This window comes from Triticum aestivum, chromosome 3D (assembly GCF_018294505.1).
Source record: "Triticum aestivum cultivar Chinese Spring chromosome 3D, IWGSC CS RefSeq v2.1, whole genome shotgun sequence".
In the NCBI taxonomy this organism is placed as follows: Eukaryota; Viridiplantae; Streptophyta; class Magnoliopsida; order Poales; family Poaceae; genus Triticum; species Triticum aestivum.
This window is the reverse complement of record NC_057802.1, coordinates 1,510,881-1,655,059: the sequence shown is the minus strand read 5'-3', so window position 1 is coordinate 1,655,059 and position 144,179 is coordinate 1,510,881. Positions and strand designations below refer to the sequence as shown.

General features: G+C 45.4%; 5 protein-coding genes and 2 long non-coding RNA genes across 9 annotated transcripts; 3 read left to right on the top strand and 4 right to left on the bottom strand.

The window, feature by feature from the left end:
- Positions 1-4,508: 4,508 nt before the first annotated feature.
- Positions 4,509-5,112, bottom strand: LOC123073561 (keratin-associated protein 5-9-like). Its single transcript, XM_044496648.1, has one exon. It carries the CDS (start codon positions 5,039-5,041, stop codon positions 4,628-4,630), a length of 414 nt encoding a protein of 137 aa, XP_044352583.1. The 5' UTR covers positions 5,042-5,112; the 3' UTR covers positions 4,509-4,627.
- Positions 5,113-19,751: 14,639 nt separating this feature from the next.
- Positions 19,752-20,491, bottom strand: LOC123073560 (uncharacterized). Its single transcript, XM_044496647.1, has one exon. It carries the CDS (start codon positions 20,411-20,413, stop codon positions 20,012-20,014), a length of 402 nt encoding a protein of 133 aa, XP_044352582.1. The 5' UTR covers positions 20,414-20,491; the 3' UTR covers positions 19,752-20,011.
- Positions 20,492-54,449: 33,958 nt separating this feature from the next.
- On the top strand, positions 54,450-55,543 carry LOC123073559 (classical arabinogalactan protein 9). Its single transcript, XM_044496646.1, has 2 exons — positions 54,450-55,226; positions 55,321-55,543. The coding sequence occupies exons 1-2, from the start codon at positions 54,591-54,593 to the stop codon at positions 55,402-55,404; spliced, it is 720 nt and encodes a 239-aa protein (XP_044352581.1). The 5' UTR covers positions 54,450-54,590; the 3' UTR covers positions 55,405-55,543.
- A 1,107-nt stretch (positions 55,544-56,650) lies between these two features.
- On the top strand, positions 56,651-57,284 carry LOC123073558 (uncharacterized). Its single transcript, XR_006435687.1, has 2 exons — positions 56,651-56,852; positions 57,013-57,284. It is a non-coding gene; the product is annotated as an uncharacterized lncRNA (long non-coding RNA).
- A 3,121-nt stretch (positions 57,285-60,405) lies between these two features.
- On the top strand, positions 60,406-62,821 carry LOC123073557 (uncharacterized). Its single transcript, XR_006435686.1, has 6 exons — positions 60,406-60,681; positions 61,284-61,449; positions 61,551-61,770; positions 61,850-62,096; positions 62,190-62,228; positions 62,331-62,821. It is a non-coding gene; the product is annotated as an uncharacterized lncRNA (long non-coding RNA).
- A 25,884-nt stretch (positions 62,822-88,705) lies between these two features.
- Positions 88,706-91,295, bottom strand: LOC123073555 (uncharacterized). Its single transcript, XM_044496645.1, has 6 exons — positions 91,022-91,295; positions 90,237-90,402; positions 89,926-90,145; positions 89,251-89,396; positions 89,125-89,163; positions 88,706-88,990 (listed from the first exon to the last, which is right to left on the bottom strand). The coding sequence occupies exons 1-6, from the start codon at positions 91,285-91,287 to the stop codon at positions 88,958-88,960; spliced, it is 870 nt and encodes a 289-aa protein (XP_044352580.1). The 5' UTR covers positions 91,288-91,295; the 3' UTR covers positions 88,706-88,957.
- A 26,190-nt stretch (positions 91,296-117,485) lies between these two features.
- LOC123076727 (nuclear poly(A) polymerase 4) lies at positions 117,486-129,786 on the bottom strand. Of its 3 annotated transcripts, none has more exons than XR_006436259.1 (13): positions 129,548-129,786; positions 128,946-129,008; positions 126,802-126,913; positions 126,623-126,700; positions 126,453-126,542; positions 126,271-126,333; positions 126,033-126,194; positions 124,516-124,626; positions 124,366-124,428; positions 123,966-124,286; positions 123,726-123,887; positions 118,034-118,306; positions 117,486-117,924 (listed from the first exon to the last, which is right to left on the bottom strand). XR_006436259.1 is itself a non-coding variant. In XM_044498844.1 (11 exons), the coding sequence occupies exons 3-11, from the start codon at positions 126,904-126,906 to the stop codon at positions 123,705-123,707; spliced, it is 1,176 nt and encodes a 391-aa protein (XP_044354779.1). In that variant the 5' UTR covers positions 126,907-126,913; positions 128,946-129,008; positions 129,548-129,786. The 3 variants fall into 3 exon arrangements, 1 of the variants encoding a protein (XP_044354779.1); XR_006436260.1 differs by having other exon boundaries at positions 128,946-129,002; positions 129,548-129,784; XM_044498844.1 differs by lacking the exons at positions 117,486-117,924; positions 118,034-118,306 and having other exon boundaries at positions 123,705-123,887.
- Between the last annotated feature and the right edge of the window lie 14,393 nt (positions 129,787-144,179).

Below are 144,179 nucleotides of genomic sequence, written 5' to 3'. Positions count from 1 at the left end.
CTCGACGGTCGTCGTCGAGCACCCTCACATGACGCCTAGTGTGCGGCCCTCGATGTCGCACTGCTTGACAATTAGGTGATGGCCCGACCACCACCATCAACCACCACACCCACGGCCCCATCGCCCCTGGGCACCACCAAATCGAGCCAAATTTCACCTACCTAGAGCCTCAACTCCGACTCCCATTGGGACCCAAACAAATCCACCCGAGCAAGATCCCCCGTCCAGAACCACGCTGTCGACATAGATCGAGGAGAAGGGAGACCACATCCGCCACTCCGTGCTGCCGATGGGGCACGAGCACCAAAGAAGGGCGCTCCCTCCCACATACCCGCAACGCCCGCAACATGGCTAAGCCCATCACCATGGTTTCCACCGTCGGACACACCCCATCAAGGCGCCCACCACACTAGACCACCACCAGGACCGAAAGCCACCAAAGACGGCCGTCCATGCTGCCACAGCCGACGCCACCCACAGAGCACCGGCCGAAGAACTCGAGCATGCCAGAGCTGATCAGGTAGGTTGCCGACGGCCTCCCTAAGCACGCCCCGCCGCCACCACTGCTACAATGCCCCCTCCACCAGCCAACGACCATGGTGGAGCCAACAGCTAGTTGCTCATGCTGCCCGCATCCCATGTCGCATGACCGCAGATGGGAGTCTGATCGGATCCGGCTGATGCTGCCCACACATCGTCACCCGGAGAGGAAGACCATGCAGTTGCCGCGCTCAACTAGTGCACTAGACATCGTTGCTCTGTCTCTAGAGGAAGACGTCGCCGCCCCGCACGCCGGCCGCCATGCCGCCAGGTCCTGCGGTAGCCTAGCGCACTCCACCCGCAAGGCCGTCCTGCGCCGGCCACTGAGACGCGGGGAGTGTGAGGAAGGCCCCGCAGCCACCAACGCCGGCCAGGCATTGCCTCGTAGTGGGGGGAGGAGAGCCGGGTTGGGGGGAGTGGTGGCGGCGCAAGGGTTTCCCCCGGTCGCTCGCGGGAGCGACGCGGGAGAGGGAGGGAAAAAATGGGTCATAAGTCCTGAACTCTGTCAAGGAGGCAATCAAGGAGAAAAACCACGCCTCTTCCACATTCTAAAGTTTTTTTAACCTTCCCAGTTCTAGAAGTTGGATTGGTCCAAAATGATAATCTCTCTGCTGCTCCTTATTCATCTATTCACACTCTTGACGTGTAAATTACTTTTTGTTGGAACAAATACAACCCTTGTACATATTCAAGGAGTGCTTGATAGGCAGCCATGCCCTAAAAGAAGCTGAGTGAAGAGAGAAACTTAGCATGGAGTAAAATATCTTAGCATGGAGCAGTTATAAATATCTTAGCATGGCTATGTTCAACATAAATGTTAGCAACAATACAGTACATTAACTTTGTTTCTGTGAGCAACAGCTAGTCTCTTTAACTCCAACAATACAGGTATGTAATTGAACAACAACCTGAATGACCTTTTTCTTCAGCCTTCACACACTAAATTTGCCGCACAGTTCTTGCAGACTTCACTAACATCAAGTTAGCAGTTTCTTTTACCTAAAAAAATTAAATCGTGGGATCACCCATTTGCCTGTTGATTTCAGGGTGTTCATGTGCTCGCAACAGCGAGCATACTCACATGGCAACAGGAAAGCCTTTTCATTCAGCAAGCTTTTCTTGTCCCAGCAGAATTGATAGGAGATGGCGCCAGTCAAAAAGGTAAGATCTTCATATACCGAAAAAGGCTTTCGCCCCGCTTTATATTATAACGCAAACCGCCCGAGCCAAACATCCAACAAAGTTCACACAACACACACACACACAGAGGTCTCACAGCTAACAGGAGTATAAGGTTTAATGCTGAGGGCACAGCTCAACAAGCCCTGGAAACAAAACACACACACACACACACACACACACACACACACACACACACACACACACACACACACACACACAATAGCGCCTCATGTAGCAGGCTCAATCGGGCTCCGGAGGAGGGGGCGGCAGCGGAGGTGCCATGCGGAAGGCCATCGAGCAAAGGTCGGCGAGGATGGTGTTGATGGCGTCCGGCCGGTCCTGAGGGCGGCTAAGCGGCCGCCAAAGCTGCAAGTAACCACACATTTTGAAGATTGCGTCAGTCGCACGTCGAAGAGGCACTTTCTGAATAACGAGCTTGTTGCGGATGGTCCAAAGCATCCAGGCGAGGACTCCAACGCACAACCATCTAATATGGCGGTAGCGAGGAGGGGCAGCGTGGATCTCCGCAAGCAGATCAAGGAAGTTGGTGTTGCACCACTGTCCACCGACCGTCTCGCGGAAGCAGGACCATAGGAATTGGGCTGTGGAGCAGGAGAAGAAGATGTGGTTAGTATCCTCCACCGTTCCACACAAGGGGCACATCCCATCTCCCGGTCCATTACGCTTGAGGACCTCAATCCCAAAGGGAAGGCGTCCTCGAATCCACTACCACTGGAAGATCCTAATCTTCAGAGGTAGGCGAATGTCCCAGATCAGGCTAAAGGGCTCAGGGGCCAACGAGGGGGCAATTGCCGCGTAAAGGGACTTAGTAGAGAAGCGGCCAGATGGCTCCAGGCGCCAGGAGATGGAGTCAGGGGTACCCTCAACATCCATCGAGAGAAGAGCGATATCCTGGAGGAGGGAGCCCCACGCGGCAACCTCAAGGGGGCCGAAGGGGCGCCGGAAGGCGAGGCGCCCTAAGTCAATAAGGGTCGTCTCGACAGAGACCCGAGGGTCGACCGCTATGGCGAATAGGTCCGGAAATTGAGCGGCCAGGGGGGAGTCTCCTAACCAGCGGTCGAACCAGAACATGGTCGAGGACCCAGAGCCAACTAAGATGGACGTGCCAATGCGGAGCACGGGTAATAGCTGAATCACAGCTTGCTAGAATTGAGAGTCGCCCGCGCGTTGACAGAACGCTAGAGTCTGGCCACGGAGGTACTTGTTTCAGATGATAGGGAGCCAGAGGCCTCCCGCTCCATTGGCAATACGCCAGAGCCACCAAGTCAGGAGAGCGATGTTCATGCGCCGAGATGACAAGATACCAAGACCACCCTGGTCCTTGGGCTTGCCGAGAAGACAAGATACCAAGATCTTCATATAACATTTCATTTTTTTTAAGTTTGGATTGCTACCACATGTATCATGTAGTTGCATACGACATTTCATTAGTCCCATTAGTCAAATTCAGGCTCTCTGGACCTAGATACAAAACATAAGCTCGGATATTCATAGCTTCCAATAAGATCAAACTTGCACTCTATTATTTTAACTTCAAAAGCTAGGGTTTAAAATAAAAAAGAAATAATTTCCAACCAAAATATTGTACTTTTCTGTTACATTGCCACCAACATTCAACTAAATCTATCACATATGCCAACCAAGCCTACTCTCAACTGCAAATATCTTAACTTCCAACCCAAACAAATATGAAATCTGAACTCAACTGTCCTAGCCAAAAATACAAAAAAGAAAGAAAGATGTAGGCTGCATCCACTTCCTTCTCAGTGCCAGTAAAGCACTGCAGGTGGAGGTGATGAAACGTGGTAGCCGATCTGTGAGAACATGAAAGTTAAAACATAACATCTCCAAAAGATCACAGTTTTAACATGTGCTGCTGCAAATTGATGTGGTCTTTCAAAAGTAAGATACAGCTACGACATCACCCTACAGTCCCTAACGAGTTATGAGGCTAAGATATCCATGGCTGTCTGTAGAAAACTAGATAGCAACAGATTAATCTAACCAAATTGACTTGAATCGGCGATTAACATGGAGTAAAATATCCACACAAAAAAGGGAGTACAAGTAAAGAGTGGGTACACATCGCTAAAGATGTTGAGGATGTTCGAACACAAGCACAGTGCTGTTGAAGTGGCTAATCCATGCATGCCTTGACTTTGGTACTCCCTCCTTCGATGCATACAGGGCCTAATGCGTTTTTCAAGGCTAACTTTGACCACATGTTAGAGCAATAATTTATGACATGCAAGTTATACATAGCACATCATTAAATTCGTACATGGAAGGAGCTTCTAATGATATAACTTTCACATTATACATCTAATATATTATTAATCTTATCAATAGTCAAAGTCAACCTCGAAAAATGTATTAGGCCCTATATATATATATATATGGAAGGAGGGAGTAGAAAAATTGGTTATATTAATGTGTGGTTGAAAGCATTCTAATCATGAGCAGAAGGTGATTTACATAGAAAAGTACAGTTTCCTCAACAATGAAAGAGAGTAAACGGCATGGCGAAGGCGCGCATCAGCATCAAATATTATTAGATACTACAAGTCTACAACGACGCACAAATGCATACTTGGATGGACAAGCTGATGTATACAAGCTCTATGGCGAAGGAACATTGAACATACATGGCAAATAACATCGTATTAACTTTGTGAAATTTCTTTCTTTTTCCATATTATTATTCAGTATAAATAAAACAAAATGCAAATCCTCAGCTGAAATGCCGAAGGTGATAGCCACGACCCTTTCCTCCTATGCCATCCCACAGAACCAGGTCGCGGAATTTAACAAAATCTATGCACGACCACAACAAGCCATGTTATTTGCTATGCGAGGCACCAGATTGGTTACATGTTATTCCTACCTAGGCATGGTGGCACTCTTTCTTCTTGCAGTTGTTGTTGCAGTCCTCGTTACAGGTGGGAAAGCACTGGTCGAAGATGCCGCGTTTGCAAGGGTCGCAATGTTGGGTGTCGTCGCTGACCCCCTTGCAACCACTTTCAGCTACATCGTTGCAGTCACAAGTGCAGGTGCCGTTGCTACTGCAGCAGATGCCATTTGCAGTGCACTGCTGCAAGATATTTCTACGGCAGCCCTCCCGAGGGCCGCCGCCGCCGCCGCTGCAGTAACTGCTGCAGGAGGTTCTAACCTCTGCAGTGCAGTTGGCACGGCATTGCGTGTCACAGTCATTGCATAAAGGCCTCGGATGCCCCAGGGAAGACATGACCAGCATGGAGAAAACAACAGCAGCAAGAAGAGAGGCCCCAGCAGCAGCCATTGTTGCTGAGCAAGCTTTGTAGCTAGAGAGAGTGAGAGGTAAATATGTGGAGCAAGAGAAGGTCTCAAGATAAGAGAGATGTGAATAAGCTAGCTGGTGATTATATGATGGAGCGGCTGATACTATTTATAGGCTAGCTAGCTTTCTAGTGTAGCATACGTACATAGATCTGAGCTTGAGTACATAGATCAAATGTAAACTGCTCCATGTTACAAGTTGACTTCACTATGTGAACTTCCACTATACTTCATTTTTGTGGGTCACCGACCAAAGGGCTAATATATTCAAGTCTATGTTTTACTCCTGATTTGAACCACTTGAATGGCACGATCAACTAAATACACAAGCCTTGGTAACCCGAATTAGTGATCAATATGTAGTTGTTTTTGTACCCTAAAAAAAGTGCTAAACCTGTGGGTTTATTCATATGGAAATCATACGGACCTCCTCCATTCCCAGCTGATGGCCAGCCAAAAACTGCCACGTCTGTGTGTAAAATTAATTAGCTGACGATCAACCATGGATGTACTAGCATTGTTCTAGTTTTTCTTTTACCAAGCATTGACTTTTGACAAGATCTTACCAAAGTAAATGTGCCCATTAATTGCTTGTACTGTCCAGATCCCATTTTGTCTTCCTTAGCCAAAGTCGCATGCACCCGTCTTTCTATTTTGCCGTCTTGATTTATATACATTAATCTTGCATAGTACAGTAGTAAACTGCAAATAGGGTGACGCGGCTTGCGTGAGTCACAGGTTCAATCATGTCACATGATATTTTGGGGACGAAGGAACTTCAAGTGCGTCATGCATCCATTAGCGCAGTGACATCATGCACTTGACTTAATAGTAGAAAAGATTCCTACTAACATGCAAGCCGACTCTACTTGACTACTCCTGCTGCTCAGATGCATGCTAACATCAAAAGAATGGGCGTACATAGTCCCCTAAAATTTCTATCTATACTCACATTTCCTCATTTATTCGATGTATATTGTTCCATATATGTGAATTATATATGGTATTAAAAGTAATTGTCAAAATAATGGGTGTACACTTGTACACCCAAATCCTTGGGTAGCTCTGCCCATGGATGCATGAACTGACTTAACTTAATTGGGACTTGAGCAGCCCAATCAGCATGCGACGGAGATTCCAACGGTGCAGACCATGCCGTGGCAAGAGGGATCACACAGGCGTGGGTGGTGCGGGAGACCAACAAAGAGGCGCCTTGATTGGCCGCAGCTCAAGCGGAAGAACATTGGTGACTAGGCATTCCTCATGCAAGTAATGCTCAAAGGCCGCGGGCTTGGCAATCCTCCATGGAGTGCCGCTGAGGATGCTCTCCACAATCATTGGGAACCTGGCAGCCAAGGATCTTGAGAGATGTTGAACACGATTGCTTGGGCCTGGCATGCCTCCATGAGTCCAAGCTCATAACCCTCACAAGGCAGTACACTGATGCCATCACTCCTGAAGTCTGTCCAGGAGGCCATCAAGGAGAAAAACCTGGCAGCTTCCCCATTGTAGAAGCTGTATTTTAACCTTCCCAGATGTAGATATTGGATTGATCCGAATGATGATCACTATGTTACTCCTTATTAAACACTGTCTATACGTAGAAGACCTATTGTTGGAACAAATACACACTTATCATTATATCTGTACATATCTAAAAGCTTAAACATAAAGAGGGAAATTGGCATGTAGTTATAAATATCTTAGGTGGCACGCTTTGTTCAACATAAATGTCAGCAACAATACAGTACATCAGCTTTCCTTCTGTGGGCAACAGCCAGTCTCTATGGAAGCTGATGCATACAAGCCAATGAACACACACACACGAGCTCTATGGAAGAAGGAACATTGAACAACCATTAGATCACATCATAGTAACTTTGTGATTTTTTTTCTTCCTATTATTCAGCATACATAAACAGAATGCAAATCCTCAGCTAAATGCTGGAGGTAATGCACCACAACCCTTTTTTCGTGTGCAATCCCACATAACCTGGACAATGAGTCATGCTGTTTCATATGCAGTGTTGGCACCCAATTACATGTTATTATTCCTATGCATGGTGGCACCCTTTCTTCTTGCAGTTGTGGCTGCAGTCATTGTAACAGGGGTGATAACACTGGCCAATGATGCCGCCCGTGCAAGCATGGCAATTTCTGGAGTTGTCGCTGACCCGTTCGCAACCGTTCTTTGCTACGGTGTCGCAGTCACAAGTGCACGTGCCGTTGCTACTGCAGCAGATACCATCTTCGGTGCACCGCCCGAAGACCTGCCTCTCACACTCCCGCTGAGGGCTGAAGTCACAGTAGCTTCTGCAGGGGATTTTAGCCTCCGCGGTGCAGTTGGTAGTGCATTGCGGGTCACAATCGCTGCATAAAGGCCTTGGATTCCCCAGGGAAGACATGAATAGCATTGAGAAAACAGCAACGACGGCAAGAAGAGAAGCTCTACTGGTAGCCATTGTGGCTGGGCAAGCTTTGTTTACACCTTGCTAGAGAGGTAGATAAGTGGAGCATGTGAAGGTCTCAAGATAAGAGATATGATGGAACGCCTACTATTTATAGGCTAGCGAGCTTCCAGTGGAGGGTACGTCGATCTAAATTAAATTACATGGCTGGTCGACTATCCAATCTAAACTGCTCCATGTTACAATTTGGCTAAGAAGATTTTACAAGTTGGCTTGAGGAGTATATCATATTCACCTTCACTAGGGTCCATTAATTCCCTGCACTGTCTTGAACGTCTCCAATATGAACTTCCACTACTTCATTTTTGTGGGTCACCCATCAAAGGGGGTAGTATTGAAAAGGCTTAGTAACACTGTCTTGGGAGAAATCTAAGACAACTAATTCGGAAAGAAGGTAATATATAGCATGCACTAACATGTTGAGTACTTCTTATTTACTTCCCAGAACAATCACTTGAATGGCTAGCTTGACACTTGATCTCAACGCACAAGTGTTGATACCCAGAATTACTTATCAATACTAAGTTTTTTAATGAAGCATTGACTTTGACAAGATCAAGATCGGCGGTACTATCCTGGATTTACTTTCTACAGGATTTCAGTAAGTGGTGCATTAATTGCTCGTACTGACCAGATCGCATGAATTGACTTTGATTTGGTCTTCTCTAGCATGCATCTTCTTTTTTTGAGTTCCTCTATCCTCCATCTTGAATCCTTGATTTACGTTAATCTAGTAGTAGAGCCAACCTGGGCTTGTTAACTGCAATTGAGGGCAAGACATGACATCGGTGCATCATGTTACTTCCTCATTGTTGCTCATTTTGTCTGTGAGACTGAGCATCCTTGTGATTCATGTGATTCATAGGTTCCGTCATGTCACATGATATTTTCGGGACAAAGTAACGTCTGGCACATTCTTCATGCATTTATCAGAGGTGTGACATGCACTTAATTACTCCCTCTGTTCCTAAATTTAAGTCTTTTAAAAGATTTCAATACAAACTGCATATAGATGTATATAGACATATTTTAGAGTGTAGATAGTCTTTTATTCGAATCTCTAAAAAGACTTATATATATTTAGGAACGGAGGGAGTAGAAAAGAAAAGTTACCTCAACAACAAAGATGGCGAAGGCATGCATCACCTTCCAGTATTTCTGGATACTACAACGATACACAAATACGTACTTGGATGGACATGCTGATGCATACAAAATCATTGAACACACGCGAGCTCTATGGAAGAAGAACATTATTTAACAACCATAATTTCACATCGCATTAACTTTGTGAAATTTTCTTTAGAAGAGAAGATCCACCCGTAGTAGCCATTGTTGACGAGATCAAGCTTTTTTGTAGCTAGAGAGGTATATTTTTTTTGTTAGGTATACAGAGGTAGATATGTGGAGCCAGAGAAGGTCTCAAGAAAAGACATGTGAAATAAGCTAGCTTGTGAGTTGTGACTATATGCTGGAGCACCTGACAGTATTTATAGGCTTGCTTCCAGTGGAGGGTCCGTAGATCCAAACTAAATTACTGATCTAAACTAACTGCACAAGTTTTGGTTTTATCCCGAATAACTGATCAATACGTACTTGTTTTACTGAGCTTGCATTGACTTATGATAAGATCCAAGGTCGGCGGATCCAAGATTTGCTTGAGCAACTAGCTTTTATATTTCTTTTGAGTAACACTAGCTTATATATATATAGTAATTAAATGGCACACTAATTGCTAGCACGGCCCAGATCGAATGAATTGACTTTGATTGGGTCTTCTCTAGCCCAACGCGCGTGCGTCGTGCATCCATCAAGCGTGTGACCTGCACTTGAATATGCCTTACATGCATGCACGTCGACTAGTTCACTTTAGTTGACGGAGTTTAACTCTTTTTTTCTTTTGGAAGAATTGTGAGATGTTTTTTTTAAAACAAAAGAATTGTGAGATGCTTATTACTCGCGCAAATGGTTACAATCGGGCAACGTCAACTGAGGCACGCACTCCAGAGGAAGGTTCAACCCGCAAGCGATGCTCCCTTTCAGATCTTCCGTAGTTAGTACATGGCTAACCCTATTTTGATGGCGAGTAATCTTCTGAAGAGTGATCTCATGAACTTCCATCCTGCTCTTAATCTCCTGAATAAGATAGGGAAACTCTTCCATGCAGACGGCTGATTGTTTTGTTTGGTCAGACCACTCCTAGACCATTGATTCGTGATGCATCACAAGGATCTGAGCATCCACCACAACCCCCTTTAATCACGCAGCAAACCCGTTCAGTGCACCATAATCCATCTTCCCCTAATTTCCAATGTTTTAAACAGCTGGTTATGCTATTTACTGGGGGCTCGTCCATAAGGTATGAAAAGCTATAGCGAAGCTAAGCCCCATTTAGCGTTTTTCTTAAATCATGAAAAAACTGCCATTTAAAAGTTTTCTAATTTCGCATCCCCCCTTACCATTGTTTCCTTCCATGACCCGTCGAGCACAGCCACACACCGCTGCTCCAGTGCAGCCATTCCTGCCCCCGTCGTCTCGTCAATCTCACCTGTGCTAGCACCAGCTTGTCTGCCCACCATTATCCGCCACCAGATGGCCATACGCCCACCCTCCCCCTACTCTGCATCTCAGCGTCTCGTCCAATCGGACACCGAGGAGAACTTGGTGGCTGAGTGAGGAACACACTAAAAAGGATGCCCTCGCATTTGCGAGGTCCACCTTGCTAGTTTACATAGAGAAGAACCGTTCCCTCAACAATGATAGAAAATAAACGGCAGGACGAATGTCCATGTCACATTCCAGCATTCTTTGATCCTACAACGACACACAAACGCATACTTGGACGGAAAAGTTGATGTATAAACTGATGGACACGCGCGAGCTCTATGGAGGAAGGAACAAAGAACAATCATAATTTCACATCGTGTTTTTTTTTGAAGCATCACCCGGAGAGGGGTAACGACCCCTCCACCTGAATTTTATTGCCAAAACCCCAAGAAAGAGGGGGGACATCCGTTTTTACAACACCAGAACACACGTAGGGAGGGAGAGGGAGAAACAACTAGGCTAGATCATCGCCTCAACGCTCTCACCCAAACATCAATATGCGGGCGATCGCCGGAGCGGAGACGCTCGCGCCAGAGGACTGCATCTTCACGGCAGTAGCTTAGGAGCCGATTGAGGGAGGGCGTTTCACCCCGGAAAACCATCCCGTTCCGGTGTTTCCAGAGCTGCCAGCAACATAGGAGAGCAAAAGCGCTGGGGGAGGCCTCCCCAACCGCCGAACGCACATCAAAATCTTGGAGCGAGAGCACCGTGGCGCTCGTCGCCGGTTCACCCACTCCCACTGCCCGCCAGAAGGCTCGCAAATGAGCAGAGGAACATCAGATGGTCGGCGGTTTCCAGCTCCGCAGAGCAGAATGGACACCCAGCGCCAGTCAGATCAACGATGGTTTTGCGTAGAAGGACGTCGGGCGTGTTGATCCGGCGGCGGACAAGCAGCCAGGCGAAGAACTTCACCCTCGACGGCACCCGCGTCCCCCACACCAGGGGCGCATGGGGCGAGAGCCGCCCGCCCAAGGTCAGTAGGGCGTAGACGCGCCCCGGGACCAGCCCTCCGGTACGCGGGTTCCCACAGAGGGGCAAAACCCGCTCGTCAACGCCTGGTACCACGGGGGCGTCCTGGAGAAAGGCGATGATGGCCGAGCGCTCCCTCGCGCCAGCGCCGGTAAGCCGAGGGACCAGGATGCTATCTAGCCCGGACTCCCGCACCCGCAAGACGGTGGCCTCGGCACAGGTGGAGTGCGAGTGCAAGGCTGGGAAGGCAGCACGCAGGGGGGCGCACGGCAGCCACCAGTCGTGCCAGAAAGAGGTCCTCCGGCCGTCCTTCACCTGGACGCGGGACAAGGCGCGGTAGAGAGGCAGCAGGGATCGAAGGGAGCGCCCATGCTCTCCGGCACGGCGGCAGCCGCCGGGGAAGAGGGGGACTGTCCATTCAACTCAGTCCAGACCCAGGCCGTCCACCGCGACTCCGACGAGTGGAGGCGATGAAGCATTTTGAGGAGCAAGCATGTGTTCTCGGTTGCGAGGTCCCGCACCCCAACACCTCCTTCGCTTTTTGGTCGGCAGACCTGGGTCCAAGCAACCAGGCACCGGGCACCCGACGCGCGGTCGGCCGTGTCCCACAGGAAAGCGCGGCGGAGCGCGTCCATGCTCCTGACGACGGCAGGAGGGAGGACGACCGCCGCCATAGCATACGTAGGGAGGGAGTCCAGCACGGCGTTGATGAGCACCAAACGCCCCGCGGGGGAGAGAAGGCGCGCCCGCAAGCCGGCCAGGAATTTGTACACCTTGGCGATCATTGGAGCGAAGTCCGTCGCCCTGAGCTTCTCCCAGGATAGCGGCAGCCCCAGGTAGGGCTGCGGAAACCCTTGAACAGAGCATGAGAGGGCCTCTGCGGCCCCGGCGACCACCTCAGGTGACACATGGATGGGCACCAGCATGCTCTTGCTGTAGTTGATGCATAGCCCGGTGGCGGCAGTGAAATCAACAAGGATGGTACGGAGGCGCCCCGCAGCACTCTCGGAAGCGCGCAGGATGATGAGCGTGTCGTCGGCGTATTGAAGCACGATCGGGGGCTCGCCATCCACCAGCGGGTGCCCAAGCATGGGATCACACCGGATCATCCGCTGCAAGACGTCGGCCACCAGGAGGAACAGGTAGGGACAGCGGGTCCCCTTGGCGTAGCCCACAGCGGACGGGGAACCACGCCCCTGGGACGCCGTTGAGCAGCACGGCGGAGCAGGAGGAATGAAGGATAGCATCCATCCACTCGCACCACTTCTCAGGGAAGCTGTGCACCTCCATGACTCGTCGGAGGCATTCCCAGTTCACAGAGTCGAACGCCTTCGCAAAGTCCAGCTTGATGACGAGGGCGGGGGCCTTCTTGGCCCGGCAGCACTGCACCACTTCAGTCGCGTAGACGAAGTTCTCGGAGATGCTACGCCCCGCGATGAAGCCGGGCTGGTCGATGTCGATCACCTCACAAATCTGCTTCTGCAGCCGTGTAATGAGGCCACGACACAGGATCTTGACGTCGCCATTCTGAAGGGAGACGGGGCGGAAGGAACCAGGAGCCAGGGAGAGCACCCCTTTGGGCAACAGAGAGATGTACGCCCGGCTGATCGGCTCCAGGTCCACCACGCCATCATAGAAGGCGTCGAAGAGGAGCTGCAGGTCACCCGAGACCGCGCCCCAAGCGGCATGGTAGAAGGCAGGGCCAAGGCCGTCTGGCCCGGCGCGCTGGTGCGGTCAAGGAGCCCCGCCGCCTCTTTGATTTCCTCCGAGAAGAACCGCCCAACCAGAGCGTGTCTGTCCACGCCCTGCACGCCCCGGTACAGCTCCGCCAGGTCGAAGCGCCAGACGGGACGGCCACGGCGCCCCAAGAGGTCGGCGTAGAAGGCACGAAGCGCGGCCGCCTTCCAGGGGTGATCGACCACCTCGACAGCATCGACGTCCACGGCGCGGATCCAGTTCCCACGCCGGCGTTAAGAGGCGCTGGCGTGAAAAAACCCTGTGTTCTCGTCGCCCTCCCGCACCGCCCGGCATTTCCCGCGCTGCTTTCAGTGCGCGATCTGCCTCTTAATGGACGCGGCCAGGCATTCGCGGGCATCACAGCGCAACCGCCTTTCAACTGTAGAGAGGCAACGGAATTCTTCCTAGAAATCAAGAAGGTCAACCACAAACTTGCAGTCATTATCACAAGTGGGAGTATATTTTTGGCGCCATTTCCAAACCTTGGCCGCCGATCGGAACCTTTTTTTGCGAGCCGCGAGGCTCACAGCTGCATCACCGCCCATCATGCCCGTCCAGGAGGGCATGGTAGTAGGGAGGAAGAGAGGGTCAAGGAGCCAGGAGGTCTCAAAGAAGAAGCGGGCAGGCTTGGGGATGCAGGTGGAGGCGGTGACCACGAGGGGGACGTGGTCGGAGGTAGGACGAGGGCGTGAGGAGAGAGCGGAATCAGGGAAGGACGCGTCCCAATTGGCATCGAAAAAAGCCCGGTCCAGCCTAGCAAGAGTCGGGGGATCCCTCCGATTAGTCTAGGTAAAGCGACGATCAGCCAGCGCGAGCTCATGCAGGGCCAGGGAGTTGATAAGAGAGTTGAAAACCGCCGCCCTGGGAGCATCAAAGCGATCGTTATTCTTCTCGTGGGGGGCTCTGATCAGATTGAAGTTGCCAAGCGTGAGCCATGGCCCATGGATGGCCGGAGCAACCGCAAGCATGTTCGCGACAAACGCAATAGTGAGGGAGTGATCCGACGGAGCATAGACGTTAGTGATCGCGAGGGAGAGTGAGGTGCTCATGGATGAAAAGAAGGCGGTGAGCGTGAAGGCGGATGTCGGGGAGGAAACAAGGGAGAACATGCGACGATCCCCCCCCCCCCCCCCCCCGAGCGGGCCACCCGAGCGCTACGGCGAGGCCCAATAGCATCACCAGTGCCGCCCGCACGGGCTCCCCCCTCCCCCTCCTCCTCGTGCTGCTCAGTGACATCAACAATGGTGACGCCCGATCCCGAGGCCCAACAACATCGTGTTAAATTTGCGAAATCCCCTTTTCCCCATATTATTCAGTATGTATAAACAGAATACAAATCCTCAGCTAAAACGCTGGAGGTGATGCGCCATGACCCATTCCTCGTGTGCCATCCCACAAAACGAGGTCATGGCACGTGTTCACAAAGAATTCAATAAAAACATAAAAAAAAGTTCAAGCACAAACGTAGCTAGGCACAAGCACAACCATCATCAGTCATGCTATTCCTATGCATTATTACACCCTTTCTTCTTACAATTATTGTTGCAGTCGTTGTTACAGGGGGTATTGCACTGATTGAATATGCTGTTAGTGCAAGCTTGGCAATCTGTGTAGTTGTCGGTGAGGTTGCTGCAACGTTCTTGAGCTATAGTGTTGCAGTCACAAGTGCACGTGCCATAGCTACTGCAGCAGGTACCATCTCTGATGCACTCCTCGGAAACCTGCCTCTGGCATTCCTCCTGAGGATTGTAACAGTTACTGCTGCAGCGGGTATTAGCCTCCTCGTTGCACTTGGTACTGCACAACGTCCCACAGTCACTGCATAAAGGTCTCGGATTCCCCAGAGACGACATAATCAGCATGGAGAAAACAACAACAGCAGCAAGAAAGGAAGCTCCACCTGCAGCCATTGTTGCCGAGCAAGCTTTGTGTAGCTAGATATATATGTCAATCAAGAAAAGGGCTCAGGATAAGAGATGTGAATGAGATGGGTGGTGACTGTATGATGGAGCACCTGATTCTATTTATAGGCTACTGGGCAAGCTTCTAGTGGAGGGTAGATGTAAACTTAATTATATGGATGGACGACTATCGAATGTTAACCCGTCTATGTTACAATTTGGCTAAAAAACAATCGAAGTTGGCTCAAGGAGGAGTATATGATATTCACCCTCATTGGTCTCCATTAGTTGCCTGCATGTCTTCAACATCCCCACCAAAGTTGTGGTTGTTTTGATTGTTTTCATGCCTTCAGCTGGGGAAGACCAACGGTTCCTTCGACACGGCATTACCTTCTCCACCAAACATGCATACGCCGCCCTCATGGAGCAGCCAGATCACGATCATCATGCCCCACTCATCTGGTCAGCAAAGATTCCTCGGAAGCACAAAGTCTTCGCGTGGCTGCTCTTCAAAGACCGCCTCAACACCAGGCGCAACCTTGCACACAAACATATAATCGACTCAGATATTTGCCCTCAGTGTGCGAGGCTGCCAGAAGACTCCAGCCACCTGTTCATCACATGCCCCCTCACCAATAGGATCTGGCAACGTCTTGGCCTTCTGCCCCAGACTGACGATATCACAGACCTCTGGGATGTCGCTATCCCTGCTCACCTCTCCACCCCCGCATGGCCTTCAGTCCTTTTGGCCCTGTTATGGATGATCTAGTCCGCTCGCAACGACATGGTGTTTAGGTCGATTGATCAAAGTTCTGTAATAACCCTTAGAAACCTTATTTCCGCTCTGAATCTTTGGTCTCATCGTCTTGTGCTTTCACAGGACAAGGAGGACGTCTTCTCGTGGCGTTCCTACCTTTCTGCACGGTGCACCGTGCCTATGTAATGTTGTACTTACTACCTCGGCAGTCCTTTGAGTAATATATTCAGGTGGGGGAGCTCCCCCCCCCCCCCCCCCCCCCCGATTGATTCTCAAAAAAAAAATTCTTCAACATCCCCTAGACATCTAGAATCAAAGGAAGTAGTATGAAAATGGCTTGATAACACTGTTTTTGGGACATACAGTACAATAACAATCAGTTGAATGCTCAAGAAATAAAAACAATCACTTGAATGGCTTGACAATTCAGCTTGACGATAAACAAAATGTACAATTTTTGGTACTACCCCGGATTACTGCTCAACACGTACTGGTTGTTTTTACGAAGCATTGACTTTTTCCCTGGTTACGAAGCATTGACTTTGACAAGATCAAGATCGAGAGACTGACTGCGCATTTATGGTTGCGACCCTTGCAAATGAAAATTTTGACAGGTCATCGTTGGTGGATTTGAAGAAGGAAGCGATGAGTATTTCCAAGCTTATATCTAATCTTAAGATTTCCAAGATCAAGCATTCAGCAAATGTGGTGGCACATATTATTGAAAGTTCAGTTTTGATGGGAGATCGGATGGTATTCTAGTTAACAATGTCCCGCCCTGCGTGATGAATTTTGTAATGAACGATTGTAATAACTCAGTTGGTTAATTAATATATAAGGCGTTTTTTCAAAAAGAAAAAGATTGACCGATCATCCTCAATTTAATTACTTGAGCAACTTGCTTATAGTAAATTGCACCTTACTTGCCAGATCGCATGAAATGACTTTGAATATATTTTTGGGGCAAGAGGACTTGACTTTTGAGTGGATCCTCTCTAGCACAACCTGCTAGAATCGGGACGAAGGAACTTCCAGTACGTACGTCATGCACCCATCAAGCGGTGTGATGTGTACTTTATAGTATGTAGTATAGAGAAGACGACATCCATGCACGTCGACTAGCTGACTCCTACCACTCAGATACATGAACGGACTTTAGTTCATACCGCAAACTAAGTACCCTGTTAGACCTCCTTACAGCAGTTAGACCTCCTTACAGCATGGTTAATAGTACAGCCAGCTGATGGCTATATAACATTGCCATGTTATCTATAGTCAACCTTATAGCCTTCAAGTATAATAGTAAGATACAAAGACGTGTTACTTCATTAATACATCACCTTCCACTCTCACATAGTGCCTAAGAGTACGTGTTGCAGCTGGCTCTTATTCTGTAGCTGACTCCTCTTCTCTCTCCTCCATGTCAGCAAAAACATAATATTTCAACTCTTACAGCCTGCTTACATATGCTATTATACTTGCTCTCAAAAAAGTCTACAATCTGTTAGATCGTGTCAAAGATTGTTTAACCATGCATGCTAAATCCGGCGGATCCGTTGGTAGGGTATTCTAGCTAGGCGATTGGGCTGGATGGTAATAGGAGAAAAGGTTTTAACCGGGTTCGGGCTCTCATGGTAGGTATAATACCCTACTCCTGCTTGTATATATTGCGTTGGGGTGTGTACAGATGAATACCAAGGGATTGTAGATGAGCCTGACTGCGACCTATATAGCATACCAGGGGTCCTACTGTTATAGATTGTAGTGGGCTATGTCGGTGGAGGCAGAGTCCTCCACAGCTCCGGTATCTTCGGATTATACGGCAAGTCTTTCGAAATCACTAATTAAACAGTGCCCATTTGAAAGACCACTCACACCCTGCCAGGTAGCGACAAGTGGCGTGCTGCATGTTCGCCAGTTGTCGCAACCGGAGAGTTTTCCATTTTAGGTAGATCTGTTTATTCAAAATGATTTACATCTTAAACCGCGCATCCAAATCACGAACCATTTTCATCGTTGGATCCCTCTCGTCGAGATCTTGAAAACTAGATCCCATGTTGATAGGTTTTGACGAACTTTTATTTCAAGAAAAAACTAGATGAATAAACCCAAATCGGGAGCACGTTTTTTCCCTTTCCGCAGAGGCACGTGTTTTTTCCCTTTCCGAGAGGCATGGTCGTGCCTCTCGCGGACGCAAATTTGTGCCTCCACGAGAAGTAAGTCCGTGGCACTCGCAGAGTGAAAAAAACATCGTTTTCCCTTTTCGAGAGGCACGGTCGTGCCTCTCGCGGAAGCAAATCCATGCCTTCACGAGAAGTAAATCCGTGCATCTAACAGAACGAAAAAAGGAAAACGTGGTTTTCCCCTTTTCGAGAGGCAGGGCCGTGCCTCCCATGGAAGCAAATCCGTGCCTCTCGCCGAACCAAAAAAACAAGGAAATGCATTTTTTTTTCTTTCTGAGAGGCATGACCGTTCCTCTCACGGAAGCAAATCCTTGCCTACGCGAGAAGTAAATCCGTGTCTTGCGGAACGACAACAAAGAAAATGACTTTCTTACCTTTTCAAGAGGCACGGCTTGTGTCTCTCGCGGAAGCAAATATGTGCCTCCACGAGAAGTAAATCCGTGCCTCCATGGGAAGTAAATCCATGCCTCTCATGGAACAAAAAAAACGTCTATTTTTCTTTCCGAGAGGCATGACCGTACCTCTAGCGGAAGCAAATCCACACCTCCATGAGAAGTAAATCTGTGCCTCTCACGGAACGGGAAAAGGCGATTTTTGGCGCATTTTTTTTCTTTTTTTATTTGCAAATCCTAAGAAAAGCCGGTGCAAAACAAAAAAGGCGAAAAAACCGAAAAAATCATTTAAAAGTCAAAAACGCATAAAGAAAAATAAATAAAAAACAAAATCTGGAGGAAGCGCCCAGAGAGCTACATGTGGTGACAATTGATAGCACGCCAAATAACGTGCTCCCAGCCCACCTCAAATGACCCTTGCAGGGGCTCCCGAAGGAGTATTCCTCAATTAGTTGCTCTCCAAGTCTTCCGGCCAAGGGTGAAACCAACCTAAGTGTCCTCAGTCTGCCCATCAGGCCAGGATCCGACATAGCGAGGGACCCCTGGCCTGAGACACCGTCACCATGCATGTGCCATCCCATGACGGCTACACCTGAAACTACCGAAGTGAAGTTATTGAAACTGCAATGTTTATCTCCGTGACATGGAGATTGGGATGCTCAAATCAATAGTAAAGCCAGTTCATGCATCTAAGCGGTAGGAGCAGTCAAGTACCTGACTTGCATGATAGTCATAATCTTAAATAATGGTCTATGAAACATAGGGGCATCCTGCTCAAACAGTTATACGGTAGGGCTATAGCATGCTTGTACTTTAGCAAACAATTGTACATGAAAACCATTTAGCCCTATAGCCGGCTATTTAAAACTTTGATGTTAGTAGGAATCTTTTGTACTATTATCGGTGCATGATGTCACAGCCCCGATGGATCCACGACACACTTGAAGCTCCTTTGTCCCCCAAATATCATCACATCATCGAACATATGAATCGATTACAAGGATGCCCACAAACGAAAGGAGCAAACCTGATTGAAATGACGCACCGATCACCGCGTCTTGCCTGTGTGCACCCCATGGCCGTCCATACATAGACCATGGTCCATGCCCTAAATTAAACTGAATACAGAGAGAAATTTCTTGCAATTACAAAATCTTACCATGGGTTTGTTGAACATAAAATTCAGCAATAATAAGGTACATCAATTTATATTCTTTTTCTGAGCAACAACCAGTCTCTTGTAGTCCTGTGTTATTTCTTTCAGATTCTGTTGAATCGCCGGCATGAGCATGAGCTTATCAATAGCAAGAAGTGAAAGTCGGTGTTTGTGTGTTTACCGGTATTTCAGAGCAATGGAAAGGTAAGAAACTCCGGTATTATATATGATTGGTGAAAGCAATCTGTGAGTAGTATTGTTGCAACATTGATGGTAAATCACATTGCGTGAGTATGTATGAACTTGAAAAGCTGTCTCATGTATCTCAGGATATAGAGACCAGGATTCATCCTCCATCATCTTATAAGTACACATCAACGTGGAAAGAAAAGTCCTTTTTTTTCAGGCTCTATATACTAATTTGCTGCACAGGCTATGTTGTTCTTGCAGGCTTTGCTGAATCATGAGTAGAATGTGATTTACATGGAAAAGAAGAATTCCGGCAACAACGAACAAGAATAAATGGCATGGTGAAGGCGCGCCTCACATTAATTCCAATATTATTGGGTAATACAATGACACACAAATGCATACTTGGATGGACAAGCTGATGTATGCAAGCCAGTGAACGCATGCGAGGTGGTCAGGTGGATGCACGCGAGCTCTGTAGAAGGAATAAATAACAACAACAAAAGGCTGGAGGTGACTTGCCATCGCACAGAACCCGGCCATGGCGATTATCAAAATCGATCTGCATATGACAACAACAAGACATGATATTTCCTATGTGTTGCACCCTTTCTTCTTGCAGTTGGTGTTGCAGTCGCTAACACAACTGGGATTGCACTGGTCGAACATGGCACGCTTGCAAGATTCACAACGTACAGAGCCGTCGGTGACGCTGCTGCAACGTTCTTGAGCTATGGCGTTGCAGTCACAAGTGCACGTGCCATAGCTACTGCAGCAGGTACCATCTCTGGTGCACCCCTCGGAAACCTGCCTCTGGCATTCCTCCCGAGGGTTGTAACAGTTACTGCTGCAGGAGGTATTAGCCTCCTCGTTGCACTTGGTACTGCACAACGTCCCACAGTCACTGCATAAAGGCTTCGGATTCCCCAGGGACGACATAATCAGCATGGCGAAAACAGCAACGGCAGCAAGAAGGGAAGCTCCACCTGCCGCCATTGTTGCCGAGCAAGCTTTGTGTAGCTAGATAGGTACTACTAGCTAGATATGTGGAGCAAGAGAAGGGCTCAAGGTAGGAGATGTGAATAAGATGGCTAATGGCTGTATGATGGAGCGCCTGCTCCTCTTTATAGGCTACTGGGTAAGCTTCAAGTGGAGGGTAGATCTAAACTTAATTACATGGATGGACGACTATCTAATGTAAACTCGACCATCTTACAATTTGGCTAAAACAACGACAAAAGTTGGCTCGAGAAGGAGTATATCATATTCACCTTCACTGTGCTCCATTAGTTCCCTGCACGTCTTGAACATCTCCTACATTGGAAGACTGTTTTTGGGACATATATAACAAACACTGATGTTTGAAGACTTTCTTTTACTAGATAACAATCACTTTTATGGCTTGACAATTCAAGTTGCACCTAAATGCACAAGTTTTGGTACCCCAGATTACTGCTCAACACGTTGTTGTTTTACGAAGCATTGAATTGTTTTGCCGGTTACAAAGCATTGATTTTGACAATATCAAGATGGGAGGATTCATTGACTTTTAAATTACTTGGGCAAATTGCGTGCGTGTTGGTGTCCCGGCCAGAACTACTAGTGCATAGCCGCCGACTCCCCCAAAAAGCTAGGCTTTGCCTGCCTCCCGCCGGCGCCGCAGGTCCGCCTCGTCTATGGTGGTCTTAGGGCCATGGGGGCGGAGTGGATCCCGGCCCTTGCCGGTGGGAGGACTCCATTTTTTGATCTTTTTTCGAGTTTTTTTAGGGTTTGTATCCTGCTCAGGAAGGCGATGACGGTAGCTCCCTGAAGATGAAATAAAGGTCTCCCCGCCTAGCCCCCGTTCCGGTGGTGCGTCTAGCATCACCGGCGGGCATGTGGAGGTGTGTCTTTGACAGATCTATCTTTTTTGGATTTGTTCGGATTTGGCCGTCGTTTGTTTATATTTATGTGTCTTCAGGTTGAATCTTTCTGATCTACAATCTACTTCATTTGTGGCGGTTACTGTTCTGCTACATTGGTCCTATGGGGGCTTAGCACGATCACTTCCCGGCTATCTAGCTACTACAACAAGTTTTGCCTGGCTCCGACGAGTGAGGGGTGATGACAGTGGCACGGCTTCGACTCGCTTGAGTGTTTGTAGTCGTCGCTAGATGGTCTACGGATCTGGATGTAATTTTTATTCTTTCTAGTGTTCGTTGTACTATCATGATTTAAGATGAGTAGATCGAAATTTTCCCATCAAAGAAAGAAACTTGCTTTAATAAACGACACATTCATTGCCAGATCGCATGAATTGAAAATATGTTATTGTTGGCAAAAGGAATTAACTTTTGATTGGTTCTTCTCTAGCCCAACGTGCATGTGTAGACGAGAATCCGGACGAAGAAACTTCCAGTACGTGTGTCGTCGTGCATCCATCGAGGGTGTGACGTGCAATTAATTGTATAGAGAAGATGCGTAACGTGCATGCACGTCGACTAGTTGACACTTACCACAAACTATGTGTCAGATGCATGAACTAACTTTAGTTAATACCGCAAACTATAAGTACTCTGTTAGATCCTCCTCCTTGAAAAAGTCTGCACTCTGTTATATCACGTAAAAGATTGTTTAACCATGTGTCAGAGCTAAATCCAGCAGATCCCTCGGTAGGCTATCCTAGCTAGGCGATTTGGGCTGAATGAAAACAGGGGCGAGGTTTTGTCAAGGTGCATGCTCTCACGGTGAAGATAATACCCTACCCATGCTTGTATATGTTGCATTGGAGTGTGTACAAAGTATGAATGAATATTAAGAGATTGTAATATGTCTATCGACAAGCTCAGTCGTCGTTTTATATAGCATATCGGGGGTCCTAGGGTTATTCTAGATCCTAGTTGGCTATGACAATTGAGGTAGAATTCTCCATGTACGGCTCCCGTATCTTCGAATGAATTGTACACCAAGTCTTCCAGAGTTTTTGTATAATCCGACGTGGTCTGACCAAAGTCGTCCAGGAAAAAACCGACCCTGGGATCCTCAACCTGGCCCATCAGGCCCGAAAAAGACGTGGTGAGGGACCCCTGGGCCGGGACAGCATCACCATGCATGTTCCCAATTGCAGTTTTTAGATTATGCAACCTGCTACTGACGTGTTGCCTTGGCTTATTTGGCTACATCTAGTGATATAGATTTTGCTAGAGTTTCGAGTCTTTGGACGGAGGCGACTGCGAGCACGGGCATGCCAGGCAGTGGCCAAGAACAACCGTTCCTCGTCCTCGTCGTCGGATCCTACAGTCCTGCTCGTCGGCAACCAGGGTGGAAGAAGGCGAGAGCCCAGCTCTCTCGTCGACTATGCCTGTCTTGTCGGGACACAATGTGGAAAGAGAAGCAAATGTCCAGTGCAGGCCTGGGTCTCATTGTTCTGGGTATCAACCTGTGAAAAAAATAGCGCACTATCGCAAAATAGCGTCGGCCTTAAAAGCTGCGATTAGCAATGCTATAATATGCTATTAGTAAGACATTGTATAATGATTCATTTAGCGCGTCATTTCTCAGCATGCTTTAGTATGCTATTAGCGGCGCTATAGCACGTTATTATTTTCAGTGGCGTCAATCCAATCGGTGATAGCTATACCGTAATTTTCCCAAAAAAAGTTATACCGTAATTGTACCGCACCGCCGACGAAGGAATAACACAAGGTAGTTATGGGCTGATCCTCTCGAAGCAGACATTCGGCCCGCTTTATGTTAATAAAGTTACACGGGCCACACAATACAAGGTATTAAGGAAATTCTTGAACGCTAATTAAAAGAAGGGAAACCATTTAAAACAACCGACTGATTTTCTCTCTTTCTTAAACCGTGGCCTCCGCATGCCACGTGCCCCATGGATCCACCCACCATTGGCTCTCCTCCCACCTTATCTCTTCCCCTCCACTCGTTTCTCCCTTTCCCTTCTCATTTCTCTTGTTCGTGAGATGCTAGATGAGAGGATCCTGGAGCGGAATCAGAGGACCGCCATCGGAGTTGAGTAATTGAGTGGAGGACCGCCGCGCAGCCGCTGCCCCGATGTCCTGCGCGTGTTGCTGCCGTGACAACTGAAACCCATGGGGAACCTCCACCATTGCTGCAGCAGAGGAGAGCCGCACAACGCAGACCACCCAGCTGCCGCGAGCTGCAGGGCCGCCACCGCTGCTGATAGGGGCTCGCTGTACCGCCGCTCAAGTATGTGGCGCTGCTGCAAAAGGAGAGGTCTCAGCACTCGTGAAGTTGCAAAGCGGCAGTCGTCCAGCGACTCCATGAGCTGCGTTGCAGATCTCGCCATGTTGTAATGGAGTGCTAGCCGGCGGCACGCAATGCTGGTCGGCGTCGCCGGAGCTACAATGCAACGGTCACAACACTGCAATGGAGCGGTCACGTAGTCGTCGGTGATGCAATGCAGCGGTCGTCAGCGCCGGCAGAGCTGCGACGCAGCGGTTGCGGCGCTACAGGGAGGAACCAGTGCTTCGATGCAGCTTTGCCGGTGGCTGCTGGTGCTGCGACGCAGCGCTGTCGGAGCTGCGATGGCTTGTTGTGTTCACTCCCATGGTGGCTAGTTGTTTCTCTTAGCAACACAACTCGGAACCTTTTCAGTAGTCTAGGGTGTCCCATATTATGTTGCTAATTTTTTTAAATAATACATTTTTTTATTAATTTGCACAAATATTACGCCCAAAAAATGATTTTCAAAAATAATACACCGTTGGCCCGCTGCAGGCCCTAGTCGGCCCACAGCAGGCCGACTGGGCTCCTATCCGCTTGCTGCTGGCCGATTGGCCTATCGGCCACCAGGTAAAGTCCAGTCGGCCAGGTAAAGTCCAGTCGGCCAACTGGAGGCTGACAAGGTCCAGTCGGCCTGCAGCAGGCCGACTAGAACTAATTGGCCTGCTGTGGGCCGACAGGAACTAATTGGCCTGCTGTGGGCCGACTGGTGCATGCATACCATATTACAGATTTTTTTGCCCCGTACGATATTACAGATTTTTTTTTCAAAACTATGACGTATTTTCGCGCAACCCTTTCCCCTCAATATTTTCCCGCCAACTCTTTCCCGCCACCCGTTTCTCATCCACCGTTTCCCGCCATATGTTCCCGCCAACTCTTTCCCGCCACCCGTTTCCTGCCATATGTTCCCGCCAACTCTTTCCCGCCACCCGTTTCCCGCCATATGTTCTCGCCAACTCTTTCCCGCCATACTGCAGTCGTTCTTTCCCGCCATTTTCTCCTCTCTACCTATAAAACCCCCTTCAGACGGAGGTGGATAAGCATTCCAGTGTAGTGTAGTTGAGATGTCGCATTATCCTTTCGATCGTAGTTTTCACCCTGGGATGAGCAGGACTCTTCTGAGGCTAGCTACCAATTTCAGGATGGACAATAGGATAGTTCCATGGGACGAACTCACCGGTAGTGACACCATAATGAATGAGTTGGCTCACGAATTACGTCGGTCTGGGTGGCCTGAAAGGACCTATGAGGAGGTACGTAAAGAACTTCTTAGGTTGCATGAAAGGTGGAAGAAGGTAGTGGTGCCGAAGAGTGAAACTTTCAGAAGGATTGAAGCAAATAATCCATGTTTATGGACTGAGAAGAGCGAGGACGAAGATGATATCTTCATGCCGCCGCTTCCGGGTTCTGCATCGTCGAAGGGCAAGGTTTCTGCATCGTCGAAGGGCAAGGTTTCTGCATCGTCGAAGGGCACGACTTCTTCATCGTCGAAGGGCAAGAGTTCTTCACCGTCGAAGGGCAAGAGTTCTGCATCGATCGAGAATGACGATGATGACTTCATGTAGTTTTTATGCTGTATGTTGCAAGTTCAGTCGTACATACTGTTTAATTTAGATGTAGTTCTATGTAGTTGTTTGTAATGTCTTGTTGTATGAGCATTATGTTCTATCTAAATATGATCTTATAGTTCAGATAGCAGAGTACTAAAATAGAGTAGGCATATGTCTCATACATAAGTACATAGTCATTTGTCTCATACATAGAATAGACATAAGTCTCACACAGAAATAGATGGTAATGTCTGTACGGATAGATAGAAGCGTCAGTGACGACGTCTGGCCTGGCGGGGAGGCGGATCTGGAAGCGGCGACCATCCCCACCTGTCGGGTGGCCTAATGTGACGAGGAGGAATCACAGACTCTTCCTGGTCATGCTGTGTATCCTGTGTGGGGCCTGGTGGAGGAGTCGAAAACATGTTCATCCACTGGGTGTGCTGCGACATCTGAGCGTGTATGTTCTCCTCGGGATGTTGATCACTCCCCCACGTATCATGTGATGCCAACATAGATGCCTGATATCCGTATGCTCCTGCGCGATGGAACGTTTCATCATGAAGAATGAGGTCGCGTCAATTAATATTGAAACAATAAATATGAAGACACATACCTGCTGGATGTGACGGCTGCTCTGGCTCAAACACGAAGCTGGACGAGGGACCGTGCTGCTGTGGCTGTGGAGAAAACACGAAGCTCGACGAGGGACCGTGCTGCTGTGGCTATGGAGAAAACACGAAGCTCGACGTGGGACCATAGTGTTGTGGTTGTTGCCACGTTGAACTGCCAGGTTGGTCAGGACGGGGTGGCCTGGTTGTCGGCTGATGTGCTAGACGTGGACGTGGTTGATGTCGGTGCGTGGAGTGACGCGGCTGCTGCTGCTGGTGCTGAACAACGTCAGTTCTCCGGGTGCACGTGATAGCCTCGTACACAGTCCGTATCTTATTTTGAATTCTTTCCAAGAAGGGTTGTAGCACTGGACAGTGCTGAAGAAGAGGTCCAGACGACAGTGATCGTCCAAAGGTGGTCACGTCTGCGTAGAGTTCGTGTGTCAAGGTAGCCTGCAAATTTCCATGACGATTAATAATGTCTGTCTCTTGCACGTCAAAGTATGTGACAACATTACTTAAAGAAAATAATCTTACCGCGTACTGCCTAGAGCCCGAAGTGTCATAGCTCGGGTACATATCCGACGGAGTAGGATCCGGTATCTCCTCTGGGTGGGAATGCTCAACGATGCGTAACCGTGTTCCGGTCATGTAGCGCCGCAAATAGAGATTGAATTCATTAAGATCAAAATCGTGATTCTCGTGCCATAGATGCGTGTTTGCTGTCTCCCATTCTATAACATACGGCTCTAGTCTAACTAGCCAGTCAGCAGTTGTCCTGGTCATGCCCTTCCTTGTCGTCCTAAAATTGTGGTGTGTGTTCAACAATTACCTAAAGCTTCGAATGGAGTACTATGAAAGATAATGCAACATTGAAAAACTGGTTAATACCTGTGGATGTGTGCTGGCACCGGGTTCTCTATAGGGGGAGGCAGCTCCAACTGCAGAAGACCAAATTGCCTCATAACCCTCTGTTGTGCCATCTCCTCGACGAAGACATCAAAGATGATCTTTGATTTGTCATCCAGTAATCTCGGTCCCTTGTGCATAGCACAGACATACCACCAGGGTATCTCGCTTGTATGGCTGCTTCCGTGTAGGGCTGCCAGATGACCCCGGTGTATGCATCGAACTGCTCGTTCAATGCTGTGTATGCCTTCCTGGTCTGATCACTAGCAAAGCGTCTCTACAGAAAACAAAAGTTAGTAGCCGCTAGCATCGAACTATCTCTTGTGCAGAAAAAAGTTGCATTAAACTACAACACGGTGCATACCTCGCGACGTGTCCAACACAGACCGAAAGTAGGCATGTCGATGCCGTCAACATCAAACATAACGTCTATAGGCTCACGAACACGTACATCTGGTCGCCCTATAGAGAACCTCTCCCACGACCACAGCTGTAGGAATAGAGGGCATCCAAGAAGGGTTGGCTTTCTCGATGTAAGCTGGCAACCGTTGCACATACCTCGGTATGTAGCCGCCAAGACCGCCGAACCCCAACTCCTCTGTATGATCTGATCAGCCGTCTGAGCGCTCGCTATCTCGAGTGCCATAGGGATGTAGAGCGCGCTAATAGTGGTGACATGGTTCTCTGTACATCACCTTGCCGAAAAGCCACATTAAGTAGGCCTCCAGGCTCCCAGTGATCTGTTCCGCAGTCAACGGCGCCCGGAAGTTCTGGATCTGCATTAAGCAAAGAGAAAGTTTTAGTAAGCCGCAGTTATTTTCTGTAAAACTGCATGCACGATAACTTGAAGATAAGAGGTAGGGGAAATTACCCGGAAATTGAGCAACCACTCATACTTAGGTCCGTGATGCTCCCATACCGGATCCGGAGCATCCGGAAAAACACCATGAAACGTTGTGTAAGAGCTCGCTCCCAACCAGCCGGTGCGGCCAACGGTCCTACGGCATGACCTGCCAACAGTAGTCCGAGCAAAAGTGACACATCCTCCAGAGTAGGAGCCATCTCTCCCCATCTGAAGTGAAACGTGTGGGTCTCTGGCCTCCAACGGTCCACTAAGCAGCTCAGCAAGGACCCGTCGATGGCGAGGCGTTTCTCACCTGGGATAGACTCAACCAGACGCGCGAAAGATAAAAGGCCGGCCCATTTTAACCTTCATCAGAGAACATTTCAGTTAGTGTCTCCCATTAATATGCATGTCAGTGTGCAAATTAATAAAGCACGTACCGCTGAAGCCATCCTTGGTGTATCATCCAGTTTTCCTTAGGAGTGCGAGTGACCAGAGGCTCAAGCTTGCGCTCATACCATATCGCAGCACGATGACCCCTATCAATGTCCCCATTCAGCAACCACAATCCCGACATTCCTGCACATAAAAAATTCAGAACATAGTGCCACACTTAATACAAATCTCCTCTCAAGCGCCGCATGCATACAAATTCAGAACATAGTGTCACACTTAATAAAAATTCAGAACATAGTGCCACACTTAATACAAATTCAGAACATAGTGCCACACTTAATACAAATTCAGAACATAGTGCCACACTTAATACAAATTCAGAACATAGAGCCACACTTAATAAAATTCAGAACATAGTGCCACACTTAATACAAATTCAGAACATAGTGCCACACTTAATAAAAATTCAGAACATACTACTGCTAGCTTAACTTCTTCCTCTCGCCCTTACTCCTCTACTGCCTCTACCTCCTCTTCTTCCCCTGTTGCCTCATCCACGCCCAGTGATGAAAGTGGGACAATTAGTGTCCCTATGGCCAAATTCATTGCATAGAATGCATTGCCTAGTCGGACCTCCTGCTTCAGATTCATCCATATCATTCCGGATGCGCTGACACTGTCGTCTGCCTCTACTTGTACGCATATGCTCTGGGTTTGGATGTAACGCCTTTCAGCGGGGTTGACGCTGTTGAAATTACCCATTGATCGAAAACCCATCAGCTCACCTGTCCAGGTATTGAGGACAGACTCTTTTAGAAAAAATGGAGACACAAACGATATTGCGTCCATTCCAAGCTGCCCGCAAGCAGCAAGTACATGTGAGCAAGGTAGGTGAAGCAATTTCGGTTTGTTGCATGTGCACTCACACGTTGGCCAGGCTTCATTACCAATTTTCACCTCATGCGTCCTCAACTCATTTGCACATCCGAATTTGTTGTTGGCTAAGCGGACCTCAAACCTTCTTTCTTGATTACCGATGGCGACTACAGTGTGTGACCTAGCTTTTTGCATCTTGTTGTCCATGTACTTCGTGACTCTTTCACAGTACCGTGTATTTGGGTTGTTTAAGATATGCTGCTCTGGTTTTTGACGTCTATCTCTGAAATACTTGACGGTGCCATAGAAAATACCCTCAACGATGGCTGTAAAGTGGCAATGCCCGGTTTCCTCTGAGGACAAAGTTGTATGTTTCCGCGAGGTTCGTTGTCATGACACCGTACCTTGCTCCATGTGTGTCATGTAGCAAAGACCACCTCTCCAGAGGCTCATGCTCTATCCACTGCTCGAAGGTTTTAATCGACCTCCCGAGCCTTCTCCTAGTACCAGGTGGGTCAAAGTCTGGCAGGTCACATAGCCCAACAGGCTCCTCCTCCACGGCCGTTGTTCCTGTTGCCAACTGTGCAGCTACTGCTTCAACATGTGCCCTCACCGCTGCATCTCTTGCAGCTTTCCTGTCCCTCACGTGTCTCTGCGTGCACACATTAAGTCTGTCGCGTATCAAATTGTACTTCCATAACTGGTTCTGCTTGCAGAGTTTTTTGAACAGATTCATCAGGTTCTTATTTCTAAACTGCGAGAAGAAATTAGCCCCCAGATGGCGCATGCACCAACGGCTCTGCAAGTCCTGCCATGGAACTTGTTCCTCAGGGCCTGGGTTTGTCAGTGTCCTTATCGCACTGAGTATACCTGCATGCCTGTCATGAAGGATGCACACATTGGGCTTCTCCTTCACAACTGATATTTTCAACTGCCTGAAGAACCATGTCCAACTTTCAATGTTCTCACTCTCCACAAAAGCAAATGCCAGTGGGACGACTTGATTTTGGCCGTCTTGACCTATGGCTGTCAGGATCTGACCCTTGTACTTGCCTGTGAGAAAAGTACCGTCAACACATATCACCGGTCGGCAATGCCTGAAAGCTTCGATGCATACACCGAAAGAGAAGAAGAGACGATGCAACACCCTCACAGTTGGGAACTCTGGCATGAACATGTCTTGGATATCGATATAGGTGCCTGGATTCCGCTGCTGCAGGGTGTGGAGGAGGTGGACAACAGAGTCATATGCATCAAAATAAGAACCAAATCTCCTCTCAAGCGCCGCATGCTTAGCCCTCCAAGCCTTGCCATAAGAAATTCTGTACTTGAACCTGGCGAAGACTTTTGTCTGGACTGCCTTCACTTCCATAGCTTTGCCCTGCACTATCTCATCGTAAAACAACCGAGCAATAAGCGTGGATGAAAGGTTGGCATGATCTTGAGGGATGCAGGGAATAAGACAAGTGTGATTAACTAAGTCACTTATCACCCAACTTGTGCCATACTTAGGGAGAAAGCCGTGCACCCTGGCGGGACAATCTGCGTTCTTGCATACCATTGTCAGGAATTTCTGACTGGACACCTGAGCTGTGAAAACCCTTTGCGTGGACATTGCCCAATTAATTATTGCATCCTTCAGGGCTTGCTTGTTCGGATACATAGCACCCGTCGCAATATTGTTCTGGTGATATTGCCAGGCTGAATCATGTCCATCATTCACGGTCATTGCAGATGAGAAGTCATGATTCCACGATGCAGGATTCGGGACCTCCTCTGCATTTTCTTCTTCATCTGACTCGTCAGAATCATCGGCATGACCCCTTTCAACATCGATGTCTTCTTCTTCCATTTGGTCCTGCATGTGCCCATCTACCTTGTCAGCGTCCACCTCGCCATTGTAATCACCATCGGCATTTCCTCCTTGTACCTGACTACTCTGCCCTGATTCATAACCATAAGCATTTCCTCCTTCTACCTGACTGCTCTGTCCTTGTTCGTAACCATCATCTCCAGCATTTGACATAGATAACTGCCTCCCTACACTGCTATGACCAGGATCGTAGCCACCCTCGCCTTCATGTGAAGTGACCTCCTTCACGACGGGAAGCACTAAAGCAACAGGATTGCATCCCCTTTGTTCACAACCTTGTAACCACCGCACCCAATCGGAGTCTCGCTCTATCGGCCTCAAATAAAAGTAAAATTGTTGTACTTGACCGTGTCCATAATGCATGAACACCGACGGTGTGTGTTTCAGTATCAAGACCTAAACTTGCCGCAATCCATTCTTTCAACTGACGGACAGACCATGTTTGAGGTGCGCTCATTGGCACCTCTATGTGAGTAAATTCACTCAGATCTGCTCCCATCTCAGTTGTTTGGACAGTACCAGGACCATAGTAAAATCTGAACTTCACTACGTCAGACATCTCGGCTCACCTATTTTTTTTGAACAACGAAATACAATTCACTAAAAAATATTAGACATATCTATATATATATTACAGAATATTAACGAAGCAACTAATACAATTCACACACCTACAAGTATATTACAAATAGTTGCCGGAGCAACTACAAATATTTACAGATTTTAATATTTGACTACCTATGTTACGGATTTTACCGGAGCTACTCCAAATACTGACACTCCTAAATACTTCACATCCACATATAGTACGGAATATTACCGGAGCAACTACACATTTTTACACAAATAATTAGTTGACATCTAAATATATTTACGTATACTACCGGGGCAAATAACAATAATCGCACACCTAATTTATTTCACATCCAAACATATTAACAAATACTACCAGAGCACCTACGAAAAATAAAATGTTTGCTAAAATATACCCTTGAAGCGTGCATGCGAACGAAGAACGGCGGCCACCAAACTGCCGGTGCTCCGCCTCCAACGAAGAACGACGAACGACGAGCTTCACCTCCACCACCTCCACCACACTACCCCAACTTCACCACCACCACCTTCACCTCCACGAGCTACCAAAATGCTCACCACGACCACCACGAGCTACCCCATCAGTAGATCGAGGACTCTTTTGGCTGCCTTAACTAAGTTGAATCCATTCATGGTGCCAAATCCGCAAAAAATGGCTCATTTAGGTGTACAAATTGAAGGCATTTCCGTGTACAGAGAGGAGAAGGAAAGAACACAGGAGAACAGATATGCTCGAGTGGGAATAAAGAGCAGCGAATAAAGGAGGAAGCAGCCGGCCGCAGGGAGCCGGGCGTGCTGCGCGACGTGGGACGTGGGGCCGCACCCTGTCGGCCCGCAGCTGGCCGATCGGCCCGCAGTAGGCTGACAGGGGCTCACCCCGTGACCGCCGCGCCGACAGCTCCCTCTCCCCACCCCGCGACGTGGCCTGCCCAATGCGCGTGCGACAAGTGGCAGGCGGGCCAGCTGTCGGCCTGCTACTGGCCGAGTACGCCCAGTCGGCCTGCTGCGGGCTGACTAGGCCCAGTCGGCCTGCAGCGGGCCGACGGTGTATTATTTTTGTAAATTATTTTGTAAGCGTAATATTTGTGCAAATTAATAAAAAAAATGTATTATTTAAAAAAAATTAGCTATTATGTTTGGCGTCCCCTATTTTCATACTCGATGTTTGGTTAGCAGTACTTGTGCCTCTCAGTCGAATGTCGGTTTATTTTTATCAGCTTGTATGAGATTTCCTAACCGTTTTGTAAGAATTTTTACTAGTGCTAGTATGAATTCCTAAGTTGTTAACACCGAAGTGCTTTTGAACTGCAGAAGTGAGAATTCATTTTTTAGTGCAATCAAAATTTAATTGGAATAACGAAACTGTATGTTAAATATATGTGCATTTTTTTGTTTCCGATATAACTATAATTTGTTTGTCATGGGCAAAAAGAAATGTTTCCATTCTAATAATAAATTTACTTAAGAGTGGATAAATGTTTTGCTTTGGTCATGCAGAAAAATGTTGTCATGTAATAGGTAGATTATTTCTAAATTTGAGGAAAAATTTCCACGAGACAAAGAAATATTCCAGTAACACAAACCCAATGTTTCCACGATGCAAACCAAAGATACTCATACTTTTCACGTGAATAAGAAAATTGACAAACACAACGTAATCATCCTTTTCGGAAAAAAAAAAACTAACCCAATGTTCACAAAGCAAACGGAGGATCATACTTTTCATGTGGACAGGAAAATAGACAAAGGCAAGATGACACAATTGTAGGAACCTTGTCGGGAAAGAGCTCCATGATAGGTGAACCTGGACGACGACACCATGGTCGCATCGTACCAGTGGTTGTTGTGTGTGCCAACCAAGGGGACAGATGGAGGGGAGCATCCTTGATGTTTTTGGACATCTTGTTGATGCAGAAACTAGGTGTAATTGTTATCTTCGTGATATTAATATATTTCACTTATCGAAAAAAGATGGAGGGGAGCGAAGTCTGTCACTGTTTTGGAAAACGTGCATGCTAAAGATAATTTTGTCACTGATCCCTCCATCGACCGACACATGGTTTTATATCGGTGAAGACTTAGCCGCTCTAAATAAAATGCAACAGGTGTTAATGAGATACAGAAAATTGGCTAAAAGAAGAAAAAAAGGAGGAGAAGAAAAAAGCTTTGCACACACATGTCGGTGTGATAATTGCTTGTCAACAACTTTCAAGCCCCTCAACAACGCATCACGCAACTCCAACTCGTACGTGACCTAGCCAGCCACCGCCTCCCGCAGGCGTCGCCGCCGGTCCGTCCTGTCTCCGGTGGCCTTAGGGCCATGGAGGCGGAGTGGATCTCGGCCCTTGCCGGTGTGAGGGCTCCATTTTTATATCTTTTTTGAGCTTTGTTAGGGTTTGTGTCCTGCTCAGGAAGGCGAGATGGCGGCGGCTCCCTAAAGATGTAATAAAGGTCTCCCCGCTTACTCCCGTTCCGGTGATGCGTCTAGCATCATCGGTAGGCGTGTGAAGGTGTGTCTCCGGCGGATCTGTCTTTGGTGGATTTGCTCGGATCTATTCGTCGTTCGTCTTCGTTCGCGTGTCTTCAGGTTTGATCCTTTTGATCTACACTCTTCACCGGCGGTGGTTGCTGTTATGGTGCGTTGGTTCTATGGGGCCTTTGCAGGACGACTTCCCGACTATCTTCTAAAACAAGGTTTGTCCGGCTCCGGCGAGGGTGGGGAGATGGCAGCGGCGCGCCTTCAGCTCGCTTCAGTGCTTGTAGTCGTCGCTAGGTGGTCTACGGATCTGGTTGTAATTTTATGATTTCTAGTGTTTATTGTATTACCATGATTAAAAATGAATAGATTGGAAGTTTTTCCAAAAAACAAACAACTTTCAAGCCTGGACGGCCGAGTGCACATTTTTGCATGTGCAACTCTTAAGTCTGACCAAAAGGCTGAGAGAGCTTTTCATCAAAGCATAGCGCGACCTCCTCCACGCACCCCGCGCACTGCTGCTCGCTCGTCTCGCCGGCAGCCCGGACGCATGCCAGACGACTTGGCCAGGTCCCTGTTCCTCTCTTCCTCTTCTTCGGCCTCGCGCAGGAGCAGCGCCTCACGTTCCTTTCAATCGCAAGAAGCACGCCCTGATCTATGGTATGATTACCACCATCCGTTAAATTTATGCCTCGTTTGAATTGTCTCGTGGTTTTTCTTGTGAAAATGATCCAGATTGTACAAAGCATCCTAAACATAATAAAAGTAGCATCGATATTCCGAGAACACCGAATGATCACCACCATCGCCATAATAAGACGCGGACAAGCCGCTGTCGTCGGTCCTCTACCGGAGCCGGCTTGACTATGTCGATGCCAGTAGGGTAGAATTCATACACGTGCCCTAAGGACTTGTTGGGAATCGTAGCATAATTTTAAAATTTTCCTACGTTCACCAAGATGCATCTATGGAGTATACTAGCAACGAGGGGAAAGGAGTGCATCTACATACCCTTGTAGATCGCGAGCGGAAGCGTTCCAATGTACGTGGATGACGGAGTCGTACTCGCCGTGATTCAAATCACCGATGACCGAGTGCCGAACGGACGGCACCTCCTCGTTCAACACACGTACGGTGCAGCGACGTCTCCTCCTTCTTGATCCAGCAAGGGGAAGGAGAGGTTGATGGAGATCCAGCAGCACAACGGCGTGGTGGTGGATGTAGCGGGTCTCGGCAGGGCTTTGCCAAGCGTCTGCGAGAGGGAGAGGTGTTGCAAGGGGAGAGGGAGGCGCCAGGGGCTGGTGTGTGCTGCCCTCCCTCCCCCCCACTATTTATAGGACCCCTGGGGGGCGCCAGCCCTTGGGAGATCAGATCCCCAAGGGGGGCGGCGGCCAAGGGGGGGGGAAGGGGGTGGCTTCCCCCACAAGCCAAAGGGGGGCGCCCCCCACCCCTAGGGTTTCCAACCCTAGGCGCAGGGGGAGGCCCAAGGGGGGTGCCCCAGCCCACTAAGGGCTGGTTCCCTTCCCTCTTCAGCCCATGGGGCCCTCCGGGACAGGTGGCCCCACCCGGTGGACCCCCGGGACCCTTCCGGTGGTCCCGGTACAATATCGATAACCCCCGAAACTTTTCCGGTGGCCGAAACTGGACTTCCTGTATATAATTCTTCACCTCCGGACCATTCCGGAACTCCTCGTGACGTCCGGGATCTCATCCGGGACTCCGAACAACTTTCGGGTTTCCGCATACACATATCTCTACAACCCTAGCGTCACCGAACCTTAAGTGTGTAGACCCTACGGGTTCGGGAGACATGCAGACATGACCGAGACGCCTCTCCGGTCAATAACCAACAGCGGGATCTGGATACCCTTGTTGGCTCCCACATGTTCCACGATGATCTCATCGGATGAACCACGATGTCGAGGATTCAATCAATCCCGTATACAATTCCCTTTGTCAATCGGTATGTTACTTGCCCGAGATTCGATCGTCGGTATCCCAATACCTTGTTCAATCTCGTTACCGGCAAGTCTCTTTACTCGTACCGTAATGCATGATCCCGTGACTAACGCCTTAGTCACATTGAGCTCATTATGATGATGCATTACCGAGTGGGCCCAGAGATACCTCTCCGTCACACGAAGTGACAAATCCCAGTCTCGATCCGTGCCAACCCAACAGACACTTTCGGAGATACCCGTAGTGCACCTTTACAGTCACCCAGTTACGTTGTGACGTTTGGCACACCCAAAGCACTCCTACGGTATCCGGGAGTTGCACGATCTCATGGTCTAAGGAAAAGATACTTGACATTGGAAAAGCTCTAGCAAACGAAACTACACGATCTTTATGCTATGCTTACGATTGGGTCTTGTCCATCACATCATTCTCCTAATGATGTGATCCCGTTATCAATGACATCCAATGCCCATAGTCAGGAAACCATGACTATCTGTTGATCAACGAGCTAGTCAACTAGAGGCCTACTAGGGACACGTTGTGGTCTATGTATTCACACATGTATTATGATTTCCGGACAATACAATTATAGCATGAATAATAGACAATTACCATGAGCAAAGAAATATAATAATAACCATTCATTATTGCCTCTAGGGCATATTTCCAACAGGACCAACGCTGTGGAGCCGCAGACGCTCCTGTTGAACCCTTGAATAGATATGAAGCATCTGACACTAAATCTTGCCGCACGACGAGAAACCATAACCTAACCGCCCCAAGGAAACGGTATGAATCTACGTCGGAGCTCCGTCGACTACATCCAGATGGACGAACTCGTGGAGGATCAGAGACCGAAAGACAAACTCTAAGAAGAAACGCCGCCATCAGCCCGAGCTTTGCACTTGTGAGGACCAAAAAAATCTAAGGTAAACTACTAACCGGAGTAGAGGCATAGAGATTCGCGCCCCAGCACCGGCCACCGGAGCAGCGGGAAGAAGGAGACGAATCCACGGACTTGTCGGCAAAACTTGAAGGAAAGAGTTTGCCCTAGCCCTCAAGGGGTAAGTGAGGAAAAGATAAAAAGTTTTATCGCCTCACGTTCCGTTGCCTATGGTGGTACCACCGAGCTTGACATACACCGCACGGTGCCACATGGAACTATCGGCCAAGAGCTCACGTTGTATCAAAATATAAGATGATTTTTAGAGGGAGTATATCCAAATAGGAGTCTCTCCACTACAATAAAGAAAATACATGTACAGTGAAAGGGTTGGGGAGGATGTTGAGTAGGAAAATGGACAAATGGAAACGTGACGTATGCGAGGACGTTGAAGCCCAACTGTAGGAACCTTGTCGGGATGGAACCCAATTATAAGCCAGTGCTTGTAGTCAGGAGCGGACCCAGCCCAAGAATCCAGACGGGGGCCAAGTGATCGGGGGCACAAAAATTTGGCAAACTGGGGGGCCAACTAATGGATTATTGGGCTTCAAATCAGTAAAAATGGAAATTGCGTGGGGAATGGCCCCACTCAGCCCAACGTGGATCCACCCCTACTTGTAATCATCTCTAGATGGTCTACATACCTGAATGTCATTTTTTACTTCTCATTTTTCCGTACTTCGCAAAAGAAAGAAAAAAACATTTAAGCTTAGTGGCAATGATGCAAGCGTAGTGGGGGCAGCAGCGGAGGTGGCCGACAGTGATCAACTTAGGGACCTGTGCCGGGTTGCTAGGTCACCGATCTGGCAACGGTGCGCGTACGGTAATGCATGATTTTTCACTGATCTCCACATGGATACCACGAGTGTCAATGTGATGACAGTGATTACAGTACATAAATTTAGCTGGAAGATAATAGCAAAAGGAAGAAGAAAAAATAGCTTTGCACACACCATGTCGGTGTGATAATTGCATTTGAAGAGCTTTCAAGCCTAGCTAGGCTGCGTAGCCCGAGTGCCCACATCTGTGCTGCTTGTGCTTGCTCGGACTTGCACTGCTACTTCTTTTTTCCAGGTTATATCGTCAACATGCGACGCTCGTGGAAAGAGTGGAGCAGGGCATCCTTCTAAGTAGTGTATGCACCTACTTAGAGCATCTACACCCAAACCCCCTATTTCCTCCTTAAGTGTTCAAAACATCCGTCCGATCAGTGCATGGTTGAAAAGTTGATCCAATCGGATTCCCACTTTCTCCCTAAACGACGGGACTGACCGGCGCTCCACAAATTGGGACCAAACCTACGGACAATATGAGGACACCTGGTCACACCCAAAAACTCCTGCCACCTGAGCCAAAATCATATGGACCCACAAGTCAGCCACATCTTTATTTCCTCTCACTCTCTCCCCTTGTGTCCCTGGCTCGCGGCTCCTGCTACTCGACGCGGCCTTGGCGTCGTCGTGCTCTGTGGGCGGGGCCGCGGTCACCGGAGACACGCCCAGGAGGAGCTGAGCCGCGGGGGCTGCACTAGGCCCACGCCCGCCGTGCCGCTCCCACCGGTACAAGCAGACACAGCCGGACGGGTTGGCCGTCTCGTGGGCGGGCGTGCGTGCTGTTACAGTAGCGCGGGCAAGCTGGCTGGTCGCGCAGCCTCGCAGGCGTGCGTGCATGCCATCGCAGCCTCGCGGGCGTGCTGGCTGGCCGTCGCAGCCACGCCGGCGGACGTCTGTGCAGCCCCCAACTTCGTGGGCGTGCTGGCTGGCCGCCGCAGCCGCGCGGGCTTGTGGTGCTGCCCACTACCCACTCGATGAAATATCTGAAAAAAGATGGGTCAAAATAGGGGTTGCAGTTGGGTGTAAGAGCATCTACAACCGGACACACAAAACCCCCCTCATATGCGCACCCCAAACCCCCCTCGTACGCCCGGGCGGACGGCCCGATCACAAAAAGGTGACCCAGACGAGTGCCTCAAGCGCGCAAGGCGGCCGACACCCATCATATCCGGCCCAAATGTAGGACGGATATAGGGGCACCTGAGTGCGTCCGCCACGTTGGACCAGGCCCACGCTGGCCCATGTGACTCCACAGATATTTCTCCCCATCCAAATATACTCAAGATCTTACCGTTCGGGCCCTTGCTCCGCCGCCATATCCAACGGTGGCCCGTCACTACCGTTTCCGGCCTAGCAGAAGAAAAACAGCAACACGGGCCGGCCGAGAAAACTACTGAAGAGGAAAACGTTCATGCAATATTAGCTTAGGGCTCCTGGAAGGCGAAATATAGCCTGGCGCTGGCAGACGAAAAAACCCTATTTGACGCTTTTTGCATCAAGCTGTCGGCGAATCGCACATGCGAAGAGACCTAGCGAGTGAGTTGGGCCGGCCCATTGTAGCGTACCTAGACCTTTCTGGTTTCTGTTCTGGGAATCATGTTCTAGCCAGTTTTTACCGGTTTTCGGAACCTTCTAGAAGGTACCTGAAGCACTTTTTCTATTTTTTTAGTTTTCTTTTCATTTTTCCTGTTTTTCTCTTTCCTTTTTCCTTTTTTCCGTTTCTTTTCACTTTCATTTTATTTTCTTCATCCTTTTCAAGTTTATTTCTTTTTCAACATTTTTTCTAAAATTTTGAAAGGTTCGTATTTTTCCTGCCCATTTTCCAAAAATTGTTCCTGTTTTGAAAGTTTGTTCAGAAATTCTACAAAACTTTAAGTATTTAAAAAATTGTTCACTTCTTTCCAAAAATGTTCAAAAATTCAAAAAAAAATGTAGTTGTTCACGAATTCAAGTATGTTGATATTTCCAAAATTTGTTCGCAAGTTAAAAAATTGAGGAATTCTATAAAAAATTGCCATTTGGAAAAATTGTTCATTTTTCAAATAATGTTCACATATTTTTTTAAATGTTACTGTTTTAAACTTTTGTTCACTATTTAAAAGAATTCATATTTTCCATAATTTTTCTTAAATATTGGAAAAAAAGTTCGGGAGAATTTCATAAAATATTTGCGTTTGGAAAAAATTATTCATAATTCCGGTGATTTTCTACTTTGTTCCTGTTTTTTCAAACAAATCGCATGTTGAAAAAGCTTTTTCATAGTTTCAAAAAAAATTCTTGTTTTCAATTTTGTTCCTTAAAAAAAACCTCTTTCAGATTCCCGAAAAATGTTCGAGTCTTTAAAAGTTTGTTAGCAAATTTAGAAAATGTTTATTTTTCTAAATATATTGACTTTTGTGAAAATAAAACCACGTTCAAAATATAAAAAAAAGTTTATTTTCTTTCGCTGCCTATAGAATATACTCCCTCCGTTCCTAAATATTTGTCTTTCTAGCAGTTTCAAATGGTGACTACATACGGAGCAAAATGAATGAATCTACACTCTATAATATGTCTATATACATCCGTATGTGGTGATCATTTGAAATCTCTAGAAAGACAAATATTTAGGAACGGAGGGAGTATAAACTAAGCTAGCATTTTAGAGAAACAAGTCTGTGAAACACAGTGACTTGCAACGTGTTTCACTCACTGGAGGTCGTGGGTTCGATCCCATACACGCACGTTTTGGTGAATTAGTTGTTCCTTAAATTTGCCGTTGCCGTTCGTTTCTTTTGGTTTCACGTTGTATATCTTGTAATAGAATCAGCCGGTCTCCAAATAGCAGACAACCGGTGGAGAGAGGACCAAACGCCAAGGAATGCCTAGACCTACACTCTCCAAATAGCAGACAACCCTATGGCCCCAGCCTGCCTCCATAGATGAGCCTCGTCGTCGATCTTGCGCATGACTTGAATGGCGTCACAATGGAATGGACTCAGTTGAAGACAATAGCGTTCCTCTCTTTCCAGCAGGACAGGTGACCAGCGTTACCGCATGTCAAAACCACGTCGCGAACCTTTGGCAGGGCGGGACCTTGCCGCCGTCCACCAGGTTTCTATACGGGTGGGGTAGTGACGATGGGCAGCAGCGGTGGGAGCTAGCAATGTTGTAGAGCTAGCGCTCAGACGTCGCGCACGAAGGGGGCAATTGATAGCTAGGTGATCCGTTGTTTCTCGGTCATGCGAGCATAGGGCGCATAAGCTGCCCTGGTGCGGCCCATGGTGTTCACGGCAATCAGAGGTCCATAGATGCCCGAGCATGGGTAGCCACATGTGCAGCTTGCACTTCAGCGGAGCCCAGGCCTACCAGATGGTCGCCACCGGTGAAACGCTCAAGGCCGAGGTGGAAGGCCTTGTACGCCGAGGCGGCGGAGTAGCACTGGACGCTGGTCCACTTCCAGAGCACCCTATCCACGACGCCGACCAAAATTTGCCGCCCTTCCAGGCGGTCCCTGAGTGAGAGGAAGTCCAAGATGACAATGTTCGTCCGGCTCCGACGAGGAAGGGGCGATGACGGCGGCACCCCTTCGGCTGGATCCAGTGCATGTTGTCGTCCCTAGGTGGTCTACGGACCTGGATGTAAATTTTTCTTCTAGTGATCTTTATACTACTTTGGCAGTTGATGAATAGCTTGGAAGTAAATTCAGTGGAGAGGCCGCACTAAATTCAGTGGAGAGGCCGCACAGACTCTCCACTGTCTCATGTTTCTTTCTCAACAAAGGCATTGCGGCGGCGAACAAAGTACAACACGTGTTAATGACATACAGAAAATTAGCTCCGTTTTTTGGCAAAATATACAGAAAATAAGCTGGAAGCAAAAGAAAAAAAAAAGCTTTGCACACCATGTCGGTGTGATAATTGCATGTCAAGAGCTTTCCCATGTGCAGCTCAGGCCTAACTGGGCGGCTGAGAAGCTCCATCAACATCAAGCCTCGCTGGGCGGCCGAGCGCACTCCCGTGTGCAGCTCGGGCCTAACTGGGCGGCTGAGAAGCTCCATCAAAGCCTCGCTGGATGGCTGGCTGAAAGGGGCTTTGCATGCGTTTCACAATTTTGTATCGCTGATTGGCTTTGGTTGTTGCTTATCACGCTTGCCGCGCGATGAGGAACGGATCGGAAGACCAGGTTATATATCGCTCGGTTGTCTTCTCCGCGAGCGATGTGGTAGTGGTACTAATAACACCATGCTGCTCAAGCGTGCATCCGTACGGGTTGCCGTCGTCGTCTCTCGCGAGCTCCTCGAGGCAGACCGCGCAGTGCTTCTCCCTCGTCTCGCCGACCGCCTTGGCCCGCGTGGGTCGCGGTTCCATCTCGTGTTCCTCCTAGGCCTCGCGCAGCAGCTCTCCGCCGGAACTCGTGAAAGCTCGTCGCGATCTACCTCATGATCGCTATCATCAATGGAATCCATGGCCGGCATTAATTTTCTAGCTTAGTTTTCGATTGACCACAATCACTGTGCGACTCTGACATGTCGACGAAGAGCTTGCGTTGCGACGGCGTAGGGCAGTCTAACACGCGCAGATCCACCTTCTCAATGAACAAAAATACTGGTAACTACACGGCTAGAAATTTGCTTCGACCAAGCATATGAATACATTACTAAGATTTTTAGTAGTAGCTATGGAAATAGTGCTAGTAGGACGGCGCTACAGCTAAACCATAGCAGTAGCGCTAGTTAACTGTGCTACTACTAACCACACATAGCAGTAGCGTGCCTGCTAAACAGTGCTACTGCTAACCGTAAATAGCAGTAGCGTACCTTATAAACCACGCTACTACTAAATTTTCTATATTTTTTCTGCAACATATTGGCGTTGTATTTGTACATGTTTTATACAGTAGTTTCATCATATAATTTTATGGTCATGATGAGTTATTATATCAGTGGGTGAAAGAGACGTGGATTAGATTCAACTGGAGGCAACATGGTGCAGATCAAAAGTACTACTAATCCAAACATGATCACTTTAGTTTGGACTACTAATACTTTCGATCTGCACCATATTGGCTCAACTTGAATCTAATCCATGTTTATTTCTCCCACTGATATATATATAATAACTCATCATGCTCGTATAACGACTCAGCATCATTATCATAATAATAACTCATCATTGTTATCATAATAACAAGTATACTCGTAATCATCATCATCATCATCATCATCATCATCATCGTCGTCATCATATATAGTCATATAACAACTTCTACTCGTTATCATAATAACAAGTCATACTCATCATCATCATAGTCATAACCAACCCTAGTTAATTGTTCTTAGGACATGATCACCAATATTAGCTAGGACCTGCTGCCCCTCTCTAAGGTAAAATAGCATAAAACAACATAGCCCCTGACTCTCCATTATGGAGAATGGAGATTATCTTGTCTCCAATTCGTAGGCTTCGCACAATGTTCCTTCCAAGTAGCTTCCTACGATCATTCATAACTTTTTTCCATTCTTTGATTGTGAGGTCTCCATCTGTTCGAGAAAATCTTATATGAACAGCGGTGACCCATAGGCAAACTTGGCCATAAGCTAACAACATCAATCTGACCTTTCGTATGTATCAGAGCAGGCACACAATCCGTCGGGATTTTCTGTTGAAGATTGATACGTCCATTTTGCATCATGATTCCCTACTATTCTTTATAATGTTTTTATACATAATAATGCTTTATGGAGTAATTCTAATGCCTTTTTCTCATAATATGCATTGTTTACACAAAGAGGGAGAATGTCGGTAGCTGGAATTCTGGACCTGAAAAAGCTACGCCAGAGTTACCTATTCTGCACATCTCCAAATGAGCTAAAAATTTACGGAGAATTATTTTGGAATATATAAAAATACTGGAGCAAATAACTACCGGAGGGGGGCCACCTGGTGAGAACAAGACACCAGGGAGCGCCAGCCCCCAGGCACGCCCTGGTGGGTTGTGCTCAGCCCAGCCCGCCTCCGATGCCCATCTTCTGGTATATATGATTTTTTGACCTAGAAAAATGGGGAGAGGACTTTTGGGACAAAGCGCCGCCGTCTCGAGGCCGAACTTGGGCAGGAGCACTTTTTGCCTCCGGCGGAGCGATTCCGCCGGGGGAACTTCCCTCCCGAAGGGAGAAATCGAAGCCGTCATCATCAGCAACAACTCTCTCATCTTTGGGAGGGCCATCTCCATCAACATCTTCAACAACACCATCCTCTCTCAAACCCTAGTTCATCTCTTGTGTTCAATCTTTGTACCGGAACCTCAGATTGGTACCTGTGGATGACTAGTACTGTTGATTACATCTTGTAGTTGATTACTATATGGTTTATTTGGTGGAAGATTATATGTTCAGATCCATTATGCTATTTCATACCCCTCTGATCTTGAGCATGATTATCATTTGTGAGTAGTTAATTTTTTTTAGGTCACGGGAGAGTCATGTTGCAAGTAATCATGTGAACTTGATATGTGTTTGATATTTTGATGATGTGTATATTGTGATTCCCTTAGTGGTGTCATGTGAACGTCGACTACATGGCACTTCACCATATTTGGGCCTAAGGGAATGCATTGTGGATTAGTTATTAGATGATGGGTTGCTAGAGTGACAGAAGCTTAAACCCTGGTTTATGCGTTACTTCGTAAGGGGCCGATTTGGATCCAAAAGTTTAATGCTATGGTTAGATTTTATCTTAATACTTTTCTCGTAGTTGCGGATGCTTGCAAGGGGGTTAATCATAAGTAGGAGGTTTGTTCTAGTAAGAACAACACCTAAGTGCGGATGCGTGCACTTTTTCCACCATGGCCCGCGTAGAGGCCGGGGTCGCTGTTCCTTTTTTCCTCCTCCATCTCGCGTTCCTCGTAGGCCTCGCGCAGCAGCCCTCTGCTTTTTTTCTTTTTTCTAGGGGCTACAGCTCTCTCTTTTTTTGAGAATTTTATTATTCATATCACGAATCAGTACAAAGTAGTTGACCCTTACAAGCACACTGAAACGCAAACACAAAGGACCATGAACACCTAGAGTACCCTAAGACAACCATAACACAAGAAGATATCCGGAGCCCTGTGTGATCATCCCTAAATCTTGAGAGAAGACCCCTGCTTATTGTGATGGAATCAGGTTCCACATCGGCTATTGTGCACGCACTACCTCTGCCTAAAAACTCTGCCTCGACCTGTCGACCACACTGTTGTTGTAGCCGACACAGGTTCCACCATCGAAGATATTTTTTTCAGAAAAGGAGGATGACCACCGGCCTCTACATCTGGGTGATGCATACGGCCACTTTATTAATTATTCTCACAAGACCTTATAAAGTCATACAACAGTAAGACTAAAGCCGCCGTCTAAGCAACAAACTGTCACTACACCTATCCAGTTGATGAAGGGGCGCAGATAGCCTGGGCCTAATACCAAACAGACATAGTAGCCAAGCCTAACATCTAAGACCTGAGACCCCAACCTAGCCACTTGCCGGGTCTGGGCCACACACTAGTCCGGCGTGCTCTCAGAGGCCACTGCCGCCAACTGCCACCGCTCCATCTTCAGAACTGTACTGATGCATCAACCTTGCTTGGTCTAGCTATCGTCGACGCCACCACGGCGCACAACGGCACCTCCTCCCTGCGTGCAAACAGCTGAGCACATCGCGGTCGCCACTGATACACCTCAGCGCCATGCTGCCAAGTACCACCAGCCGACACAGCTTGAAGTCCTTGGAAGATCTGTCGTGCGTAGCACCTACCGACCAGGCATGACAAAGCATAGCACCTGTCGGTCAGGCATGACTTGACATGTCCACCGAAGCTCCGTGCAAGACGAAGCCACTCCCCCTCCTGCCTCTGACTTCCAGCGCTGCTCCCCAAACAATGCTCTCAAGAGAGAAACGACACCATAGTGCCGCCATCGTCCGATCTGGAACACCAGATCCTAGGGTTTCCCCCGGAGCAGCAAGAGTGGGTCGACAGTAGTTACACGACGATGTCTTCATCAAGGTAACGGCGTAGAACGCCGCCATCGCCTGCCGTCGGCTCGGTTTTCACCGGCAACCATGTCTCCCCAACTCGCAGCCGGGACTAGATGATGGATCTCGAGATCCGATCACCCAGCTTCTGGCCGGCCACCGCCGACGAAGAAGATGACCACCACCACTGGCTACACCGGCCAGAACAGATCTGCCATGGGTGCCGCCAAGCAGTCCGCGAGGCAGGTCCGACCACCGCCGCCGTCGAAGCCAACGTCGTCGCTCCTAGATCGGCCGCACCTCCACGCATGTTGGGGCCCCGCCACCCCTAAGACGCGGGAGGGGGGAAGAGCCCCCGCCACCGTCGTCGGCCTCCGGGCGCAAGCCAGCGGCGTCCTCTGGCGACAGCGGGAGGAGGGGAGGAAGATGGGCTAGGCCCCAGCGGCAGCTAGGGTTGGGGAGCGACCCGAGTCGCCCAGACGGGGGCGACGCGGCATCGAAGATATTGGAATAGATAGAGACATAAAAGAAGGTTTCGTGTGCAACTAAAAACGAGAGGTTCAGCTGCCGCATGCACCGTTAGTAGCAAAGAAAGGCAACGTCTAAAACTACCAAGTGCGTGAATAAATTGGGGTAAACCAAACCAAAATACATGGGGGAGAAAGACCACACCCCAAACATCAGCTTGGGATCCAAAATCTGATTGTCGAATCCGATTGTTTGCAGGTGATCAACACGATGAATGATGGGGGCTTCATTGCTTCAGGACCGGCTGCGATATATGCTGATTGCATTGTCTTATCTCTGGGTTATACTTCGGTTTCTTTCATTCACTGCCCAAGGGAGGCGACTGTTGTCTCTCATGAATTAGCTAGGCTAGCGGTCTCGACACCACCGTGTATATGGTTGGACAAACCAACGACATCGATAGTAAGCTGTCCGGTGGATGATATAACTGTATTTTTGATATAATAAAGTTACCAAGGTTTTTAAAAACACCCAGAAAGCACATACTATCAAATACTCATACACCGCCACGGACAAAAGACTCCAGTAGAGCAATGTATGGATCATGTCAGCTCCAAGATCTCTTTATACTTCATGCTTCGGCACAATCTTCCTCTGCATTATTCATGTCGACATCTTAGTTTTGATTCCCTAGTAGCATCCTCTGACCCCCCCCCCCCTCGATTCTACCATTGTCATGCAACTGATCTTCCCCACCCTAACAGCATGCCTCCACCCCCGGTCGGCGGCTGCAGCGGCGCACTGCCTCACCACCCGTCCCTCTCCCCACCACCATTGTTGCTTGTTCTTGCCGCGGCCATCCCACTAAGCCTTCCGACCTGCACGAACTCTGGCGACCCTCTCACACTCCACCCCACCTTACCCACCACCCAACCCGCACCCCATCATGTTTTGGAGCCGGCTACCCCTCAGACTCGCCATGGTCGGCACTCCTCATGTTGTCCACTCCTTTGGCCTCGCGCTTTCATAGTAGTGTGACTGATACCACAATTGTTTTTCAAGTACCTGATGTTTACCAAACCCAGACAGAATAAACATTTCTATAGCAGAAATCTAATATTTCCATGAAGTAAATGTTCCTGATGTATATAAAAAACCGTATAACGAAACGAAAAGATGAAACAAGAAAATATGAAGAAAACCAATAAAATAAAAAGAGAAACAAAGGAACCAAAGGAAAATGAAAAATAGAACTACTGCAAAAGAATGGAAAAGGTGAAAAGCAAGAAAGAAACAAGGAAAACCAAAGAAAGCAGTTGAAAAACAAGGAAAACCAAAGAAAAAATAAAATGAGAAGGAAAAGAAAAACAGATGAAAACCAAGAGAGAAACAAAATAAACCAGAGAAAAACTAAAAAAACCCAAAAATACATATTAGAACAAATAAAATCGGTCAAGAAATAAAAAAACCAAGATAAACAAAAGAAAAGGAAACGCATTAGCAATCAGACCAAACAAATGTAAAAAAAACATATTTAGGTAATTCAAAAAAAATTGTTTTTATTCATGTAATTCAAAAAAAGTTGTTTAAGATCATTCAATAAATGTATGTTACATTAAGAAACATGTTCAAGTCTGTTTCAAAGATGTCCACATAGTCTAACAAAATGTTTTGTAGCATACAAAAAATGTTTCAACATTTTTTTGAAGAATGTTTAAGACATATACAAAACTATTGTGAAAATAAACATTAAAAAATGTAATTTATGTATTTAAAAAATGATAAACATATATAGAAATATATTTTCGTTGTATATAAAAAATTATACTGTGTATGGAAAAAAGTGAACGTCAATGCAAATATTTGAAAAAATGTTACGCAGAATGGGCCGGCCCAGCGGGGTACAGAGGCCTCATATAAAAAAATGTTAAACGTGAATACCTAAATGTTGCTGATGTATAAAAAATGTACAATGTTTACGGGAAAATGCAAACATAAATATTATATGTTTTATATTATGTTAATCATGTGTTTATAAATATTAAATATGTATATATAAAATATCTCTGATGTATAGAAAATTAGACCTCATAAATATGACTTAAAAATGTTAATCCTATATTAAATATTTAAAATGCGTGTATAAAATGATTTATGTAAAAATATATAATAAAGAAAAAAGAAATAAAAGTGAAAGCCAAGAAAAAACAAAGAAAAACGCTGAAAAAACAAAGAAATAAAGAAAAAATGAGAAAGAAAAGAAAAACTGATGAAAACCAAGAGGATGCAAAAGAAAACATGAGAAGAACTAATAAAAAGCCAAAAAAATATCTCGCTTATAAGAATAGTCCATATTGGAATTTCTAAAAAGACTTATATTTAGGAACGGAGGGAGTGCGGTGCAGTACAGTACAGGGGAATAGTGTGTTTATGAATCTGGGCTGGTTTCTGTATTTATCATCCTATGGAAATACAGACTACAGCTCAAATGGGATGAAAATTTCAAGTGTTTTGCTTTACTTGCTCTCTCTGTAGGCAAGTTACCGAGTAGGAAAACTAACAGAGCATACACCTTATAAATCTCTAAATCCTAATGATGTTTGTGGTCCAAACTTTTGTTCATTCGGACAGAGTATTACACTTGTGGCTAAACAAGACTGTGAAAGCTCCAGGTTTTTAAATATGGATCAACAAGGAGCCATTAAACCAACAGTTGTTATGATTGGTACCTGACATGATTTGAATAACTTTGAAAGCTCATCAGTTGTTATGGCAGCATCTTTCTCTGCTTGAGCACATTTTAACATCTTGTGGAACATGTCCCCCTCATCAGGACCAGACCTAGGATGAGAACAAATCGGGCATCCCGAATACGATCAGCACATGCATGATTATGAAGAAAATCTGTGTCTCTCATTAACCAGAAATGCACAAAGATTACCTGTGTCCTGCTAGGTACGAGTAGCCGCAGGTCTCCACTTGATCTGATCTGAATATACCACAAATTAAACAAATACAAGCATTCAGAGGCAAGAAACAGATCAAACACAGAATGCGCAGATGATGCATTTCTTGGTTGTTGCTTTACATTTCCAGGCGCAGAACGGGCTTGTCATCGGGAGCGGCGATTTGTGGCGACGGAGGCTCGGCAGTGGCAAGGGATGTACCCGCCTCATGGTCCACCGTCACCGTGATGAGTTGAAATCCTTTATTATCCTCCAGCTGATACACTTGATCAAAGTAAATGCGTCCTAGTCCCTGTGTTCCCCAGATGAGGCCGTAAGAGTTTTGGAACACAACTCCGATCACAACTCCGTTCAATTGGAACTCCACCATGGACGCCGTTGAGTTGAAGACGCAAGTCGGTCCCTTTTGAAGTCGAACCAAGGGGAGCTTGGAAAAAACCCGTTCGTAAAACATTGAAATAAAACAACAATCTCATGAGTCCAAGAATAGTATACCGAATCCAGAAGAAATAAAAATCATTTCATAATTAGTAGACAATTCCAATGAAAACAAGTAAATTTCACAATTGCAGATCCTCTCCCACTCCTCACTTTTGTTCACAAAAGAAATTCAGAATATACAGCACCAATCCAAGAATTTGAGTCTAAAAGAATTGGTTCGTCCAACATCATTGGCCAAGTTGCCAGCTTGCTGCTGAGATATTGACTTTCTCAAAATGAAGGAATCCTCCAGAAGTAATTAAAACAGCGTGATCTTTCAACTTTAGAAGGCCAAGGCTGAAACCAACGTCCCTCTGAAAACCGACTTTTATTTCTATGAAAAGAAACACAATAAAAAACAACCTATTTCCTCTCAAAATCTTTTAAATGCATCACTTGTATGTGTGAAAACCCCATATAATTAGTGAGTGATAAAACACGTGCACTCCTGTGAATAAAACAAAACTAACTTACTTCAGCCTATAGATTGGCCTACTCTATTTTACTGGACAATCATATACCCTATATTATTATTTTTGCGGGGAATGATAAATCTAGTATGATATTAAACAGTGCCCATACAAAAGTGTGTAAAACAATTAGCTGAATATGGGTCACCGGTATTAATACAGTAGGGCGTGCCTCAGTTTCTTCTCACGTTCAAATGCAGGACATAGGAGTACATGCTGTATTGTTGCTACATTTCCCAAAACAGAAGCAAGTGAAAGCTAGCTACAGACGTACTCTTCTTAGGATTTTATTTAGATAATGGTGCAGAGCAGGCGTACCAGTAAAAAATGAAATCCTTCTAATGCCTAGCAGAGCAGCGTAACAGTCAAAAAGAAAATCCTTCTAATGCCTGGGATCAAAATAAACCGAAGAATAAAAACAGGGTTATCATGCCCTATTAATCTGCACCTTTGAAAATCATTCACCTACTTTTTCCCAAGGAGATCCAGAATCCAGGGAATCAAGCAGCATATAAATGCCATCGATGCCGAAATGCCATCGATGTTGGCTAGAGGAGGAGAGGATGACGGCGCGCTGAAGAAGGCATCTAAATGGCCCAACATCCTTCATCTGTGCACAGCGTGAGGAATCTCGGTGGAAAATCAAAGAATAAGCTTATATTAGATCACATCCATGCTTTTTGAAGTAAGGATCCACATGATCAAGGGCTTGATGTTTTGCTTATTTTGAGAATTTCTAGGTTAACAGTCCTAAGGAGACAACGATTCACAACTCAGGCTAGCATATAGGAATCAGGGTGATTGGCTTGACACCCACAGATGGGGTATATGTGGAGATGAATCTATGATACTTCTACTGCAATCAAATCCAGGGCTATGATATCTATTTTCGAGTAACTTGGACTATGAGGAGGAAAAGCACAACCTTGGGCATCAGGCATATCATTATACTCACGAAAAAATAAAAAGCTAATTGGTATGATAAAAATATTCAAATATGTAGGATAATCCAAATCAGGATTCAAACATGCAAGAGAACATATATTGCCTGGCAATTTTCTGCATTTTCCTACCCCCTATTCTCCTGCCTGGTCTATAGCCAATCTCTTCATGCCTCCTGCAGTTTGGGCAGAGAAAACTACGATGTGAGACCACAGAAAGCGCTAATACTGCGATTTGATAGATCAGGCTAAGTAAGTGCGAGGAACGACGGGCGTGAAAGACATCCTAGCGAACTGATTAATGGCCGGCGGCGACGATGACGGCGATCTGAACCCCAGCTTCGTGCAGACGGTGTGGATGTCCTCAGGGAGCAGCGCGTACCTGAAGGGGGTGGCCGTGGAGCGTGTCGATGGAGAAGAGTGAGTAGCATGTGGCGCCGCCGCCGGCGAGGATGTGCAGCGCGTACCCCGCGGCGTACTTGCAGCGGTCGGCGTCCAAGGAGATGCGGGAGGTGGCCGGAGAAGACGCGGGGAGAGACGGGAAAGGGGGCAGAGGAGACGAGGTCGTGGTGGTGGTGGCTGCGGCGGCAGAAGGCACCCGAAGCATTGGGGGCGGACGGCGCCGGCAGCGGCCAGCGCATGAGATCGGAACTCCATTGCTGGCTGGAGGAAAGTCGCACGGGATGGATCTGGATTGGTCTAGAATAGAGAGATGAAGGGGTTTTCTGGAAAGAATACGAAGAGAGTGGCGGGGGTCTTTGTGCAAAAGTGCCAGAGCTCGTATCAGATGCGTTAGATGCGGATCGAACGGTCGAGATTGATAGACGGCAGGCACACCATCATCATCAACTCAGCTTTTTATAGGAGTAGAGACTAACGACTGGTACGGGGTGCAACACATGCACTTTTGATTGTGGTCCCAACATTCCATTCCTCACGTAATCCGGCCACGACACACGTGAGTAAAGTATATACTTACTAACTTTGTTTCGATGAGTAATTACATTCACCAAACGTAAGACATTACAAAATATATATACAAACTTCTTGCACGTACTGTGATACTTAATTTATTGTTACATGAATGTCTGTTGGTGGTACCATGTGTTCCGTGCAGATCAAGCGAGAGATGAGGAGATCTGCGTTGGGTGGCATGTCACCTTTACCTTCACCAAACGTAAGACCGCAACGCCATACGCCACACGTTTACCCAACCAATGCGTGTAGAAAAACACCATTGGATCAAATATTTTAGCCAGAGCATGCATGCAGCCTAATCGTGGAATGCAAGTAACCAGAATCTCGAAAAGGAGGAGAAGCAATACACAGCTGGCTTCTGGCATACTGTCACCATCGTGATCACTCACACCAGGCCATGCCATCGGCTGTAGATCTTGCCACGGCAACCATCCTTCCATTGATCGATCACATCACCTCATCACCAAAAGGCAGCAAGCCAATTTCATTTTTCGGATGTAATTAAACTTGAGCGATCTCATGGAAAAATAGATTTTATTTGAACCAAGCTGTTGGTTAAAACTTGTCTTGCTACAGTGCTGAGGTTAATTGGACATTTCATTATCAAAATATGATTAGTGTACACAATTGTACGACCCTTTAGAGGCTACTGTAGATATGTCAGCAAATGATACTCGTGTCATGAAGGAGGAATATTGGGATTATTTTGGTCTACACTAGTAGAAAAAGGACCTAATGTGAGACACATTAGTCCCGGTTTGATTTTGGCCCGGTACTAATGGTACCATTAGTGCCGGTTCGAACGGCTATGCATTAATGCCGGTTCGTGTTGAACCTTTAGTACCGGTTCGTGCCACGAATCGGTACTAAAGGGTTGGTGGCAGGCTGGCGTCAGGCCGAGCCCCCACGATCATCTTTAGTACCGGTTCGTGGCACAAACCGGTACTAAAGGGCTAACCTTTAGTACCGGTTCATGCCATGAACCGGTACTAAAGGGGTCTGACCTATAGTTCCGGTTGGAGACACAAACCGGGACTATAGGGCAATTTTCAAACTCTACCCCCTGTGTATCGCCATTTCAGTTTTGAAAAATCAAAAGAAAATGATAAAAACTTCAAAAAATAAAATCGTTCGAGAGGTAGTTATATTACTACATCTACTAGTTAGGAAAATTTGAAAACTTCAATTTGGACATGTTTGGCAAAAAGTGTAGGGAAAATGTAAAACGGCTATAACTTTTGCATACGATGTCAGAAAAAAAAGTATAATATATCAAAAAATTCAGCACGAAAATCCGCCTGTTTGCAATTTTTTAGAATCCTCAAATTCCAAAAGGAAAAAAAAGATATGCTCAAATTTCAGTTTTTTTGGTTAAATCTGGTCAAACTACTTATTCAAGAAGTATTAATGTTACTACATAATTATTCAAGAATATTAGTGTCACTAAATAATTATTTCAATTTTTTGAATTTTGGTCAAATCTGGTCAAACTATGGTGAAACTGTGGTCAAACTTATTCAAGAAATATTAGTGTTACTAAATAATTATTGTTTTTTAGAATAATAGTTTCAAACTCAAACGGTGAAACGTGTGACCTAATGCTCAAGCTAAACTGCTGAGGGTTAATAGGATTGACAGCTTACATTTGTCAGGAAAACAACAAATGCAGACTTGGAAAGTAGAGGGAATAAAACTCTGAAGTTAAGCGTGCTCAGGTTGGGGGAGTGAGAGGATGGGTGACCGGCCGGGAAGTTAGACGATTTGGGATGAGTGATCCACACTTGAGTAGTTAAGAGGAGTGATTAGAGACTAAATCATCAAATAATTCAGAAAATTGAAAATCGAAAAAAAAATTCAAATTTTTTTTCCAAAGTTTTCAAAAAAAAAATCAAAAAAAACCTTTAGGGTCCCCCATACCACGACGCGAGCTCACGCCACGTGATGGGCCTTTAGTGGCGGTCCGTGCCGAACCGGTACTAAAGGGGAGGGGTTTTAGTCTCCACTCTTTAGTGCCGGTTGCAGAACCGGCACTAAAGGCCCTTACGAACCGGTGATAAAGCTCCGTTTTCTACTAGTGCTAGGTAGTCTGATTATTATTATTTTTGAAAATTAGAAAACATGCGAATGCTTGCAAGCAGAGAGCGGGAAATGAAAATCAGATTTGATTTCCTGTCGAACTGACGTTGGTTTTTGGGCATGGAAAATTTGACGCTTTTTTACACCAATTTATATTCACACGGTGATGGAAAATTTAGTTTGCAAGCACGACAATTTTCTGACAAAAAAGAACCAAGGCGGAATTGTCATTCTCGTCAATTAAACTTGCTAGCATCAGAGAACATAATTTGACATGAAAAAGTCTGACGTTAGATTCGTAGTGGAGTCCTTTCTTGTTTGGTCAGGTTGGGAGGAAAAAGGATCTGGAGGCAATCAGATCAGCGCTGTGCGTGCGATCTGCAGCACAGCACAGCACAGAGGTTCGTTGCGGCGTCCCCTTTCCCGCCATCGCGTCGCCTTCGCACCCACCCCCCACCCGGCTCCCTTCACTCCCAAGCCATCCAGCCAGCCAGCCAGCTACGACGACCCAACCAACGCCACGCCACATCGCCACGCGCGCCACCGCGATCGCCGGCCGGTCACCTTCTGTGTACATATACTCCCTTGCCACAGATCTGGCCACAGCAGTCAGCAGCAGCGACACACTCTGCACCGCCAGCCGAAGCAGGGGAGTCATCACTAGCATCTGTGCTGCGCATTGAGCAACAGCAGCATGGCGCCGCAGCTCCGGCCATGGGGCCGCCTGTTGGTGCTGGCCGGGCTACTCGCTGCGGCCGCGGCGCAGTCGTCGCCCGCAGCGGCGCCAGCCACACCCACGCCGGTGGCAGTGCCGACGGCGCCCGCCCAGTCCCCTCCCGCGCCTGCCACGCCCGCGCCCACTGCCACCCCGGTCACTCCCGCGCCCACCGCCACCCCCGTCGCGCCCGCGAAGCCGCCACCGGCAGTCGCGCCGGTCAAGCCGCCTCCGGTGGTCGCGCCCGTGTCCGCGCCCCCGCCCGTCGTGACGCCTCCTCCCGTGACGCCACCGCCGGTGAAGGCGCCTCCTCCAGTGACACCGCCCCCGGTCGCGGCGCCCCCGCCAGCAACGCCTCCGCCGGCGGCCGCCCCGGCCGAGGCTCCCGCGGTGCTCCCCCCAGTGGCGACGCCCCCGCCGGTGGCCGAGGCGCCCGCCGTGTTGCCTCCGGCCGAGGCTCCGTCCAAGAGCAAGAACAAGCACAAGAGAAAGAGGAGCGGCAAGAAGAAGTCGCCGGCCCCCGCGCCGGAGCCGCTCAGCCCGCCGGCCCCCATCGCGCCCGAGCCCACCACCGTCGAGGACGTGTCCGGCCCCGCACCCTCCGCCAACGATCTGGTAATGCATCACTCACAAGCTAAATTCTTCTAGTTTTTGAAGCAGAGCTGCAACAACTGACGGCAAAGGTTTTTGGATTTGTTTCTTGGTGCAGAGCGGGAGCGGCCGGCAGTACGGGCACTGGGGGATCGTCGTGCAGACCGCCATGGCCGCGCTTCTGCTGTCGCTGGCGTGGTGAGAGTGAAACTCAGCAGAGAGATACATCCGTCCATACATTTTATTCATGTATCAAGTCCATGATTCAGTCATTACGCTTGCTTGTAATGTTAGAGATCCGTCATTTGTTCGAGGCTTGTAATAAACAGTTTTTTGGCATATTTTTGCATGCGTTTTGATTGTGAGTGGAAGACCGGCCGGCAGTGTAATGGGCCTAAAACACCAACGGCTGTAATTGGGCCTAAAACACCATGGGCCGCATACTGGCCGATTGTGGAAAGGGCCCATAGACCGAATATATAACGGGTCATAAATGGACTGAAATCAGAAGCAACACGGGTTGTTAATGGACCGAAAGGTGTCACGGATCAAAAATAGCCCAAAGGCAACACGCGCCGTTAATGGACTCAAAGCCATAACGGGCCAAAAATGGCGCGAAAGCAACACATGCCGTTAATGGACCAAAAGGCGCGAATGGGCCAAAAATGCCCTAGACGCAACACAGTCGTTAATGGACCGAAAGGTGTGAAGGTCAATAAACGGTCCGGACACAACATGGACAGTTAATGGGCCAAAATACACCATGAGCCAGACATGGCCAAGACACACGACTGGCCGTAAATGGGCGGAAATATTCCATGGGACGTAAAAAATATCAACGACACTATGGGTCTTAAACGGATCGGAATACACGAAAGGCCTCAAATCGCCCGGAAACATCACCGGCTGTAATTGGCCTGAAATACGTCATGGACAGTGAAAGGCTCGAAAGCAAGTACGGATAAAAATAGAACGAGAGACACACATGAGCCAAAAGTCTCAATGGGCTAGAACCATATTCGATGGCCCACGTGTCGTCGTTCATAGGCGCATATCATCCGTTGAGTGGCGACCCTTCCAACGAAGAGCTGACGCGTGGTTAAGTTATCGAACGAGAAGCCGACACGTGGAGGATCGTCATTTGATGTACCATGATAAAAAAGAGAAATAATGCAGGCGCCCAGCCACTCATTCATCACTATGTGGAACACGTGAATCCATGCGGTGTACTAATGAATAATTAATAACAATATCAATTGAATATATCTTATATCTTTCTTCATTCAATAGCCAACATTCAGTGCATATTGATTTATTGCTAGTCATTACTTTAAATATACAAATCATCAATGGCCGCATTAATTGAAAATATATCCCATTAATGCGGCGCTCTATAACTAGAAACCATCAATGGCCGCATTAATTGAAATTATATCCCATTCGCCATTGATTGTCCTTGCTTTGGCGCTCTATAACTAGAAAGCCCCCTCCCCAAACAATATTCTAAACAGGAAAGGTTAAGTTCCAATAAAATGGAGAAAAGCTCCTTTGCTTCAACCTTTCTCCTGTTGCCCCTTCTGATCATTCTACTTTCGACCATTCATAAACCTGCAACATACGGCGAGTGCATACCACCGCCTTGCCAAGGAAGTTAGTATTGCACCTGGCACCCTGCTTTGTTCTTACAATTTGCATCATGTCTCCATTTAACTTTTTTATTTTGTGTTTGGCCCCAATTTTATTTTTTGTTGGAGTTGAACTTTCAATGATCCAAGAAATAACCCGTAATTTCCATTTATTTACCATACAGAACAAAGTTGGCCAGAGCTCATTGGGAAAGACTCAAACACGGCATACAATTGTATAAGGCACGATAACCCCCAAGTGAATAGCATCACATTCTTGATTTCTGATGCTCTTCGTCCCAGGGCGGACAATGGCATGTGCTGCAACCATGTGCTTTTGGTGATTGGAAATATCCCCTCCGGTGGTGATGGTGTCATCAAGGTGCCACATGTTGGATAGAACCATTCTCTGCCTTTTTATTGTAATTTGATCAATAAAGTCTTTGCTGTGTTTGCACTTTTCTCCGTTTCATTTCATACAGTTCTTATATAGCCCAAACAACCAACATACTTTCTCAAACAGGAGACTGAAAGAACATGAAAATATAAGATGCCTGTTCTGATCCAATCTTGTACATCACATCAAAACCAAAGGAAGACCGCATGCTAAAAGGTTAACTATTTAGTATGGGACTGACTATAGGTAAGTCTCCTTATATTTTATTTTGGTCAAGTCCAATTTGGACCACTCGTTTAGCTTCAACAATTGTTATTCTTTCATCTTTCTCTAGCTTTCTTCCTCCTCGAATCGTTCTCCCTCATTTGTTCGCATCCGGGTTGCCTACCATCCCCACCTTCGGGTGGTCTATGGACATGAATGTGATTTTTATTGCTTATGGTGTTCTTTGTACCACCTTGATAGATAATGAATGATCAGAAGTTTTCAACAACAAAAAATACTTTTGGGAACAGTGGTTATGTTAATTAAGGTGAACTGGCTAAACAAGTTGTTAGCTTGCCCATCACCCTTGTAAATACTGATATCCGCAATAGTTTGGTTGTCATGGAAGTTGGTGAGGATTTGCTCAATCCTAGTGAGTATGAGGTATTCTTTGGAATCAACATAGTCATCATATCCCCATCTGTCCACACGCCAAGAGAATGATTAGTAACTTGAAGATGCGTGATATCTGCATTATAAATCATCGTATACGAAATTGCGCATGCCAAACTGAAAAAAAAGATAGAAGGTTAAAAAAATCAGCATATTTTTTTATAGAAGGTAAACTTGCATACTAAAACACGTCCATGGCTATTTTTAATCTACATAACTTGCAAAATATCCAAAGGGATACTATAAATCTAAAGTGAGCATCTACAACCGGACCACTCATATCCTCCCCAATCGTCCAGCCGGACAGCCCGATCATTGTCTGGCATAGGAGAGAGAAGAGAAAGGCATCCAACTAGACCCCCACTTTGTCCCCATATGTCCGTGCTGTCCACAAATCACCATATCCATGGCATATATGGGAAGGATATCAGGATTTTTGTGGGTGTGTCCGGGCAAGTTGCCACGTAGGTTATGTCCCACCCTGGACCACTTTTTCTCTTTCTTTATTCTTTCTTTTCTCTCTCTCTTCTCTTCTCCACCAATCACATGCATTTGACAGCACAATTTGAGAACAAAGTAGGGGACATGGTTGCATGCATGCACAAATGGAGTCCTTACAAGGACATGCCCAGACGCTCTCCGGACACATTAACGTGCCAAATTTAGCTATTGTAGTTGTAGATGCCCGAAACAACTAGTCAAAACGAAAGTCCCCCACCCACCTACACCTGTCACACCCTCTAACTCGCTGGAGACAAGACGGACCGGCGTCGGTGCTGACGGAAGGTAGGAGAACCCTAATTGTCAAACCCTCTAACTCGCGTGCACCAGCCGCGTCGTTGCTAGATCTAGCTATGTCCCTATTTGGTGTCTCCATGCCTTGTTGGCGCTCAATCTCGGGCTCGGGGCTTTGCTCGTTTCTTACACGGAGTTCACTAAATTGATTTCTATTTCAGTTGCTTGAGATTTGCAAACCCGCATAAATACTGGCTGAGTCAAGCAGTTTTAATGATTTTCCGAAGAAACTTTTAGCCCCGGCCGTAGATGAAGTTGAAGTTATTACTTCCTTGGTCCGTATTTTAGGTCAAACTTTGACCATCTATATAACTAACAAAATATGAGGTATATGCTACAGAAAGTATAGCGCTGAATTTGTACTCAAAAGTGGCTTCCCAAGGTATAATATTTGTGACAGTAGTTTATATTTTTATTTCTAATTTTAAAATCTAGTACTTTTTAGGGGTCTAATTTTGAATCTGTTAATAATAATAAAAAGGAAAAAAGAATACATCTATTAATGGACCGGCCCATCATGTTTTTTCTCCAGTCCGTTGGATTGAACGATAAGAGTCCGGACCGCTCCCCAAACGGACAAACTTGTCCCAGCGAGTCGGATCCACATGCATACTAATACTAGTAGCCTTTTGCTTTACTCCAAACCCTAATCGTTCCCAGGCCATCCGTCCGGGCTACTCCAAGGTGGTGCACTTTGACGTTCCCATCGCCGGCGGGCGTGAGATTATTTCCGTCGATCGGCGTGGGGAACACATGATGAGCGGTCATAGCGCCGCCGGAGGTATCCATGGGAGGTACTCGACAGACAGTCTTTATTATCGTTCTGTTAATGTGGATTAGTAGTTGTTTGGAGGATAGCACCATGATAACATATGTATTCAATCAGCGTTCGGAAATAGTTGACGCTGATTAGTAGTACTATTCGTCTGTTAAAATAAGATACAATTAATTGATCTTCTGCTCATTTAGCCCGCCTGTTCCATTAATTTCAGGTGTGAGCAGCAGCAGCATGATCTAGACGGGTTCTAGCATCTGGCCTTCCGTTCTCTGACGGACGCTCCTTCTTACGCTCCGCTGGACACTCAGTCATATCCTCCGATGTCTGCTCCAACAACCGCTGCGCAGGCTCGGTCGTACGCCCTGTCATCACCGCACGCTCCGTCGTATGCTCCCACGTCTGCCACAGAGGCTTGGCCGTATGCTCCGGTATTCACTCCGACGTCTGCTGCGGTGTTCGCTCCGACGTCAGAGCATGCTCCGCCGCCAACTCCATACGCTTATTTCACAAAGATGTACGCAAAGTATCTTCCAGAGTGCCCTCCGGCATACTCTCCATGCTCTCCGACGCCGTATGACCGCCACCACTCCCTCTCGACTGATGTTGATTACTTTACACCTGGATCTAGTTGAACACTTCTGCTTCGGTACAACCCCCTCTAAACACATCAACGCATGAGATTTCTTGATACCCCTTCATAGTAAAGGGTAGGATAAAGTTTGTTTGTTGATGGGGTTTGGTTGCTTTTTGAGGGGACGGGGTGCAGGGTAAATTATACATCAACCGGATGTTTGTTGTCTTGGTAGAGACTTTCGATAGAAAGCAAAATAAATTTATTTTCCCTAGCTGCAGTAGGTTTATATTATACATGCATGTTTCACTCATGTCCTAAAATAAGTAGTATTGTTGCTCTGCTACTCATTGGGTCTGCCTGTTCAACTTCAGGTCTAAGGAGCAGCATATGGATCAGCCTGCATCGACACATACGCTCCAAAAACTGGATGTCCTGTCATTGGAGGATTCAAACAATGGACCGTCAGGGTGCCGCGTTTCCTCATCGCCCATTTGGAACCGTTCTGTTTTTGACTGGGGAATTACATTTTACACCACCAGAGATCGCGCAGGATCTTTCCACACATATCCTGATGTGGGCAGGCCATTTCATAGCTTAGATGAAGTTAACAGCGCTATCGACCGGTATCTCATTGACAACCAGGATCCAACAATGTAATGTTTCTGAACTTGTTTCTTTATTTTAGTCGATTCATTTCTCCTGGTTTTGTGCATAGTTCCAATTGAATATATCTAGGCAGAGCTTCGTATGACCTAGGTCACAAAAGATTATCACATAGTTAGACTATTTTTGGTTGAAAAAAGGACCTGACTGGATTAATGTTAGTATTCTATTTGAGAACTACTCAGTGTTGATTTTAAACTTGTTTTGTAGATATATCTGTGAAGTTGATTAAATAGGGATTTTCTGAACTGGGATTTATACAATTGGTAGGCTAGTAGCACAGACGCACATCTCTCAAATGAGTTCCTCAACTGGTCAAAAGAACAGTGTGAAACACAATGCGTTGGGAACCAAAAGAAATGATTTCCTCAATGGGATTTGATTTTTTTTTTTTGACGAAATTTAATAAAAGAAAGAGACTTCCTGTACTCACAGGCAGGGGAACAGTTCTGTTCTGTTCTGTGTTTTGTATTAAACAGCTTTCCATGCAATGTAATCCACTCTAACTTGTGTTGTTCTGATTACTTTTATCATCCACTTTTGAGGAGGCACAATCAGCTAATCATATAGAAATGCTCTACATCTCAACTAGGTGTGCGGGGCTTTCTGGAGTGGACGCGATGATAAAACGTGTTCGTTACTATCCTGATGGCACAAAGAAGCGTGGATCAGAAGTCAAAGATAAAAGGCGTGATGAGGATTACCAGTTGGCTCGAACTTTGGTGGACAAGTATAACGACCATCACAATCTTTTTGGGGTCGGCACACTTTCCTCGCTTCATCATAACTCTGTCCTGATAGCATAGCAGGGCTGCTAACAAATTGCAAGCACTTATCAGATCCACACCTCTTATTTTAGGATCTTGCATATGACGTCAAAGATTTTCTGCATGGCAACCCTCTTTGGGAGGATTATTATATCCATTGGACGTACTTTCATATGAATTTCACTGCAAAGACCGAAGGATCTTATGGTGTCGACACTGGCAACCTATTCTTTGCTGAAGTCAAATATAATCGAGGAGATGATGGATTAACGGTGAACAGTTGCTGTATACTTGAACCTTCTTCTGATCATGGTATTCTATGAGCATCCTGACTTACATCTTATTTTTTATTTATTGTTTGTGGAAATAACTTACATCTTATCTGTTACAGCCAACCTTTTAACATTCAATTGTGAAGCTGTTAATATGTGTTCGCGCCTGGTTAGTTATTTGGCAGTTAAATGAAAATTACCCCTCCTTTTTTAAACAAAGGCCTCTGCTATGGTTGTGGAGGTGATGTGAAGCACCCCAATGATGGTAATGCATATGCTTGCGGTCGGCGGAACATGTCGTATCGTTTTCAGAATGGTGGACCTCAACTACCTCCGGACTACTACGAGGACCGCTATTACGAGGACGTAAGTGTAACGTTTTTATTTTCTTTCTGGCAAGCTAGTTTTTAGCATTTCTGCTGTTTTACTCATTCATGGTTTGTTGCACCTCTTCTACAGTCTGATGAAGAAGTGGAAAGGCTGAGATCTCAGTTCAAGGTAGTAATGACATGGTTCTAATTCCTGTGCAGTATATATAGTACCATCTGTTCGTTGACTCATGGATGAATAATTCCTTGCTTGTGTGTTCATTTTCTTCAGGAGTACGATGATGATCCAGATACTGCAGAGCAACTCGAGCCTCATAGCGTACAATTTGAGGCTTAATTAACCGCCGAAGTCAAAATTAGAACGGTGTTCCTGGCATGAAAGAACTCGTCTCCTATTTTTCTTCCGACTTAACACTTTGATATGGCCGCTATGGGATCTGCCTCCGTCTGTCGTTCTCTGAGGAATATTATGTATACATCTTGTATTAATTAGTCTGCCTAACCTTTAGGATACGGTCTAACCCTGTAAGAATTTAGTTAATTTGATTGAACTAAAAAGAGTAAGAATTTAGTTATTTTGATTGAACTAAAGAGAGTTAGAGGATACACACAGTACCCGTTTGGTCCATATGGTGTTTCCTTTACCCGTAAGACACAACTGTTTTCTCTGTCGTTCTTCATCGTCCATGTGGTACCATGCATCTTGGGTCGTGGTGATGTTGGGGTCGTGCCATCTTCGGCGTTGTATGGGTCGGGCCATCTTCCGCGTTGTAGTCTCTTGATGAACTACGTGCAACTCTCCTGTATGGTTAAAAAAAAATACATTCTGTAGGCTCATATGCTTCTTGTTTTTCGCTCATATAGAATTTTGCTTTTGTAGGTAACGACTTCGAAGGAAAATATTTTAGTTGTATCATCTTAGTCACACAACATCTTTTAACATTTTCAAGAGTGTTTTATGTAGTCTCGTGGCAATTTCACAATATTTTCTGGTTTCCATACATAGCAATTTTTGTAACTTATGTTTTTCTTTTTTACAATGGCACATTTAAAAGAATTTTTTTTCGATAAGCCATGGCAAATGGAAAATCATTGCAAATTTGCTACGTGCTTGTGTTCACTTTTTCTAAATATATGGGATGAAATTTTGCTAGTTGTAGTCTATCATGGCCTTTTTCTTTTGTAGGTATTTTTTTGCGTGGTAGCTTTAACAAGTAGAACATTGCTATTTTCCCTGAAAACAAAAGAGTAGAACATTGCAATTTATCATCCGATAAATGGTTATATTTTTTCTGTTTCGTGCCAAAATTTTGTACAAACATATCTCCCACCAGCTGGTTGTTTTTTATATTCTTAAGGCATTGCAATTTTTGGTTTTTTCAACGCATTTTTATATGATCGAAACAAATTTTATTTTTGGAAGCCCTTTTTTATTTTTGAACTAGAGAGGGAGGCCCAGCGAACGAAAAGATTCCATGAATAAAAGATTCGTAGCACGCATGGATTCAGCCAATTCACGTCACGTCACGCAGGACGTAGCACGCATGGATTCTTCTTCTTCTGCCAATTCAAGCACGCATGGATTCTTCTCGCCAGGTTTCTGGCCTTCTATCTATTTGTATATACTATATAAAAACGAAGCAAGAGAGGGAGGCACCCATCGATCTATTCTGACGTGACAGCAATGGCGTGCGAGACCCAGTACGCCTCGCGGTTGCCCGACGACGTCGTTCTGGAGATACTTTCCTTCCTGCCGGCCAAGTCGATCGGCCGCTTCCGCAGTATGTCGCGTTCGTGGCGCGCCGAGCTCTCCTCAACGTCCTTCGTCGAGTTCCACCGCCGGCGAGCCAACAATCCAGACCAGCCCAAGCTCTTCTTTAGCGCCAACTTCGACGACGAGGCATCCGGTTCCGAAGACGACAACGAGGCATCCGGTTCCGAAGACGACATCGAGGCATCGGACGGTTCCGAAGACGACGACGAGGCATCGGACGATTCCAAAGACGGCGACCAGGCATCCGACGATTCCAAAGACAATGACGAGGCATCCGACGATTCCAAAGACAACGACGAGGCATCCGAAGATTCCGAAGACGAAGAGGGCTACTTCTATTCCTGGCAGCCCGGTGGTGGTTCGGTCAAGAAGCTCATGGAATACGATTTCTGGTGCCCGGCACCTCTCACCAAGCCTCTCCACGGCCTTGTCCTCATCCGATCCGTTTTCTTGGGCGGTCACAACCTCGGTGATGGCTACGACGTGTGCAACCCTTCCACCGGCGAGTTCTTGTATCTTCCTGACACCAGGCTGCCATTGAAGACGATCATCCGGTATTCCAACACTCAAGACCATCCGCCGTGCTACATGGACGTTGCGTACGGTTTTGGTTACTCCTCCGTAACACACGAGTATAAAGCGGTGCGTATGTTCAGCTCTGGTTACGTCCCCGCCACCACCTGCTGCGAGGTTCTCGTCCTTGGTGTGCCGGCATGTTGGAGGCCAACGGCCCAACAGCCCCCGGAGTGCGTCGTGGAGGAGCACAACCCCGCCGTGTTCTTGAACGGCTACCTGCATTTTCTCTGCAAAGATGGTGGCATCATCACTTTCAGTGTCAACGACGAGACTTTCGATTCGTTGTCGCCGCCGCCGCCCTACGGGAACCCTTACCCAGAGGACGATGCTATAGTCTCCAGGCTGACAGAGCTGGACGGGTGCTTATGCCTGTGCCGTGAGAAGACCAATGGTGACGGGCCATACCAAGTGTGGTTGCTGAGAGACCACGAGCCACAACAATGGGAGCAGCTTTGCTCCTTCGACCGGAGCGTTTGGCCGGAGCCCGAGCAGACGCAGCTGCGGACACAGTGGATAACTCCACTCACTATGCACAATGGCAGAAGCGGACAGAGAAAGATTATGTTCGGGACTGGTACTTGCAGGGTGTTCACCGTGGACCTCGACGGCGAGCCTGAGGTGCTGCTTATTCCGGACGAAGCCATGTCCGGAAATATCTGTGATAGCAAAGATTACCCAGCAGTCGGTTTGTGAAGAGAGCCTCGTTCCCCTGGGTCGTATAATCGAGGACATGGATTTCAGGTCACCGGCGACTCAAGCTTGGTCGGACGTCCTCAAGTGGCTGCCGACACAGTCGGTTTTGGAGCTAAGCCTTGTGTGCAGGGAGTGGCGTGCCATGGCCTTGAATCCCCACTTCCACCAGTCCCATGTCGTCCATGCCAACTCGGTCAAAAAGCATCATCATATCAAGTTCGTCATTGATCCGTCATTTGGTGTTCTCTGGGACATGGATGGCATCGATAATTTTCCATTTTCGCCAGACATTACAGCCGGCCTGTTTCACTGTTCTCAACCTTGCCACGGCCTAAACGTGGGCACCTTAAATGGCATGGACTTCTTGTGCAATCCTGCAATGGGCTACAACCAGCTCATCCAACATGATGACGAAGATGTTCAGAACAACCAAGAAAATAGATCCTTTGCTGCCCGTATCGCATTGGGGTACGACTCTCACATCGACGACCATGTGTTGGTGTCTCTTGCCTACGAGGAGAAGAACATGGACACCCGTCAATACAAACTACGATGCAATGTGCGAACTGTGTATGGTGACCAATGGTATGAGAATGACCCTCCGCCGAGGCCAGTGGCTGATTCGCCACCCGCCTACGCAGATGGCAAGATTTACTGGTTGGTCGAGCCAAAGCTCGGGCCGAGCACCACTGCAACCTGCGAGCTCGTGGCATTTGACACCATAGAAAGAGAATTTGAGGTTGTGGAAGGGCCACCGTGCAGCTACAATGGAGGCCGCATATCCGTTGTTGAGCTCCATGGCATAATTCATGTGGCGTGGTCGGATCAAGACGCAGATGCCATTGACGTATGGGTGATGGATGACAACGGCGCTTGGTGTGTCGAGTACCGCATAGAGCTCGCTGAGTTCTGGCCGGAGTACTCATCCGAGAGAACAACGATCATGGCTATTGATCCTACAGATGGACGGATTTTGCTCAGCACAGGAAGATCATTAGGATACTACAATCTCAAGACCATGGAGCTGGAGACAATCTACCGTGTCACTGCTCAGTCAGTGTACCATGATGACAGGCCACATTTCTGTGCTGTTGTCTACCAAGAAAGCCTATTCCGCCCATTTATGAGGGAGTAATGCTACATCAACAAAAGATTACTTGTTTACAAACAAACTGATGTGAAGGATTACGATTGGCAATAGGGAAGTGAAAATTATTAGTTTGAACATTTAAGTAAAATGTCTGTCGATTTTTGTAGGTCTAGCATTATTGGTTATGAGGTAGCAAAGTCTATAACTATAGGAGTCCTTTTACGGTACATGAAATTGTTCTATGCCGTTTTTTTATGATCCAATGGCCAACATATAACAATACTACACTAGAACTCTTGTAGTATATTCATGTATGATGGGCACTCTGGGCAGCCCAGCATCCAGCTCCCGCTGGTAATCCACGAGCTGGGCGATGGCCGGAGCTACCGTTAGGGGCGAGTATAGTGGGTGCGGGGTACGCGGGTCTGGGCGCGAGCGAGCACATGGCTCTCCATCGGCCGGCCGCCAAGCACTTGGCCATCACCATCCATCGAGTTTGACGTCCACGCTTGTTTAGGCTTGGATTTGGAATTGCCGTAGAGCGAAACAGTTTTTTTAGTGGAACTTGGAAGTATTAATTATATGGTTGGATCAGGACATGGATTGAATGTGTCATAAGCACTGTTTCTCTCTGAAGTTACCAAACAGTAGTGGTACTGATCCATTTCTGCCCCAAATTCGCTATGTAATATGTGATGCCATTATGTTATAACCTGTAAGCTATTCCGTATTTGTTGTACCCTACCTACATGTAACACGCATCATTCAGCTATTGCTAAGATCTCAATGACCAGACTAGTGCTAAAGTTTTGCATCGGCTCTCGGATTCCATGGATTTCTTTGGCCTTCAATTCACGTTGGTAATTAAAACAACCATCCATTTTCCCTGATCGGCTTTAATCCCACAGGGCGGAGCCAGGATTTGAGCATGAGGGAGTCAAAGAAGCAAATACCAAGCAATCATACATAACATATATATAAGGCGACTATAGGGACACGGAGTATGTGAGCTCGAGCTCACATGCACCCTTTGCTATAGTAAAATCGAAAAAATATTTAAAAATTCCAAAAAGAAATCTGAATTACTTTGGCAACAAATATTGATGTGTGTTTCACATGCCTGCCAATTTTCGTGATGAAATGACATTTGTGGAGACTTCGGGAAAAAAACAAAATCATGCTAAAAAAACATGCACCCTTTGCTATAGTGACCTGCATGAATATCATTTTGTCACAAAGTTTTGCACGCATGTGAAAAACACATCAATGTTTGTTGGCAAGAAATTTCATATTTTTGAACTTTTTTTGAATGCACTGTAGCAAAGGGTGAATGTGAGCTCGAGCTCACAAGAGCACTTTCGGCGACTATAGACGTCTCATACATATATAACCGGGATCAAATTGCAATGCCGTCTTTTCGCAATTCAAAAGAAAATAACACTTTTGTTAGTATAAATATATCTCTAGACAGCGAAACATATGAAACAAATCAACAATATCCCTCTGCAAACATAGCAAACAGAAAAGTAAATATTGAATATACAACTTTAAAAATTGTAGTTACCAACGTATAGTAACATTGGTTACCTTGAGATTGAACCTAGTAATTTGTGCAGTTTAGTTCTATGTTGCATATACCTTGAGATTTTGGTCTAGCTCCAACTACATGAGCCGTGGGACTGGATGGTATAGGATTTGATACTGACCGACAACAAACAACTGCTTCATTGGGATGAGCAAATGATGACTGATCCAATACTCGACGACGAACGGCAGGGCTTCCTTAGGTGGCTGATGGCAATGCCCCAATGACCTAGCGCGCGCGGCAATTGATCCCAGAAATCAAAACCAAATACAAACATTCAAACTAAGGTTTTGATTAAAAAAAGAAATTACTAATAGCTAATGGCCATTATAATACACACCCGCTTGAATCCATATTCCATAGGCTGGCCTGCCGGCGCCCAGCTGTATATCATATATGGCGTCATGGCGAGCGACGGCGGCGGCGGCAACCATCTAGAGTCAGACGCACGTAGAAAGGATCAATCGATTGATCTGGTTGATGCATTAGGGCTACTGGCTTCGGCCGGCAAACCAAGTACACATATGTTTTTTTTAGTTGATAGGTACACACATGTGTCAGGCCACGCTCGTACATGGGCTACTGGAATGAGTTTGGAGCGTACTTGATCAAGCTGGGTTTTTTTTTTTGAAAAGGAGGTGGCTTCTGCATGGGATAGATGCATGCGGCCAAAGATCAAGCTGGGCTACAATTAATCAAGTCATTACTCGGCTATTAGCCCATGTAGAACACAGTATGCACCCCCTCCGTAACTTTTTGGTAGGTTATAAGGCTAGTATAAGCAAAGTGGCTGAGCAAGGAGCTGCAACGGATAGACCATGAAGATGCGAGCGTTGAACCACGGTGTTACGAGCCGACCGACCTTGGGGATGCGTGCGATGGTTGCTGCGTGGCCTGATAGCGGTGACGCAAGGTCACTAACGACATGATGTTCGCTCCTGCAAAGTGGCCAGGTCAACATGTTGCAGGTTCCAATTCTGTTTCTCGGAGCGGGGCTATGGGCCGACCAGCGTCGGATGCAAGTGGTGTTGCATGGGTGGCTGGCATCGGTGCGAGCGATACTGCACGGCAGGTCCCAGTGCTGTAACCGACGACAACCGAAGACGCGAATGGCAGTGGCCAGTGCTGGGATGATCAATGGGGGTCAGAACCGGTGCTGTGACCCGCGACGGCCGGAGTTGCGATGGCGCGCGGCGAGCGACGAAACACTAGGGAAGGCCCTACGAGTGATGCGGAGGGTTGTGTATTCAGATGTTGGGGGAGTGTGGAGGTTTCGGGCAGGCTCCACCTGAGGTGGTTACTGGGACGAACAAACGAGGCAATATCGGACGGCTCGCTAGAGGGAGATCTAATGGCGGCCAAGCTGGCCGATTGGGTGACTTGATCGATCAACCAACGCCTGGCGGTCACCAAATTAAATTGATAGTCTGGCCAGCCAAGGTAAAACCGATTGACACTCGTGGATTAGGTCCGCATGGTAATTCCACGCCAATAAACCTTTGACATTGCCGCCGTGGTGGAAAAGCCTGATTAGATTTAATTTCAAGAAACTGGAAATAACGAACATTGAGATAGTAGCTTAGCCCTTTCTTATTATAATACAATTGGGAAAGTGTGATCTCTTTAAAGTCAGACTACCAAAAATAGATCACTTCGAGTGCAATTGATTAATTACGTTTATGATTACACGTGCTATACAGGTGGTCGTTCTTTCTTGACGCATGTTGTAGGCTGTAAGGGGACTGGTGTTGTGTTTTTCTAACCCTGCTGCCTGTATTACCATTTCTAGATATTTGTTTTTCTAAAAACTGGACTGGATGAATTTCTAGTTATTGCATTGTAAGGTCAGGAAATGATAGCCCGGATGCATTTCTAGTTATTTGTATATTATGGGCAGATTTTTTTTTGATAATTAATTTCTTCATTTATTCCATCAAAACGATCGTATCACTTACAGGGAAGGAGATCAGCTCATCTGGTGGCGAATCCATCCAGACACTAGGAGTAGAGTACTTGGCTAATTTAGCTAGTTCATGAGCAGCCTGATTACAATCTCTATTACAATGCTCAAACAAGACATGGTTAATATCTAACTTCATGAAGAAACAATCATCGATAATGGCACTTGCTACTGAATTCGAGCCACCTTCATTAAGATCATTGACAACCGCTTCATTATCCGAGGTCACTTCAATCTTGCTGCAGCCCACCATACGTGCCAAGTTCAGTCCGAATCTAACTGCCATTGCTTCAGCTGTGAAAGCATCATAACAATAACTCAATCTTTCGTTTGCAGCGGCAATAAACTTTCAGTGTGATCGCGGATAATTGCACCAACCGACCCATTTAAGTTGTCTTGATCAAATCCAACGTCCACGTTCAGTTTCATATATCATGTGCGTGGTTTCATCCAAGGCGTGATCGCCTCTTCACCTTCGAACTACATGCGATAACATAGTTCGTTGTAAGGCTTTTCACCGCAAGAAGAATTTGGGTTGCTGTTTGTGTTTGCCCACCATGCATGAGCTGTCTCCGTTCATACCATAAGTACCAGCCAGTGGCAGCTATAGTTTCTCGCAGATTTGGCAAACCCAAGACCTGAACATCCGAGTCCTGGAGACATAGAAGTGGCTTGAGGACTACCTCTCGAGACCGATTCACTTTGCACACCTTCTTGATAACATCATGTACCCTCATCATCTTCCAAACTTCCTCACCCTTTTCGCATTGGAAAAACATATGTATGATAGTGGTGGACTTTGGTACAAACCCCCCCCCCCCCCCCCAAAAAAAAACGTATAAAGGGTAGGGCGGTCATTTCACACGCCGTATGAAAATACCCGCCCGCCGTAGGCGCGCCCGCGTACGGCCGCCCATACGCGCCCGAGTCCGCATGCACGCCCTCCCGCATGCCCGCCCGCCCCGCTGTGTACGCCCGAGTGATTAAAAAAACGATCGGGCGAACCCTATCTTCACGACGCCTCACCCTCCTCCTCTCGCGCCGCCGCCGCCGCCGCCATCTCCGGCAGTACTTGGCCGACGAAAAAATAAACCGTACGCGTTGTGCGCTAGTGGACGCCGACAACCGCCTAGGTGGGGCAGACGGCGGCGCCGTCGTCAGCTGGGCGTGCTGTTCGCCCTCGCGTTCTGTGTGACTAGACGCCGACAACCGCCTCGGTCGGGCAGACGCCTCCACCGCCGTCACCTCGTATCCGGCGACAACCGCCTCATGTCTGACGAAGGCAACGAGGTACGCGAGGCGCTGGCATAGTAATTTAAGAACGGATTTTAATTGCGAAGATGTTACGTGATGTTTGAATGGATCTTTGATTATATATGAACGTGTATAGATTGAGGCTGAAATAGGATATGACGGTGATGATGGCGGTAGCGAGGACGGATCATTGTCATTGGATGAAGACGAACATGACGGCGAAAATTATATGAGTTTGGATGAGTCTTATAGTGGCAATGTAAGTCGTCTGCATGTTCTCAACCATATTAAATACAAGCATCCGCGATGACAATAACATGTTTGACTGTGCACAGATAGGAGGGGATGATGACAATGAGGATATGATGTAGATGATTCATATGCTGAAAGCGGAAGCCATGTAGGTTTAGATTTATGTAGGTTATTTTAAAGTGAAATTAAATACGCATCAAATCTTACATATCATATTTACAATTTGCGCAGATGGAAGTGGAAGGGTACTATCAGTGGAATTTTTTCGTTGATGCCAATGACGAAAACGATATCGATGCATCTTATAATGACAGCTCGAGCAAAGTAAGTAGTGGAAAGTGAATACATATGATAGTCCTTATACAACTACTTACTGACATATACGGTTGTTTGTACTTTTTTCCAGGGAGAGGATGGTGACGCGTGCGAAAACGATGATGATGCCGATGGTGATGGGTGCAATTTTGACACTGGGTACGATGAATACCAGCAAGAATCACTGGACAGGCATTGGACGGTGATGTCCACGACGTTCAGGACAGACAAGGAGGCATATGATTTCTATAACGACTATGCGAAAAAGCGTGGCTTCAGCATTAGGAAGGACAACTTGAAATATAGTAAGGGTATCGACGCACGTAGGCGCTTGAGGAGGTTTCTCTGTTCAAGGTCTGGGAAACGACAGGCCAAGTTTTGTACCATGGAAGGGAAGAAGCGCAGGCTGAGAGCGGAGACTCGGTGCTATTGCGAGGCCCATCTAACTGTGAAGGTTGACAGAGAGCGCTCCATTTGGTATGTCAGCAGTTTCAGCGATGATCATAGTCACACTCTTGCTAGACCGGATGAAGTTATATATCTTCGATCTCATAATCAGATAAAGGAATACCAGAAGCTCGAGATCTTAGCAATGGCAGGTGCTGGGCTAAAAAAACATTGGATTTATGACAACTTCGTTAGTAGGTATGGATCATATGCACGGGCTGGTTTCGGGAGGAGGAAGCTTTATAACATGTGTTATAGGGAGAAAATGAAGTTACTAGCAAAGGGTGATGCGGACACTGCGATTGGTATCATGATGACGAGAAAGGCAAGGGATCCAGACTTTTTCTTTGAGCACACTGTTGACGCAGAAGGCAAGCTGAAGAACATGTTCTGGTGTGATTCTCAGTCACGTCGAGATTACCTTGACTTTGGTGATGTAATCGTCTTCGACAGCACTTACAAGATGAATAGGTACGGAATGCCATTCATACCTTTTGTTGGTCTAAACAATCATCATTGCACCACTGTGTTCGGTTGTGCTGTTGTGTTAGATCAGACGGAGGATACATATGTTTGGGTGTTGCAGACCTTCTTAAGAGCTCATTGTCAGAAGAAGCCGAGGTCTGTAATTACTGACGGAGACGCAGCCATGATAAGGGCCGTCAGGAAGGTCCTTACTGACGTGTGGCGTCGACTTTGTTCGTGGCATATAGAGAAAAACATGCAGAAACACCTCCACCACAAGTCCCTTAAGGAGTTCAGGTCTCTTATTTACTATGCTACTACACATGATGAGTTTGAGGCGAGATGGGCAGCTTTTAGAGCTAAATGGGAGTCGGAGAAACCTGAAACATGGTTGCGTAGGATGTACCGGAAGAAAAGGCTTTGGGCTGCGTCATATCTCACCGGTGGGTTCTTCCTTGGTATGCTGAGTAACCAGAGGAGCGAGAGTCTGAACTCTTGCCTTCATATGCATCTTGACTCTGGCATGACAATTGTTGATATGGTTGTGCATTATGAGAACTGCATTGTTCGGCTCCGTGAGAACGAGTCACACGACGACTGTATGTCCACACAGACACTCCCTGTAGCAGTACTCGACGAGTTCAAATGCATTGAAAAAGCCGCTGCCCGTGACTTCACTGCGGTGAACTTTTACCTCTTGCAGAAAGAAATGAAGAACGCAGCGGATCTTGAGATCATAGATAGACTCAGTGGAGCCGTCAGTAGGAGATTCATAGTGGCATGGAAAAATAACAGGCAACTGAGATTCAAAGTGGACTATACACCTAGTAATTCAGAAGAAACAGTGAAGTGCAGTTGTAATAGTATGAAACGTAAAGGTCTTCCATGCAAGCATGTTCTTTATGTTTTAGCCAGGTTGAACGTGAAGGACTTACCTAAGTGCTTAGTGCTGCGAGGATTCAGCAAGAATGCTAGAGGTGGACTGCCCGTGAAACGCACTAGCGATCTCTTCGCATGGGGATGGGCAGGTACTGAGGAGAGAACTAAGTACAGTGAGTTGACTATTTTGTCTGCGGAAGCAAATCATGCGGCATGTCATAAACCATTTCTATTTGATAAACTGAAGGCTGCTCTGGAGGATGTGATAGCAAACAAGGACGTTGAGGAGGAAGATTATGTGAGACAGCATAGAGTTGCACATGATGATGCTTTTGTGCCGGATCAAGATCATGTTTTTGTTGGTGATCCAGAGAAAATCAATACGAAAGGAGCACCGAAAGGGCAGAATAACAAAGGCCGTGGTAAGGAACCTGGCGTGACTACAAACGGTAGACCTAAAGGTTTTGATGAGAAACCTGTACGCCTATGCGGTTTATGCAAAATAAAAGGTCATTTCAAAAACAATTGTCCTCAGAACCCAAAGTATGTGCACACCTTTTTATTAACGTTCTTTTTTTGTTTAGTTTATACTTTACAATATTTTGACGTACATTACGATCTTTCTATGCAGGAACATGGCATGATGATCATAGCAAAGGATTGTTTGAATAAGAAGAACAACTTCTGTTTACAGTTGATGATTTATTTTGTTGTATTAAAGAATAGTACTTATATATTTGTTTCGGTACATCGATACGGGGGACTTGTAATCGGTGTTTACTTATGTCATATTTGTTGGCACTATACTCATTGTTCTTAATATGATATGCGACATACACATTTTACATTATAATATATATTTCTTGGCGCTATAGGCATTGTTTCTAATATGGTATGTAATGTATACATATATGATTTTGTGTGTAAATCATGCATGTTGGGCGATCGGAGGCGTTGTACTGCCGCCGGTTACTTTAATTTATAAAAAAGACGTTAACAGCCGCTGGCCCGCGAGTGGCGCCAGCGGGCGCAAAGGGGCGCTACGGGCGCAGATGGCGATCCCGAGACTGACGCCGCCCTCGGGCGCAGAGGGGTGCAAAGGGGCGCTACGGGCGCAGATGGCGATCCTGAGGCTGACGCCGCCCTCGGGCGCAGAGGGGCGCACGCGGGCCGATGAAGAATCAACCTCGGGGCCGGCACAGGCCAACCCTGGAGCGACGCGCGGCGCGGGCCCGCTGGCCAGATGACGCGGCCCAGGTGCGCCATGTCGCGGCGAACACGTGGTGCGGTGCGGGCGACGCTCGCCCCGTGCGGCGCGGGCGACGCTCGCCTCCGAGACATCATCATCATATATCATCTGGGTATTTTAAAACCCCAAATTGTACATTCGCAAGAACACTCATTCAACATAAAATATAATTGAATTTTAAAATATCAAATGATTAAAATGAACTTTCAATAACTTTGTCAGGCTACATAAACTGGACATGTGAAAAATATTTGGAACTCACATAAAAAAATAAAGCATCCACACACAATCCTCACTCATGAACACATAATATTTTGAAAACCACGTACAATTCTCGTATGAGATTTATTTTTGTTTCCTCTTTGCAAGTCGAATTACTTTGTTCTTCACTTCTGTAAGCTTATTTTCTGGGGACAAAATAATTCCAGCTATCATTCTTTCTCTCGAACTACTAATAGATTCCTGAAAAGTAATACGAAATAATTTTATTTTCATCACTTATATATAATATGATGTACTAATTTTTCATACTAAAAATGTACCCACCTGAGAAATAGCAGTAATAAATTTTTCTCCGTCCCAGTATTGAAAACAGCGAAGGACGAACAGCCCACATGAGTTCATGTGTTCAAAAATCATAAGTGCAATTTTCAAAGCACGTTTAGTAAGATAGCACTGAATCAATTAATGTATTTCGAAACCACATGCAACATGTAACTCACCCATCTTCTTGTTGAGGCATGTTGTATGGGACTATAGGCCATGCGGACACATCCGGGTACGACATAATTGCACTATCATTTGCATCTTGGATATCTCCTGCAAGTTGCTCTCTCTGACAAAAAAATATAAACACGTTGACTACATACGGTAAACAAATTATATGGTTAATTGTACACACATGAATACGAAACTTACAAAATTTTCAACGAATTTCCTGGTAGCTTCAGAGATATTTTCTTCCCCCCTCAAAGAATCAAGAATTTGGAACTCTTTCTTTCTTGTGTGCATAACACATGTAATCCAATGGTTTTTATCCTTATTTAAAGCAAAATAAGCCTATTTCACAACTTAAATCTTGTTAGTAAGCTCGCCTTTCACATATGATAGTAATGACAATACAATTCTGCAATACAAACGGTACCTTCGGTTTTGCAAAATATTATGTCATGCATCTGTTGAGAGGTTCATTTACATGTGCTAAACCTTCTGGATCGTCTACCGACTTCCCTCGTCTTACTGACTTTGGGCGAGTGTTCAATAACCAGTAAGACCTATGTGTGGGTACAAGACACCTGTCCTTGACGATACTTGAATCCGATATGTACGTCGCATAAGTGTCAATTACCTGAAATAGATAACTAAATATAACATGGATGCAATATACTGAACACATGAAATAAGCATGACAATAAAAGTACATACATCACCGGATATCCATGCATGGTTAAGTATCTGGCAAACTCTTGCCGCAGAAAGTCCATCATGTTTACCGTTGTTGAATATTTCATGGTTCTTATGTTTTGATGAGTGCTCGTACGCTTTCACGTACTGCACAGCGGCACGCACCATATCATCCACAGAATGACCAAATTGAGGGGTAGTTTCATTAAACAGTTCTACAACACAAGTCAATAATGTTAAAGTACAAATTTGTAGTATATAATTTTCAAAAAAATATTCATACCATGTTTAACTTACTCGTTTTCGCGGAATGTTTCGCACGTTTTCTCGGAGTCTTTTTAACATAAGGAGATTTCTGGTACTTTGACGCACACCGCTTTCGCTTCCCTGGAATCACCTCCTTCTTCTCTTCTATCTCGCTATTACCATCTGACACGGCATGTGACACTTCTTGCTCATTTTGTTTCACTTGCCATCTTGTTGCTTCTATTTCATCGTTTTTAGAGATGATGCTTCTTTTTTTTCCGACTGCTCTGGGACATCTATAGGATCCTCCTTCTCACCTTTAAAGCTACTCAAGTGACCAGTACTGAATTTGAACGAATCCCCTTCTTCAGAATCCAAATCATAATGCCCACTGCCATTTCGGCCATTAGGTGTGTGTATGTCATCATACTGAAATTCTTTTTTAGGATACTTGTTTTCATACCCAGACTCACTATTCTGTTCATACAGATTTTCTTCCTCCTCTGCCATTGTGCCTGGTTTGTACCGTACACCTGTTTTATTCATTTTCTTTAACAATCTCTGCAAAAGTAAGCCCAGTCACATGTTATATCTTTTTATCAATTTATCGAGTTTAATAGAGTGCATACCAGAATTGCTACATTTTTACCTGTGCGCATAACTCCGGCATACGAAACAATTCCTTACGAATTTCCTTCATATCATTCATAACCCGGTCCATAAAAGGCTTTAGGTTAGCAGGGACCTTGGACACATAGTCCACTTTTTTCTTTCCCGTAACGGATGCCTTTCGGATACTATGTTTCTTACTGCTTTCAGCTTGTTCATCTGCAAGTTTTTTCATTCTATACTCTTTCGTAATGCAGTCATCAATCTGCAAAGTGAGTATGCAATGAAAACATGAGTACATAACATTCTCAATGCATAATCAATGTACTGTTAAATAAGCATTATAATATTACCAATCCATGACCACGACCATTTTCCAGGTCGTACTTGTCTCGTTTCTCCGCTTTAGAATCAGTCCAGTTTTTCATTAGGGGAACTTGCAACGACAACGGGTCATTTTTCGGGCCGGTGGTTGGCTGCACCTTCTCCCAATATAAGTACTACAAAACAAATGACAAAATAAATTACGAACGCAGAAGTTGAAGTAATATGAAATAGCATTAATTAATAGCATACCTGGAGTAGGGCTAGGTTGCCACATGGCCATTGCCTCACACGGCCGTCCTGCTTGAGTTTACCAATCTCCGTCAAACAAGTTCGCAAAGTGAACACGTTAAAATTCAACGTGCTTATCCGCTTCACGTCATGCACCAACGCGTAGTACTCCTTTGGTATGGAGACAGCCGACATGGGTGCAATAATAGTCCCCAACAAAACAAGAACAGCCATCCGAAGAAACAAATCGTCGGCGGATTTATTCCTCACAATTTTTTGAATCAAGTCATCTATCATTATCTGAGCTTTTTTTTGTGAACGTACTGAATAGGAATTTTTTTTATTAACTCTTTTCCTTCCGTCGCAAGAATGCCAAAAACATCCTCACCTTCATTCTTAAACACAAATATTCAAAACAGGTCGTCCGGTCTAAGTGAAATAATGCCTTTACTGCCACTATCTTCTTGTATCATGAATTTTTTGTTGTTTGGGTTATAACCTAACATCATAAAATGCAGCAAAAAATCTCTCATTTGTACTGACGGAATGATCAACATCTCTTCCAAACTTGTTTCGTAGAACCTAAATCGCTGAGCGGTGGTAAATTTCTCAACGAGACTTATCCACTTCTCTATGGAACATGGAATCACACCATCGATGTCCATACTGCATGTCAATTTTTTCCTATTAATACATATGATTACGCAATAGCATCGAAAGAAATTGTACGACGCGGGAAAACGTGACCTTGATCCGGGCGACAGCCACCGAACAACGGCTGTGGCAGAGGGAAAGCAGGCAGCCGAGCGTCGGGGATCTGCGCCTGCGGGCGTGGGGCAGCCTAACTCCCAATGCGGCGACGCCCGCCGTTGACGGTCGACGGTGATGGACGGCGCTGCACGTGCGGCAAAGTCGTTGCGCGCCTGGGGCGATTGTGGTAGGGCAGCTTGGGGGCCACGGGCGCCGCCTACGGGCGCGACTAGTCACGGGGCGGCATACGGGGGCGAGTGGTCTGCGTGGGTAGGGTTCCGCCGTGCGTGGCGGTATACGGCGATGGAGAGGAAATATATTTTGTTCGCCGACTAGCCCAGGCCCGATAGCGCCCAACCTATCCGTGCGACGGCGGCCACCGCCCAACATGCTAATCTTTAGTCCCACATTGCTTCTCGTCATGCTTATTCACATGTTTAAATACCGTCCTCTACTTCCAATGTTAAGTCCTCTAGTGTGGCGGTATTACTTAAGTAGGTTTAACGTATATTATGCTCTGGCACTCCATAATCATGGAGTGTCACGACAATAATTCACATTAATCTTCTTAAGTAAATCCGTCCGCTCTAAGGGACTTTTTATATTTTTGTTATTTATTTATTTTTTATTTTTCCATAAAACATCACCATTTTTTTCACACGCAACAGTATACCACACAAGCACGCCTGCAAAATTTGGGTGCATTTCGATACTTGATGCATTTTCTACGATTTTCTCCGTGAAAAACCCAGAAAAGGTCTCTCGACGTGACGCGACTTCCGTTCGTACTCCGATTCCGTCGAAAATAGGCGTGCGAGCCGGTGGGGGTCACTCACACGCGCACGCAAAAGTTGGGTGCGTTTTGTCCATGTTGGCATGTAGTCACAGTACAAACCTGAGGTATCGGTCTGGGGTGACAATCATGAAGTACGTGTTCCCTCTCGCAAAGCCATGAAACGTCGCCATTTTTTTCACATGCAACAGTATGCCACACAAGCACGCCTGCAAAGTTGGGGTGCGTTTCGACACTCGATGCATTTTCTACGATTTTCTCCGTGGAAATACCCAGAAAAGGTCTCCCGACGTGACCCAACTTCCGTTCGTACTCCGATTCCGTCAAAATCTGGCGTGCGAGACCGTGGGGGTCACTCACACGCGCACGTAAAAGTTGGGTGCATTTCGTCCATGTTAACATGTAGTCACAGTACAAACCTCAGATATCGGTTTTGGGTGTGACATGCATTCAGTAGGTGTTCCCTCTTGCAAAGCCATGAAACGTCGCCCTTTTTTTTCACACGCTATAGTGTGGCACACAAGCACGCCTGCAAAATTTGGGTATGTTTCGACACTCGATGCATTTACTACGATTTTCTCCGTGAAAATACCTAGAAAAGGTCTCCCGACGTGACGCAACTTCCGTTCGTACTCCGATTCCGTCGAAAATAGGCGTGCGAGCCGGTGGGGGTCACTCACACGCGCACTCAAAAGATGGGTGCGTTTCATCCATGTTGGCATGTAGTCACAGTACAAACCTGAGGTATCGGTCTGGGGTGACAATCATGAAGTATGTGTTCCCTCTCGCAAAGCCAAGAAACGTCGCCATTTTTTTTCACATGCAACAGTATGCCACACAAGCACGCCTGCAAAATTGGGGTGCGTTTCGACACTCGATGCATTTTCTACGATTTTCTCCGTGGAAATACCCAGAAAAGGTCTCCCGACGTGACCCAACTTCCGTTCGTACTGCGATTCCGTCGAAATCTGGCGTGCGAGACCGTGGGGGTCACTCACACGTGCACGCAAAAGTTGGGTGCGTTACGTCCATGTTAACATGTAGTCACTGTACAAACCGCAGATATCGGTTTGGGGTGTGACATGCATTCAGTAGGTGTCCCCTTTCGCAAAGCCATGAAATGTCGCCATTTTTTTCACACGCTATAGTGTGGCACACAAGCACGCCTGCAAAATTTGGGTGCGTTTCGACACTCGATGCATTTTCTACGATATTCTCCGTGAAAATACCCAGAAAAGGTCTCCCGACGTGACGCAACTTCCGTTCGTACTCCGATTCCGTCGAAAATAGGCGTGCGAGCTGGTCGGGGTCACTCACACGCGCACGCAAAAGTTGGGTGCGTTTCGTCCATGTTGGCATGTAGTCACAGTACAAAACTGAGGTATCGGTCTGGGGTGACAATCATGAAGTACGTGTTCCTTCTCGCAAAGCCATGAAACGTCGCCATTTTTTTCACACGCAACAGCATGCCACACAAGCACGCCTGCAAAATTGGGGTGCGTTTCGACACTCGATGCATTTTCTACGATTTTCTCCGTGGAAATACCCAGAAAAGGTCTCCCGACGTGACGCAACTTCCGTTCGTACTCCGATTCCGTCGAAATCTGGCGTGCGAGACCGTGGGGGTCACTCACATGCGCACGCAAAAGTTGGGTGCGTTACGTCCATGTTAACATGTAGTCACTGTACAAACCTCAGATATCGGTTTGGAGTGTGACATGCATTCAGTAGGTGTTCCCTTTTGCAAAGCCATGAAACGTCGCCATTTTTTTCACACGCTATAGTGTGGCACACAAGCACGCCTGCAAAATTTGGGTGCGTTTCGACACTCGATGCATTTTCTACGATTTTCTCCGTGAAAATACCTAGAAAAGGTCTCCCGGTGTGACGCAACTTCCGTTCATACTCCGATTCCGTCGAAAATAGGCGTGCGAGCCGGTGGGGGTCACTCACACGCGCACGCAAAAGTTGGGTGCGTTTCGTCCATGTTGGCATGTAGTCACAGTACAAAACTGAGGTATCGGTCTGGGGTGACAATCATGAAGTACGTGTTCCTTCTCGCAAAGCCATGAAACGTCGCCATTTTTTTCACATGCAACAGTATGCCACACAAGCACGCCTGCAAAATTGGGGTGCGTTTTGACACTCGATGCATTTTCTACGATTTTCTCCATGGAAATACCCAGAAAAGGTCTCCCGACATGACGCAACTTCCGTTCGTACTCCGATTCCGTGGAAATCTGGCGTGCGAGACCGTGGGGGTCACTCACAGGCGCACGCAAAAGTTGGGTGCGTTTCGTCCATGTTAACTTGTAGTCACAGTACAAACCTCAGATATCGGTTTGGGGTGTGACATGCATTCAGTAGGTGTCCCCTTTCGCAAAGCCATGAAATGTCGCCATTTTTTTCACACGCTATAGTGTGGCACACAAGCACGCCTGCAAAATTTGGGTGTGTTTCGACCTCGATGCATTTTCTACGATTTTCTCCGTGAAAATACCCAGAAAAGGTCTCCCGACGTGACGCAACTTCCGTTCGTACTCCGATTCCGTCAAAAATAGGCGTGTGAGCCGGTGGGGATCACTCACACGCGCACGCAAAAGTTGGGTGCATTTCGTCATTAGATTTTTTAAATATGAATTAATGCATGAAAAATACAAAATATGCAATGATTTTTTTTAACAGCCGGCGCGCGCGGCGCAAACTGCCGAACTAGGCAGGCGACCCACGGCGGCCACTTGGGCGCCGTTTGCGGCGCACACGTTACGGCCCATGAAAGCCAAAAATCCACGGCGGCCACCGCCCAACCTGCTAATTGTTTAGTCCCACATTGCTTTTGAACACGCTTATTCACCTATTTAAATATCGTTTTCTGCGTACAGTATTAATTCCTTCGGTGTTGCCGCCTTTCCTCATTAGGATAATGTGAATGATGCTCTGGCACTCTATAATCATGGAGTGTCACAGCAAAAATTCACATTAATCTTATGAGGTAAATCCGTCAACACTACAGGAGTTTTTTATTCTGTTTTTTAATATTTACAAATACAGTACTTTTTAGACACATTATTTATATATTTATTTAAAAAATAAAAAGTTCGCCTACAGTGGCCTAAAAGGCGCGAGGGGGCGACCCACGGCGCGCATGGGCCAAAGCAGGGGCGACCCACGGCGCGCACGGGCGAAGATGGGGCGGCCGGCCGTGTGTGGGCCGCTAGTAGCGCCAACCGCCCACAGTGTTGTGTTTTTAGTCCCACATTGCTAGTTTTCACGGCTAATAACGTGTTTAAATAGTTTCATCCGTCTACAATATCAAATCTTTAATCGTGGTGGCCATACCTCATTATGCTTATGTAGGTTCTGCTCTGTCACTCCATAATTATTGTGGACTGATATAGCATGACCTGTATAAGTGTTGTAAGGTATGACTATCCACGCTTAAAGATATTTTTGGTACGTCCCGACGGCAAATTTTGTTACATCCAAAATTGTAAAAAAAAATCATTATCATTGTTGACACAAATAGCAATAGTAAAGTTTATATTAAGTAGTGTCATGCATCCTGGCCATTTTTTGAATTTTATATAATTTTTTCGGTCCAAACACCTAAAAAGCTGAACCGACGTGACACAACGTGCTCTTCGTACATTTCAGGCCATTCTGAAGATGTCAAAAAATTGACCTCCTTCTCCGTAGACCGTTCGGGTAGGAGCAAAGCCCCTGTCCGAAAACGAGTTTTTTTTCGACATCCTTCAAATGAACCCAAATTATTTCCATAGTGTTCTACCATCATGACTAGGATGCATGACAAGTTTTGTGGCTTTTTACCATTTTATGAATTTTCTATAATTTTTTCGGTCGAAACACTTAAAACGCTGACCGGACGTGATGCAACGTGCTCTTCGTATCGAAATACGATCAATTTTTGGATTCCGTGTGGGAGTGGGCATACTAACTCACATGCAAAATTTCAGGTCATTCTGAAGATGTCAAAAAATTGACCTCCTTCTCCGTAGACCCTTCGGGTAGGAGCAAATCCCCTGTCCGAAAACGAGTTTTTTTTCGACATCCTTCAAATGAACCCAAATTTTTTCCATATTGTTCTACCATCATGACTAGGATGCATGATAAGTTTCGTGGTTTTTTGCCATTTTATGAATTTTCTATAATTTTTTCAGTCGAAACACTTAAAACGCTGACCGAACGTGATGCAGCGTGCTCTTCGTATTGAAATACGATCAATTTTTGGATTCCGTGTGGGAGTGGGCATACTAACTCACATGCAAAATTTCAGGCCATTCTGAAGATGTCAAAAAATTGACCTCCTTCTCCGTAGACCGTTCGGGTAGGAGCAAAGCCCCTGTCCGAAAACGAGTTTTTTTTGACATCCTTCAAATGAACCCAAATTTTTTTCATAGTGTTCTACCATCATGACTAGGATGCATGACAAGTTTCGTGGTTTTTTGCCATTTTATGAATTTTCTATAATTTTCTCGGTTGAAACACTTAAAACGCTGACCGGACGTGATGCAACGTGCTCTTCGTATCGAAATACGATCAATTTTTGGATTCCGTGTGGGAGTGGGCATACTAACTCACATGCAAAATTTCGGGCCATTCTGAAGATGTCAAAAAATTGACCTCTTTCTCCGTAGACCCTTCGGGTAGGAGCAAATCCCCTGTCCGAAAACGAGTTTTTTTCGACATCCTTCAAATGAATCCAAATTTTTTCCATAGTGTTCTACCATCATGACTAGGATGCATGACAAGTTTCGTGGCTTTTTGCCATTTTATGAATTTTCTATAATTTTTCGGTCGAAACACTTAAAACGCTGACCGGACGTGATGCAACGTGCTCTTCGTATCGAAATATGATCAATTTTTGGATTCCATGTGGGAGTGGGCATACTAACTCACAAGCAAAATTTTAGGCCATTCTGAAGATGTCAAAAAATTGACCTCCTTCTCCATAGACCGTTCGGGTAGGAGCAAAGCCCCTGTCCGAAAATGAGTTTTTTTTCGACATCCTTCAAATGAACCCAAATTTTTTCCATAGTGTTCTACCATCATGACTAGGATGCATGACAAGTTTCGTGCCTTCTTGCCATTTTATGAATTTGAAACATGTAAAACGCTGACCGGACAAAAGTATTACAAAAATTTAGGTATTAATAAAACAAACTTTGCGTAAAGTGCTAAACTATCAAAAGTATCAAAAATAAGATAGATAGTAATGATGTGATCTGAGTTTACAATGCACTGCCCGGGCAATGCAAAGACAAATCACATTATTATTACCTGTCTTATCTGCTAGGGTGCATGAATCCGCCTATTTAAGCCGGTCTGGGCGTCCTTCGGCGGGCGAGGTGGGACTAAACAAAACCATCCATTGTACCGTCCCACCACCCCCGCCCCTGCGCCCTCGACCGCTCGCACAAGCGCCTTCCAGCGGCCCACTAGGCCTACTGAAATCGGGCCCATCTTGCCTGTCCACGCCCAGCGCCGCGAGAGGCCGCTCGCACGCGCGCCTTACAGCGGCCCACAAAATTTGGCCCACCTTAGCGGTCCACGCGCAGCGCCGTGACAGGCGAGCTCTAACTTTAGTCCCACCTCGCCCGCCGGAGCTCGCCCGCACCAGCTTAAATGGCGCGCCCCACCCTACACCGCCGTGATCCGAAGAAAAATAAATAGACCGCCTACTTTCTCTACGCCGCCTGGTTGGGCCCGTGGGCCTTGCGGGGTCGAAAAACGGTCCCTTTCGCCGATCGGCTTGATCCGGATCGACTTACTAAGCCTCGCTCGGCTCCGGGTCGGTGTTCTTTTAAAAAAAAATCTTCTAATTTGTTTTGCTAATATAATGTAAATTTTTATTGTTTGGTTTTTTATTTACTTTTCTTGCTTTCATAGGTTTTTTTCAATTCAAGTTTAATTCTTTTTTGATTTTTTATTTTTTACAATACAACTCTTTTTAAAACTAAAATAACAGTATCGATTCAAACACTTGATTCTTCAACAATATTTTAAAACCATCCATTCAAACACTGGATATTTCATTATAGTTTTCATACATATTTTACATAGAACTAGAAATTAAACTTAACTAAACAACATTACAAAAATAATTAAACATTACTAAACGACATTTTGAAAGTAACCCTAAACTACTCGTCCTCGAAGCCGCCGAAGTCTGCCTCGTCATAGAGCCCGTCGTCGTTGTCGCTGTCGTTGCTGCTGCTGTTGTCGTCGACGGGCACCACGGGCACGACCAGCGCAGCCATCGATTCCTCGAGCGCGGCGTGATACCCGGGAAAGTCCTTCGGGTCCTCCGGGTGGACGGCGCCCGGGGCGAGCTGAATGTACTCCTGGACGAGCGGCGGAGGCGGCGGCATGTTCTCCGACTCCCGGAGCGCCGTCAGGTAGCCCGGCATGTCGTCCGGGTCGCCGGCCTCCGCCGCCAGCCGCCTGTACTCCGCCACCAATGCCGGCTCTGGTTGCTGCTGCGGCTCGGGCGGAGGGGCGCGGCTGGACCCGGCACCGTTCCTGCCCGCGGTACGGTGATCGCCGGGGCCGAGGCAGACAGCGCCGCGGTCACCGCCTGGGCCTCCGCGGGGCGCGGGCGGGTGCATGGCGCCGAAGTCGACGCGGGCGCGGGTGGAGCGCACCTCGCCGCGGCGGTACAACTCAAAGCCGTGCCCCAGCGGCGCGGGCACGGCGCCGGCGACCGCCTGCGCGCGGTACGGCGCGACCACCTCCTCGAAGGTGCGCCCATCCCAAAGCTGATGCCGCCGCGCGCGGTTGTGCTTCGTGGGCGGGCGCGGGCCGGCGTAGGCGTGGAGGCGGCGCAGGTGGTCGTCGGCGAGGCGGTTCGCCCAGCCGGGGTTGTTGGGGGCGTACTGGGGGTCGGCGAGCTCCTCCGGCGACAGGCGAGCCCGGTACAGGCCGACGGCGCGGGCGAAGAGGTGGGTGCCGACCTCGGGCACCGGCGCCACAGGCACGCCGTCGACGCTCAGGCGCCACCTCACCGGCAGGCGCACGTCGGGCGCGGCGGGGATGACGAAGTGGGCGAGCTCCTCCGCCTCCTCGAGCGTCAAGTTGGGGCGTGCCATCGCCGGCGAGAGGGAGAGGTAGGGCGCGCGAGGGAGAGGAAGGGCGCAAGAGGGCGATGCCGGCGACAGGGGGAGAAGGAGAGGGGAGGCGAGGGTGGTGTGGGAGCGACGGCGGGGCGAGGTGCTCTTTTATAGGGCGTAGTGGTGGGTGGGTGGGTGCCGGCGATCAATGCCGGGGCAGCCGAGCGGGCGGCGTGCACTGAACGGTTAAGGGCGCAGAAGGTCAGGCGGCGGCGTCAGAATCGGCGCCCGCGATTAATGCCTGGTAGGCGAGGGGGGCGGCGTGCGCGGGCGGTCAAGCGGTGGCGTGCGTAGGCACGCGGCAGGCGGTCAGGCGGTGGCGTGTGAATCGGCGCCGCCCGCGGACCGACGCCGGCGACGGGACGTCTCACTGCGCCGGCGTTAATGGATTCGCCTAACCCGCGCCGAATTAATGGATCCATCTCATTAGGGTTCAGTACGTGTGGGCCCGCCCTCCTCCTCACGCGGCGTACACCGCCCACGTATGGGCGTACAGCGGGCCGTACGGCCACGCACCTCGGTACGCCGCCCCCACCTAAATTTCCCATCCTAACCCTACTCACTTATCCTGACGAAAGGGTATCTTCTAATCTGGACCGTTGATGTGTTCAGGGGCAGTTGTACCGAAGAAGAAGTGTGTATGATATTATCAACGCCTTTGTTACAAGCTGGGCAATGTGATTTCACTTTAATATGCTTCGCTGCTAGAATAGCAGGACATGGTATAGCACTATGCAACGCCCGCCATATAAAGATCTTTATCTTGGCTGGGCATTTGAGGTTCCAAACTGAATCCCATACATCCAGTTGGTTGGATGACGAACTGGTCGGCTGAATTTTTTGCCCATACTGGAACTCCCATTCCACTTGATATGCAGAGCGCACTGAAAAAGTTCCATGGTTCGTCGGGTTCCAAGTTACAAAATCTTTCATCGCATGTAGCCGGAGAGGGATAGCCAGTATTCTATGATCACAAATTTTATATTTCTAAAGAACTACATATTTTCATGATGCCTCGACCCATACAACGCCGAAGATGGCACGACCCATGCATCACCACGTCTGGCACCGCCTAGATGATGCAGAACAACAAACTAAACAATTCTTTCTCACGGGCAAAGGAAACACCATATGGAATGTAACAACGAAAGATGGCTCAAGGAATATGATTAGATGTAGGGGTGCAAACGGGTATTGCATATTCTCTAACTCCCTTCAGTGCAATCAAGTAACTGATTTTTTAAAGGGCATATCCTAAGAGTTAGGCAGGCTAATTAATACAAGATGCATAGTATTTTTTTATTTTAAAAAAGGAGGTTAAAACCCCCGGCCTCTGCATCAACCGATGCATACGGCCATCTTTATTTATTATTCAACATAGGTCTAACAAAAACATACATCAAGTCACCCAAAGTCACAAGTCACACCTATAAAACTCGATAATGTGGAGTGCTCTCAGTCCTCGTATCTAAAACCGGTGTCGTCGCCGATCCATCCACATAACGTATCAGAACGAATAGCCGGTGCAACAGACCTAAATCGTACACCACATGCACACGTTTTAGAAGCCGCCATCATCATCGAACCGTTGACCCATCTTCAGGAGAGAGATTCGCATCATCCTTGCCAGTCCGTCCATCCTTCGACGCCACCACGGCGCCCAACGGAGCCACCGCCCTGTGCTCGTCCATCCAGACGCGAAGATTCTGGACAATCTGTCACGCGTAGCACCTGCCGATCAGGCATGACACAGCGTAGCACCTGCCGGCTAGGCATGACTTGACATCTCCATCGAAGTTCCGTGCAAGACGAAGTCGCTCCACCTCCTGCCTCAGTCTTCCAGCGTTGCTCCACCAACGATGCTCCCAAGGGAGAAATGACACCGCAGTACTGCCATCATCCGATCTGGAAGAACAGATCCTAGGGTTTACCCCGGAGCAGCACGACTGGGTCGACATAAGTTACACGACGATGCCTTCATCAAGGTAACCGCGCAGAACGCCGCCAACGCCTGCCATCGGCTCGGTTTACACCGGCAACTCTGTCTTCCCGACTCATAGTCGGGACTAGATGACGGATCTCGAGATCTGGCCATCCAGCCTCAGGCTGACCACCTCCAACGGAGGAGATGGCCACCACCGCCGGCTGCACCGGCCAGATCAGATTTAACCAGAGGCGCCGCCGAACAATCCACCAGGCCCTCCATGCCGCCGCCGCCGCCGCCGACCGCAGTCACCGCCCTTCACGGTACAGTGACGCGCCGCACCTACAGCTGCCGCCGCCCAAGGCAGGGCCAGCCACCACGCCGCCGCCTACCGCAACCATCACCGCCGCGACACATAGATTGGATCGGCCATGCCACCATGCGTTTAAGGGCACCGCACCACCCCTAAGACGCGGGAGAGAGGGAGTCCCCCGCCACCGCCGTCGGCCTCCGGGCTTAGCCAGGCAGCATCCTCCGGTGGCAGCGGAGGGAGAGGAAGAGGGAGATCGCGGCCCCGAAGGCTAGGGTTTTGGGCACCGCCCGAGTCGCCCGAGCGGGGGTGGGGGCTGGATCGGGAGACTGCACGTAGGCCACAAGATGCATACATAATATTTGTCAGCGAACATCGGATGGAGGCAGATTCCAAAGCAGCTATATCACGTGGTAAAGTTTATACAAGTTGAGTAAACAGTTGGTCAAAGGATTATTCTAACAAAACCTAATACCGTAGGTAGTTTGGAATGGAGAGCTAGGTAGTTGATCATCACAAACTATACAATATATGTTAAGTCCGAAGAATATATACGATATGTTCTTCCAGGCCAGCAACACCATTCCAAGCTTGCCTTGGGCAGTTAATTAAGCCTCAAATTGTATGTTAAGATGCTCGAGTTACTCTGCCGGACATGGATCATCGTCGTCCTCCTAAGGGAAATAAAATACACAAGAAATGAATTATTCATCCACGAACCAATGAATAGGTTGTACGGTTGTATACCCCCTTTGTAAACTAATGTAAGATTAATTTTTTAGATCACTATCTAGGAATACGCCATTACCTTGAACTGAAATCTCAGTCTTTCCACCTCTTCATCAGACTGTAGAAGACGTGTAACAAACTATGAATAAAACAACAGAAGTGCTAAAAACTAGCTTGCCAGAAGAAAAAAATACATTATACTTACGTTCTCATTGTAGCGGTCATCGAAGTAGTCCGGAGGTAGTTCAGGTGCACCATTCTGAAAATGATACGAGATGTTCCGCCGACCACAAGCATATGCATTACCATCATTGGGGTGCTTCATATCACCTCCACAACCATAGCAGAGGCCTTTGTTTAAAAGAAAGGGGTTAATTGCCATTTAACTGCTAAATAACTAACCAGTCAAGAACACATATAAACTACTCCCTCCGTTCCTAAATATAAGTCTCTTTTAGAGATGTATAGACACATATTTTAGAGTGTAGATTCACTCAGTTTGCTCCGTATGTAATTCATAGTGAAATCTCTAAGAAGACTTATATTTAGGAACAGAGGGAGTACTTTACAATTGAATGTGTAAGGTTGTGTCTATGCAGCAATTACATATGGATGTAAATGCATAGAGTTGTTCAAAATACCACAAATGCAAACCTAAACAATAAATGATGAGATGAAAAAAAATCTGAAATAAATGGGATAATACAGTCAGCATCACATGCTGATAGAAACACATTCACAGAACTATCTAACAGATAAGCATCATATACTAGAGACAAAAACACATTCACAAAGCTTCCTGACAGTTAAGTTCAGGTTACTGTCAATTACAAAGTGGTTATATTTCAACATTATGTATGTTAAGATGCTCATAGAATACCATGATAAGAAGAAGGTTCAAGTATACAGCAACTGTTCACCGTCAATCCATCATCTCCTCGATTATATTTGACTTCAGCAAAGAATAGGTTGCTAGTGTCAACACCATAAGATCCTCTGGTCTTTGCAGTGAAATTCATATGATAGTACGTCCAGTGGATATAATAATCCTCCCAAAGAGGCTTGCCATGCAGAAAATCTTTGACTTCATATGCAAGATCCTAAAACAAGAGGTGTGGATCTGATCAGTGATTACAATTTGTTACATGAATGGGTGATACAATAAGACGCAACGCGGGAAAGAGTGCCAACCCCAAAAAGATTGTGATGGTCGTTATACATATCTACCAAAGCTCGAGCCAACTGGTAATCCTCATCACGCCTTTTATCTTTGAATTCCGATCCACGCTTCTTTGTGCCATCAGGATAGTAACGAACACGTTTTACCATCGCATCCACTCGAGAAAGCCCCGCACACCTAGTTCAGATTAAGAGCATTTTTATATGATTAGCTGATTGTGCCTCCTCAAAAGTGGATGAATACATGCATATTGATAAAGGTAATGAGAACAACACAAAACTGTTGTGGATTACTTTGCATGCAAAGCTGTTGAATACAAAAAACAGAACTGAACAAAACTGTTGCCATGCCTGTGAGTACTCGAATTCTCTTTCTTTCAGATTTCTTTAAAAATAATTAGGTCCCCAACTCCTTGTGTTTGACACTTTTTTGACCAGTTGAGGAACTCATTTCTGAGTTGTGTGTGTGTGTGTGCCTGACTACTAGCTTACCAATTGTACAAATCCCAGTTCAGAAGACACCTATTTATTCAACTTTGGCAGATACAGCTACAAAAACATTTTAATCAACACTAAGTAGTTCTCTTTTTTTGCGGGGTAACACTAAGTAGTTCTCAAATGGAATATTAACGTTAATCCAGGCAGGTCCTTATTTCAACCAAAAATAATCTAACTATGTGATGATCTTTTGTGGCCTACGACATACAAGCTCTATTGGAATATATTCAATTGCAATTACGCACAAAACCAGGAGAAATGAATCAATGGAAATACAGAAAGAAGTTGAGAAACATTACATTGTTGGATCCTCATGGTCAATGAGATATCGATCGATAGTGCTGTTAACTTCATGCAAGCTCTGGAAAGGCCCGCCCACATCAGGATACGTGCGGAATGATCCTGTGCAATCTCTGGTGGTGTAAAATGTAATTCCCCAGTCAAAAACAGAACGGTTCCAAATGGGCGACGAGTTTAGGCGGCACACTGGTGGTCCATTGTTCGAATCCTCCGATGACAGGACATCTGGTTTTTGCACCGTGTGTGCCGATTCAGGTTGATCCATATGCTGCTCCTCAGACCTGAAGTTGAACATGCAGACCCAATGAGTAGCAGAGCAACAATATAACTTACTTTAGGACTTGAGTGAAACATGTATAATAGAAACCTCCTGCAGCTAGGGAAAATAAATTTATTTTGCTGTCTATCAAACTCCCAACCAAGAGAACAAGCATTCGGTTGATGTATAATTTCCCTGCACCCCCTCCCCTCAAAAAGCAACCAAACCCCGTCAACAAACATACTTTCAACTAGATCAAGTATAAAATAATCAAGATCAGACGAGAGGGAGTGGTGGCGGTCATACGGCGTCGGAGAGCATGAAGAATATGCCGGAGGGGACTCCGGAAGATACTTAGCGTACATCTTTGCGAAATAGGCGTATGGCGTTGGCGGCGGACCATGCTCTGACGTCGGAGCGAACACGGGAGCAGACGCCGGAGTGAACACCGGAGCGTACTTCCAAGCCAGCGTCGCGGACGTCGACGACGGGGCGTTCCGAGTGGACGTCGATGCATAGGGTTGGTAAGACCCGGCCTGCGCAGCGGTTGTCGGGGCATACAATGGAGCGGACATCGGAGGACACAACTGAGTGTCCCACGGAGCGAACACCACAGCGTCCGTCGGAGCATGGAATCCGTCTAGATCATGCTGCTGCTCCATCTCCTCAGACCTGAAATGGAACACGCAGGCAGGCTAAATGAGCAGAAGAACAGCTGCGTCGAGGCTAATCCACATTGACAGATCGTTAAATCTTCCCGTCGGTTCCACATACGTACATGTTATCTGTGTCGACGGGGGATCCGCGTCGGCGGCGGCGGCTCGAGCGCTCGGATAGCTCGGGTTAGGGCTTCGAAATTAGCTTCTTTTTTTTGAGTAAACCAAGGTCCTTGTTTTTCGTGGCGGTCCTTGTTGAAAGTAAACCAAGGTCCGATCTGATCAGGTTTATGTATGCTTATCCGTGTGCTACGTGTGCATATCTGTGTCCGTGTAGGATTACGAGTTAGACATCAACTAGGTTAGCTTGTGTTGGCTAGCACGATAGGTTCCTGTGCCAATACCCCAGTCTCGTGTGCGTGCACTGCAGTATTTGCAACAACAAAAATGCACTGCATTGCATCTCGACGTAAAGGAACTTCGTTGGGATCGGTTAGCGTTGCTTTGTCGCTCGCTGTTCATAGTCGGAAAGTACTCGGTGACACGGACTGGGCCAACAATTGATATCTAGGGCAAGGTTGATTTTCTAGTAATGGGAGTTCATGTCGGACGACGAGAAGAACAAGCAACTGGCGGAGTATATATCCACGATTTGACCGTGGGAACTTCATGCTGTGGGCAACCATGATGGAGTGGGTGCTCGAGGCCAGTGAGCTCTGGGAAGCCGTCAACCCCAGTGGCAACGTGAACCTGAAGGGTGGTGCCATGTATCTGAAGGATCGTCAGACAATCATGGCCATCTGGTCGGTGATGCCGATAGACGTGTAACAGCATCTAATCTCAAAGAAATAAGCGAAGGAGGCATGGGACGCGCTCAAGACATTGTTTCTATGGCACTCACCTGTGCACAAGGCGGACTTGCAAACTTTGTTTAAAAGTTACGAGAATCTGAGGATGGGAGAAGATGAGACGATGGATGCCTCGTGGTTTGCCACGATGGTAAACGGATTCACGATCTCGGAGAGAAGTTGGATGGCATCTCCGTGGTACGGCGTTTCCTACATGCCACTCTACCGCGCTACATGCCAACTGTGTCGGCGATCGAGCAGCACATGATGAGCAGATGAAATTGAGTTATAGCAACACGAAACAGGATGAGTACTTGATTCTTACGCGTGCTCAGTGGCAGAGCATGGACTCTAAGGAGAACAACAATAAGGCGTCCAGTAGCAGTGGCAAGTACTGCCGGAAGCAGTTCGACCAACAGTCGGAGAAGCCAAAGAATAAGTTCAACAAGTGCACAATTGTAATCTGTTTAGACACTTCAAGTCATAGTGCAAAAATCTCCCAAAGGAGAATGCGCTCATGGCCCAGCAAGAAGATGATGGGGACATGATATTCATGTGCGAACTTGTGGACGAGGAGGGTCCAGTTCTTCAACTGTCAGCTAAAGAAACTCTCATGCTCGTGAAAGAAAAGGATTGTCTTCATAATCATGGGTCGGAAACTTGTGCCCGCGCTATAGATGTGGGGGATGATTTTGAGACTCCTGTCAAAGTTACAGACTTGATCGTGATAGGTCTCCATCGCATCTACTTTTTCAAAAAAAAAAATTCTCTTGTTTTGCCCTCTATTTTGCATGATTAGGATGAAACTAATTTAGACTAAGGTTGTTTTCAGCATAACTACCGCAATGTTTCTTGTGCAAAAATAGAAAGTTCTCATAGAGAATTATTTTAGAATAAATAAAAATACTGGCATAAAGAGTTACCGGATGGGGCCCACCTGGACGCCACAATGGCAGGGGGGATGGGCACCCGCCCAGGTCGTGCCACCTGAGCTTGTGGGCCCCCTGGACCTCGTTTTGACCTAATTCCAGTGCTATATATTCATATCTTTGGAGAAAAAATCAGAGGAAAAACGTCATCACGTTTTATGGTATAGAGCCGCCACCACATCTTGTTCTTCGTCGGGAGCCCTAATCTGGAGCTTATTCGTGACCCCGGAGAAAGGGAATCACCGTCATCGTCATCATCAACTCATCTTCATCAACAACTTCATGATGCTCACCACCATGTGTGAGTAGTCCCCATGTAGGCATACTAGAGGTAGATGGGATTTGGTTGGAATTTGATGAGATTTGGTTTTGTTAGGCTGCAATACCAGTTCGTGGTGGTTCCAGCTTTTACATAGGAGCGCAGGATCCCGAGTTCGACTCCTTTCTCTCCGTCCTTTTTCTAGGTGTTTCCGAACAGGGGAAAAACACTATATGGGCCGGCCCACCGCGGGGCGCTGCAGGCGCCGGTTTGCAAAAAACCAAAGAAACTGGCGCCTGCAGCGCTACGTACATAGGTTTTGCCCTCCTCTTCCCCCTTCACGTACTTGATACGCTAACATGCACTGACTGATGCACCAGGCGAGTGCCTAGGGTTGTAGCTCATTCGCCGCTAGCTAGCTGCCGGAGGTGCCGAGGGAAGTCGCCATTCTCCGCCGTCGCCGTCCCTGCCGGCCGGAAATACAAGCCCGCACTCCGCAGCTTCTTCCGCCCTTGCTCCAGCCGCTTTTTGTCCCGCTCAAGAGCACCTGTAAGCTACCCTCTAGATCGTTGATCTCGAATGTTTCGTGTGTCTATCCGAATCGCGCGTGCTGTGATTTGCGCCGATTTGGAGCCAAGAGCTGGTTGCATTGTTAATTTTCGTCGGGGGCGGAATGGAACCCGGACCATTTGGTACTGTGGCAGTCGGCGGCTGAGGTGGCGGCGGACCTGAGCGGCTGGTTTAATCCTCCGGCCCTTAAGGGGAGGACACCGCGACCGTGCCTGGCAGATCTCCATGTGGAGGGCGCCGGCGAGCCGCGATGTTGAGATTGATAGTTTCTGCTCTGCTATGCACCGCGGTCCGCGGCCCTCTGTTTTTTCTTCTTTTTGCATGAGCAGTTCACTAGAACATCAATACATCAACATAATCATCTACTCCTTCCGTTCCTAAATATAAAGTAAGTCTTTCTATATTTTTTTGCGGGTAAATATAAGTCTTTCTAGATATAAACTACATACGAATGTATATAGACGTAGTTTAGAGTGTACATTCACTCATTTTGCTTCGCATGTAGTCTATAATGAATCTCTAAAATACTTATATTTAGGAACGGAGGGAGTATATACCAAAGAACTCAAGTATGCCATGCCTTCAATGTCAACACAACCAAACCATATCGAACTTGAGCAATACGCACCAATAATAAGCAAGCACTTGAGCAGCGACCAATATGACAAGATAAACACCAAATCAAAGGGGGACACAAGGATTTACGTGAAAACCCCTTGCACTGTAGAGAAGAATCGAGTGCAAGGTGGATGCCAACAAGGAGGCGAGGCCCCAAATCCTCAATTTTAGCACTCAGATTTGTGTGGATTTATAAATCAAATGGCATCACTTCTCTCCTAACCCTAGAGCTCTCTCAAGAACAGAACAAGCACAATTCTCGGTTCATTCCGGAGTTTGAGTTTGTTAGGCTGCTTGTGACACTCTGGTCAATTTGGTGGGAAGGAGGAAAGTAATCCATGAAGAGCAATATTAGTCCCCTCTTACAACTTCCTCTTTTATACAGGGATATCTGAATGATATTAATGAGGCCGAGCTAGTTCATCTCTGGTCAGCTACTCGACCTCCGACACAACAAGAACGTCGGCAAGCTAGGTGGAGAGCTCCTTCCATGGGTTCAGTTAAATTTTATATTGGCGGCGCTGTTGGGAGGCATGGAGATCGAGGTGTGTTTGCTGCTGTCTGCCGAGACGACGCGGGTAATTTTTTTGGTGTGTCGGTTGTCTCGGTTGCAGAACTGGTATTGCCTGAAATTTCAGAAGCCATGGCGGCGACCGGCGAGGGAGGTACTCTCCCTGCCAAAAGGACCTCGCTTGCACCAATATTTTTTGTGGTGGCCACGGACTGCTACGGTGAACCACCTCAAGGAAGACTACAGGGTCTCATCTAAGCGATCATTGATGAGATAAGGAAGAGCATGAAAGATTTCACTATGTTTGAGTTTCTGCACGAGAAAAGAGAGCTGAACCTTGAAGCACATTCTTTAGCTAGAGCTGTTGTTTCTTTGCCTTTTGTGGACACATTTGGTTAGCAGAGAAACCAAACATTATTTGTATCCCTGGCAATATTTTGAGTTAATAAAGTGTGAGGGATTCTTAATAAAAAGTACATTTTATTCCTTTTTTTCTCTTCCGTCTTTTCTTTTCAAAACTTTGCATTCAATTTTATACATTATTAGGAAATATTTTTTCCCCTTATTTCTTTCCAAGATTTTCGGTTCACTTTTCTCCAAATATGTATTTCCATAACTTTCACTCAAAGCAAGTGTACACATACACAGCCAGCATTGTTTTATATCGCACGACAAACACTTTTAAAATATATGATGAGATGTTTTTCATACACGAAAAACATTTTAAAAGTACATGATGAGCATTTCATACTACATATTGAACACTTTTTCAAATACAAGATGAATACTTTTTGAAAATATGCAATGCTATTTTTACAAATAAATGCATAATTTTCTAAATACGCGGTGAATATTTTATTAATACATGGTGCACATTTTTAATACATAGCGACCATATTTAAAATTATACGATAAATATTTTTAAGAAGATATTTTTTCAGTACTCAATGACGATGTTTTAATACTACTTGTTCATGTTAAAGATACATTATTAAAAAAATACATAAAACACAAGATGGCCGATTTTTAATATACTAGTTTTTTTTCTAAAACATGATGATCGATTTTTAAATATGCGATGAACAGTTCGTAAAAGACAATAAACATTTATTTAATACATGATGAACCTATTTTAATGCACGATAAAAATATACACGTGTTGAACATTTTTCAGAAACGATAATATTTTTCGTACATGCATGATAAATTTGTTTCAATAAACAATGAAAATTAATAAGTACATTGAGAACATGTTTTTTACAAATATGTTTTGGGCATTTTCTTACACGCAGTGAACCCTTCTCGAATATATTGTAAGCTTTTGACAAACGCATGATGAAATTCTTTTAATACGCCGTGAGAAATAACGTAATAAGAACTGAAAGGAAAGGGAAGGAAAAGAAGCTACAAAATACGAAATAGGAAAAGCAAAAAGCGAAAAGAGGAATAAGAAAAAGAAAAAGAAAAAGGACAACAGGAATAGATAAAGAAAAAGGAAAATAAAATTGAAAACCAGAAATAAAATGATAAATGGTAAAAGAAACGAAAACATTGAACATCAAAAATATGGAAAAACTGGAAAAAGAAGAAGGAAAGTTGGAAAGGAAGAATATATGAAAATGGAAAATGAACTAGATGCGGAAAAACGTTAAGAAGGCAGAAGGTGCACTGACTGAGAAAATCGACAAAATCCGGGACAAATAGCACTCCCTAGTTAAACTGAAAAAAAAGGATGTGGTGGACCGGCCCAGGCGGAAGCTGCCTGCTGCTTGCTGCAGGCGAGAGCTCCATGGCACTCCTCTTCCTCCTTCCCCCTTCACGTACTCGATACGCTAACATGCACTGACTGATGCACCAGGCGAGTGTCTAGGGTTGTAGCTCACTCGCCGCTAGCTAGCTGCCGGAGGCGCCGAGGGAAGTCGCCATTCTCCGCCGTCGCCGTCCCTTCCGGCCGGAAATACAAGCCCGCACTCCAGCCGCTTTCCGTGGCGCTCAAGAGCAACTGTAAGCTAGCTATATATGCTCGCCCTCCAGGTCATCGATCTCGAATCTTGTGTGCTGTGATTTTCGCCGATTTGGAGCCAAGCTAGCTGGTCGCATTGTTAATTTCGGTCGGGGTCGGAATGGGAACTGTAGCAGCCGGCGGCTGTGGTGGGGGTCGGCCGATCTACTCTTCGGGCCCTCTAGGGGAAGCTCGATGGGTAGGAATACCCCGTGATTCCTGGCAGTCTCTCCAAGTGGAGGGCGCCGGCGAGCCGGTATGCATGAGAATCAGGTCTTTTCCATGTTTGATTCTGGCATCCCGCTCCTGGGAAGTTTCCCTGTTAGAGATGATTTCGACGACCTTAAAAGTTGCATCTACGAGCTAAACCCTCCTCCTAAACACCGTGATCCGCTGCTGGACACACACATTGTACTGCTCGTCGGCCATGGCAAGAAGATGGGACGCCCATATCTGGTCTTCAAAAACTCTTACGGCATACACTGGGGGATCAAGTGCTTCAGGAGGAGAATGAAGGATTTCAGCTCATACGGGTGATAGTGGATGGTGACGTCGACACGCTCCTCGAAATGTAAGTCAACAGTAAATAGATAGATTATCTGCACATTAACTGAAGTTTGTAGCACCCACATCAGTTGTATTTAGAGATACCGCTTTTAATGTGATCCCCAAAATGGTAATTTACCTACTCTACATTACTAACTGCAAATTTCTTACTACCTTTCTATGTTATTTGGTCGGTCCCTTTCCACCTAAAGAAAGAAGAAGCAAAGCAATCGGTCTTAGTTTCCACTGTCAAAGACCCTGCTGCCAAAAATCAAGCATATCAGGTGAGTTAGCTGTTTCCTTTCCTTTGTCTACAACAAAATGCTCATGATGCTGGGTGTTTTGATGGCTAGATGGTACTAGTACATCTCCTCTGCTTTGTTTTGCTAGTCCTTTTGTTCTCAGTTATTTTGGCTCTGTCTCTGTTGGTAAAATGCTACTGTAAGAGGAGTTTTTCCTGGTTATCGTTGGATTGGCCACCTGAAGTCTGCATGTTAAACCTTTTGTTATACAGTACTCCCTCCGTTCCTAAATATAAGTCTTTCTAGAGATTGCACCAAGTGACTACATACGGAGCAAAATGAATGAATCTACACTCTAAAATATGTCTACATACAACCGTATGTTGTATTCCATTTGAAATGTCTAAAAAGACTTATATTTAGGAACGGAGGGAGTACATTTCATGGAATGAAATGAGGGTGTGTGCCTTAATGTCGAAAACCATTATAGTCCATAATATGCATTCCCTTGTTAGGATCTTGTACGTCAAAGGTCAAGGACTGCCCAAATGAAGAAGAACATTTCTGGATGTTAAGTACTGAAAGTGCTATCTCTGTCCCCTCTAGGATCAGTAAACTCCATGTGGTTGAAATGAAGAACACTGAATCTCAGAACTAGGTGAGCATGTGAGCGTGCACTCTGTCCAAATTGAAAAGGAACTCATGTATTCAGTGACGGCCGAATTTTCGAAATTTCGTGGCGGACCGACTTTTCAAACTTCAAAACTCAACAATGTTTTGATTGAATCTAAGCTTCTCTCAAGAGCATGGGTCAAATATGCCGAAACCAAACCAAATTCAGTTCCTTGTGTCATCAAACTAGCAACACTCCACTGATCTCTACGGACCTTATACACTCAAGTCAAGCACACACTGTTGGAACCTCACGAACACCACTGCCCACTTGATTTCCAGCACACCAACACTGTGCTTTCCATTGCGAAAATGGATGGATCCTCCATAGCTGGATACCTCTAGCCGCACTATTCACAGCCATCCCATCCGCCCTGTTTCCGTCCGCTGTGGGATGGGAACGGAAGTCCTACCCTGTTTCTTCAAAGAAGAAGAAAAAAGTGAGACAGAGAGAACTCATCTGTTCCTTCAGAACGAAAAACAAAGCCACCTGGGTCTCAACTTCTATTCATTTTTTTAAATTCAATACTACCTTTTACTTTATTTATAAATTATATATTTGTAAAGTTTCGTAATTTTCGTGATTTCCTAAAAACTAATTAATATTTTAAATAACTACGAATACTTTTTTCAAATTTCCTCATTTTCAAAGTATTTTAAACTATTTGAAAAATTAATGAACATTTATGAATATTTTGGATTATATAGTTTTTAAATCTGCTAAAAATCTAATAGCCGATTTATTTTCAATAATATTTTTAGTTTGATGAATAGAAAGGAAAAAAGAGAGAAAACTGGGGCAGATAGCGGCAGCTTGTTTTTGCATTTGGTGCAGCCGATTTTTCTTCCAAGCACGTACGATAACGAGGAACACGAGCATTGTTCTTGGGTCTGCCTATCTGCTCATCGAATTGCAGGTAGGGCAAAGCGCTCCCGCGCATGGGCCAGCCCAATCAAGAATTTGTCAGCTTGTTGCAGCTAGTTTTCGTTTGCTCCTTCTGTTATTTTTTTTTATTTCTTCCAATTTGTTTGTGCTTCCGTGTTTTCTTTTTGGTTTTTTTATTTCTTCCATTTTCTCCTCATTGTCAGTTACTTTTATTTCTACTTTTTTCCCTATAACAATTTTTCTTCCAAGCACGTGCGATAATGAGGAACACGAGCATTGTTCTTGGGTGGTCTGCTCATCTGCTCGTCGAATTGCCGGTAGGGCAAAGCCCTCCCGCGCATGGGCCAGCCCCAACAAGAATTTGTTGCAACTAGTTTCGTTTGTTCTTTCTCTTTTTTGTTTTTGTTATTTCTACCAATTTGTTTGTGCTTCGTGGTTTCTTTCTCGTTTTATTTCTTTCATTTTCTCCTCATTTTCAATTTCTTTTTATTCTATTTTCTTATTTTTGTTGTTTTTCCTATTTTCCATATAACTATTTTTTAGATAATCACGTGATCATTCTTTTAAATATATATGAACAATTTTTAAATTACATGAATATTTGTTTACAAAAGACATTAATAGTTTAAAAATTATATGCATCTTTTAGAAGTACATAAATATTATTTGAAAGACAAACACTCTTTGTATAAGCACTTTTCACCATCAACACTTGCCGTCCCAGTCATAGGAATTCTCCTCTTCCTATTACTAAGACGGCGATCGTTGATGGTGAAACCTTTACCAATACGGACCTCTTGGAGAAGGAGCTTTCATTATACGCTTTGAAGCACAAGGAGCTTGGAAAGAAGGGGACAAGGAGCATGCTCGCAAGATCAACGCCGAGGTCGATGAATTGTTCGACTAGCTTCAGAGGGAAGATTGGGATGACAGCGAGAAGGAGGTGAATCCGTCTACCTGCAATGACCATGATCCAGGTCCCTCGTACGGAGGGGAGATGGACATCGACTCGGAAGACGACGACTTCTACGGGTACCTTGTGCGTACAAAGACTGATTTCCCGTGATGGCCTAGTGTAGAAGTAAGGAGGAGGAGTGTGATGTTCTATCGTACTAGTAGAACGCCTGTGTATTGCCACCGGCATTTGATTTATTTTTTATGATTAAACATACGAATACAATGCATATCAAATTTTTATAGTTTTTTTCCTGATTGTGCATATAATGTATATTATACTCCCTCTATTCCCAAATGTAAGTCTTTTTAAAGATTCCAACAAAAGACTATATACGGAGCAAAATGAGTGAATCTATGCTTTAAAATATGTCTACATACATCCGTATGTTGTAGTCAATTTGAAATCTTTAAAAAGACTTCCATTCAGGAACAGAGGGAGTATTTCGCATGTATAGAAAAGGTAGCTCGCAACAAAGAGCGTGGAAGCGGTGGGGGGCTTGGCCGGCGCGGGCGGGGCTCTGCTCTGCCTGCAGGGAAACAAACAACATGATGGAGAACGTATCCTGTGCTCCAAAGCATGCGGTGCTCCGGCTGCTCCAACCATATGACAACCGTTGGATGGAACATGTAGGTACAGGATAGAGTGTGGAAGCCCCCATCCTGTGAAATTTGCAGAAACCCCCTATATAGGTACAGAATAACTGTAACAGTCCCATAATCTAGCTTCAAAATATGTGGTGCCCCAGGTTTGGAACAGAAAGAACAAGCATATCATGTACCTCGTTAGCTGGTCGTTTCATGTTAAACTGATCGAACACACACATATATACACATGACAGCAGCTCTATGGCACAGATAGTATCATGGATTTTGCGACATGATATACAAAGTATTCAACAAGTTGATTTAAGAAGCTGAAGGTAATGCAAAGGATATAAATAATTAGTCAGTCCATGAACCAAGATTTGAACTGATAAAATCAGCAGCAGAAATGAAAAAGACAGCAGCATCAGCTATATTAACCACCTTTGTCAAATTAGAAGGTAACACGTCATTCAACATTTCTCTTCCAAATCTGAAATATGTGAATCATCTCAGAACAAATGTAGGACTTCAGAGGCATAATGCCTACACAGTGTCACATTCAAGCAGAGCACTTCTAGTTTTGCATAATATAAGCACGAAGGTAGATAATTGTAGATGACCCCTCCAACTCATATCCATTGGCATCATAGCAAAGTTGTCGTGCAGCCATTTTAGTCCATCTATGCAGCACATATTGGCTAGGAATTTCATTACACCCGTCATTCTTTAAGACAACTATGACGTGAGAGCAAATGATGCCCAATGATTCAAATATTCGACAAGTACATTGTGCATCCTTCGTATTAGTGTTGTAGAGGACTACTCTTATCCTGCCACTAAGGTCGCCAATGCTTATGGTTCGGACATCACCAGCCTGCTCAATAGTTTTTACGTGACGACGGTCCCTAGCAGCCACCACCTCATGTTGGAAAGCAACAAAAATGTTGTGGGTATACACTTCTCGAGCATGAGCCTCAATTCCCCAACAAGTCTAGAGTATTGGCAAGGTGTGAAGTGTACAATTATCCTCCTGCAGCTCGTTTTGCCGTTGCTCTTCCAAAGCAGTTTCAAATCTTACCAAAAACTCAATCAAGGCAAGTTTTCAGTTAGCAAAGTGTCGAAAAAATGCATTCTCACTCTCAGATCTTGATGTTGAAGGAAATATGCCCTAGATGCAATAATAAAGTTGTTATTTATATTTCCTTATGTCATGATAAATGTTTATTATTCATGCTAGAATTGTATTAACCGGAAACTTAGTACATGTGTGAATACATAGACAAAACTAAGTGTCCCTAGTATGCCTCAACTTGACTAGCTCGTTAATCAAAGATGGTTAAGTTTCCTGACCATAGACATGTGTTGTCATTTGATGAACGGGATCACATCATTAGAGAATGATGTGATGGACAAGACCCATCCGTTAGCTTAGCATAATGATCCTAAAGTTTTATTGCTATTGCTTTCTTCATGACTTATACATATTCCTCTGACTATGAGATTATGCAACTCCCGAATACCGGAGGAACAACTTGTGTGCTATCAAACGTCACAACGTAACTGGGTGATTATAAAGATGCTCTACAGGTGTCTCCGAAGGTGTTTGTTGGGTTGGCATAGATCGAGATTAGGATTTGTCACTCCGAGTATCGGAGAGGTATCTCCGGGCCCTCTCGGTAATGCACATCACTATAAACCTTGCAAGCAATATGACTAATGAGTTAGTTACGGGATGATGCATTTCGGAACGAGTAAAGAGACTTGCCGGTAATGAGATTGAACTAGGTATGAGGATACCGACAATCGAATCTCGGGCAAGTAACATACCGATGACAAAGGGAATAACGTATGTTGTCATTGCGGTTTGACCGATAAAGATCTTCGTAGAATATGTAGGAACCAATATGAGCATCTAGGTTCCGCTATTGGTTATTGGCCGGAGATGTGTCTCGGTCATATCAAGTACTACTAGAATATGTAGGAACCAATATGAGCATCATGTATGAGACTTGCCGGTAATGAGATTGAACTAGGTATGAGGGGTCCGCACGCTTAACGTTCGATGACGATTTGTATTATGAGTTATGTGTTTTTGGTGACTGAAGATTGTACAGAGTCCCGGATGAGACCACGGACATGACGAGGAGTCTTGAAATGGTCGAGAGGTAAATATTGATATATTGGAAGGTGGTATTCGGACACCGAAATGGTTTCTAGTGGTTCGGGTATTTTTCCGGAGTACCGAGGGGTTACCGGAACCCCCCGGGGAAGTATTGGGCCTACATGGGCCTTAGTGGAGAGAGAGGGGAGCCCGCAAGGGGTTGCGCGCGCCCCCCTCCAAGGGAGTCCGAATAGGACAAGGAGGAGGGGCGCGGCCCCCCTTCCCTCTCCCTCTCCCTCTCCTTCCCTTTCCCCCTCCGATGAGAAAGGAAAAGGGGGGGGTGAATCCTACTAGGAGTGGAGTCCTAGTAGTACTCCCCCCATGGCGCGCCCCCTTGGTGGCCGGCCTCCTCCTCCCCTCCTTTATATACGGGGGCAGGGGGGCACCCCATAACACAACAGTTATTCTCTTAGCTGTGTGCGGTGCCCCCCTCCACAGTTTACTCCTCCGGTCATACAAGTATTTGAACATGCAGATGAAATTAGTCTTTACTCATGTACAGTAGTAGGCAATGAGTTGCTGAAGTTGTACCATACGTAATTATTGGAATATCTAGTCCGAGTAATTTATTAAAAAACCAGTGATTAATATCCTGCGCCTGACATAATACAGAGAGATATCGCCACATTTTTCCAAGATAGAATTAGCTACAAAATCAGCACAAAGGGGACGACTTACAATCAAACGCACAAAATAACACAAGGTTCTAACATCTAACAACATACCTGAACACCGGAGTTCTATTCTCTGGGGTCGACGGATGGCGCAGGTAGGCGCCAGATCGGGTGGGGAAGGGGGGCGATGTGGAGAATGGCCGGGCAGGGATGAGGCGAGTTGCCCGCCGGACGTCGGAGCCCAGTACGTCAGCACCGCGGCGACCACATTCGCCCGGCGTCACAGGTCCGCCGCCGAAGGCTCGAAGCCCTACTCTGTTCGCGTTGCTTCTGTTCTAATTTGGGAACAGCCGGCTTGGAGGTAGGATGTAGGTGACGGGGAAATACTACTAATTTTGTATGCATGCAGGGTGTTATTTGCAAATTTCTAAGGGCGAGCGCTCGGGTTGCATGCTGTGCCTAAATTATGTATCTAACGGTTGTGGTTCACAGGGAGCAGCCGGAGCACACAATCAACTGGAGCACAGGATATTTTCTTGAGACATATACTCCCTCCATTTTTAAATATAAGCCCTTTATGATATTTCAACATAGACTACATACAGATGTATATAAATATATTTCAGAGTGTAGATTTAGTTATTTTGCTTCGTATATGGTCTGTAGTGGAATCTCTAAAAGGGCTTATTTTTAGAAATAAATGGAATACTAGTTTAGATATATCAAGCAAACTTTTTTTGGGGAGGTCACCGGTGGCGCAAACCGCCAATCCAAACATTTAGCTAAGCCAAATCGGCAAAACACCAGGGTCACAAAGGTCGCAACATCACAAGAGTAGATCACATGAGGATTCCGTCTTGGTTACTTTATGGGGCCTGACGAATGTGGCCCACTGGATGACTGTTTGGGGGTTCTTGCCCTGGCCCATGTTTGGAAACGGACATGGTTAGCACCCCCCTATGTAGGACACCATCAGCCCCTTCAACGTACAATAGCCTGGTAAATAGAAAGGGAATATGCCAACCCATCATCAGTAGTATTCCGACCCCGTGATGTGCCTATCCAATAACCAGGTGGCATAAAGGGGGCGATAAGGCGGTGCTCAACTGCTGGGTAAAGAGGAAAGGAGCACCGGAAAATAGAAAACAAATGAGAGTGCGGGAAACACGTACACATAGGCGACGCAAAAGATGCCACGCCAACATGGTCCACAGGTCATGGACCCCCTAAGCTGATGCAGAGGTGAGAAACAGGGTAGCGAGATTGGACGGCGGTAATATTGCTAGGCAGCACAAAGGTACCATGATGAATCTATCCAACGGTGCAAGGGGTGTTTGTGACCCCCTATGGCCTGAGGAGACTGTACTCCGACATCCTTTATGTAGGAGTAATTACTATTGTTTAGTACCCCCACGCCCCTGTACGTGTGTTCGCCCCTGCCTTGATCTGCAGTTCTGCACGTACACGCCGAGTCGCCGACCGGCCGGCCGGCCCGGGTTGCCGTCCCTAAGGAGAAAAACTGAAAAAGACGTGCGCCACTCATCAGCCCTAGGTTCAGTTCTGATCTTAACCTTCTAATTTTCAAAGTATTAGTCTATTCTGCTCCCATGTTTAAAAGGTACAAGTTAGTAATTAGGTTGACTCAATCTAGCTTCATATAACCACTTCGTATGAATAAGTTTAACCACTCTTGAAACCCTAGGTTCAGTTCTGCTGGGAGTAGAATAAAATATATAAACTATAGTATTATACTGACTTGATGTACGTCAATTTATGTATCATTTAACTGTTTGACATTGCCAGGAAAGCTAATGGAGAGATATTTTGCAAAATCCACAACTGGTAGTATGCCTGAAATAGTTGATTTGGACAAGCTTACTCGGGATCCATCTAAAAGGAAGAGACTTGCAGATTATAATATCAATCAGCATGAGGAGACTAGGAGAAAGTACCTGACATGGGGGGCTTATCAACCTTGTCCAGCCAAGTTTAAACCCAGGTGGATTGGTAAGAGTAAGCGGTATTTCAATCCTGAATGGTATGATCTGCATCGTAATTGGCTAGAGTACAGCGAGGAAGAGGACAAGGCATATTGCTTGTATTGCTATTTGTTTAGAGACAACATTAAAGGTAACAAACCTGGGCATGATGCATTTGTGGTAGATGGCTTTGTCAATTGGAAGAAGGCGGTAGAGAGATTTGCGACTCATGTAGGTGACCGTGATAGTTTTCATAATAAGGCACTTAAGAATGGTGAGGATCTAATGAAAACAGAACAATCAATCCCTGTAGCCTTTCATAAACAGAGTGAACTTGAGAAAAATGAGCATCTTATCCGGTTAAATGCTGCAATTGATGTATGCAGATACTTGTTGCATCAAGGACAACCGTTTCGGGGCCATGATGAGTCAAAAGAGTCTACAAATAAAGGAAACTATCGGGAGTTGATGGACTATACAATTATGCACAATGATGTTATAGCCAAGGCATTCAAAAATGCCCCAGTTCATAATCAGTTGTTGTCTTCAACAATTCAAAAGGATATCATCGAGTGCTTTGCAGAAGAAGTATTAAATTGTATTTTGAAGGAGCTTGACAATGGCGTGTTCAGCTTATTAGTTGATGAATGTCGTGATGTTTCCGACAAAGAGCAAATGGCAGTGGTTATACGTTATGTTGATACACATGGAGTGTCAAATGAGAGGTTTGTTGGTGTTCTTCATGTGGAGGAAACAAGATCTGCTTATCTCAAGTCTAAAATTGATTTTATAATTGCAAAACTTGGTTTGAGTCTACAACAAGTGAGAGGACAAGGTTATGATGGAGCGAGCAATATGGCAGGTGAGTTTAATGGTTTGCAAGCCAAGATTATGAGGGAGAACAGTTCAGCTTATTTTGTACATTGTTTTGCTCATAAACTTAACTTGGTTGTTGTGGCCATTGCAAAAAAGATATTTGATGTTGGAGATTTTTTTGATATGATGTCATTGTTGGTGACTGTTGTTGGATCATCTTGCAAGAGAAAGGATAAACTTAGAGAGAACCATCGAGAAGAAGTAAGGAAAGCAATTGGTAAGGGAGAGATTGCTACCGGATCAGGATTAAACCAGGAGCTTTCTCTTCAGAGACCAGGTGATACTAGATGGAATTCTCATTATACCACTTTGTTGAGTTTGTCTAAGATGTTTCCCTCTGTGATAAAAGTACTAGAATATGTGGAGGAAGAGGGTTCAGATGCTACTAAGCAACGTCAAGCCAGTGGTATTTTAAAATATTTCCAGTCATTTGATTCTGCATTCTTCCTACATATGATGATGATTATATTAGCTTTAACAAATGGGCTATCAAAAACCTTTCAAAGAAAGGATATGGACATTGTTAATGCTATATCAGATGTGGAATCAGCTAAGCGAGAGCTAGATAAGCTTAGATCTGAGCATGGATGGAGTTCTCTCCTGAGCAAGGTATGTTCTTTCTGCAACAAGAATGATATTTCTGTTATGGACATGGAAAAGGAGTATGTAAATCCAAAGAAGCCAAGGCAAAGGACTGGCATTAATAATGAGCATCATTACCGGGTCGACTGTTTTTTCGCTGTTTTGGATTTATTAGTAGAAGAACTAAACCGCAGATTCAATGAGGTAAACAATGAGTTGCTTTGTTGTATGTCTGCTTTCAACCCAAGTTGTCAGTTTAGTCACTATGATGATGAGAAGCTCATGAAGTTGGCTAAGTTCTATCCTAATGACTTTAGTGACAACGAGCTAGACTATCTTGAGAAAGAGCTTTGCCTCTACATAGATAATGTACGCAATGATACAAGATTTGCTAGCTTGGAAACTATCAATGATCTGGCTAAACTGATGGTGTCTACAAAGAAGCATCATTCTTATCCTTTTGTCTATCGACTTTTAAAGCTAGTACTGACTCTTCCTGTTGCCACTGCAACTGTTGAGAGATGCTTCTCGGCAATGAAGCTTGTGAAGAATGCTTTGCGTAATAAGATGGGTGATGATTATTTGAGCAATAGCCTTATTTGCTTTGTAGAAAAAGAAATGTTGGATACTATTCCTAATGAGGTGATAGTTAAACGCTTTCATGCGAAAAATCGTCGTGGGATGAAACGGAAGGAGGTAATGTGCTCAAGCTTTTATTTTCATCTATCAATGTTTACATTCTTTCTATGTTTAAAAATGATTTTTTTTCATGCAGCTTGAAGGCTAGAAATCAGGGACATAGCAACAAATAAAAGGGATGGCATACCCATATTTCTCAAGTTATTCTGTCTCAAGTGGTTAGTTTACTTTTAAAGTTATGTGTGTGATGACATTATCTAATAACAAATTATATGGTTTTGCTTCTTCGACACTATATATATGCTTGTATGGTTGGTCCTTTAGATTATCTGCCCATTAGTTCGTATACATGTTTCTAAAAAAAATTGTAAACCTCTTTGCCCCCATTAGTTTTTCGTCCTGGCTCCGCCCCTGGATCAAGGCTGATAGTTGGGGTCGGCGGCGGCGGCTTCGTTTCGCTTCAGCGGTCGTGCGAGAAGCCAGGCGACGGACGAACGATACAGTTTTCTTTTTGTTTGACGAACGCGTACGCTTCTAGCCTGCTCGTATGCATTGCCTCGTGTCTCAATCTCTCTAAGATGGGCTCCTCCGCTGCTGTCTTTTTTCCACAGAAGAGAAGATGGGCTGGGCTTTATATAAAAGATCAGTAGAGAATAGCCAGGCAGTGGGGGCAAATATCCTGGGCCGAGCGGGGGCAAAGCCACGTATATGAAGCCAGGTATAAGTGGCCCAAAAAATCGAGTGGAGGCATTCGCCCCCACGCGCCTGTACGTGCGTTCGCCCCTGCACAAGTCTCTTTCCGGTTCGGTCCATTTTCCCGTCCCCCTCCCGCTTTCCCGGTACAGCAGCAGCTTAGTCCCCCCTGTTGGATGCTCCCGCTTTCCCGAACTCGCAGCTAAATAAGTGCTAAAATCGGTCTCCTGATCACGCCGAGCCATTGGATGAGGAATGAACCGTTGGATGCTCACCATCCTCATTCCCACCATCTGCATTTCCCGGTACAGATTTCCCGAACTCGCAGCTATATAAGTGCCCCGTCCCGCGTACTTCCCGCTCCCGCCATGCCTCCTCTGCTCCGCAGCTTCTTCCTCCTCTGCTGCTCCTCAGAGCAGGAGCAGCCATTCCTTGTGAATTCGTCACCTTGGCGAGGTAAATACTCTGCTCTGCTCCATCTTAAGTTTCTTTATGTTTCGTCCACCGAGGGATAGATGGCTTAGATCACTGAGGGATGTTTCGTCTACTCCCTTGCCAAGCACCGGCGTCTCAAGTGTCCTCGCTGCTCGCTTCATGCTTGCTCTTGTTGCTTATGCTTCTTCTTCTTCTTCCCCTGTTCCACGCTCCTTCCTCACAAAGTTCATTGGGCACCTGTAACTACTCTGCACGAAAATATCTGCACTTATACAGATGATTGCACTTCTGAACTTCTACCGGTCTTTTTTTTTTCTTTTTTTTTGCACCATGAACAGCCGAGGTCGTGGCCGTGCATATGATGCTCTCGTTTCTAGGTTTCACAATGTGAGTTAGTCCCCCAGATTATTGCTACTCACACACACCTAGCGTTCTGAAGCGACCTCGCTTGATGCTTGCTCTTGTTGATCATGTTTGTAGCAAGGAAAGGACTATAGGTGTATAACGGTTGCGCTCCCCGTACATGTCCGGTGGCAAGTTGGCGAGAGCTGCGTCTTGAACGCGATCGCGCACATTGTGGAGTCCCGGAACAAGGCACATCTGCTTGACTTGAACTACTACTGGAATGCCTACGTAGACGAGACCGGAGTTCCGTTTGGCCAAGACAAAAATAGAGCCATCACAGCCCTCAACCTGATCAGGGATAAAGGTGTCCTTGCACACTTCAATGGCAGGAGGAAGCTAGAGAAGATTTCCGGCTACGAGTGTCACCGACGTATGGATGCATATCAGGTCTTCGCCGTGCTTGATTCGGGCACCCCGCTCCTGGGAAGTTTCTGTGTCAGAGCTGATTTCAGTGACCTTGGAGAGGACATCTACGAGCTAGATCCTCCTTACAAACATGATGACCCTCATCCGGAGACACACATGGTTATGTTTGTCGGGTATGGAATGCGCGGCGGCCGGCCCTTCCTCGTGTTCCTCAACTCTTACGGGCCCGATTGGGGAACCCGTGGATTAGGGGCCGTGTACTTTGATCAGGTGTATCAGGATGATGATGATGAAGGGTTTCAGCTGATCAGGGTGATGGTCGACGGTGGCACGCCAGCCCCGCGCCTCGAAACGTAAGCCAAAACCAAAAGGATTCAACATCTATTCAGTTTCAGTGTACTCTGCTTTTGCTCTGTTTCGTGCCCTGAATTCTTTTGTTTATATTGCACAACATTCAGACAAGATCAAGCGCAGTCGTTTCCAGCAGGATACATGTAATCTTCCTGTAATATTTCTTGTTGAGGAGAAGCTCAATTTTTCTTGATTACCATGGATGTACTGATCCGATATGTTCAACAGTATGCACAAATGATGCATTTCTTGTTGTGTCTGCTATCGCTCTCCTATATTACAGGCTCCTTGCAATGATGCATTTCAGTGAGGCAAAAGCAAAATAGAAAATGCTCATGTCTCCTCTTCTATTCAATATTGTGTCTGCTATCCCTCTCCTATATTACAGACTCCTTGCATTATCCATGATCTTCCTATCCATTATCCATATGCATATACAGCCCTTGCAATGATGCATTTCAATGAGGCCTCCGTTTTACTCTATGGTTGACATCTAGCATAAGAAGTCGCTTCAACGTTCCATATAATGAGCCGTTCACTTATGATGGAACGGTCGTTCCATCTGTATAATATAATCAGGCTAGCTTCAGTCTTGCTTATCTGAGTGAACTGAAGTTTGTAGCACCGGCGTCATTAGGATTCAGAAATTCCCCTTTTAATGTGACATTTGTTTTGCTGCTCCTTTCTAATATGATGTTTGGTTGGTCCTTTTTCGCCAACAGAAAGAAGAAGCATTGGAATTGCTCTTACTGTCCACTCTCAGAGACCCTGCTGCCAAATCTCAAACATATCAATCAGGTTAGTTCAGCTGTTTCATTTGTTTTCTATTTGCAACAAAATGCTCATGATGCTGGGTGCTTTGATGGTTTGATGGTACTGTAGTTGATCTCCTCTGCTTTGTTGGTCCTTGTGTTCTCACTTATTTGGCTCGTTGAAATGCTCTACTTTCAGAGGACTTTTTTCAGTTTATGCTGGTTGCATATCTCTGTAGGCTGGCAGTGATTCAGAACATTGCAGCCCTGCTATCATGTACAATACAATGCGTAGGATGTTAGGAGCTTGGGGTTATTTTTTATGATACGTATAAATTTCTATGTTAAACCCAAATGAAGAGCAGCAGGTGTCGATGTTGCATCACATTTGAGCTGTATTCAGCTAGATCCTGCCCCTGTCTATGGGATTATAAATACTGAAAGTGTTGTCCCTGTCTATGGGATGATCTCTACGTTATCGATTGTCGAAATGAAGAACAACAGATCTAGATGTTTGATTCCTTTGAGCTGTATGCAGTAGTATTCAGCTAGATCCTTTCTACGGGATGATAAATACTGAAGGTGCTGCCCCTGTCCACTTTAGCATCCTTATTTTCTCATTGCTCACCAATCTAGTACTCCGTACATGTCATGTGGCTGACAGTCTGTTGACTGTTTTTGATCTTCAGGAGGAGAAAGCTTTTGCATGCTCTTCAGGACGCAAGCGGTGCCGATCCTCGAAAACAGACCAGACAAAGCAGCGAGTTTCATCTGGTCTGAATCGTACCAAGCTGAGTAGTGAGCCTCGGGTTTTTCAAATTTCGCGGCGAGCGGATTTTTCAAACCTCGAAATTCAACGAATTTTGATTGAGTCTTGATATTTCGTAACCAAATTCAGTTCATTCCTTAGCCCAAGCCATCCAGCCTCTAGCCCGTTCCTTGCTGCAGCCTGCAGCAGCAGCGGACTTGCCGTCATCCTCCCCGTAGAGGAAACCACACGACCACCTTCACGCATACGTACGTGGCTTGGTCGCCGACTCGCCGTGGTCGCCCCTGTGCCGAACTGCCTCGCCATGGCTTCTGCATCAGCCTCCCACACGAGACAAGAGGTCCAGAGAACCTCCGTTACCCTCCACTGATCACCGACCACCGACAGACACCCCGCTTGATCCCTCTCATCACTGATCGCCGAGAGCTATTACTATAGACCCAATTTTCCCCATCGACGGTGGCCGTCGCAGTGGTCGGAATCGTCATCGCCATCCTCCCCTGTTTTCCGTCTGCCATGGGAGCAGAGCTCTGTTTCGTCGAGGACAACAGAGAAGGGGGGCACTTCATTCGAAAAAAAACCCACAGAGAAGGCCACTTGAGCCTTAACTTGTTGGCCCATGCTACTTAAGCCCAAACATGATGAAAGCCTATCGGCCTAAACCAGAAGCCAGCCCAAAACTAAAAAACACAATTCCTTTGTGCTCTTCATCCGGAACCCAAAGGCACTCGATAATTCCAAACTTTTCTATAAAAAAAACTCGATAATTCCAAACCCATTTTGATCGTTTTGACCCCGCTCTGTTCCACGAAATTCCAAGCTGATCAAATTTTATTCTTGAATCTTGACCCGAACTTTTTTCTTCTTCTTACTGTTGTTCCTTTTTACCAGGCAAGCTTTCTTTCACCAATTACTATGATTTACATATCATTTTATTGTTAATGTGTCTGCCTACAAATAAAATGGACTCTAGCTGCTGACTAAATCAACACTAATTGACTTATCAACTCAAACATGATTCTATTTGGTAAGCCAACAAGATGTGGGCGATTTCCTCGCAATAAAAATGTGGGCGATTTGAGATGGTCCTCAGGGAAAATTGGTGCGAAAAACCAGTGAAGGTGTGGGGAAAATAAAACGGAGAGGACGGAGGGGGAGGTCAGGCGAAGGAAGGAGGTAAAGAGGGAACACTTCCATTTTTTAAGGAGAGGAAATGTGGATATTGTGCAACATACATGTACAAAACAAGGCAGGAGGATTCAAATTATGTGGACTCAATAGCACATCGCAGGGCAGTCTGTAAGCCACATTACCTTGTTCGTGCATACCCTACATGGCGCACACATTGCTTGCTTATTAATTTAGTTAATTGATTCTTGCATGCTATTTAATTACCACTTTACTTTGAATTACATGATGAGTTATTAATGTCTGCAACCTATGAAAGGCAATGCCATCTTTTATAGGCCATGTTCACTTTGGAAACCCTAGTAAAGGTATATATGTTGTTTGTTGTTATCAATAAGACATTTAAGGACTATGAGTTCAAACCAATAGCCTTGGTTAAAAACAGGCGCTGACGGTTTTATGAATAATTTCCAACGGGTGGGGTTAAGAGACGATGGAACATTTCACGAGTTGTTCGTGTGTTCATACCCCTTCCAAGGTGGAAGGCTTATCCGCAGGCTTATCTTACCCTAGGCATATACAGAGGTGACGCTAGCATCGGGTCATGTTGGGGCAGTTGATCCGAGTAATTTTTGGGAACCTAAGAGCTACAGAGTTAAACTCCCCTTACATATTGCATTGCATTGAGGTGTTCTGTTACATAATAATCGAGGGAGAGATAGAGCGCACTGCTAGCAGGGGCACGCGCAAGTGTACTAGGCGATTGACATATCACCCCACTAGAGATGGATCGAGCGGGAGGCCTGGTTGCCGAGGAAATAGTGCATGATATCAATTGTATTCCTCTAAACATTCTTCAGTAATAAATAAAGTGTGTGCTAGCCTAAAAAAACCAAGAGTTTGTTGCAACTAGTTTTCGTTTATTCTTTCTCTTTTTTGTTTGTATTATTTCATTCATTTTGTTTTGTGTTTCGTGGTTTTGTTTTGTTTTTTTTTTCTCTCATTTTCTCCTCGTTTTCAATTGCCTTTTATTTCTGTTCTCATTCTGTCTTTGATTTTTTTCTATTTTCCCTATAACCATATTTTAGATAAACACAATCATTTTATTAAATATATATGCTTTTGAAATTAGATAAATGTTTGATTACAAAAGACATTTATAGTTTGTAAAATTATGCGTATCTTTTAGATAATATTTTTTAAAGACAACACTCTTAAAATGTAGACGCATTTAAAAAAAAATCAAGTTCCTTTTTATTACATGAACACTTAAAAAAGTTAAGCATTTTTTTAATATTGCACATTTTTAAAATATGTTAATTGTTTTTGTTTACATGAATATTTTTTAGATTTTCAAAGTAAATACGAAAAAACAAAAATTGAAGGAAAAGTTCGCTGAAAAACCCCGAGAAGGAGCACATAGTAAAGGATGCAACTAAGTGTACTTTATGAAGAAAACAGGAAGTAAAACTAAGAGTATTTTGCAGGTATAAAAGGATAGATTTGCAAGATAATAGAAAATTGGAAAATAAATGTTAGGTTTTGTATTGTAAAGGTACAATAAAAAAAGGATAGTGAGTGTGGAATAGTGGAGTATGTGTTGTGAAATTGTTCCTAGGCAATTGGATATGAAGCTAAAGTGATGATCATCTATTGCAACAAGTCGAGACTCGAGAGCGACAGAGAAGGCCACCCGGGCCTCAACTTGTTGACCCACTTAGCCTCATGCTACTACTTAAGCCTAAACTCATTGAAAGCTAGCCCAAAATCAAAAAACACAAATCGTTTGTATACTTATCATCTGAGACCTGAAGACACCAAAACCCATTTTGATCGTTTTGACCCCGCGCGCTCCGTTCCACGAAATTCCAAGCCGACCAAATTTCATTCTTGAACGGACCTTTTTTCTTCTTATTATTTCTTCCATTTTATAAGGTAAGTGTCCGTGCAGATATTTTTAAAGGTAATTGTCCATGGGATCATAAATATTCTAATAGGTTAGCTCATGACTCGCGCCCATCACTTGTAAATTGGTGGTGCAGGCATTTTTTTCACCAATTAACACGAGGGTTATTAATGTCCACAACCTATGAAAGGACATGCCATCTTTTACGGTCCATGTTCACTTTGGAACCTGACGGGGTTATACCTAAGGGGGGTCAACGCTGTTGCGTCAAATAGTCGACCAAACGGGTACGAGGTTATTTTTTTGGGGGGGGGGGGGGGGGGGGGGGGGGGGGCTAACGGATAGGAGCTGAGTGACCAACCTAAAACGGGCTAGCCCATTTAGATGTATAGTAGTCTTCTACTTTGGGAACCTTTGGGAAGGTTGCGGTCTGGTTTTTACTGGCTTATATTTTCATTTTTCAAAATGTTTTATTTTTTAAAAAATGTTGATGTTTTCAAAAAATATTTGTGTTATCAAATATTGTTTTGAATTTCAAATTTTGTTTCGGTTTTTGAAATTTCTACACTAATTCAAAAGAAATCATGTTTTGTCAAAAATATTTTGATTTTCAAAAAATTGAAAAATTGTTCACAAATTCAAGAAATATTCATGTTTTCAAAACAAGTTCCCATTTTTTGATAAAATGTACAAAATTCAAAAAAGTTTGTGTTTTTAAAATATGTTTGTGTTTTCAAAATATATTCATGTTTTTAAATAAATGTTTGAAATTTTGGAAAGAACCGACTAGAAAACTAGTTGCTGCTACAATCACTCACTCAACACTAACCAGTTTTCAAGTGTTCTATGATGATGATGATGATGATGAAGGATTTGAGCTTATCATGGTTAAAGTCAACAACAAAAAGATGTTCCAGGTTGTCCTGATGACAGGAGGTCCACAGGAGGTTTCCCAGTGTTTCTAGGAGGTAACCTAGTTTCATGGACTGCTCGCAAGCAACCCACTGTATCTAGATCAAGCACATAAGCTGAGTATAAAGCCCTAGCTAATACTACTGCTGAGGTCATTTGAGTTCAGAACTTGTTGACTGAGTTGGGTGTTCGTCATCCAAAGGTTGCATCACTTTGGTGTGATAATCTTGGTGCCACCTATCTGTCTGCTAATCCTATTTTCCATGCCAGAACGAAGCACATTGAGATTGACTATCACTTTGTTTGAGAAAGGGTGGCAGACAAACTGTTGAATATCAGATTCATTCCTAGTGGGGATCAAGTTGCAGATGGGTTTACTAAACCGCTCACACTTCGGCAGCTAGAGGCATTTAGACACAATCTCAATTTAGATAGTTGTGATTGAGGGAGAGTGTTAAACATTGTATTGTGTGCGTGTATAGGTTTCTGTTGTAACAACCTGAGTTAGGTAGGGTTTATCTCCATGTATCTAGCAAACTTGGAGATCAAGCCTAACCTAACCAACTCCTGTATCTATTCTGCGGCCTTGTGCCAATATATACACGCACGCGTCCCTGTCGGAGGTGTATACGCTTAACCCAAGATACATCTCGTTTTTCACAGTCGTGCGTTCGGTGGCGTTGCCTAGCCCATGCTGTGGGATGGCGTAGGTGTTACAAGCACTCCCTCGATTGAGGCAGGAGCTGGTGGAAGTGGGTGACCGTGGACTCTCAAAGCTTGGCGCCACGGGTGACTGCGGTGACCCAAGAGTTGGTGTAGAGGGTGACACCGTGCCACCGTTCGCCAACGGGCTCGAGGCCCCGCCGAAGTCCAGCTCGTGCTCACAAGTCCGGTGGTATAAGCCACCGTGAGTGTTGCCGTCGCGGACACGCCCGGCTCTCTCCAGTTCCATGGCCTGTTGTCCTCAAACAAAACATCACGGGTTACCTGAAGTTTCTTGGACACTGGATCATATACCCGATAGCACTCTGACCCTTCTTCAAATCCGATGAAAACCATAGGCGATGATCGATCGGAGAGCTTAATCACTCCCAGGCCCAACTTCTTCACATGAACCGTGCAGCGAAGTGCGCAGATGTTGTACGTTGGGATTACGGCCGTGTCACGCCCTACGAGGCTGCGCGTTGGAGACCGATTGAGGATGTAGACCGCAGTTTTCACTGCTTCTCCCCATAAAGCGGCTAGCATGCCCATGCTCTTCAGTAAGCGCCGTGCCATCTAGACGACTGTCTGATTCTGCCGCTTGACGAACCCTATTCTCTTGGATCACGATCTCCAATCCTTGTACGAGGCCAGCGTGCCCAACTTTACGGGAGTCGTTGGGAGCTCGGCTTATATGTACTCTGTAACTCTGTTGTAATGTAATCAATACAGTGCGGCAAATCCTCTTCTCTAACTCCACCTGCCCGCGTCATAGCGCCTGGGTGGTCTGGTTCGCACAGATTTATAAAATGATGAAGCAAACGAGACGGCCTGACAGATTTGCCAAGGCCGGAACTAAACAGATGGCAGGCAACCAAACGGATGTCCACCTAAAACCTACTCTCCAACCATTTTTCAGTTACCATATTACATCGCCAAAGAAAGGGATACAACTGGCTCATTCCTGAAACAAGATAGCAGACAGCAGCTCCCAGGATCACGCCCCACTTCAGCTCCAAGCCATCTCCAGGCTCCCCTCCCCTCGCCGCTTGCCCAACAGCAGAATACATTTTCGTAGGAGCACAGCACAGCCTGTGTGTCAATTGCAGAGCTAATTAACACATACATAGACTGTTTTCATCTACTGGATAGTCCCAACACATGCATGGGAGTTAATTCATACATAGATTGTTGTTCTCACCTACTGGATAAGTGGCATTGCTGATCTACCCCACGTGCGAGACTTCATATATGTCTGGTTAAGACAACCAACCTGTACCTCCATCCCAGCCCTCTTGTGATTCTCCATTCTGCGCATAAACTCGTTGATCACATCACTAGGAACCTGTTAGGGAATTGCACGGCCCACTATCAGTTTTTTAGTTGACAGGCCAATGAAAAACGAACAAGAGTCGCTACTCAAGTGCTCCGTCGGACAGATATGGCAGATCAGTTGTCCCCTGCCCGCTTCAATCTGCAAGTGCCAGCAAAAATACATATTCTCCGCATGATTATACAGTTCCAAAAGGAAGGTTCGATAAGTAAATAATATGTAAAATGATGAGGAACACTATAGATGAGAAGAAATAAAACGCATGCCAGATTTGTTTGGCTACTTCTAGATGCTTCCACTCTAGTGTAGTATTTCTTTTGTTTTCTTTACCCTGCCCGCTGTTTCTAGAGTTCTCTAGTTATAAGTAGTTGTGAGTAGAGAGATGAATCCTAAATAATGTTTTCTAGAGTGTTCCAGCTATAAGTAGAAGTATGTGAAGGCTTCCCAAAGCCCTATAAATAAAAGTCCTCACCTCTACTTTGTAAACCCAGACTATGTACCCACTACCTATAATAGAACTTGTTGTTCTTATCTAAGATCTTGGAGTAGATCTTGTGCCCTAGGAGTTCTGGATTGAACTCTTGCTGCCCTATCGGCCTACATTCGCATCTAGAGCGATATCTAGCGCAGCACGTTGAAGTTGTTCCTTCAACACTTGTGTTGTACACATTGTAGCAGCAAGGTGGAGTTGCTTCTCCACAACCTTTGTGCTGCTTCAGGTGGCATCAGAGCCTCGTTGACCCATAATCGTTCTTGCTGTCCTCTTCGAGAGCAAGCTACAGCAAGCAATGGAGCAATTGGAGAAGAGGATGGATGTTGCAGAACAACAAATCAAAAAGCTGCGTGAAGATCTTAATCGGAGATTTGATCGGCTGGTTGAGATGATAAGAAAGGGTGTCCCCCTGCTACCAATGAAGGAGATTCATCTAAAGAAGAAGGTGTTCATCAAGGAAGAAGGAGAGGTAATCTTGGAGCAAGACCGCCACAACAACATGCTGTTCAACGTGCTTCAAGAAGGCCAATTTATGTTGAAGCTTCTGAAGGTGAAGAATATGATGATGCCCTTGAAGAACCAAATCTCTACGAATATCGGAGAGCACCCAACCCTACATATGCAAGAGATACATACCAGGTGAAAGCTGAGATCCCAAGTTCTAATGGAAATGTTGACATTGAAGGGTGCCTGGATTGGTTATATGAAGTGGAGACTTTCTTTGAGGTCATGGAGGTTCCGGAAGATCGTAGAGTTCTTTTGGTCGCATACAAGCTGAAAGGAGGAGCCGGTGCATGGTGGCATCGCGTTCAAGAAGAGCGCAGGCTGAGAGGAGAACCTCGTGTGAGAATTTGGCGGCAAATGAAAAGTCCCTTGAAAGGGAGATTTTTGCCCGCTGATTATGACCAGATCCTATTTATCCAATTTCAAAATTGTGCTCAAGGAAATAGGACTGTTTTAGATTACATGGAGGAGTTTCTAAGGCTACAAGTGAGGTGCAACCTTGCTGAAACTGAAGATCAACAAGTTGCAAGATACATCAATGGTCTCAATGATGCTATTGAAGATCGATTGATGATGCAACAAATCTGGTCCGTTGATCAAGCACAAGCTCTAGCCTTAAAGGCCGAGAGGTTTGTGAGGACAAGAAAGGCAACTAAAGCTCCATATCCTCATACCGAAGGCTCGTCTAGGAGTCAGCCTAATAGAGTGGAAGAAAAGACCGCTCCACCAAAGGCAAAACGACCCATCCAAAAGCAAACTAGAGGCAAGGGTAAGTCTAATGAAGGCCCAAAATGCTATAAATGTGGTGAAGAGGGACACATATCCAACGGCTGCCCACTAATGAAATTTGTTAACACAACTATCCATGATGGTGAAGGCGATGAGGAAGAATACGAATCTGAAGATGTAGAGGGACAAGAGGTTTGTCAAGAAGAAGGTGAAGAGGTGGTATGTGTGATTCAGCGTCTCCTATGTTCCACACCACAACCTGACGACACACAACGGAAGAAAATATTTGAGAGCAAATGCACAGTGAATGGCAAGGTATGCAAGTTAGTGATTGATAGTTGCTGTTGCGAGAATCTTATCTCCCAGAAGTTGGTGAGCCATTGAAAGCTTGATACTCATGATCATCCAAACCCCTACACTATTGCGTGGATCAAGAAAGGAGTGAATATGAGGATCACCAAACAATGCAACCTGCCACTTTCCTTGGGCAAGCATTATCGCTCAAATGTGTTGTGTGACGTAGTTGATATGGACGCTAGCCATGTTCTTCTTGGGAGACCTTGGCAATTTGATGTGGATACTACACACAAGGGCAAGAAAAATTCTTACTCTTTCATTTGGAACAAGAGAAAGATCATTATCTTACCAAACAAAACCAAAGGTAGTACCTCTAAGGAGGGGAAAACTATGTTAACTATCTCCCATACCTCTCATGAGTTTATGGAAGACTTGAAGGAGGCAGATTTGTGTGTTGCACTTGTTGTAAAAGGAGAAGAGCACCTGACTGTTGAAATTCCGGCAAAGGTACGTGGTTTATTGGCAGAATTTCAGAACATGCTTGGAGAGCCACAAGGCTTGCCACCGATGAGAGGAATTCAACATAGAATTGATTTAATTCCAGGAGCAAGTCTTCCTAATCTTCCACACCATTGAATGAGCCCAAAGGAGCATGATATATTGAAGGAGAGAGTGGAGGAATTGCTGCAAAAGGGGCACATCCGAGAAAGTATTAGCCCATGTGTTGTACCAGCCCTACTCGCGCCAAAGAAAAATGGATCTTGGCACATGTGTACGGACAGTAGAGCCATCAACAAGATCACCGTAAGCTATAGATTCCCGATTCCCCGCCTGGATGATATATTGGATCAGTTTAGTGGAGCAAGAGTGTTCACAAAGCTAGATTTAAGAAGCGGATATCATCAAATTCGTATCAGACCCAGGGATGAATGGAAAACCGCCTTCAAGACAAAGGAAGGGTCGTTTGAATGGCTAGTCATGCCATTTGGACTCTTAAATGCACCAAGTACCTTTATGCACTTAATGAATCAAGTCCTTCGACCCTTCTTGTCACACTTTATTGTGGTCTATTTCGATGACATCTTGTCTATAGCAAGGATGAGGATGAACACTTTGATCACATTCGGAAGGTGCTAGAAGTACTAAGGGAAAATGAGCTCTACGTCAACTTGAAGAAATGTGTTTTCCTAGGATTCGTCGTAGCATGTGACGGTATTCGTGTTGATGATTCTAAGTTTGAAGCAATCCGAGAATGGCCAACTCCGAAGACCATTTCTGAGGTAAGAAGTTTTCATGGCCTTGCAACTTCCTATAGGCGATTTGTGAAGAATTTCAGCACTATCATGGCACCAATTACTGAGTGTTTGAAGAAAGGAAAGTTTCAATGGACAGAAGCAGCTGAAGCTAGTTTCAATGAGATTAAACAAAAACTATCACAAGCTCCTGTCTTGGTGCTACCTGATTTCAACAGGACTTTTGAGTTGGAGTGTGATGCAAGTGGAGTAGGCATTGGAGCTGTCCTATCTCAAGAAAGGAAGCCCATTGCTTTCTTTAGTGAGAAGTTAAGTGAAGCTAGGCAGAAGTGGAGTACCTATCAGCAAGAATTATATGCTCGTTTTCAGAGCGTTGAAAATTTAGGAAGTCTATTTGCTGCCTAAAGAGTTCATTGTTTATAGCGACCATCAATCCTTGAAGCATTTTAGAAATCAAAAGCATGTTGACCGCATGCTAGCAAAATGGGCAATATATCTGGAGAGGTTTAACTATCTCATCGTGCATAAATCTGGAATAACTAACAGAGTGGCCGATGCTTTGAGTCGTCGTGCATGCCTCTTGACTTATTTTGAAGCTGAACTTCCGGGCATGGATCAAATAAAGGAGTTGAATGAGGGTGACGAAGACTTTGGCCATGTTTGGGTAAAGCACGCAAGGGGCCAACCATTAGGTGATGACTATTTGATGCAAGATGGATATCTCTTCAAAAATGATCGTTTGTGCATTCCAAGTTCTCTACGTGACAAGCTGGTTAGAGAGCTCCATTCAAGTGATCTTAGTGGCCATGTTGGACGGGACAAGACTATCGCTAACCTAAAGCTCGCTACTTTTGGCCACAACTAAAGAGAGATGCTGGAAAGTTTGTCAACGATGCCCTATATGTCAAACCTACAAAGGCCAAGTCCAGAACACAGGGTTATACATGTCTTTGCCTGTTCCTGTCGCTCCATGGGAGGACATCTCTATGGACTTCGTCTTGGGCTTGCCAAGAACAAGACGAGGGAGTGGTGCTATGTTTGTGGTCGTGGACAGATTCTCTAAGATGGCTCATTTCATCCCATGCCGCAGGACAACGGATGCTCATCATGTGGCAAGCCTATTCTTTCGAGAAGTGGTCAGGCTTCATGGAGTCCCAAGGTCCATCGTCTCAGACCGTGATAGCAAGTTTCTTGCTGCATTTTGGCTCACTTTGTGGAAGCAATTCAACACTAAATTGAAATTTTCTAGATTTTCTAGCACTGCTCATCCACAAATAGATGGACAAACAAAAATGGTGAACAAGTTTTTGGGTAATCTGATCCGTTGCATTTGTGGAGAAAGAAAGGGGCAATGCGATTTGGCTTTATCTTTTGCAGAGTTCTCCTACAATAACTCCAAGCATAGATCCACAGGAAGGAGCCCTTTTTCCATTGTCTACACTAAAGTTCCAACACATGTGGTGGACTTGGTGAAGCTACCATCAAGGGGAAACTCAAAATCAGCATTGTCCTTTGTTGATAATTACACCGAGTTATTTGAAGAGATTCGCAGCGCTTTGGAAGCACAAAATCAAAAATATAAACAACTTGCTGATTGCAAAAGGAGGCCAAAATCATTCCAAGTCGGTGATAAGGTGATGGTCTACCTCCGAAAAGAGAGGCTGCCTTTAGGTGTTAAAGGGAAACTTAGGCAGCGAAGAAAGAAGCGCTCTATGAAGATAACTCGAGGGCGAGTTCCAAACAACCAGGGGAGAATGATGAGGAACACTAATGAGAAAAAAGAAAACACATGCCAGATCTGTTTGGCTACTTCTAGATGCTTCCACTCTAGTGTAGTATTTCTTTTGTTTTCTTTACCCTGCCCGCTGTTTCTAGAGTTCTCTAGTTATAAGTAGTTGTGAGTAGAGAGATGAATCCTAAATAATGTTTTCTAGAGTGTTCCAGCTATAAGTAGAAGTATGTGAAGGCTTCCCAAAGCCCTATAAATAAACGTCATCACCTCTACTTTGTAAACCCAGACTATGTACCCACTACCTATAATAGAACTTATTGTTCTTATCTAAGATCTTGGAGTAGATCTTGTCTCCTAGGAGTTCTATTTGAACTCTTGCTGCCCTATCGGCCTACATTCGCCTCTAGAGCGATATCTAACGCAGCACGTTGCAGCTATTCCTTCAACACTTGTGTTGTACACATTGTAGCAACAAGATGGAGTTGCTCCTTCACAACCTTTGTGTTGTTTCATAAAATAACACAACTTGTATTAACCAAGTATTAGTACTACCTTTGAAATCAGCACCAGCAATTCAGATTCTCCAATTTTCTTCCAAAGCTCAAGTTTTTGTTCGGTATCCGCCGTAAGATCAATATGCACGTATCGAATATATTCCTCAAAGAATTTATACGGCATAAATAGATCCCTCCAGTTGTTATTCACCTTTATTAGCTGCATCCAAAGCAATAAATTAATAACGAAAAACAAACAAGTCCAACAATTCTAATTTCAACAATGCCAGAAACTTACTTTACACTGCTCATAACCACACTTAAAATGATATATCATATCCCGAAGCGTGCTCGCGGAGGCATCAGCTCTTATATTTTTGCATGGGAATACTGGACTGATTATTGGCATAATATCATTCCTATTTGTATGAGGATCCCATACAGGAAGACGATGTGGATCCGAACGTGGGTCCACGAGCATAACCGGGTTTGGCCAAAACCACACAGAGAATATGCTGAAAAACTCAAAAACAATAGTGCTGAGCGTGGCAAATGGATGTGCTTGGCAGATACGTCCAACCAGTATTGCCCAATCGCAGTCTCCAAGAAAACCAATAACCTAATATGGTAGACAATATAACTTTATACTTGCAACTCGAGTCAAAATTAATTACCCAAATAACGATAAGTTGACTTACATTGGATAGAAGACCTCTTGATTTAGCCCAAATTTTCACAGTTCTTAATGCGATCGTAAAAGTCTACAATGATAAATATACTTTATACCATTACTACTAACATTCAGGCAGAATAAATAAAGAGATTGAAGTGTGAAACAAGAGTCTAACCTTATTACACGGGACCAGCCTATATATTTCGTTAGTCACTCTACATGCATCAAAACTATTCCGTGACACGTCATCCATGCTAAGCACATTTGCTTGATGCAGATCAAAGTTCTGCAACAGTAGGATAAGCAAATATTATCTTAGTATATCAAACATAAAGATCAAATAGCAAACACTAAATCCCCCTTTTTTTGTTGAAACAAAATCACTTTATTAAATCAAAATAACAATTTCATCGTCCGTCAACCATGATCCCTTTGTTGTCCTTAGCTCCATCTTGGGATTATTTAGAACATCTACAACTAGACCACATATTCGCCCCAAACACCCGGGCAGGCTGGCCAGTCACTGTTCGAACAGAAAACAGCCACCCAACCAGACCTGGCAAAATCCGGCCCAAACTTCCGGACTGACCGGCACTCCCCATATCCAAAATACTATCAAAAGCTTAACAAAAAATGTTTATTTGACATCCAAAATACTTGTTTTTAAAAATCTAGAAACGTTGGATTTCAGATATTAGCATGAACAAAATTACATGGGTGCAGTCAACTAAACTGAGAAACACAAGGCGGCTCCCAGCAAGGACCTGCTTTCACGCATGTCTCATGCTTTACCATCTCGCTCGCATATGAAGTTCTCAAGCTGGAGCGTGGTCATTTTGATGGCCACGACGATGTGTTGCTCCTCTATGTCGTCGACTACCATCGTACATGGTTGTGATCCCAAATTGGTAAACTCTAAATTATTAGGAAAAGTAAAAAAAGAGATAGGAAGTAATTCTTTGATTGCTTTATAACCCTGGGAAGGTGCAAGGCACTTGATGCTTAAGATATATCTGAACAAACTAACTTGATAGCCAAGGAAATATCTAATGAAGCATTAGCTAATTATGTTTTTTTCCTTTGAGATAAACACCTCCCGCTTGGCTTGCTGTAGCCATGGGCCTCTTGCCCCCACATGAAATAATAATGCATGGACCAAGTTTTAAGTCAGCAACAAAGAATTACAATCTCCAGTTCTTTCATCGACAAAAAGAATGTCAAACAGGGACTAATAATCCATCAGCGCTGTGTAAAAACAAGTTTATAGGTGTCCCTGGTATCTATGCAAGGAAAGGTAACTCAGAGCGACGCGATGCAATTATGTAATAGAAAGTTGTTACGTTTTTGTAGCTGAGTGTAGTCTATAAGTAGCGAAACTAAACCTCTACGGTTTAGAAAATTCTGGAGGTTCGTTGTTAAAACTTTTATGTGTTCTAACGATTTTAAGTAGGGTCAGATGGGAAATAAATTTTTCACGCATTTTAAGTTGAGGTGAAACACTAAATGGTAGTGGAAGGTAGAGCCGACAATCAGATTAGTGGCAGCAAACAAAATCAGAAATAAACACGAAAAATACCGAATTAGAGAAGGACTTGGCAGCATATGTGTTGATATATTAAAAAAAAAGAACGCACCTTAGTCACACCCCAAAGTAAATACAATAATGTAGTGATGTGTAAGTATGTTACTTACAAATGGGATTACTGAGTAAGGAAGACTAGCATAGACAATTTTAATAGGGACACCATCCAGCTTAAACTCCATAAAAGGCACATTTGTATTACGAACAGACTTCAATCGGGTCACTTCATTCATTTGACACATTTTATCATGAAATATCTTGAAAAATCCATGCTGCAGTAGAAATTATATTAGCGTCATGCCATAGAATCAACAGCAATGAGAAAAATGATAAAACAAAAATAACTACCTCATGATCTACAAAACTCGGGCCTATGCATATAGTGTCAATCGGATCAGCAAATTCATCCACCTATGAAAGGCAAGGTTTAAGACGGTAAAAAATAAGACCATGTCACAAACCTCCCACGAACAAATTGTTGCAATGAACTCGTCAACACACCTAACCTAAGTGCCGTTTGTGAAAAGTACCTGTAGAAAGTATGAGCCAAAAGCGAAAAAAATCGCATTGACCTCCTTGATCCCCCTGGGAGTTAACTCTTTCACCCAATCTTGAACAATCTGCAGATGAAGAATTCATTTAGGAAACAGTAATTTACGTTAAACAAACAGTAAGAACAATTATTTGCAAAGATGTTTACTTTATTCAGTTTATCCAAGGCACTTGATTGCAGGAAACGCTCCTCCGCGCTCTTGCACGGATGGTGTTGGTCTAGAACCTGTCATTTTCATTAGCAGAAAACAAAGAGAGCAAAATCAGAACTGATTCACGCCTCTCCCCGCCTTAAAAACTGACGGAAATTTAACTCCCGGTACAAACCTCCAATAGGTTGCAGGTGTTGTGGATTTCGGGCTCCGTCGGGTAAGCGTATGACCGAGGTTTTGTCACACCAAAGTTCTCTGGGCGGCTACTACCTCTCGCCATAGAGACTCTGAAATAGCAAACTTATCCTCAAAATCTAAGAGTATGCAAAACAGGGACATGGCAAAACAGTTCAGTCATTAGATACATTATACATGGTAGCAGCAGCATATACAAAATTGAATATTTAATACCTCAAAACAGAATTAAGTTTACTCACAAAATTTCACTCGTGATGACAAACAGAATTAAGTTTGCAGACAAAAAGAAGTGGGTATGTATTAAATTTACTTCAGAAATAAAAACAGCAATATATATATACATGCATGATCTTTTAACAGTAGAATTTCACGTTCAGAACACAAGTGGCTAACAGAACCAATTGGCTGTAGCCATCAAGAAGAATTAAATCATGGAGCACAAGGCTGTAGCAATCTAACACAGTGCCTACACAAGGAAGATTACAAAAGGTACATGTTGTGAACACATAGCTGCATTGCAGTACATGGTTAAATCATTGGTCAACACTCCAAAACATGAATCATGACAGCAAATTTTGGATTTCTAGCTACAAGATGCTCCTGAACATCAAGAGGCATCCAAAAGAAAATAAAGCATCTGAATATATGCAGAGACCAGACTAGTTCAAAGTCACTGAACTAATTAATCTAGGACTGACCACATCTTCCATCAAGCATTCACATAAAGCTAGAATTATGATAAGAAAGAGGCTGAACATGTATAAGTATTAATTAACAGTTCTGCACTATCCTAACTAATTTTTCGTGTATGACAAGAAATTCACACATCCAAGAGAGGACAATTAACATCAAGAGTTCCTGCACTATAATTACTAATCCCTCTGTCCCATAATATAAGATGTTACTACAACCAATATGTGAGTATATCGGCTGTAATAACATCTTATATTATGGGACAGAGGGAGTATTTTTCGCCTACAGCGATGGTCTATGGTGGTCTGTCTAGTAGTAGTATCAAATTCTTTCCAAGCAAACAAGAAGGAACAAGGATCTCCAATTCTGTACCATGGTCTATGGTGCACTAACAGGCCATAAATGACATAGAGCAACATGTTTGGACATAGCATTTGAACAACATACACAATACTATTGATAATCATACAAAACAAGATGGCTACAAGAATGCGGAAATGACATCCATAAACTGGTCAACAAACATCTCGAAAATGATACGAAACACTGTCTCCTGTTACCTATCATCCTTGATAATTTAAGTACAAATTACTCCAAACTTTTGTGATTCACTCAAAAAATAAATAAACAACTTGTCTTCCTCAGAAAACTACTAATAGCATCCATGCATTCCTAGGACACATATCCACATACAATTCGAACAGCAACAAAGAAGGGTATAGCTGCAAGAAAAGAAAATGCAGGGGACACACTACGGTTTAAATTTGTAAAGACAAGCAACTGAAATGACTATGCAGCGACTATGTAGAAGAAGAAGAATTTCTACCCAGGAAACAAAGATAGTAGCATACCCGAGTCAACCTATTCTAGCAGCTATCAATAATGCAGTTTTGCTCAATCCGTTGTCCAACTACTAGTCACAATGAACAACAAGGACAGAGGAGAAGACATACATGCCGTAATTCATTTTCTCTATACCTAAACTACAGAGATCAGATGGAGAGCAACTGCACTAGAGGCCTACAAACATGCACATAGGTGAAAGTCCAGCAATTCCACTTCCCAACATATCTTGACATGGGAACCTAACAAGTCTCCAAAGAAAATAGTAGACAAAAGCAAATAGATCTGCAAATATTTAATACTTTCATCTCAGCTTAGAAAGATGAACCTTCTGTGAATTTTGGTGACTAAAAATAGACATGTGTGTCACCTTATGTGAGTTTTGGTTACCTTCTGTGAGTTTTAATTAATAGTGCAAGGTGTACAAACAAATGATCATGCAACAATAATTAACGATAACAAGAACAACAAGAAGATGTTAAAATGATCATAGCAGAAGTATCTTATGTTCAGGCATCAAAACACTTATAAAGTATGTGCCAAAGAACAAAGTAAGTATATCGATGATCAGGATCATATTTTTACCTTTTTCTTGGTCCCACGGAAGCTCCTGGTGAGAGTTCAGGTCCTGTAAGTTCCTTCCTGTTCCTTCAAATAAGACAAGGACATGGAACATCACAATTAAGTTAATGCCAAAGAATGAACCAGCGTGCATTTTTGAAAATATGCATACATAACATCACTACATCAGAGGCAAGGAGATGTGCCATAGCATTTTTTATAATTTTTGTCGCAAAGAATGAACGAGCAGGCATACATACCAGCACAACATGAAAGGCACCAAAAACCAAATTTAACAAGTTAAAAATGGACACCTCAACTCAGGGAGGCAACAGTGCCCAGGACATGGTTTTAACTCGTGGCATATGCCCCTGTTTTCACTAGAACAAACTTAACCAGGTCTTAAACAAATATACAAGATTATTAAGGCAACGATTCTTACACTTGTTATGAAATCTCTCTATGCAACGACATGCCATAGCAAATTTACACATATTTCATTACAAAGCTAGAGCATTCAGTGGTCCATATTCCACACAAAGTACCGACCGGTGGCGGCCGTACCGTAGGGAGAAACCCTAGAAGAGGATCGGGGAAAGGGGAGGGGAGTGGAGGGGGCGGAGTACCTCGCGGGAGAAGACCGGCTGAAGAGGAAGCAGACGTGCGGCGGCGGCGGCGGCGCGCGGTTAGTGCGGCTCCGCCGGCCCTCGACGACGACCTCCTCGCCCTATTCGCCGCCGCGGAGCCTGGGCCGCCCGTCGGACCGCTGGATCCAGAGCCTCCCGGAGGTGCAACCACCGCCGTCCGAGGATAAGAAGAAGCCGCCGACGGAGGGAGGGAGGGAGGGAGGGAGGGAGGAGGCGCCGTCGACGGACTGCAACGTCGCCGATGTGAGGTGGGCTCGGGAGGGGGAAGTGGCGCCAGTTGGCCCGGCCCAGGAGCGCGGGAACAACAGTCTCGGTTTTTTTTGGTTTTTTTCAGGTTTTTTCGTTTTCATTTTTTGCTTTCTTTTTAAAAAAATTGTGTATTACTTCCAAATGTTCTAAATAACTATATTAAAAAATTAACTCTACACATAAACATTAAACAAGTATTGACCAAGCATTTAAAAAATGTAAAATGTGTATAGAGAAAATGTTTATCCTGTATACGAAAAATGTATAAAAAAATTGTGTATGAAACAATTTGATTATATTTTTTTAAAGTTGATAAATCATTTGAAAAAATGTTAATCAAGCATTTGAAAAATGTTAAATGTGTATAGAAAAATGATGACCATGAATTGAAAAGTGATGGGAAAATGTTGAACAAGTATTTCAAAAAATGTTAGTCAAGCATTTGAAAATTTGGTATAACAAGTATTGGAAAAGTGTTAATCAAGCATTTGAAAAAAATTAAATGTGTTGAGAAAAAATGTTGACCATGTGTTCACAAAATGTTAATACTGCAATTAAAAAAATTCATCAAGCATTCGAAAAATATTAAATGTGCATAGAAAAAATGTTGACCATGTATTAGAAAATGCTAATCTTGCATTTGATAAATGTTAAATGTCCATAGAAAAAATATTGACCATGTATTAGAAAATGCTAATCTTGTATTTGAAAAATGTAATCAAGCATTTGCAAAAGGTGTATAGAAAAAAAGTTGACCGTGTGTTAAAAAAATGTTAATCTCGTATTTGAAAAATGTTAAAACTATGTATAGAAAAGTTGAACATGTATTAAAAAAATGTTAAATATGTATTAGAAAGATTTTGTTGGAATATACGAAAAATGTAGAATGATAACCAACAGAAACAAAGAAAAAAATGAAAACCAAAAAAACAAAATAAACCAAAGAAAAAAGAAAATGCAAAAAATATATGAAAAAACGGAGAAGAAAAAGAAAACCGGCTCGAATCGGCTCAAGTTGGTCAGGCACTACTTACCACAGACGGGATGCACGCGGAGTGGCTAGCAGCTGTGACCATCTCCCGGGAGGCCATGGCTCGATCCATGCTTCTCCCCTTTTCCTTCTCTTTTTTCCTTTAACTATAGAACCTTGAGTGAGACTTTCTATTGTCTCGCTTAATGCTAGATATAGTCGCCGCGGTTGGAGACTTGAGACGATGAACCTTTTTCTAGAACTAGCATGTTGTGTATCTCTTCCCTTTGTGAAATATTGCCTTAGTTTTTTATTAATGAGATAGTGGCATAAAGCAGAACTTTGTCCTTGACCGCAGACGCGACTATTCGAATAGATTTTTAACACACTCTGCAGAGGTTGTACCCTTTTCTCATAACATGGACTAATAGTCCGGTAAACTCTATCTACAGCATGGCCCTCTTACTGTATCACCGACATCCTACAGGGTAACCCTAGGTCGAGGGGATCTAGGACCCTCAGACCCCGTGGCACAACTCATCCCCTCTGGATTCAAAAATTTACACGCGCTCAAATCATCCCAGGCACTCTAAGTTTTGGACGACAAACTCCCGGCAAAAGGAGAGACCTAACCTTCCAAACTTATCTCTTTGGGGATACGCATAAGAGACATAACTAGACCTGACCTTCCAACTTATCTCTTTGGGGATACGCATAAGAGACATAACTGTAACCCAGACTAGGGCTTTCCCATTCAGGTGAATATGGCTGCACGATTTGTTCGGTTTTGTGGCACCATAGTTTGATGTTAATAACGACGGAGAAGGGTCCGTGTGAGACAAAACAAACTTTTGCCCTTCGTCATGTTTAGAGTTTTAACCAACTTAACCGACTATAAGACACTATAAACCACAACTTAAAGTGAACCAGTAATACTAGCATCTACTACTTAAAGCAGAACAACAAAGTAAAACTACTACTCTGGATCACCGTATCCAAGGTCTGAGAGGGCTGGTCTGATTGTCGTCCATGTACTGAAGTGTTCTGTGCATGTTGAGTGTTGATAGTTTGTCCTGAATCTTCTTGCTATTCAAACTGACCGGCCCCCATATTGATGTTTTGAGCCCCTTCAACAGCCATTGGTTGAATCGTGCCTGGATGGTCTCCATTAATTCCCCCCACAACCAGACCACACTGAGTCCGACCTCTCTCATGAACATCAATTGCTATCTGGCTGCCACCATGGTGAATGTTAAGTGACTCCTTTATAGCTGAAGTTTTAGTGTGAGTAGTTGAACCATTCTGATGGTAGTTTCTGGCTAACTGCTCATTATCTTTTTCCTTACTGAATTTTGTTGGGCAAACAACAGGAGCCAAGATTTTTTCTTTCGACTCCTCAGCAAATAAACGTTAGAATCTAGTAAGCTGAAGGTTCTGATGTGAACTGAAAACTGGATTGAAAGAACTTCCATTTGCTGTATCAAGCTGAAGAATGAGCTCCGGAGTATTGATCATTCTCCAAATCTCTTTGATGGAACATCTGTAGTAGAAATTCCTCTTTTTTGCCTGTTTAAGATAATCTGATTCATGAGAGGACATCCCTGAACATTGTGGAACATAATTCCACAGAAAGTGCAGATTCTCCCGATTTTCTCATAGAACAGATAAGCTAAACCAGATGATTCATTTGGAAAGTTGACCATAATCCTATCCTTAATTGGAATATTGATCTGCAACTTAACAGTGCCCCACATATACTCTGCTCTAGTATATAGCATACCCTGATGAACATATATGATCACCCAAGGATCATTCTTTTTATCAGATCACCCAAGGCAACATTTGTATTTGGAGTTCACCTTGGTGTACCACTTGGGAGAACATATATGATCACCTCATTGTCCAGCATAGTGCTTTTATTTACCCAGCTAAGGTCTTTGATCTTTAGCTGTCAGGCCAAAAAAATTGGAATTCTGATCTCATCACTAACCTTTTTCAGGAACCGACTGCTTCGGCTATTATTGCAACTACTATAGTTCTTGATGATAGCAGGGATATCCTTTGTTGGAAGCTGAGTCCTTCTGGTAAGTGCAATTCTAAGAGTACTTATAAGTTGTGTTTACAACAAATTCATATCGTGCAGGCAAATCAGCCAAGACAGGTGAATCAATCAACCAAAGATATTCTGCAGCAGGTCTGGAAGCACAAATTCATGGCTCCAAGTGTCAAAACTTTTGTGTGGCGCTTACTTAGGCATGCTCTCCCAACAGGTCTTAGAGCTGGCAGGTTTTCCTCTCATATTTCTTCTACATGCTCTAGATGTGATTCAGATGAAGATGAAATGCATCTTTTCTTTCTCTGCAATTTTGCTAGAGCCTCTTGGTTCGGGCACCCCTGGTATATAGATCTGATATTCTTGCTCTCAATCATAATTTTGTTCTTGATATTATTCGGGCTCTGATTAACATGAACCATCCGCAAGCATCTATTCCTAATATATTTACTTTCTTGTGGTGTTTGTGGAAAGCAAGAAACGATGTTCTTTTTTGCAGGAAAGAATCACATCCCCGTCAGGTTCACCAAGCTGCTCTAGCCATTGCATCTGTCCAAGATATGCAAGATCCCCAAGAAAACCCAAATAGTGAGCTGCCTTATTCGAAGGAGAAGTAATCTACAACCATACTCTCTCAAGGACAAGAACAAGTACATCAAGGCTCCACCTTCAAATCTGACTTGGCTATTTTAGGTACCAAAATATATTAAGATGTTTCTTGGCATAAGAAGAATGTGCCTAGGTATGGTGGCAATCCGGCTATTGGTATTGGTGTTCACATCCTCTTCCCCAAAGACGATTCTGATTCAAGAATAATGATTCAAGCCTCTACTCATGATGTTTGTTCACCTCTTATTGCGGAAGTTTATGCACTTCTATTTGCTGCTAAAATCTCTTGCAGGCTTCAACTTCAACAAGGTTCTTTTCTCACTGACAATCTTTCATTAGCAAAGATGGTTGCTTCAAGAGATATCAATAACTCCAACATCAGCTGGAGATTCAGACAACCAATTAGCGAGTTCTTTCAAATCTCTCATTCTCTTAATGTTGTTTATCACATCTCCAGGAATACCAATGGAATTGCTCACAACTGTGCTCATCAGGTTCTCAACTCGAGAGTAGAAGCTGTCTTTAGTTGTTCACGTTCTTCTCATGCCAATGTACCTTGCCTTTTTCTGCAGTCCCTTCTCAACTTTCAGGTTCAGGGCTATGTAATTCATGTTGTACATTGTCTATGAGTTGAATGAAATAGTGGCACTTGACGACGCCTTCCTTGTGTGAAAAAAAAAACTACTACTAAGAGTAAGATCGTGATATAGATCTTGAAAGTAGTATTGATAAACAAAACGGTAAACAAATAAACACATAAAAACACTCGAACAAAGTCACAAGTTGTTGGTTGCTCATGATAAGAGTTGGCTTGCATGCCTCTGGGTCGATGAGTCTTCTAGAAGGGGTGCAGTGACGCGTTTTAATAAAAGGTGCCAAAACTATAAGCACAACATAGTATGAAACTAGTGCTAACACTAACAGAACAACATCCCAAAAAAGGAAACTCTGAGCGTTTAAATCACCTCAATCGGAGCTACGAGTAAAAAGTAATAAGGTTTTTACTGCGGGGGACTAATATGCAAAACAAATAATTACGCATAGGTCTCTGGACAGCCCAGCTAGCCGCTACGCGAGGTTCGTACAGGGAAGCAGTTTACCGTGCAGGAGTTGGAGCTATTTTCCGCAAGTGTGGCAGCTGGACGCCAATCTCGCGTGCGGTTTCTCCGCCTTAGATCGCCGATCCTTAGCTCACCTCCGCCTACTTTCCTGCTCGTGCTCGGGCACGACTGCCGATCGGCATCGGCTTTGACGGCTCATCAGGCTCCGCTTAGACCTCCTTGCCTGATCCAACTGCTCTTGGAATGGCGAACGTCTTGCTTCTGCCGGCTCTCCGCGGGATTATCGATCTCGCTCTGTGGTCTCCTTGCAGGTGGGCTCCTCCGGCACGAGCGTCGGTCCCATGGCCTTCGAAGGCTATCCGACTCCTAGCAGCACATGAGTACCAAAGTTCATGCATGGTGGGTTTGCCTTGAGGTAGCTAGCGACGTGGTGTTCCGTGTTCATGGAGTTCATCTTGCACATTAGCTGTTTGTTGAAATATATGTATGGAGTATGAGCTCTGGGCAGTGCATAGGAATTAGGCTGCAGAGTTCTTCGAGTCATGCTAGGGCTGGATGCATGTTTACTGCGGCGCATGCAGGCGGCAGCGGAGTACAAGTTTTCCGGCCACACATGTGGGCAGAAACCACATATTTAACCTGAGGGCGAAATCAAATCACAAACTGACCTGCTTTCGAAAAAATTTCACAATGGTGACCCTTTCGTGTGGCGCCCGACAGCTAGGCGCCGCACACTACTATGCAGCGCCTCGGCCTTAGGCGTCGCACCTCCTGCCAGCGTGGCAGCCCTAGTCCAGTTGCGGCCCCACAGACAGCACTGCAGCGCCTAAGTCCTAGGCGCCACACTTGTAATGTGCAGCGCCCGTCTCTTAGGCGCTGCACAGTCTGTGTTCCACTTAGGCTGGCCCCACCCTCTTTCCCCTCCCACCCACACCCCACACACCCCCACCCCACCCAAACCCTTAGACTTGCGCCCCTCCTCTCTTCCCCTCTCCCCCCTCTCAAATCCTTCTTAAATCTTGCAAATCCGGAGTATTTTGACCGTGGATTTCGAAGCCAACCCCTCCCTTAAGGTAATCTCCTCCGATCCCCTCGTTTTCATCCATAGGAATTGTCACATTTGCTCAAATCTTGCTACTTTGGGGAAACCCTAGTTTTGGCTTGGATTTGCAAATTTGTGTTGAATCATGTTATGTTTCTTTGCTAATTTGGTATGGTTAGGCTTTCATAGTATGCTAGGGTTAGGGTTATGTGTGTTTGATGTTGGTGTTAGGGTTATGCTATGGTTAGGGTTGTGGTAATTGTTATGTGGGGGTTATGGTTATTAATTCATATATATGTTATGGCATATGTATTTTGTGCAAATATTTTTGTTAAGTACTGACTTGATATATGTGTGTTTTTTATTATTGTAGGGATGGGGAAAACATGTGTTTATGTTCATCATGTGGATAAAGAGGCCTTTTTGAAAGGCAATGTTGAGCCGGACCCGGATGAGCTTGACATGGTGTTTGAGAGTAGTCCTAGCTATGCGGAGCTCTTGGACCAAGTGAGGAAGGATTTGAATTGGATGGACCAAGTGACGTTGTTGTGAAGTGCCAAGATGTCCATGGATTGTGCGTGCGAGGCCATGGAAAGGAGGTCCCACTTGGCACATAGTGAGTTGTCTACCAACTCACATGTGCCGGCACAAGAATGCGGATGGCGAGCTTGTGTAACAACAACACAGACAACTCACGTCCGAGTTCATTGCTTACAGATTATCCAACCAAATATCCACACTTCGAACAATGAGCATCAAGAGTGTCATTGACCTTGTGAAAGCCATCTTTCATTACAAGGTGAAGTACGGCAAGGCATGGAAGGCGAAGCAAGCCGCATTCAAGATGCTGTATGGCAATTGGGAGGAAGCATACAACCGACTCCCTAGGTTGTTGCTATGGCCGCCACAAACCCATGCATGGTTCACGTGGTTGAGCCTCATGGGCACTAAACATTGATTCATAACGGGAGGACCGTCCGAGTATTTGGCCGTGCATTTTGGGCCTTTGAGCAATGCGTGAGGGCTTTTGAGCATTGTCAGCCCGTCATCGCCATTGATGTCACGTTCTTGACCGGACAATATGCTACCTCTTGAGCACTGCGTTGGTTTTCCATTGAAGAGGAAAGGATGATGCAGCAAAGTAGCGTAAGTATTTCCCTCAGTTTTTGAGAACCAAGGTATCAATCCAGTAGGAGGCTACGCGCGAGTCCCTCGCACCTACACAAACAAATAAAACCTCGCAACCAACGCGATAAGGGGTTGTCAATCCCTACAGGTCACTTACGAGAGTGAGATCTGATAGATATGATAGGATAATATTTTTGGTATTTTTGTGATAAAGATGCAAAGTAAAATAAAAGCAAAGTAAAAAAGCAACGGAAATAACTAAGTGTTGGAAGATTAATATAATGAAGATAGACCCGGGGGCCATAGGTTTCACTAGTGGCTTCTCTCAAGAGCATAAGTATTTTACGGTGGGTGAACAAATTACTGTTGAGCAATTGACAGAATTGAGCATAGTTATGAGAATATCTAGGTATGATCATGTGTATAGGCATCACGTCCGAGACAAGTAGACCGACTCCTGCCTGCATCTACTACTATTACTCCACACATCGACCGCTATCCAGCATGCATCTAGAGTATTAAGTTCATAAGAACAGAGTAACACTTTAAGCAAGATGACATGATGTAGAGGGATAAATTCATGCAATATGATAAAAACCCCATCTTGTTATCCTCGATGGCAACAATACAATACGTGCCTTGTTGCCCCTACTGTCACTGGGAAAGGACACCGCAAGATTGAACCCAAAGCTAAGCACTTCTCCCATTGCAAGAAAGATCAATCTAGTAGGCCAAACCAAACTGATAATTCGAAGAGACTTGCAAAGATAACCAATCATACATAAAAGAATTCAGAGAAGATTCAAATATTGTTCATAGATAAACTTGATCATAAACCCACAATTCATCGGTCTCAACAAACACACCGCAAAAGAAGATTACATCGAATAGATCTCCGAGAGACGAGGGAGAACATTGTATTGAGATCCAAAAGAGAGAAGAAGCCATCTAGCTAATAACTATGGACCCGAAGGTCTGAGGTAAACTACTCACACTTCATCGGAGAGGCTATGGTGTTGATGTAGAAGCCCTTCGTGATGGATGCCCCCTCCGGCGGAGCTCCGGAACAGGCCCCAAGATGGGATCTCCGGGGTACAGAAGGTTGCGGCGGTGGAATTAGGTTTTTGGTGCTCCGTATCTGATCGTTTGGGGGTACGTAGGTATATATAGGAGGAAGGAGTACGTTGGTGGAGCAACGTGGGGCCCACGAGGGTGGAGGGCGCGCCCAGAGGGTAGGCGCGCCCCCTACCTCGTGGCTTCCTGGAAGCTTCCTTGACGTAGGGTCCAAGTCTCCTGGATCATGTTCGTTCCAAAAATCACGTTCCCGAAGGTTTCATTCCGTTTGGACTCCGTTTGATATTCTTTTTCTGCGAAACTCTGAAATAGGCAAAAAAACAGCAATTCTGGGCTGGGCCTCCGGTTAATAGGTTAGTCCCAAAAATAATATAAAAGTAAATAATAAAGCCCAATAATGTCCAAAACAGAAGATAATATAGCATGGAGCAATCAAAAATTATAGATACGTTGGAGACGTATCACAATACAAGGGCACTTTATTGGTTGCAATAGCAAGTGATGCCAATAACCGGGTGTTGCCTTTGGCTTTCGCTTTGGTTGAGGTGGAGAACACATGATAACTGGGAGTGGTTCTTGCGTCAATTGAAACAAGGGTATTACCGGCGCTGCACTGTGTAGTGTGGCGCCTTACCCTTGGGCGCTGCACATCTGGACATCTATTAGGCTGCACTCACCCCCCTCCCACCCATCCCCACCCCACACACCCCCACACAAACCTGAAGCTCAGTGCCTCCCCTCTGCCCTCCTCTCTCCTCCTCTCAAATTCCTTCTCAGATCCGGAGTATTTGAACGTTGATTTCGAAGCCAACCCCTCCCTTAAGGTATTCTCCGTCCGATCCCCTCGTTTTTCATCCATAGGAATTGTCACATTTGCTCAAATCTTGCTACTTTGGGGAAACCCTAGTTTGGCTTGGAATTGGCAAATTGTGTTGAATCATGTTATGTTTTTTTTGCTAATTTGGTATGGTTAGGCTTTCATAGTATGCTATGGTTAGGGTTATGTTGTGTTTATGTGGGTGTTAGGGTTATGCTATGGTTAGGCGTTGTGCGTTATTGTTAAGTGGGGTTAGGCGTTAACCAAGAATTCTCGTTTTTTGTAGGCATGGCTTCATCCGGTTCCATGATGAGGCCACCGTGTGCTAACCAAGAAGACATGCCGAACAAGTGGGAGGACGCATCTTTGGACAAGGTGAAGGAGAAAGATGTCAACATCCCGCCATGTTGGTGTGGAGATGTTTGCAAGGTGAAGGTGTCCACCGACCGAAAGAAATCATGGACGGAAGGGCGGAGATATTTTGTATGCCCGAACTATGCTTATGATCGTGCACTTCCAACAAACACCTATGACCAACCACCAGTAAGCTCGAGAAGTAAAATGTTACTATCAAATGTGTGTCGACACTAACAAAAATTTTGTATGCAGTCACCGCCTCCTCTATGTAAGTACTTCACGTGGATAGATCTTGAAGTGCCAGAAGATGTCAAAAAGGACCAATACCAAGATTGTCTTAGGCGGCGACGACGGTTCGAAGAATCGTTTCGAAGAGGCTTGGAGGAAGAGCGTCGTCAGAAGGAGAGGATGGAGCGGAAGAAACGAGAGGAGGAGAGGGCACGCCAAGCGAAACTTGCTCGTGAGGAGGAGAGGGCAAGAAAGCTTGCAAAGGCTCGCGAGGCGCAAGAGGAGGACTCGACACGTGACAAGAAGGGGAAATGGCCTCGCTCTACTCAGTAGGGACTTCGCTTCGGTGCACTCGTCGTCAACTATCTTCTAATGAATGTGTTGTGAACTTGTGAGGGCATGTGAGATGTTGGTGAAGTATCTTCTAGGGCATGTGAGATGTTGGTGAACTTGTGAGGGCAAGCTGCCATTTGTCATTTGTAATGAATGTATCGTGAACCATGTCGTAGTAATGTTTGAATTGTCTGAAGTTATGAACTCATCGCATAAAATTTGTGTTTGTTCAAATTGTTGTGATGCTGCAGTCATTGTAAGTATTATGATGTTCCAGTGAAATGAACGTGCTGTAAACTTTGTTTTTCCAGTAACAGCCGTGCAGCGCCCAGAACACAGGCGCTGCACTACATTGTGCAGCGCCCAAGGGATAGGCGTCACACAGTACAGTGCAGCGCCTGGCTCTCGGGCGCTGCACTCTGACTTGGTAATTTTCGTGGATGGTCAGTGCTGCAAGCCTTCTGTGGCTCTTTGGATAGCCATGGCCAGTTGAGCAGCGCCTATGAGACGGGCGCTGCACTGTATGGTGCGGCGCCTAAGCGTCGGGCGCTGCACAGTACAGTGCTGTTAGGCGCCTGGCTGTTGGGCGCTGCAGTGCTGTTAACTGCCAAACTGCAGAAACAGATGCCATTTTGGCCTCATGCAGCACTCACATAACTTGCTTCAACATAACTAAAATTACTGTAAACACAAATACTGAACAAAGACAACTAATAACTTGAACATCACATCATTTAGGACAATTCAACATTACTACTAGTTCGCAAACACAAATACCACACTAGTAAGAGTTCACCAACATATAACATAACCTCACAAGTTCATCAACCTAATGAAACGGCTACAAGAGCACTAACAAACACAAGCACTAATGCTTTCCGCGTGTGTTCCTGGTGCCACGCCTGCAGGCAATCTTCTTCTTCCTGGGTGGACGAGCCTCCTCTTCCTGCACTTCCTCCTCCGCCTCCGCCTCCGCCTCATGATCCAAGCTAGCCATCCGCGAGGTCCCTACGACCACCTTTGGGTTGCCTCTGTTGTCAAAGTCGTTGGGCGTGTACCGGCGTCTGGGCTGCCTAGGCTTGAACACATATGGGGACCGAAGTTGAGCGTCCGCCAAAGTCATGTCATCATCAATGTCATGGCCCTATCACACAATCAAACAATATGGTGAAGCTCGGCGTCGTAATCAAGTGAGAATCACATCTAAAGGATTAGTCATACCTCTTGGGTGACCGCACCCTCATCATCCAGATAAGCATATGAGGAACTCACATCGTCCCCCTGATGGTGAGATGAGGGGTCTGATGGTGTACCAGACCTGGAGGCAGATGGTTCATCAAATTCGGGATCACGGCAACCGAGAAGATTCGATAACCGCCTTAACTTCTGGCCTGACGCTGTAACATGAACAAGTGTGGAAGATATCAAACTCCGCAACATAGACTGGCTCTCATAGTGAATGCGATATGTACCTTGAGGAATGCTCGTAGTGAACCATCATCATTGCCTTTTCCAACCGGTGTGTTCTCCAGAATAGACTGGCTCTCATCAGCTGCTTTCTTGATCTCGGTGCGCTGCGGATGAGAAAGAATGAACACGTTAGCCATTCAGACATGTGTAATACGGCCAACGGGAAAGTAAAGAAGGAACACTTTACCACATAGTTAATCACCGGAACAGCAGGGACTCCTTGCCCTACCCTGACATCTCTGTTGTACTTCCCCTTTGATAGATCCTCAAAGTTCACGGGTTCTTCAAGAATATCCTCATTATATGCCGGCGGGCATATCTCAACTCGAGTATTTTCAAGAAGCCATCGTATGTAGTTATCAAAAGCAAGTGGGTTATGCTCACGAAGCTGGGCGCGTGCACTGCTACGAGCTTGCTCCACGCAAAGCTGGAAGCGGGTAACATACGAAGCATGATGCTTGTCCCAGTCCTTTATCTTCCGCTGCCTTCTCCTGTCCAACCTGCATGGTACAATACCAAACATTAGCAAAATCAAGAAGGACTGACGATGCTTAGTCAATACGCTCTCTTACCTATGAAGTGCTTTGTCCGTATCCACCCATTCCGGCGGGTGAGGCTGGAACAGACCAAACTGACGAAACACGCGATGTGGCAAATGAAACTCAACAGCCCAGTTGCATATCAGTGGGCACCGCATAAGCCAGAGATCCCTATCCCGCAAGCACATCGGGTTGATGGAAAACTCCGGGGTGTACCCAAGTCTGTCATCGGCGCCATATGGCTGCCATTCCACCTATGAAATAGGGCAACAATGCAAAATTGGTGACTTTTTTCAGGCAAGCATGAGAAATGACTGAAGTAATGACCTCGTTACCTGCTCAGGCGTAATCGTGTCCAACTCGGCAATGTACTTTTGGTACATGAGATTGACATCGTTCGTCATCTCGGAAACCACATCCCACTTGTAAGCCCAAGTGGGCGCCGTAAGTCGTCATCTTCATCTTCATACCAAGGATTAAACCTGACGCTCTTCGGGCGTCCAACAGGCAGACGCTCCCAGCTCCATACAGAAAGTAGAAGCATATTACCACCAATGCCTGCCCTATCTGTGATCCTGCAACACGCATCGTCCAGCTGCATATGAAAGAAAAACAATGTTAAGTTGACAACAAGGTTGCATTGGTAATGAACAAATGAGTTGATAACAAAACAAACCAACTACCTGTCGGTACAAGTACGCAAGAGTCGCTGAACCCCAGCTCCATTTGCTATCGAAGACGGTCAACGCCTTCAGCCACATCCATGGAGCGTTCTTGCCCGTGGAGTCAGGAAACAAAGTCCTCGAGACAACGTACCACATATAGACACGAGCATGTGTCTGTATCACATCATCAGTGGCATCCGCAGGGCAATGCGCAAAGTTTGCTTGAATCCACGTGAAAGCAGCTCCGGCTGCTTTCCTTTCCTTCTTCTTCGGCTCTTCTCCCTCCTCTACATCAGCCTCAGCCTCGGTAGGAGCCATACCGATAAGAGCAATCATCTGCTCGCGCCACCCATCAGAATCGGTGCTCATACAGAGAGGCATCCCGTCGATAGCAAGACCGGTGATCAACGAGACATCCTCGAGCGTCACGGTCATCTCCCCAGTCCGAAGATGGAAACTGTGCGTCTCCGGCCTCCACCGATCAGCAAGAGCGGACACCAGTGGAGCGTTCAGATTCGGCGTCGACCGGCTGACCAACTGAATCCACGGGAGTAGTCCTGCCTGCTTGATGTACGGTGTGTACCGCTCATCGTAAGGCATGGCAGGACCAGAGACCCCGTGATACCGAATCTTCAGAGGTTCAAGCTTCTGCAAAAAACAAGTAATGACAAATCTTAGGGCATGTCAATTTCAACTAAAGGCAAATTTGCTAAATATTTAGATTACTCATTATTACCAGCCTCTTCTCGCGCATCATGTAGGCCCGGTGTTGTGTGTCAATGGCATTGTCGAGAAGCCAAACCATCCTTACAAAGTTCAAACAATAAACATATATGAGTTCATCTCAAATATCGGTATACACTCAACATTTCATATGTGTTCATCTAAACATCTCATATGTATTCATCTACAAGAATCTCAACATCTCCTTCTCACACAATGAATAAATGATTGTAAATTCTCATATATATATATCTAGTATGTCATATGTGTTCAAGTAAATCAACATCTCATATTTCCAATAAACTCAACATTTAATATATATCTAAAAAAATCAACATCTCACATATAGCTACAAAACTCAACATCTCATAATTATCTACGAAACTAGGCATCTCATATATATCTAAAAAAATATACAATCTACGTTTCACTAACAAGAATCATATAGTGTGGGGGGGGGATCAAAGGTTCCACCTAATCTTGGGCAAACAAAGATCCAAACCAAGCAAATCAAAGGTTCCACCTAATCTTGGGCAAATCCCTAAAAATGCAACGAATTAACGGAGGAAAAGAAAGGGAACGGAGGAGTTTACCTAGTAGGAGGGATTGGAGATCGAATCCGGGCCTCAAAACTTCAGATCTGAGAGGGGTGTGGGGGGGATCCGAAGGGGGCGCCGCCGCCGCTCTCTGTACAGAGAGCAACTTCCTCAGAGGGGGAAGAACTGCCTGGGAGGGGCTGGCCCAATGCGGCTTAAGTCAATGTGTAGCGCCCAAGCCATAGGCGCTGCACTTTACACAGTGTGGCGCCCATGCCTTAGGCGCTGCACTGCTGTCTGTGGGGCCGCAAACTGGCCCAGGGCTGCCATGCTGGCTGGATGTGCGACGCCTAAGGGAAGGGCGCTGCATAGTAGTGTGCGGCGCTTCGCTGTCGAGCGCCACATGAAAGGGTCAGCAGAATGAAATTTTTTCAAGAGCAGGTCAATTTGTGATTTGATTTCGCCCTCAGGTCAAATATGTGATTTCTGGCACACATGTGTGTGACGGCACTGGGTAGCGATGAGGCTGGACCTTGGTAGCACCGTACTGCACGTGCTAGCCCTACTCTTTCTATTGTATGCCTATATATATAATGGTGGTATGTAGCCTCTTTGACTCTGAAATTATCATTCTAGTTTTTCGGCAAAAAGAAAAGAAATTATCATTCTAGTTTCCTTTTGATTGCGACCTTTACGCCAATGGCTGCACCATCGATGTTAACATGGTGTCTAAATTATTTTCTACTCCCTCCGTCTG

Coding starts and splice junctions, on each gene's coding strand:
- LOC123073559 (XM_044496646.1), top strand. CDS start 54,591: ATGGCGCCGCAGCTCCGGCCATGGGGCCGCCTGTTGGTGCTGGCCGGG. Junction 55,227..55,320: donor CACCCTCCGCCAACGATCTG/GTAATGCATCAC, acceptor TTCTTGGTGCAG/AGCGGGAGCGGCCGGCAGTA.
- LOC123076727 (XM_044498844.1), bottom strand. CDS start 126,906: ATGGCGAGAGGTAGTAGCCGCCCAGAGAACTTTGGTGTGACAAAACCT. Junction 126,195..126,270: donor CGAGTTTTGTAGATCATGAG/GTAGTTATTTTT, acceptor TTTCTACTGCAG/CATGGATTTTTCAAGATATT. Junction 124,429..124,515: donor GGCTGGTCCCGTGTAATAAG/GTTAGACTCTTG, acceptor TTATCATTGTAG/ACTTTTACGATCGCATTAAG.
- LOC123073555 (XM_044496645.1), bottom strand. CDS start 91,287: ATGGATCAACCTGAATCGGCACACACGGTGCAAAAACCAGATGTCCTG. Junction 90,146..90,236: donor ACCATCACAATCTTTTTGGG/GTTGGCACTCTT, acceptor CTCTTGTTTTAG/GATCTTGCATATGAAGTCAA. Junction 89,164..89,250: donor ATGACCGCTACAATGAGAAC/GTAAGTATAATG, acceptor CGTCTTCTACAG/TCTGATGAAGAGGTGGAAAG.
- LOC123073560 (XM_044496647.1), bottom strand. CDS start 20,413: ATGGCGGCAGGTGGAGCTTCCCTTCTTGCTGCCGTTGCTGTTTTCGCC.
- LOC123073561 (XM_044496648.1), bottom strand. CDS start 5,041: ATGGCTGCTGCTGGGGCCTCTCTTCTTGCTGCTGTTGTTTTCTCCATG.